At 36.0% G+C, this 110210-nt stretch overlaps 3 protein-coding genes, 1 long non-coding RNA gene, 5 other non-coding genes and 1 pseudogene across 10 annotated transcripts; 6 read left to right on the top strand and 4 right to left on the bottom strand.

Moving 5' to 3' along the window:
* Positions 1-4474: 4474 nt before the first annotated feature.
* LOC107619392 (protein PIN-LIKES 3) lies at positions 4475-9133 on the bottom strand. 2 transcript variants are annotated; one of them, XM_088498159.1, is made up of 10 exons: positions 8943-9133; positions 8688-8767; positions 8286-8410; positions 7569-7690; positions 7222-7413; positions 6432-6515; positions 5937-6037; positions 5260-5312; positions 4779-4964; positions 4475-4705 (listed from the first exon to the last, which is right to left on the bottom strand). In XM_088498159.1, the coding sequence occupies exons 1-10, from the start codon at positions 9075-9077 to the stop codon at positions 4581-4583; spliced, it is 1203 nt and encodes a 400-aa protein (XP_088354285.1). In that variant the 5' UTR covers positions 9078-9133; the 3' UTR covers positions 4475-4580. The 2 variants fall into 2 exon arrangements, with proteins under 2 accessions (XP_088354285.1, XP_088354286.1); XM_088498160.1 differs by having other exon boundaries at positions 8688-8790; positions 8871-9112.
* LOC148546377 (uncharacterized) lies at positions 8276-9112 on the top strand. The gene is made up of 3 exons (XR_015899277.1): positions 8276-8470; positions 8607-8799; positions 8883-9112. It is a non-coding gene; the product is annotated as an uncharacterized LOC148546377 (long non-coding RNA).
* A 5529-nt stretch (positions 9134-14662) lies between the features above and the next one.
* On the top strand, positions 14663-15866 carry LOC148546376 (serine/threonine-protein phosphatase 7 long form homolog). Its single transcript, XM_088499195.1, has 4 exons — positions 14663-14761; positions 15023-15366; positions 15448-15535; positions 15669-15866. Exons 1-4 carry the CDS (start codon positions 14663-14665, stop codon positions 15864-15866), a joined length of 729 nt encoding a protein of 242 aa, XP_088355321.1.
* Positions 15867-16940: 1074 nt separating this feature from the next.
* On the bottom strand, positions 16941-35497 carry LOC148546375 (uncharacterized). Its single transcript, XM_088499194.1, has 8 exons — positions 35434-35497; positions 25209-25315; positions 18356-18910; positions 18196-18264; positions 17875-18114; positions 17474-17681; positions 17262-17389; positions 16941-17159 (listed from the first exon to the last, which is right to left on the bottom strand). The coding sequence occupies exons 1-8, from the start codon at positions 35495-35497 to the stop codon at positions 16941-16943; spliced, it is 1590 nt and encodes a 529-aa protein (XP_088355320.1).
* LOC148546374 (uncharacterized) lies at positions 35496-37427 on the top strand (annotated as a pseudogene).
* Positions 37428-59640: 22213 nt separating this feature from the next.
* On the top strand, positions 59641-59748 carry LOC148546373 (small nucleolar RNA R71). The gene has a single exon (XR_015900614.1). It is a non-coding gene; the product is annotated as a small nucleolar RNA R71 (small nucleolar RNA).
* Positions 59749-67871: 8123 nt separating this feature from the next.
* Positions 67872-67979, bottom strand: LOC148546372 (small nucleolar RNA R71). Its single transcript, XR_015900759.1, has one exon. It is a non-coding gene; the product is annotated as a small nucleolar RNA R71 (small nucleolar RNA).
* Positions 67980-80325: 12346 nt separating this feature from the next.
* On the top strand, positions 80326-80433 carry LOC148546371 (small nucleolar RNA R71). Its single transcript, XR_015900273.1, has one exon. It is a non-coding gene; the product is annotated as a small nucleolar RNA R71 (small nucleolar RNA).
* Positions 80434-84659: 4226 nt separating this feature from the next.
* On the bottom strand, positions 84660-84767 carry LOC148546370 (small nucleolar RNA R71). The gene has a single exon (XR_015900527.1). It is a non-coding gene; the product is annotated as a small nucleolar RNA R71 (small nucleolar RNA).
* Positions 84768-90812: 6045 nt separating this feature from the next.
* On the top strand, positions 90813-90920 carry LOC148546369 (small nucleolar RNA R71). The gene has a single exon (XR_015900758.1). It is a non-coding gene; the product is annotated as a small nucleolar RNA R71 (small nucleolar RNA).
* Positions 90921-110210: the final 19290 nt, after the last annotated feature.

The following is a 110210-nucleotide window of genomic DNA, read 5'->3' as shown; positions in this document are numbered from 1 at the left end:
CGCGTCGCCGGTGTCGCCTCCGTCAGAACCACCGCCATCTCTGCCGATTTCCACCCCCATCGTGGTTGATTATGGATGAGAGTGGAGGAAACTGCCTCTGCCGCCGGAGAATGCTCTGTCGGTAAGGATTTTAATTTGTGGTTTCTGTCCTTTTTGGATTTCGAGAAGGTTTTGATGTTGCGTGGTTATCATAGTTGATCCACCGGAGCTTCTGGCCGCTACCGGAGCTGCTGCCGGGTCGATTCGAAATCGCAGCTGCTTCGTTTCGCTAGTTCAGTAAGTATTTATGTTTCGGAAAGCCTCGCGTTAGTATTCTGTTGTGTTCGGTTAATGAATATGAGTTTGGTAACGTGGGATTGAGTCCTGATTATTGTATGTTGCGAATAGTGTTGCTTTGGTTATTGCGAAAGTGGCTGAGAGCTGAGGTTTTGGTTGCCGTCAGTTCGGGTTGAGGCGGAAAGGACTCTGTGAGACGTTTGGGTTATGGAATTTGCGTTTTGAGGTAGGGGCACTTTCCGAAAACTATAGTTTATTATTGGGTACTGATGTGAGGATGTGTATTTGGTGATTGTATCAGTCCTATGTATTGTTTGGTTGTTTTGTATGATTATGGGTGTTTGTTTGACTGGACTGTTGTGTGGTTTTGTGAAACGAAATGCTTTTGAAGTTGATTCTTTTAAAGCTTTGAGATTGAGTTTAATTCGTTGGAAAGTGATTTGAGTTGAATGGATTTTCTTGAGAATGTGAAAAATAGAATACACTCTTGAATTCAGCCTGGCTTGCTTTAAATGATCTGGTTTTTGATAAATGATTGTTACTGAACTGTTTCTTTAAAGCTCTAGAAATGAGTTTATTCGGCTGATGATGATTTGATTTTTGAAACGGTTTCCTTGACATATGGAATTGAGATGACTGTTGGATTTGGCTTGCCTTGAACTGATTTTGGATTTTGGGCTGTTGAAAAGGATTTTGGAACGGTTTAGTTGGGACCCGAACCGGGTGGCAAAGTCCAAGTTTTAGGGGAGGTGCTACCAAAATTTCTATAAAAATCCGAGTCTTTATTGAAATGTTGCTTGGAAAATGATGAGTTAAAGACTTCTACTATTTTATTTGAATTATCGAGAAAAGGATGATTCATGTTTTCGAAATGAATCAGTAAAGATGAAATTGTGATTTAGTCTTGCTTCTTAAGAAAGACATTGTATCTCTTTCAGGGGAAAGTTATTTAGATGAAACTTGTGTTTTAAAGCTGTTTGAATGTGAAAAGGGTTTATGCCTTTGAATTTGACTTGGGGGTTTCAATTAAAGAAGTTTCAATGACTTTGAAAGAACCTGAATGTCTATTGACAAGTTTCATTTTGAAATGTTTTGAAAAAGGTTTTAAGTACTCTTTGAATTCTGAATTTTTGCAAGACTAAAACAATTTTGAACAGTTGAAACGTTCTAGAATTTATCATGGGGTTGAAGTTGGTTTTGCCTAAGTAAAGGAAACGGCTTTGAAAGAAGTAAATGATTACGTGACTCGGTTTGGCTTAGACCCTATTTTATTACTCAAATCGGAAAGCCAAGGTTTTAATGATTTTCAATGAATTTGGCGAAATAAGTTAGTTATATTACTTTCTCCTAAAGACTTGGGACTCTGCCAAGGAACTTTTGTTATAAAATCCCATTGTTGAATGGATGATTTTGAATGTTTCAAAATAAATCTTTAACTTGCCATGGTTATGGAAGTTTGGAAAGAGGATACCGAGAGTGGCATTGTTTTCAGAGGGGAATTTACCTTGAGTAAAAATGGCTTATGAGCCTGAGATGATTTGAGAAATGAGATCTTTAAAAGCCAAGGCTGAAAAGAGTTGAAACTTGATTTCAAAGTGAAATGATTTTAGAAAAAGTGATTTATGGCTTAAATGCCGATTTTATGAATTTAATGATTTTGAATGGTGGAAGTGCTATTTTGTTATGCGCCGGAATGGCTGTGTATGATTATGAGTATTGGCTGGTTCTGGATTGAATCGTGAGCCGGAATGGCTGTGTATGATTATCAATATTTGCTGGTTCTGGATTGGACCGTGAGCCGGATGGCTGAGATGGATATTGATCCATGGCTGAGAATGAATGCATATATGCTGAGATATTGATAATTGTGATTTTTCACTTCCACTATCAGAGATGAGGGTTTCCCTGGGAGGAAGCAGTGGCTAGCCACCACGTGCTCCAGGTTGAGACTCGAAGCTCTTTTGATCCTATGTCGTAAGGGTGGCCGGGCACTGTGAAAGCCCCGGATAAGCTCGCCCCCGTAAATATTCACCAGTGAAGGTAATGGATATGGATCATGATTATGATCAAGTTTATGGTGAGTATAACTCGAGTTGGGGATGCGCGACAGAGGGACAGTCCAATGGTTAGCTACCAGGACTTGTCGGGTTGGATCTATAACCGACAGATGATATCATCAGCCACTAGGACAGACATGCATCATATGCATCTATGTGACATTGTTTGGGTGTGCATATTGTACTTGGTTTGCCTTTGTGACTACTTGTGATTAACTGCTATTTGTTCTACTTGCTGTAACTGTTTGTTTGTGCTTGAACTTCCTATCTGTGTTTGCAATTGGGACTCTGTTGGATTGTGGTGATTGGTTGATGGTTGGATTGTTTGGGCCTAAGGCCGTGGTTGAAATGAGATGAGCCGATGGTTGATTTCAGTTTTGTATTTCTGGTTTGGAAAAATATGAAAGGCTATTTTGGTTCAGCATAGATAAACATTTTTGAAAGGCTTTTGAGTTTTTGAGAATTGAACGGTTCTTCTTTCAAAAAAGATTTTCGACTTTACTTTTATTGTAAACCGTTGTTTTTGAAAAGAGGCATAAGACGGTTATTAATCACTGGTATGGTTTATCTTCACGTATCCTATTACAGTAATTCCCAAAAACCCTCTACTGAGAACCCTTTTGAGGATGATGTTCTCACCCCCCTTACATTTTTCCCCTTTCAGGATATGGGCGCAGAAGTCACGAAGAGTTTATTTAGTTGTTGTTGAGATGCTCTGTATTGCTTTAGATTATTTATTGTACCCTCGCCTGTATCTGATATATTCTGTAAGAGGGTTAGGAATTGTATTGGTTAATGCTTGTAATATAATATATATATCTATGTATATATATGGATGTATCCTTTATGAGTTTTTGTAAGTTGTATGGTATCTATGGATGTATGTTATCGAACGAAAGTATTTTTGGGAGCGGTATTGCGGTTTAAAGTTTTAAACAGGCTCATATTTTAGTATTAAATAATATAAAAGTCGTCGTAATGTCCGAGCTATCAGAGTCACGCAGCCGGAAGCGTGAGCTTTGGTAGTTAGGGTGTTACACCTTCTCCTCCTCCTTTTTCATTATCATCATCTTCTTCTTCTCCTGCTCCTCCTCTTTTTTTTCCATCTTTCTCCTTTGTTATCGTCGTCGTCACCGCCACCATACCACCACCTCCACTCCTCTTCCTCCTTTTCTCATTTGAATTTCTTTGATCACCTCCTTCTTTTTTCTCCTCCTCCTCCTCTTCCATCAACATTATTATCTTTATCATTATCGTTATTGTCATTATCGTTGTCTTCTTTTTATATGTATAGCAATTCAAATGCAAAATGCATTAAAATTCCTTAATGATGACGAGATACAAACAAACTCAGTTTAAAACAAGTTGAGACCAGAATGCACCGAAATTAAATTCCAAATGCACCGAACTCAAAACTCTTCCTCCTCCTCCTTCTTCATCATTATCATCATCTTTTATTTTTTTATCATCTTCTTCTTGTTTTACCTTCTCATTATTCTTCTGGTTTTACTTTCTTAATAAGAATAAAAACAAAAAAAAATAAATAAAGAAGAAAAAAAAGACATAATGCTACAAATTCACTAGAAAGAGAAGGAGGAAAAGAAAAAAAAACGCAACAACAACAACAGTAATGAAAGAACGACGATGAGAAGGAAACATGAAAAAAAGAAGAAGGATCGCGAAAAAAAGGAGGAGAAACGCGAAGAAAAAAGAAAAGAAGAAGAAGGAGGAGGCAGCGGAGGAGAGGAACGCGGAAACGTTCAGGTAGTTAATTGGAACGTGTATTCATGCTCTCACTAATAAAACTAATTTTTATTGGGCTTTGACCAATTTGATTGTCAAAAAAATTTGAATGTATGACATAACTCATATTTTATTAGCATTTATCTTATGAGTTTAAATTTGATATTTGTATCAAAATTAAACTTTTATTATTTTTTTTTATTTGGGTCATTTATTTTGTGATTGAGTTAGGGGTGTCTTGGACTAACCCCAAATGAAAAAGGCCCAATAAATAAAGCCGAAGGCCCATAGTGAAGTATACCCCCTCAAACTGCTTCTCATTCAGACCCAAAAAACATAAATAAATAAACAAAATATTCCACACTGTACAACATTATAATTTGATACATGTGAACAACTTGTTTAGAATATGATTAATATTTTATATTTATAACCATCGATGTCTCATAAATCATAATACATCTGACTGTAACTAATTATTATTGTTATAAAAATATCCCATCATCATAGGACAAGCCACATAAAAAATGTGGACCAAAGTGTAAGAGAAACTGCAGCACAGGCATAAGTTGCTAGCATGATTATTGAGCATTCTGTTTCACCAGCTCCAAATAATTGAGTAATTGTACCTGAATAATATATAAATTAAGAAGTGTGTGGTTTTGCTTAATTATTCATAATTAATTAATGTAATGAACTTACTTATGCTTATGGCAGGGGGAAGAGCGTACTGAAGCAACAACATAAATTGGTATAATGGATCATGGTTTATCAACCCAAAATGAATTGCACCTTTCACAATGCACACACCTAACATTGGTAACGCTATGTATCTAACCACAAGTATCCCTAACAAAAGTGGAACCTTCATTCCTGACCCTTTTAACCCTGAAACATAGTTAGTGAACCAATAATATTTTATTAGTAATTATATTATATATCATGAGTTCAATTATAACTCACTGATTCACTTTATAAAACTTTTTATATAATCATTTAATTATATTTGTTCTTTGAATAATTATTCACGTACTAGATATGAAAAGTAATTATTTGGTAGCAATGTGATAAACTGATAATACATAATTAAATACATGATAATAATTTTTTACGCCAAAAGTAAATCAAAATTATTTTTTGTATTATTCTCATAAAATAAAACAAATAAAGAATAAAAGGTTACCCTTAAGTAGATTTGCTCCGACCAACAAAGTGACTGCTGGAATGGCCGCATCCCTGAAAATATTGGAAACACTACTATTTGTAAATTTCTAATTATGAAATTATCCACAATTAGACCGAGTCATTTTTTTGACTAAATTTTTGTAGTAATCTATGAAATTTATGATTTTTACCATTTTAATTTTTTATATTCAAAATTTATTATACTGGTTTTTAAGATTTAATTTCATGCACCAATTTTTCTGAGTTTTTTTTAGCATTGAGTTAATAAACTATATTGAACTAACTCTGATTTACCATACTAGACACGGACTAAATAATATCTTTTTGTTTTAATTTTTAAATGAACAAAGTTATTTTAGAGAATGAAGAGAGATATAATAATTTGCACATTATATAAACTCTTTTTTTTCTTCTTATTTTTATCTTGTTTAATTACTAAAATGAAACTACGGTTATTTAATTTTATGTCCGATATGATAAGTCAGAGTTCAATACTTAATTTGCATTCAGCAAATATGATTTTCAAAACTAAATCTTAAGAACCAATCTAAATAATTTTTAATTTAAATGACTAAAATAGTAAAAGTCATCACTTTGGAGATTTAGTCCATTTTACTTTGGTGGTGTGAAGTATTATATTAATCACTAAAGGAGCTGGTTTTTCTTAGTACATACCCCACCATGGATGTAGAGTCTTCAAGAACACGAAGTGGAGCATCATCACCGACAAACAACTTCCGAAATGGAGTGATTCCACCCATCACTAGACCAACAATCTACACCATTCACAATGGTATATATCATTTTAATGTTGCTTTGTATTTAGAAAATTTATTTTAAAAAAAAAAAAACATTTATGCATATGTGGACTTCTTAAATTGTGATTCCATCGTCGTAGTTTTCATTAATTTGCATTGTTAGTCTTTGAAATTTTAGAAATAGCAATTTAGTCCTCGAATACTGATGTCTATCAACAAAGGAACTAAACCGATCAATGAATATAATTTGAAGGACTAAATTGTTAAATTTTGAAATTTCAACAACTAAATAAGAACACGCTTATATTTAACTTCAAATACCAGTTAAATATTTAATTAAGTTGTAACATTTTTTTTCCAAGAAATGAAACTATTTGTGAGTACTATAAATCAGAATTATTAATTAGCATACCGATCCAACTGTTGCAGGTGCTAATAGGACCTTCAGATTCAGCTTTTCTACCAAAGTCTTAACTATCTTTGCAAGTTTTGGTAACTGTAAAAGCCACAAAATTATAAGAATAAGAGTAAATTACCGATTATTTCTATATATCAATATCTTAACAATGTAAATTAACTCAATATTTATTAAAATAGTGAAGTGACAAATAAATCTTTAAAAATTTACATTTCGAACATGTTAGCTTCTAAAAAAAATACCAGGAGACTAATTAAATTAAGATTTTTTACCCTAATCATAGCGGGTTAATTTAAAAGTAACATGAAAAATTTTATTGTTAGAGACTAATCTTTTGAAATATAAATCTTCAGAAATTTATTTGTTACTTTATTCTTATTAAAAATTGAATTTGTTCAACAAATTTATCCAATGAATTATTCATTTTAAATAATTTTGTCGAATTAATCCAATTTTTAATAAGTGCTGAGTTAGTTTACATATATCTCTGTTAAAATTGTGAACGATTAAATTTTTCACGGTTATAAATGTTAGTTTACTTCTTTCACCTGATGCTGCAAAACTATATATTAAAGGCAAGAGTTGTTCCTATATATATTTATATAAAAGTACTATTTGTATATTAAAATTAATCACTAAAATTAATCATCATTATGTATTTTTTATATAAATACATATATAATTTAATTTTTTTTAAAGTATATTTTATATTTTAATACATATTTTATATTAATGACTGATTTTGGTATAGATCTAGTATAATTAATATTGATATTATATTAACCTTTGCTCTTTCATGAGAAAATGTTGTTTCAATTTGAAGTTGATTTTCATGATCATCAACAGTCTCTGATAAATCCTCTGTGGAATTCTTCACGGAATCTTTTTCTAATGTGGAATTATTATCCAAAGTCTTGTTGGATGAATATAAACGAACGATGTTGTACACAAAAGTCCAAATGTAGATGTTTCCTATCTGGTCAAAAAATCAGATCCAACAATCAAGAAAGAATAAAAAAAGAATATTATTATTAATATAATTAATTAATTTATGATTAATAGTATCAAGTTTAATTTCTCTATGATATGGTGAACCTAGTTTAGATTAAATGTTAATTAAAAATTGCTTACAGCCATGGATAGAGAAGCATATCCCATCCCTTTCTTATAGCAAAGATCCACAGCTCCAAAAGGACTGTTGCTTTCTTTGCAAACTGTTGGCATTATGATAAGAGGCAAATTTCCTAGATTTCCTGTTTTTCCATCAAACCCCAAAATCGTGATTAAAGGAAACTTATTAGTGTCAAATTTATTGTAAGTTATGATACTTACGTATCTTGATTATTAATTGACATCATTGGCTAGCTTAATTGATCTGCTTTGTAAGAGTGAATTCTAAAAATTGCAAATTTTCTATATTTGTGTTGTTACGTTGTATATATTATATTTCGTGACGAGATCTCATACTTCATTTAATGATAGTAAATAAATGTCAGATTTATTATACATGACAAAAATAAATACAAATAACATACACATTTCTTTTTTAATAGTTTATTACAAACTATATTTGCTTGAATTATCTATTAAAATGATAATGATAAGAAGACAAAAAAAGAATCAACTTAATCAATCCAAACTTATCTTATTTAGTATTTATTTATTGTCGTATGTATTAAATAAAGCTAAAAACAATAAATTTTAGCAATTTTTTATTAATATTTTTTAGTTACGATTTTCATTACTCGAAATTCTTGAATTTAATAAATAATGACAAAAGTTTCATTCTCCAAATTAAATAATGATCTAAAATAGGTTAGTTAGTGAAGATATTTGTATATATTATACCTGCAGCACAGCACCCCAAGACAAGGCCATACATGTGATTAGGAGCTTTGGTTATTTTCATAAATAACCATCCTAATGCTGTCCCAACTATGAATGTTAGAAGAATATTCAATGGCATGAACCACCTACATACATATTTCATCAAATCAAAACATATCATATATATACAAAATCAGGATTACACTGTAAAAAAGAGGAGTTATCACAAAAAGTAGTTGATGAGCTTCTTTGCGATTTTTTTTAAACTTTATTATTTATTTGTTATTGTTCTTGCTCTACTTATTGTGTTGAGCTCTCTTGTTCAAAAAAAAATATATATAGCTACAGCAATATATAAATTTTGGAAGATAAATGTAAATGGCAGCACTAAAAGATTTCATGAATGAAATTAAAAGAACATACAGCATAACGAGGTTCTTAAATGTTATTGTCTTAGTGAGGATGCTGCAAACAAGAGCCGGAGTGAACACATAATATACCAACTGATGAAAAACAAAACAAACATCTTGTTAGAGTATGATTAGGATCAATTAGATCAATTAGCATTATTTAGCATATTATCAATTAGCATTATACTCTAACAACCGTTCTTAAGAGTGTGTGTGTGTGTAAGCAAAGAAATTAAAAGAAAGAAAAAGAAGTTATCTGATCTATTACTGTATTCAAGTGCTTCCTGGCAGTGTCCCTTAGCACATTAAATCGATCAAGAGCAAGAAATGCTCCTAAAGCAGTAATCAGGAGCACCTTAAGAACTGGCATTAATGCAGTAATGAAGAGCTTCCAGAACTGCATTGTGCCCTCTTCTTCTTTTCTTTACTACATATCACAACAATACAATGTAATGTGTCCTTCTTATAACAAGCCAAAGGTGCAATCTCGTTCGGTTGGGTTTGGTCGCATTTGAGGAGTAAAAACAAATATTTGTTATTCGAATTTACAAAAATGTCCCACAAACAATAATAAAAAAATAGTCTAAAGTAATATCAAATTATTTTATTTTGTATTTTTAATTATTACTAAAATAATTGAATAGCAGAATAAAATATATTTTTTGTTCTTAATATTTGTAATTTTTTTAAAAAAATATACTAACGTTTTATTCAATTTTGTTTCTAATATTTTTTATTTATATCAAAATTATCTTTGAAAGCTAAATTTTTTATTTTGTCTCTAACGTTTTACATAAAATCAATGTTTAGAATAATTTTGACACAAACCGATAATATTAAAAATAAAATTGGATGTAACTAAATGTACGTTAGGACTCTTGTCGAAGAAAATCACCAACATTAAAAAAATACTTTTATATATAGTAAATATATAATTATAAATATTAAATTAAATAAGTTAACTTTTGGTTATTATCTATCTACTATTAGTCGAATCTAGTGTAATTTTTTTTAACAAGGTAAAAAATGTTAATGCGAATTGGTGCGATCATATACTATGCCAGATGCGGGGGTTTTTGGCGGTTAAATAGCAGTGGGTCAAAAAGACAGCTGCTAAATGGTAAGGTTGCGACAGTTGCTCATCTGGATGGTAGTGTGCAGCGAAATTACTAGAATTCGTGGTTAAATAAAACACCTTTATCAATTGAAACCCACCCCTAGTGTGTTTCTCCAAGTGTTTTCTCTGAATTGAAAATAAACTTATTGGCACGACTCTTTTCTCTAAATCCCTATTGCACTGCAAGCTCATCCGCCGCAACCTCATTGCGCCCTTCTTGATCCTATATCACCCTTCACTCCTCCCACCCACTCACATGCACCTCTGCTGTTGTGCCCTAGTTCATCTCTGCCTCTCCATTCTCTTGCAATCAGTGTCTCCTTTCCTCTGCCCTATTGTGCGCTGTGAGCTCTTCAGCCCCCTGCACCCTCTGCCCTCCTTTCCTCTCTCTTGCCCTTTCTTGTAAACATTGATTCATTGTCGTCTTGTGTGCTGCAGATCTCATTTCGCGTAGTCATGGTCTTCCGCGCAGTCACAGTCGCAATCGCCCTCCACGCAGTTTGCAACTGCCATCATCCTCCGCGTAGTTTCTACCTGCTCACGGTACCATCCTTGACTCTGGTTTCTGTTTTCAGAATCTTAGATATAGCATTAACTTATTATCTTGTGCATTTTGGTGTTTTTATGGAATATGCACACAAACAATTTGCTAGTTTTCTTCGGTGAAAAGAGGAGGAGCTCAACCTTTTATTTCATGGATTTAATAAGTAATTATGTGATTCTTTCTCTTCCAATGTAGGTTTTGATCCTTAATTAGCCACTTATCAATCCAGCATCATTGACGCTATTTACATTTGCTTAGTATGTGTTGGCAACTGCAGCTCTACATTTAATTTATTAATATTTTTTATTTACAAGAAAAAATGGCTCTTGAAAAGTTTTTGCAATTAGAATGTACACCCTTTTCAAATAATGCCATTTATAATTAGTCATGTTTTTTTTTTTAAAGTTGATGTATGAAATTGCGGTGGTTCAAAATGGTCGCATTTTTTTTAAATCCACTGACCAAATATGTTTTTTTCAAAAATTAATTATCTTATTTGCGGCGGTTGTGCCAGCAGTTCCTTAGCAGGAACTGCTGCAAAATTAAATCTCCACTCCCTAACTTACAATGTTTGTTGAACCGCTAGTATGTTGTTTTGTAGCGGTTAAAAATTGCCGTTATTCAACGTATCTCTTGTAGTGATATTAGAATTAGATTGGATTGATTTGATTAATAGAATATGTTAATATGAAAATTAAAAATAAAAAATCTAAACAATAAAAAATTATTAACGAAAGAAAAAAGATACATATTGATCAGCATGCACCACTACATATATGAATGAACAAAAAGAGTAAAATAAAATATTAGCCAAGTGCAAACACAATACACTAATAATGTCATGTGATCTATCCCACTAGAATGAGTTTAATTTTTGCTGTAAAAAGCGGAAATTATTCTAATATATGTACATGGTTCAAAATCACCCTAAAAAGAAAGAATTAGCTGGTGTATCTAAATTTTCATCTATTTGGGAAAAAACTGAAAATAGACGTATCCAACTTAACTTAGACTTTTGATTTGGTAAAATTTTTTAAAAAAATATTTACATTTTTTAAAAGTATATATTTTTTTATTATATATGATAAATAAAATAGACTATATATTTGTATTTATAATTTTTAAAAATACTTAAAATGTAATTTTTTTAAAATAATTTTTGTTTATTCAAACTAAAATGTCTAATATAATTTTATCTATTATAATATTTTTAAATTTTAAAATTATTTTACTAAACATAATTATTATTACTTATATTTATTAAAATTATTTTTAATTTAATTTATTACATATATAAATATTATAACTAAAAAAATTATCTTTTAAAAACTAACTCTTATAAATTACTTCTAAAAAATAAAAACATTATCAAGACCTTTTTTGAGAGAAAACGACAAATTCTTGAAAATTCGATCTTCTCCTCGTCATTTGAATCGAGGCTGTAACTAAACCATAAAAAATCTTCTGAGAAACTTAACAAAGGTGCCAAGGTAGCATATGTCTCCGCTTTTTTTCATTCCAGATGTGTATTTTTGTTCAGTCATTAAAAATTATAAGCCACACAAGTCACAATTAGAGAATTGGGTTCTTGATGCTGCGCCTACGTACTGGTATATATTTGTACATCATAATTTTTTATTCTTATTACCAAGACTAATTCATGCTTACAATTTATGAGAGAAAATAAAATGAAAATAAACGTATGAAAGGAAATTCAAGTACAAATTAGACGATCGAGAGGGAACCAAATATTGAGGTTAAAGATATAGTTTTATAAATTAATTTTTAATGATCTTATTTATATATTAAAATCAGTTATTATATATATTATTTAACTTATTTTTAATATATATTTTATATTTTAATTTATAATTTATATTAGTAATTGATTTCAATAGTTGATTTTAGTATATATCTAATATGGTTGATTTATTTCTATTAGAAACATTAATATGAAAAAAAATATGTTTTAGTGTGGAAGTAAATTTATACTGATTACTTAATAATTTAAATTTTAAACTGTTGACATAAATAATTTTATTATTATAAATAAATCTAACCAGTAATTGAAATCTTACTTATAAGTCTATATTACTATTTCTCATCCTTTAGTTTTATTATTATTATCCCGCATTAATTAATTTGACAATTATTTGAACAGCATCCACCATTTTTTTTTGAGCATCCACGTACGTACCACCCAACAAACGTGCATGAAGCAAATATAGATGATAAGATATGATATGATATGATGCGAGTAATATTCGAAGAGAAATATTAGAGAATTGATATTTTTTATTAATATTAATTAATATTTTATTTTTATATTATTAAAGTTTAATATAAAAATATTTTTATTAATTAAATATTAATTAAAAATAATAAATTTTATTAATCATGTAATATTAAAAACTATAGCCATCACAGAATTGTGGCCATTTATAGAATCGTGGAAATTAGGAAATAGAGACGAACTTTCTAGATCTATATAAGGGCTTGCTTATCCCGCACGAATTATTACTTTAATTTGTTGGTTTTTTCACACATGTAGTCCATTCTCTACGGTTCTCATTAATCCAATCTCCATGAAAAAACGTTTTACTAATTAGTAATTACTTTTTACAAATTCAATAATATATAGTCTCTCTCTCTCTCTCTTTTAGTTGAGTTGGTAGGTTGTTCCATATCATTCTTGATTACATGGTGCTCGACACTAAACATCAAAAAGCATAAAATAAATAAAAAAGAAAAGAAAAAATATATCGAAAAAATTCACACTAACTTAAAAAATGATTTTGCGTGAGGGAGTATGTCACTTGCTAAATTATATATTACAGATTAGTCAAAAAAGCCAAAAAAGAATTATCATGATCTTCTTAGCTACAAAACTGGATTTTTTTAATTAAATAAAATAAAAAATTTCCTGAAAATTGCTCATTTTTTCTCATGTTATGATATTTTACGACAATTCAAAAGTAATTGTTACTTCTAATCAGTAATTAATTTTTTTAGGTTGTGTTTGGTTATGAAAACAGCACAAAGCAAGATACTACAAATAAAAGGATAATTCATTTCTATAAACTAAACTCACCCCAAAATTATTTGAATCTCTCAAACCCAAAAACGTTACCTGGATGTGTTCATTTACAAATCTATATAAATCGAATTTAATAAATTCGAATTAGGTGTTTGAATAGTAAATCGAAACTATAAAATTCGAATTACATGTATATCGTACCTTATACTAAATCGAATCAATGAGACTCGATTTGACCATGCACATAGTAAATCGAATCGATGGAATTCGATTTACAATGGGCTTATATGTATTTGAATGTTGTATATAGTAAATTGAATCTAATGGTTTCAATTTAGGGCTAATAGTAATTCAAACTCAATATGTTGGATTTACAAGCATGCGTGGCTTTATATAATTCGAACTCAATAGATTTGATTTACATTCGAATGGCTATATGTAATTCGAATTCAATTTATTCGAATTAGAAACCAACATTCCAACCCCACCCAACCCAACTCCACCACCTCCCTCCCAAATCTTGGAGAAAATCCCGCAGAAAATTCAAATCTGTACACATAGAGGACGATTTGAATCACCTGTATCGGTTAGATGGAGTCGCGCATATTGCAGGTGCCGTCCTTGAAGAGGTTAGTGAACAAAATTTTAGTTTTGAACATAACTTAGTCATGCTAGTAATGTTAACATGCTTCTTATAGTAGTTGTTTAAAGTCGTTAGTTAGGAATTAGAATCTTATTTTTTTCAGTATAAGTGTTGGTTAGAAGTAATAAGCTATTAGTTAGTTAGATTTTGAGAAATTGAAATGGTTACTAGAAAGGTTAGTTAGGATTGTAGGCTATGTTAGATTTCTTAACTTATTAAATTTATATTCAGCGAGATTTAGTTTAGAATTTGGGTGCAAAATAACCCAATTGTTACAGGCATGATGCTGATTGTGTATTGCGATATTGTTTTAACTTATTAAATTTATAAAATATGCTGATTGATTGAGTAGTCACACACTTAAGTCCATTTAGTTTTAACATTTTTTATTTTGTTTGAACGTGTGAGATTATATGTTTTGGAATTTTTTTTGGAATTGGGTCATGAATTATTTAGTGTTTAGGGTTGGGTCTTGTGAACAATTTGTTGGGCGTTATTGTAAACAATTTTTTAAAAATTAGGGCGTGCAATGTTTAGCGTTATGTGAATTTTATGAATTGAACATTGTTTTGTTATGGTTGTGATAAAAAAATTTCTATCATTTTCCATCCCATCGATGTATCACTAGCATGAGAAGGCAATACGGTATGTCGTTGGATGACAAGATCGTTCCGTATTTGCAGATGGCCGGTTTATACCATCTTGCAAGACTGAACGAGACTTGGTTTAAATTGGATGAGCCATTGGTGAGCGCATTCGTGGAGAGATAGCGTCCAGAGACGCATACTTTTCACATGCCATTCGGGGAGAGAACAATTACGCTGCAGGATGTGGCATACCAGTTAGGGCTCCCGATCGACGGTCAGTATGTCAGCGTATGCCTCACAGACTTTGAGCGGCAAATCGAGGGTGACCTCCCAGCTTAGGCATGGTTTGAGGAGCTGTTGGGTGTTTTGCCTCCTGCGAACAACATCGATAAGTTCACAGTGAAGTGCACTTGGTTCCAGGAGACATTTTGTGAGCTTTCGCAGGGGGCAGACGATGAGATGGTTAGGAAGTATACCCGGGCGTATATCATGATGTTGTTATCAATGCAGTTATTTGAAGATAAGTCTGGTACATGCCTTCACATCTGTTGGCTACCGTATGTCGCCAAGCTAGAGGACATGGGTCAGTATAGCTGGGGGTCTACCACACTGTCATGGTTATACAGGTGCATATGTCGTGTGGCCAACAGAAATGTCGTCAAGTTAGCCAGTCCATTGCAGCTCCTGCAGTCGTGGATCTTCTGGAGGTTCCCTGGTTTCCGACTGAATGGATTTGATGTCTTTTATTGGCTGTTGGCGTTGAGGTACTCTCTTTTGGATTATGCATCATGTTTTTAATAATTTATCAGTTTACTTTATTGTTGATTAAATATTTTGGTTTTCAGATGGGTAGGTTATCAGCCGACGTTGAGCGACAAGGGGCCTCGTATCGTGCATTGGAGGCTTTGGATAGATTTACTCCAGTCTGGGGATGTGAGTATTTATGGTTTCAATTTGTTCATCTCTAATGTTGTATTTGCACCTTTTACTGTTTATGATGACTAACGATAAGTACTTATTTTAATAGTTCTTATGGATGCCATATAGCTTACCTGATGTCGTTTAGGTGATGCACACCAAGATATTGGAGCCACGAAATATGGAGTTATGGAGGGTTGCGACAGCATTGATCTATTTCACTGTCATTGAGTGGTATCAGGTAGATCGGGTGCTGCCGCAGTTTAGTGGGGTTCAACATCAACCTTGTGCTGCACTGAACATAGATTTTCTAATGTCCAAGGATGGGAGAGGCGGAGGTCGGTGATTTCCTGATACATTATAGGGTTGGCACATTCATTGGGCCAATAGAATGCAGCATGTGCTACAGTTTGACGTGGTTGCCGATTCAGGACCTTCACAAGAGTACCTACAGTGGTGGTATCAGTACGACAGGAGATTCTTGTCTCTTGAGCTCCTCCTAGGTGACCCCAGAGCAGCTGCGATACCAGCTCAGGTGAGACAGCGTGGTCTCGGACGAGTCCCTGGTATAGACCAGGTGCCTGATGTCCCGGACAACCGTTGTGTTGAGCGGAGATGTCGTGTAGGGACACGATCGAGCCAGTGTGAGTGGAGGTGCTTGGAGGATTTCATTGATGTGATGGAGGGGAGGGGTCATGGACGGCGAGGGAGGAGGGGTCATGGACGAAGAGGAGCTAGAGGTGGTGGTCAAGGTCGAGCCCGATGTGGAGGGAGAGGCAGAGAGGATGAGAGTAGTGGTGAGGACGACGGTGGTGATGACGGGATGATGGAGGTGACGACGGTGGACAAAGAGGTGGTGACGGTGGTGGAGGGTATGATGGTGGTGACGGAGGTGGTAGTAGTTTAGGTAGTTCCGGGGGCCACTATGGTAGAGGTGGCCGGGCTGTCTGCAAAGCCCACATCTCTTAGGCCTGTTTGGGTCAAACTCGTCCATGGTAGTCCGGATCTTGGTGGTCTTGGGACGCTCTTCAGACGCACATCTCTTAGCCGGATAAGGTATGATGGTCGGACCATCATATGGTGGCCAAAACCCCTCTAGGATTGGAGGTGTGAATCCCATTCGATTGACATGAAACACGGAGCTAAGGTGATACACCTCGTGGACATAGGTGGACCAATTCAAGTATGCATATGCACAAGACGCTAAGGCATGGCAACATGGATAATGAAGTTCCTGAAGATAGCCGCAATCACATGTCTGGCCTGTGAGGATAACTCTGTAAGAGGCAAGTGAAAAAGTCCCGATCGGAGTGGTCTCAGCCAGAGTAAACTCAGAGTTATCCCTGTCGTACAAGGTCGCGGTAAAACACTTTGAGGCCTTCAAGTTAGCCTTGATTGCCTTCATCAGATGCTGACTAAACTACTGCACAGTTTTTAACTGTGCCTCGGTCTCTCTTCCTTTCCGAACAAATAGCTCGGTCAATCTCCCATAAGTGGCCTTCACCAACGCACACACTGGAAGGTTCCTCACACCCTTTAATATGGAGTTCACACACTCGGAGATATTCGTAGTCCTATGCCCAAATCTTCGACCCTCGTCCCGATGTTGAGTCCGATGTGCATAGTCAATTCGATTAGTCTAATCACACATTGCAGGATCTTCGGATCAGAGGATGTCAAACCAGTAATGAAACTCGACCTCGGTCTTGGCATAAGCAGCATTCACAAATAACCTCCATACATCCTTGCCCTTAAAAGTTAGGGCGAAATTCTCCGCCATGTGACGGATACAAAAAGCCCGGTATGCATTAGGCGGAAGCCAGCCACCATCAGGAGCCTCCAAAGCAGCTTTTATCCCGTTGTACCTATCTGATATGACTAGAATACCCGGTTAAGGCATCACATACTGCCGAAGGTGAGATAAAAAGAGTGACCATGACTCAACATTCTCACATTTTACAAGTGCGAATGTAATAGGAATGATGTTGGAGTTGCTATCCTGAGCAATCACGACAAGCAGTGTACTACTGTATTTGCCATATAGGTAGGTCCTGTCGACACTGACCAACAGCTTGCAATGATAGAAGACCTCGATACACGGTGAGAATTTCCAGAAAAGACAACGGAAATAAGCTGAAGACTCATCCACTTGCCCACCAACCTACACAGGACTCGTCCTCAAAACCACGACACTACATGGCATCGTAATCTACACACCCAGTACCCATCGTGGCAAGTCATTGTATGACTTTCCAATCTCCGTAAATCTATGCCACGGCCTTCTGTTTAGCCATCCAAACCCTCCTGTAAGTCGTTCTAAACCCAAAGGGTGCCTCCGTGGCATTCTGCAGTACCTTGATCGAGACAGCAGCATAAGCTTTAATCATGGGCAACATGAAGACCGATATGACATGATAATCAAGCATCTTGTGATCACTAGATATCGATGTGGTTAGACAAGTGTGAGAACTATTGTACCATTTTATCTCCCAAATACCTCTGCGCTGACAGAGGCTAACCCGAATGAGCCATGTGCACCCGTTGCCGAACTCCTTGCACTTGTCATAGTACTTGCGATGAACGGACTCCAACACCTTGTACTCAATCCCACAGCAGATGCTATAAGTCTTCACACTTAACACGACCTCCTCTTTATCCTAAAACTCCTGACCAACTTGAAATTCAGATACAACTATATTCTGTATATCTCTGGCCCTGAAACTAACAAGTTCTCCCGGATCTCTCTGTTATGCCATGGCATCCAAATCCAAAGTTGAGAAGTACAAGTGGGGGGTACTAATGAGTTCCTGAACTAGATTCTCCGCCACCCATAACTGGAGTGGTCTGTGGTATGTCAACGTCACTATCATAAGCTATTGTAGCACACTCCACATTATCATCATCATCATCATCGTGCAGTGCATCCTCAATCCCATCCGATACTCCACCCTCTCCGAAAACAGGGACCATAATAGGAGTACCAGGCATCGCAATCGCAACATCCCTCAATGGTCTAGTCTCACCAACTCCTGCATCAGTATTGCGGTTCAGATTAGATGCAAAGGACGGAGAAACAACTAAAACTGCCTCGGGTACAATCACCGGCACAGCTGACGAGGCACCAACAGACATGGAACTAGAGCAGGCTAGATGTCTTGAAGATTGAGGATTCCGGTTTGAACCTCTAAAACTAGATACCACATCCACAAGCTTCGCCAACAGCTCTGGGATCCTCATTTCGAAAAACTGATGACGACAATGGAACACAACTTGCAGATCTTCGTCATTACTTATAACGAATGAATCGTACTTCACATCATCGCGTAACATGGAAATCGGGATTCTATAGAATAACTTCTTCACCCGTTTCACGCTATACAGACCTAGTCTCTGGAGAATAGTATTCTGAAACTCAGCGAAACTTGTCGAAGGTTTGAGAAAAAATACTCAGTGGGTCTTTATCAGTAAATTGAATTCCTGATCGCATTTTCTTCTTAATGGACCCTCTATAGTGTACCAGAACTAAAAAACTCTCATCACTAGCCATTGTGAATCTCACTATGGTGAAAAATTCACGTTGAGCTCGTATTTATATACGTTAGGACTCTATGAATCGAATTAATTGCATTCGATTTATACATATAGTATGATACATAGTAAATCGAAGCTAGTGACTTCGATTTACCATAAGCTACATATCACTGCAAATCGACTTCAATGGATTCGATTTACTAGCTGAGTATAAATCGAACCTTGTTGCTTCAATTTAGCATGGACCATACAAATCGAATTTTATAGCATCGATTTAGTATGAGAGGACATAATTCGTATTCTTTGAATTCGATTTACATGTGAATCACAATTTCAAGTAATTTGAGTTCTATAGATTTGATTTACTACGTATTACCCTAATTCAAATTCATTAAATTCGATTTATATAGAAATGTAAACTGGAACATGCACGTAGCCTTTTTTACTTGGGGATACACATAAATTTGGTTTGTAAATGGTTTATAAGGGTGATTTATCCAAAATAAAATGCAAACATAGAGATACAATAATTAATGTTTTTGTATTTTATTTGGTGATAAACTAAACATAAAAAAAGCAAAATATAAAAGTCTAATTTACTATTATTTTTTCATACGAAATTTTTAGGAAAAAAATATAATAATAAAAGATATAACTATGAAAAGTTGATAGGAATGATAAAAGATAAAATAAAAAATAAGTTGTATTCTTTGTTAGTATCTCTGTAAAAAAAATACAAAATAAATTCATTTAATATTTCTAACTAGATACAATATTTATGTCTATATCTCATCTGTCAAATATAATTTTATATATATTTTTTGATCTTTCTATTTCAATATTCCATACTTATAAATAAACATAGTTTTAATTTAGAGACAAAAACTTTTATGACAAAATTTGCTTGTCATTCTACCAAATTCTTATATAACAAATGAGATGCAATTCAATACAAGAGAAATGATATTTGAATCATTCTTTTTATTTATGTTTTTTTTTTTTGTATTTTTTATGATATAAATTTTTTTTTTAATTTTCTTTCACTTATTATTTATTATACACGAAGGTAATACACATCACATTACTCTTAATATACAATAGTATCTAATGTTTTTATATGCCTATAAATCAATAGTGTTACAGAGCTAACACAATTTATTATTTTTAATAATCAATTAATTAATAATATTTAAAAGTATTTGTTAAAGATATGGTACTAAATTTCTGGCAAAAAAATGTTAATTAATATAAATAAAAGTTGCTGGTCTTTGAATTTTTTTTCTCTAAATAACAATTTTCTTTGCGAAAAGTTTTATACAAAAAGGTGTAAATGTGTAAAGGCTTCTAAATTTTGGTCCACTCATTTTAGTTGGGGTGGTTAATTGTTAATGGCTATATGATAGGAGATAAGGTCATCAGCATTTAGTCTAATACGCCCTTATAACGAGAAGTACCAAATTGAATTTGCAATCACATTAATAATGTTTGGGCATTTTAGGAAAATTTAACCCTAGTGCATGTCCAATCAAATTTTCAAGAGACAAAAGAATTTTTAAGGATATTAAGCACACGACTGTTTTACTTACAAATTTTTTTGGCTTACAAATCATATAAATTGGGTCAAGTCTAACAAAAAAGCTCCTCACTTATATAAGTGTGTAAATACACACTAACTCAACAATTTCAAAAGCGCGCTTACTCAACATTATAAAAGACGGTTCTTCTTCTTCCTCGATCAAAATCACAACCCTAAAGATTCAAACCACGTTCGAAATTTCTGAAAAAACTGTCAAAATCGTCGCCAACACTCGAGAAAATCAACAAAAAAATTTTAAAATCTCCATAAAAAATACCGAAACAAAAGAAGAAAGATTATTCAAGGTACTGTTTACTAATCGTCGAGATTTTTCACTTTTCTCTTTATCATTTTGAACGCGAAACACTATATCGTCGTATCTCAATTTATTAAGTAGATTCATTATGTGTTTGATAAACCATTATTTTATGATTTATATTGTGTTTAATTGTGTGGTTTTACTAAATCTTTACCCACTTATTCATATGATTAGCATGTATTTACAATTCCTTCCCAAAATTACTCCATGGTTGAAAACTTACTTCCTAGAGACTTTTAATTATGTATTTTAATTCTCCTTTATCCCATTTGATATCGTGATCCGTGTGTTAAGTGTTTCAAGCTTTATAGGGCATGAATGACTTGGAAATTGGAGAGGAGGCTTGCAAAAATGGAAGGAACATAAGAAACTAAGGAGATGACCAGCGAGCAATGACGCGAGCGCATGGTCCACGCGGACGCGCAAAATGGAGAATTCGCAGCGATGCGAATGCGTGCCTGACGCAATCGCGTGGATTGGAAGCTGAACGAGTGACGCGAACGCGTGGACGACGCGTACGCGTGGCAAGGAAAAACGCTGAATGACGCGCACGCGTGGACGACGTGCACACGTGACATGCGCGATCTGCAGAGTTAACAGAATTCGCTGGGGGCAATTTTGGGCCGTGTTTTGACCCAGTTTTTGGCCCAGGAACATAGACTAGAGCCAGGGAACATGCAGAGACTCAAAGGGAGAGAACACATTACGATAGTTTTTCAGTTTAGATCTGATTTTACTCCTCCTCTAGGTTTTCTCTCTACACATTCATAGTTCTTAGAAATTTGTTTTATTGCTTTTTGGATTGGGATATTGAGAAGAGTTATTACCTCCGCCAAGACTTCATCATTCTAGTTTGTTTCCTTACTTTTCACTTACTCTTTCATATCCTTAATTTGTCCAGAGTTAAAATTGGATTATTTTTATAATTTATTAATACAATAACCATTTTTATTTTTAATTGATCTTTCTTTTATTATTGATTATCATGTCTTTCTTTATTTCCCTTTTTAATTTTGTGAAGTTTACATTCATGATAATGGAGTAGTTCCCTAACTTGATTGGGAGAGATTAAAAGGAGAACCTTGAGTTGGATTACTCAAGAGTCAATTTGTAATTGGGTTTATTGTTGGCTGGCTCTCTAGTCACTAACGCTAATCCTTCCCAAGGGAGAGGATTAGAACTTGTGAATAGAAGTAGACTCTCAACTTACTTGACTTTCCTTTACTTGGTAAAGGATAACTAAGTAGAAGCAACCTTCAATTATCAATTGATCTTGAGAGAAATCCAACAAGGATAGAACTTCCAATTAATCTACTCCTGGTCAAGACCTTTATTTGAATTATATAAATTTTCTTATTTAATTTTTCTGTTTCTCAAACTCAAAATTTCTTGGAAAACCTCTGACCAATAAGCTGCATTCTTTCCTGCAACTCGTTGGGAGACGACCTGGGATTTATACTCCCAGTATTTTCATTCTAATTTTATGACAACCCTTTTAAATTGATAAGCAGACTTTTTCCGGTTAAGAACTGTACTTGCAACGTATTTCTTACATTAATTTCTTAATTTGCCAATTTTCGCCACGTCAATTTTTAGCGCCGTTGCCGCGGAAGTTGAGATCAAGATGGGAAGGTCCATATAGATTAGAGAAGGCTGAGCCATATGGAGTTTTCCACCTGAGTCATCCTTCAAGCTCTGAATTCATCAGAGTCAATGGACATCGCTTAAAGCTATATCATGGTGAGAAGATGAAGAAAAACAAGGAGCTAGAGATCTTCCTCTTGGAGGATCCACCAACAGCAGAAGACTGAGCTAGTGGAGCATCCAACTTAAGGACGTTAAAGCAAAGTGCTAGGTGGGAGACAACCCACCATGGTATGATCGTTCCATTTCATTCTCAGTTTTATTTTTACTTTAATTTTTTCTTTTTTTTATATAACTCTTCTCATTATCCCTGCATATAGCTGCATATAGTTCGCATGAGCATTCTGCATATTTTTAATATAAAAAAAACAAAACACACGTGACGCGACAGCGTTGCTGACGCGTCTGCGTCACAGGTGCATAAGGAAGAAAAGATAATTGAACAGAGAGTCACGCGAAAGCGTGGCTGGAGGCGTGCCTTAGGCACAAATATGCCCACGCGACTGCGTCACGTTGCAAAATAGCCTCCCACGCGTCCGCGTCATCTACGCGAACGCGTGGCTCTGTGGAATCGACGTAAATGGGTCTAAGGTAGTAAGTTGGGCTGGAATGGGGCTGGACCCATGCTGGAAGCACAAGGCCACTCATGCGAACGCGTACCCCACGCGTCCGTGTCATTTTTCAAAGTATAGCCATTCATGCGATCGCGTCAACCACGCGACCGCGTCACCCTCAAATTTGGCAAAAAGAGTTTCGAACATAGAGTTGCGCGAACGCAAGGCTGCTCTCGCGCCAATCGCACCATTCAACTCACGCGATCGCGTGACTTACGCGTCCGCGTCATTTAGCAATCGCGCCAACCACGCGAACGCATGACCCACGCGTCCGCGTCACATGCGGCGCACAGAATATCCAGATCAGCCAAAATATCTTATCTTTTCTTCTCCAAATCCTTATTTTTCTTATCCTTTCTTATTTCTTTCTTCTTCCTTCTTCCTTCTTACTTCTTTCTTACTTTCTCCTCCCTTCTTTTTCACCATCATTATCAAGGTTTTTATTTTCTTCTCCCCCTCTTTACTTCTCCATTATTATTCTTATTTTTGTTATGTTTTCTTCTTCTTTTTCTCTTTACTTTTCTTATCTATCTTTTCTTTTTCTTTTTCTTTCTTTCTTTTTACTCATTTTAATTGGTGTTGGAAATTGAGATTCGGTCTTTAGTTTCTATATTTTACTTGTGGATTATCATGGATCTGTTTGACAATTAATATTACATTTTTAAAGGGGTACTTGCATGTTCTGTTTTATATTTTCAAAAATATATTCACCATGCATGCTATGTGTTTGTGAAAAAGCCCGTATGGCATCATGCAATACTTTTATGTTATCCTACTACCTTAATGCCAGTTTTTTTTTTTCACAAAATTCCTTTTATATTTTATTGACTAAAATATTATTGTCAATACAAACAATATGTTAGTTTGAATGATGTGGTAATCTAACTTGGACATTGTATGCTTGATCTATGCTACTCATGCCTTTGCCGGCATGCCAATAAACATCTTGCATTCAGTTGCCATCACAGGCACTTGCTATATTACCATGGATGAGCTCTTACATGTAGTCATGACCATGTGTTAACGTCATCATTATTTACCGTGCATTGATGATCACATATCCTGTTCTCTTTCTTGCTCTAACCCTTATTTTACAAAAGTTCCTTTCTTTTTGCTTTTTCAGGATGGCCACCAAGAAAGGAAAGGAGAAAGCTACTCCCAAACCACCAGCAAGGAGCGGATCAAAAAGAGAATTAGTGGCAGAGCCATCTTCAACAGCAGTAAAACCCTCAACAAAAAGAATCAAGAGGATCATCAAGGTCGATGAAAAAGAAAAAACCTTCCCAGCAAAGGACACTCTGCGGTTTCCTAACCGCTACTGTGAGCAGATGTTTCCCATCCTGGCAGAGCGGAATTACAACAATGAATACCTTCTTATCCTCCCGACCAACATTGGTAACTTTGTTGAGCCGCAAATTGAATGAAGACAATGGGAATTCCTACGGAGATAGTCATGGCAGGTTAATCTTTCGTGGGTAGTAGAATTTTACTCCAACTTTCACATGCCAACCATGCAGTCTGTCTATGTCCGTCAGAAGCAAGTCCCCATAACTGAAGAGGCCATTCAGCGAGCTTTAGATCTTCCCCCTGCTCCAGAAGAATTGGACGCATTCCAAGAAGCCTCACTCAAGCACCAGACATACCAATTTGACTGGGACGCCGTTCTCAGAGTTATCACACAACCTGGTAGCAGATGGATCTACGGATACCATCGATCCCGACCCAAAGGAATATCGGCTTCAGCACTTACCTTGGAAGCTCGAGTATGGGCACAGATCATGTCCCATTATGTCTTTCCGAGCACTCACGAGTCCTCCTTCACTACAGACATGGCTGTTCTACTTTGGTGTATTCTTACAGACCAGCACCTAAACTTACCAAGACACATCCGGAATGCAATGGGACACGTACAAATTGTGGGCAACCTACCTTTTCCCGCCTTGGTTTCAGATCTCATCTCGGCAGCCAGAGTCTCCTACAGAGCTGGGGACACCAAAGCCATACTTCCACGGGATGATCAATACGTCGGAAATGTATCAGACCACCAGCAGCTACTACAAGCCAGCCCACAGAACCAGCTGATGATATTCCTCCATCAGCACCACAAGCACCTACAACAGATCAACTGCTCCATCAGATACTCGAAAGGTTGGATCGACAGGAACACAAAGCAAAGTTAAGAGAGCGTCGAAACAAGCACCGATTCACATACCTCAAGGAGCTACTTATGGGAAACTACAAAGACCCAGACACCCCGGACTCGACTTCATTTACCAGCAAAGGGAGCCATGACGGTCCCGATGGTGGAGATACTGCTACCAGCCCCCCTCTGTTCCTGACAGATGGCACCGAGGACGGTGCAAAGCCTTAAGTGTGGGGAGGTCGGTCAGTACCTGACTTCCGGAGGTAATTTCTCTCCCTTAACACCAATAAAATAGGATATTTAGTTAGTTTTTCTTTTGTAGAATAGGATAGATTGCATAGTAATAGGTTAATTGCATGCATGTTCTACTTGATTGAAAGGATAATAAGTTTCTTCTAAGACCCTATTTTTTTTTAAAGTTTCACTAATTTTAATCAAAACTTTTATGTTAAATTTGCTTGAAGTTGTGTTTGGAACATAGTTTAAAAAGTCAAGAACACACAACCCGTGAGATTTTGAGCCTAATTACATGGTTACATTATTTAACCATAAATATTTTATTCTTATGTGTTTACTTCTCTATGATTGTAATCTATATTTTGTTTCATCCTATATGTCCAATGTTTAATATGTTATATGCATGCGTATGATTGAGACCATTATTTGTTTAGCTCACTTATCCCAAATAAGTCTACCCTTTAAATTACCTTTGTTAGCCACTTCGAGCCTTTTAATCCCATTTGTTCTATATTTTACCACATTACTAGCCTTAAGCGGAAAAATAATTATATATCCCAATTGAATCTTTGGTTAGCTTAAGATAGAAATTGTATGTTAATTGAGTATGGAAAGATTGTGGGAACAAAGGTTAATAAGGGAATGTGTCATGATAAAATAACGAGAATTTGGGTACCTACTGGTGCACGAAATTGTGATGTCCAGACTCGAACAATCCCTGGCAACGTGAGCAACTTGGTACGCGTAATCGTGATTACACATTCATAATATGTCACAACTTCAATACAACTAACCAGCAAGTGCACTGGGTCGTCCAAGTAATACCTTACGTGAGTAAGGGTCGAATCCCACGGAGATTGTTGGTATGAAGCAAGCTATGGTCACCTTGTAAATCTCAGTCAGGCAGATAGAGAATGATAATAGAGTTTTCGAATAATAAATAATAGAATAGGGATAGAGGTACTTATGTAAATCATTGGTAGGAATTTCAGATAAGCGAATGGAGATGCTTCTCATTCCTCTGAACCTCTGCTTTCCTGCTATCTTCATCCAATCAGTCTTACTCCTTTCCATGGCTGGCTTTATGTGATACATCACCACTGTCAATGGCTACTTTCGGTCATCTCGCGGGAAAATGATCCAATGCCCTATCACGGCACGGCTAATCGTCTGGAGGCATCACCCTTGTCAATGGCTTCATCTTATTCTCTCAGTGAATAATATGCTCACGCACCCTGTCACGGCACGGCTATTCATCTGTCGGTTCTCGATCATGCTGGAATAGGATTTACTATCCTTTTGCGTCTGTCACTAACGCCCTGCAATCGCGAGTTAGGAGCTCGTCACAGTCATTCAATCATTGAATCCTACTCGGAATACCACTGACAAGGTTTAGACTTTCCGGATTCTCTTGAATGCCGCCATCATTCTACCTTACACCACGAAGATTCTGGTTAGGAGATCTAAGAGATATTCATTCTAGCTTATTTCATGTAGAACAGAAGTGTTTGTCAGGCACGCGTTCATAAGGGAGAAGGATGATGAGCGTCACACATAATCATCACCTTCATCACGTTCTTGGGTGCGAATGGATATCTTAGAAGCGAAATAAGAAGAATTGAATAGAAAATAGTAGTACTTTGCATTAATCTTTGAGGAACAGCAGAGCTCCACACCTTAATCTATGGAGTGTAGAAACTCTACCGTTGAAAATACATAAGTGAAAGGTCCAGGCATGGCCGAGATGGCCAGCCCCCTAAACGAGATCACAGGATCAAAATACAATCCAGGATGCCTAATACAATAGTAAGAGGTCCTATTTATAATAAACTAGCTACTAGGGTTTACATGAGTAAGTAATTGATGCATAAATTCACTTCCGGGGCCCACTTGGTGTGTGCTTGGGCTGGGCTTTGAGTGTTACACGTGTAGAAGTCCTCCTTGGAGTTGAACGCCAGCTTTTGTGCCAGTTTGGGCGTTCAACTCTGGTTTTGGCTCCTTTTCTGGCGCTGGGCGCCAGATTTGGGTAGAAAGCTGGCGTTGAACGCCAGTTTACATCGTCTATTCTTGGCCAAAGTATGGACTATTATATATTGCTGGAAAGCCCTGGATGTCTACTTTCCAACGCAATTGGAAGCCCGCCATTTCGAGTTCTGTAGCTCCAGAAAATCCACTTTGAGTGCAGGGAGGTCTGAATCCAACAGCATCAGCAGTCCTTCTTCAACCTCTGAATCTGATTTCTGCTCAAGTCCCTCAATTTCAGCCAGAAAATACCTGAAATTACAGAAAAACACACAAACTCATAGTAAAGTCCAGAAATGTGAATTTAACATAAAAACTAATGAAAACATCCCTAAAAGTAACTAGATCCTACTAAAAACATACTAAAAACAATGCCAAAAAGCGTATAAATTATCTGCTCATCACCTACTCATATGAAACTATAAAAATTAAAAAAATCTATGTGCATTGAGAAGCTATGTTTATTTTCATGTTGAAAATATATATATATTCAATAAATAAATAAGGGGACAAAACTACCCCAATGCTAAGTTAAGTTCAGAGATCAATGCATATGTGAAAAAAAAATTAAAAGAAAGTTAGTACATGAGTATGTAATGCAAAAGTGAAAGTTTTGGGTAGCTAGGTATGATTCTAAAGTTATATAGAGTATATGTATGTTAGGTGTAGGCTTAGGTTAATTAAAGATTCAATTTGTAGCTTACTTAGCCATATATTACAACCTTAAAAAGACCTCATGATATTTGCATTGGTATATTAAATGTTGTTGATTGATTAGGTGAAGAACAAAAATTTAGAAAGCATAATTAGAGAAGAGTAGAGTGATTACCCTATACACTTGAGAGAGTAGAGTGCACATACACTACCAGTGAAGGTTCAACGCTTAAAATTTATGTTCCCTGCTTTCATGAGCTATCTTCTTACATTTTTATCTGTTCTTACTGTATAAGAATTGAATTAGTGGAATTTGATTTATGATTGTCTTGAGGAACTTATTTACTTTTAACCAAGTAGACAAGAATCATATAGTTGCATTCATATATATAGGTTGCATTGCATTGCATGAGTTTTACATGTTCCTACTCATTTACTTTATCTCCTTCAACTAAGCATGAGGACATGCTAATGTTTAAGTGTGGGGAGGTTGATAAATCATTATTTTATGATTTATATTGTGTTTAATTGTGTGGTTTTATCAAATCTTTACCCACTTATTCATATGATTAGCATGTATTTACAATTCTTTCCCAAAATTACTCCATGGTTGAAAACTTGCTTCCTAGAGACTTTTAATTATGTATTTTAATTCTCCTTTATCCCATTCGATGCCGTGATCTGTGTGTTAAGTGTTTCAGGCTTTATAGGGCATGAATGACTTGGAAATTGGAGAGGAGGCTTGCAAAAATTGAAGGAACACAAGAAACTAAGGAGATGACCAGCGAGCAATGACGCAAGCGCATGGCCCACGCGGACGCGCGAAATGGAGAATTCGCAGCGATGCGAATGCGTGCCTGACGCAATCGCGTGGATTGGAAGCTGAATGAGTGACGCGAATGCGTGGACGACGCATACGCGTGGCAAGGAAAATCGCTGAATGACGTGCACGCGTGGATGACGCACACGCGTGACATGCGCGATCTGCAGAGTTAACATAATTTGCTGGGGGCGATTTTGGGCCGTGTTTTGACCCAGTTTTTGGCCCAGAAACACAAAATAGAGCCAGGGAACATGCAGAGACTCAAAGGGAGAGAACACATTACGATAGTTTTTCAGTTTAGATCTGATTTTACTCCTCCTCTAGGTTTTCTCTCTACACATTCATAGTTCTTAGAATTTTGTTTTATTGCTTTTTGGATTGGGATATTGAGAAGAGTTATTACCTCCGCCAAGACTTCATCATTCTAGTTTGTTTCTTTACTTTTCACTTACTCTTTCATATCCTTAATTTGTCCAGAGTTAAAATTGAATTATTTTTATAATTTATTAATACAAGAACCATTTTTATTTTAATTGATCTTTCTTTTATTATTGATTATCATGTCTTTCTTTATTTTCCTTTTTAATTTTGTGAAGTTTACATTCATGATAATGGAGTAGTTCCCTAACTTGATTGGGAGAGATTAAAAGGAGAACCTTGAGTTGGATTACTCAAGAGTCAATTTGTAATTGGGTTTATTGTTGGCTGACTCTCTAGTCACTAACGCTAATCCTTCCCAAGGGAGAGGATTAGAACTTGTGAATAGAAGTAGACTCCCAACTTACTTGACTTTCCTTTACTTGGTAAAGGATAACTAAGTAGAAGCAACCTTCAATTATCAATTGATCTTGAGAGAAATCCAACAAGGATAGAACTTCCAATTAATCTAGTCCCGGTCAAGACCTTTATTTGAATTATATAAATTTTCTTATTTAATTTTTCTGTTTCTCAAACTCAAAATTTCCTGGAAAACCTCTGACCAATAAGCTGCATTCTTTCATGCAACTCGTTGGGAGACGACCTGGGATTCAAACTCCCAGTATTTTCATTCTAATTTTGTGACAACCCTTTTAAATTGATAAGCAGACTTTTGCTGGTTAAGAACTGTACTTGCAACGTATTTCTTACATTAATTTCTTAATCTGCCAATTTCTGCCACGTCAGTGTTCTTGGTTGAAAATAGATATTACTATTCTCGTCAATCTGTTCAGTCGGTGATAACTGTTTTACGTTCTATTTTGTGAAGAGTTTAATGTATATTTTAATGTGTTTTTGTGCATGTTTGCATGTTTGGAACTGAATTTGTATAAACAGAAACTTTCGCTATATTTCAAGTAAATTCGACTATAACAGGTGCTGTTGTTCTTGAATTTGTAGTTGTGCTTCTGGTGTCATTTTATGCATGTTTAGTTGACTTGAATATCATTTTGAACTCATATAATATCATGTAATCCAAAAAAATAATAAAGGTGTATATGAGTGGTTTTTAGGTGTATGTGGTTAGTATTTGGGTGTATATCAATTGAATTCGAGTATAACTGCTGATGTTATCCTATAACTGGTGTAACTAGAAACAGAGTATTGTCCTGTGCTTTTAGTGTCATTTTATATAATATCTTTGTTTTAAGCTTTGATTGGGCGGTTTATATAATGAAATGGCTCGAGATAATCGAACCGGAAAACATTAAAAAGGAAAAATATGACTGGGAGAATTGGACGCATGTAATTATGTTTAAAAATATATTATCTATATTACTTTACTAAATTAACGGAGTTTAGTAAAAGAAATTTCTTTAAACTGTAGGTGGAAGTAGACCATTTCAGAGTTGAATACGCTTTGCGAATTTTGTTTAATGAGATGAATCAACTAAGAGATAGAGCCATTAAGGAAAGGGATGCAATTAGATTGTCCAAGCCATCTGCAGCATTGTTGAGTTCATATTGTCAATTAGATTTAGATTACATTGACAGTGATTAGTTTTATTGTGTTTGAATGTTGTGTAGTTTGTGATTAGTTTGAACACATACTTTTTGTATAGTTTGTGAATATTTAATCCAATCTTATTATAAATTTTGTTTGCATAAATAAACTTCTATGAAACTGTCTGTGCTGTATTCAAAATCTGTTAATTACAGGTTCAAAAAAGGAAAACAAGATCAAATATACTAATACGCCGAATTCTTTTTATAATACACCAAAAATATTCGGAATACACTAGAATTGCGTGCTTACATATTTCTCTTTAAAACTTAACTAGGAGTAATGGCAATTCAAAAATTTAAATTGTTATCCTCTTTAGGTATTGAATTGTATATGTATTGTAAATTTAAAACAAACAAATCTCTTCAAATAGTTCAAGACACTAATTTCCAACACAAACAGCAACATCTCTAAATATATAAAAAAAGAAAATGTCAAAAACATGAGCATGCAGAATACACCCAAAAATGTTCACTGGTACACCGAAATAATGTCACTCTACACCCCAAAACCTATCTTATGCTACTGAGTCTTTGAACTGATATATTTTGCGATAAATGATTGGTATGTTTTGCTTGGTCTGATTCTGGCTTCCTCGTTATTCTCTATTGTACGATGCACGAACATGCTAAGTTCTCTGTGCTATTTAAGCATCTCTGCTTGATTTGCACAACAGGGGTGTGAATGATGTAACACGACCTTCGAAATGATCCAAACACCAATGTCCTTCAATATGTGTATATAAATTCTTGCAGGATAATTTAATTCTGCTGAGTGATTTCTCTTCTCGGTTGGAGATATTTTTATTTTCATTTCCCTTCTCTGCTACATGTAATCAATTGGTTCTTAATATCATTTTCCTTCTTATTTGTACTTTGACCTCCTGTAGAAAAACCTGCAACTTTTGAATAATCTATTCTTTATTTTGTAGCATTTTCAAACGTGTTAAAAGTCATCCCAACTTTTGGAACAAATTGCTCATCAATATCGCACAAAAACTGCAAAATACACCCAAAATATTCCACAATACACTATATTAAAGTTAGGATAAACTATAGAATGCAACAACAACTATAGAATCAGCATCAAACAGAAACTAAAATAATTCAACTATAAAATCTTAAACTATAAATAAACTACATTGTCCAGATTCAAACCACACCTCACTACTTGATTTGATTCAAAACAATAATACAATTCACCCTCGTTCAATTGAAAAAGTCAGAACCTATAAATACTCTGAAAAGCTCCCTATTACACCAAAATATATCTGACTTACCCTGAAAAATCTGATATAAAATGGGCAGCAATGAACAGATTCATCAGAACAACTACATTACATTCAATTCAAACAATCAACAATGAACAACAATTTTTACAAGCAAGGTTCACAACATTATCACCTAGATAATCATAAACTACTAACGAAAATATTAACTAGAATTGAACCATACCCCAGATACTTCATTGGATTCAAAATAATAATCAACTTTGCTCTGGTTCAGTTGACAATCTGAACTTGAATCATTAATTATCTTCAAAACAATTTCAGAGCTTGATTTCGAAAATGAACGTAGAGAACAAAGTAAATCGAAAAAAATGAAAAAAGAGAACGTAGGGAGAAACGCACGAAAACAACAAAAGAAAACACAGAGAGAACGCAGGAAAACGAAGGAAGAAAAAAGAAGACGAAATTCGAAAAAAGAAAACGAAGTCTTTTTGAAAAAAGAAATTATATATTCGCGCGTTGATTGAAAAATCTGTTAAATTAAGAGGCGCATGGAATATACGTGTTTAAGCCACATGCGTGAGGGTGAATTAGGATAAAATGACTTGTATGACTTGTATGATAAAATAGCTTGTATATGGAGAATAATTATATTAGGTATATCTTGTGGCTAATTTTTTTATTTATGAAAGTAAAATCGATGAGTGATATATTTTAATATTATAATTTTAATATTTTTAAAGTTATGAAAAAAAATGAAATTAGAGAGTTTGATTTTTGTTTTGTTAAAATTTTTAATTTTTTAAAATAAAAATCGAAAAGTCTAATTTCATAATTTGAAAAATCCGATTTCAAAAAGTCCAATTTTAGTATCTTAAAAATCGGAGTGTTCAATTTTAATATTTTTAAAAGTTTAAAATTCAATTTCTATATTTCAAATCAAATAGTACTACATTTGGGATTGATATCTCAATAGTTCATAATTTAAAAAATCACCATTATTAACCTAACATCATGTGTGTGAGTCTGTCAATATGTGCACTTCAATATATGTTCACTTATAATATCATTCTTGCATTTGTTCAGAATATTTTTCTTTAATCCATATAGTTCGTGGGTATTGAATCATCTTATATCATTTGACTGAGAAACTAAAAAAAAAAAAAATCATTTTTAATTAATCAATATTAGTTAATTTTAATTTAAAATTTAAATTTATAATTTAATTTTTATATTAAAATTAAAAATTTATGATTTATAATCTAAATTTAAAATAAATAAAATAACTTTTTATAAAAATTAATTAATATTGATTAAAAAAAATTATTTTCCTAATACTATATTATTTGATTAATTAATTATAGGGTAAAGTATTAAATTAGTCCCTTATGTTTGGGCGTAATAATGTTTTGGTTTTTAAGGTTTAAAGTGTCCTATTTGAATCTAAAAAAAAAATTATTTAGATTCGATGTAGTCCCACCATGAGGTCAAAGTTAAATAATTAACGGAATGTCCTACATGACAGCAGTACAAGAACAAGTACAAGCTTCTAAATACACAAAATCAACCATGGATGCATCAATACATTTATTTATTATTCTCTTTAGTTCTATAGAAAATATTTCATTTAAATTGTAAGAAAAATGATAAATAAATATATTGATTCATCCAAGGTTGATTTTGTGCCTTCAAAGCTTGTATTTGTTTTCTAAATTATTGATCTTGTTCTTGTACTGCTATTATGTAGGACATTCCATTAATTATTCAACTTTGACCTCACAGTGGGACTACATTAAAACTAAATGAAACCTTTTGGATTCAAATAAGACACTTTAAACCTTAAAGACCAAAACAGAATTATACCCAAACTTAGGGGACTAATTTAATACTTTACCCTTAATTATATATACACTAACATTTATCAAATAAATAACCAATGCCATCTCCGTTACTTATAATTAGGGGTAGAAATGGGTTGAATTGAGTCGAACTTTGGCTTTGACGAGTCTAAACCATGTTATAAATAGATGACTCAAGTCTAAATTGTTATTTCTCATAGCCTTTTTTTTTTATGTTTGAGTCTGACCTGTTTAAAACCCGACAAGTCTACGAGCCTATTTGAAACACCTATTTCAAGAATTAAAGCTCAAAACAATATACTTAAAAATCTAAATTGACATTACTAAAATTTATAATTTACAATTTGTAAATATAATTCATTTATATATTAATCATTGTTACATATCATAACCATATTTACAATTCATAATTTTTTTCTTTTAACAAAAAAACTACAATCTTAACTAGTCTTGATTATTGATTTTTTTTTATTTTGATTTGTTTTGTGTTTAAAATAAGTAAAACTAAGAATAATTCATTTTTATAAAAAAATATTTTAACGAGTCAGCCCAATAAATTTTGTAGACTTTTTTAACTAGTCCTTAATTATTGATTTTTTTATTTTAATTTGTTTTGTGTTTAATATAAGTGAAACTAAGAATAATTTATTTTAATATAAGTGAAACTAAGAATAATTTTTATAGGTTTTTTTCAAAGTCTATGACCTGACCTTTTAACTAATAAACTTTTTTTAAAAAAATCTAAGTTTAACCTATTTAATAAAATGAACTGAATTAAATTGAATCTAAAATGAGTCGAACAACGAACTCCATCGAATAATCCGACTCACTTCTACCCTGTTAGGCACATGAATAAGGAAGAGTACGTAATTGAAAAACTTATAATCTCGGAAGGAAATATTGTTACAACAGAAGGACAATTGGCACTCAATCAGTATGATACGGGCCCAAAAACGAGCACTAGAGAGAGAATTAATAGCAAAAGGCTGGTTGGTTATGATCTTTAGGATTGTTAGTACATTTGTCTCCTCCTTGTGTTGTTCTTTTTTTCCTCTTCTCTGCTCCCTTATTCTTTTTCCCTCAGTTCCCTTTCTCATCTCTTGTTCTTTTCCAATTCTTCATGTACTGTTAATGCTTGGAGTAGTTGAGGAATTACTATATCCTTTTACATCATTCTGCGGTACTATTCCCTTTTATTTCCCCATTTCTACTTACAACTCTCATATATGCTCTTCACTTACCAATTACTTGTAAATTTCTTCAATTAAACATAAATACATACCACATCTCTTCCTCTTCTTATTATCTTTGAACTTCACCGTATCAATTGGTGCTTTCATCACCATGGCCGTAGTTGACAACACGCGGTTGAAATGCATGGAGGCTGACATTAAAATGCTATTCCAGATGTTTGAATCCATCACGGAGGAGAACAGGTCTGAACGCACTCGTGCTTCCAAAGCCACTAATCTCAAAATCGACTCCATTTGGGATTCTCTTACACAGCTCTTTCAAGACAAGCACAGGCATCGATCTGAGATACCTAAGCTCTCCCATGGTTCGAACTCAGGCATTGTTCTGTAGCATCATTTATCTCTGCAACCTCGTCGGGTGAATTTCGATTTGCCGAAATTCAATAGTACTGATGCTTTAGGGTGGATTTTTTCAATGAACCAGTACTTTGAATTTTTTTTTTTGAGTTCTTGAAGAAGAACAAGTTGAAATTGCTGCGATTCATATGACTGGTGCTGCCATCCCTTGGTTTTAAATGTCCCAACATTTTGCTTAGTTTTGTTCATGGAACCAAGTGAAGCGGGCGATTGAGCTCGAATTTGGCTCGTCACTGTTCGAGTCACCACGAGAATTATTATTCAAATTGCAGCAAGGTGGCACAGAAAGCGAGTATTATTCAGAATTTGTCACTTTGGCAAATCATACTCACATTGATCTTCTTGAGGCGCTTCAAGACTGTTTTGTTAGTGGACTAAAATTTGAGGTACGGAGGGAGGTTAAAGCTCAATGTCCTCCATCTTTGACGAGGGTGGTGTCCTTAGCTAGACTCTATGAAAAAAAATTGACTTCTTCGCCAAGAACCACATATGTCCCTGCTGCTCACAAACCATAATTCACAACTCCTAATTCTTCTCCATCCCTACGCCCTCCCAACCACAACACTCTTCCTGAATTACTTCCAACACCATCACAACGCTCTCCCATTCCACCACTCAAAAACCTAGTTCAGAGGTTGACCCCTATTGAGATTCAGAGTAAATGGGAAAAGGGTCTTTGTTACTGGTGCGGCAAACGGTTCTACGCCAGCCACCGCTGCACAAATTGTCAATTTATATTTCTATAATTAGAAATGGATGAGAATATGGCCCCTTTTTGCGACCTTATTGAACCGGTATTACCAGATAGCACACTTGAGTCCTTGGAGTGTCAGGTGCTGGACCACCATTTGTCCTGTAATGGTGCTCCGAGACCGTCGACCATTCATGTCAAAGTTTCCATAAATGGCTTAGAGGTGCAGGCCTTAATTGACGACGGTAGCTCTGATAGCTTTATCCAACCATGCATCGTTACATTTTTGAATCTTCCTATCGAACCTACTCTGAGAATTCAGGTGATTGTTGGTGATTTCAATATTCTCACAGTAGAAGAAAAAATTGCTAATTTGGACATCATTGCGGTAGGTTGTACCATCTCAATATCTGAGGTATATGTCCTTCATGTGGCAAGTGGTGATTTGGTCATAGGGACTACTTGGTGATGACCTTAAAAGCACATATTGTGGACTATGATACCTCATTCTTGCGCTTTTTGCACCAAAGAAAATTTGTAACGATTTGGGGCGAAAAGAACTCTGTATCTTCTCAGATTCAATTCCATCACATTCAAAGGCTGGTCTCTACACATGCAATTACCAAAGCCTTCACTCTAGAACTTCAAACACCAGCTGATACCTCACAGCCCAACTTACCACTTCCTGTTTCTTTAGACCCTGCTTTGGTTTTCCTGTTGTGTAAGTATGTCACTGTTTTTGCCATGCCATCACGTCTCCTTCCGCAGCGCACTCAGGATCATAGCATTCCATTAGTGGCTGGGGCTGAACCTGTGAAAGCTCATTCTTATCAGTATCCCCGTAGCTTAAAATCGTAAATTAAGTCGATGGTGTAAGAAAAGTTACAAGAAGGGATAATCCAACCTAGCAAGAGTCCCTTCTCATCACCAGTCCTCTTGGTTAAAAAAAGATGGCACATGACAATTTTATACTGATTATAGAGCATTGAACAATGTCACTATTAACGATAGTTTTCCTATCCCAACTATTGAGGAGTTATTGGATGAATTGTTTAGGGCCACTGTCTTTTCTAAGTTGGATTTATGATCCGGATACCATCAGATTTTGGTTAAACCTGAGGACCATTTTAAAACAGCTTTTTGTATTCATCATGGCCTGTACGAATGGCTGGTAATGCCTTTTGGCCTCACTAACGCCCTGCTACTTTCTAGAGCCTTATGAATGATGTCTTCAAACCATACTTACGTAAGGTTGTGTTGGTATTATTTGACGACATATTGGTGTACATTAGTTCTTTTGATAGTCATCTTGAGCATTTGGATTTGGTATTGAAGCTGCTAAGACTGAAGACTCCCTTCGCCAAGCTCTCTAAATGCCTTTTTGAAACTAATGAGGTGGATTACTTAGGTTACACGATTACAGGTGGTGGTGTTCTCATAGAATTGGCCAAAGTGCAAACAATTCAAGATTGGCCTCAACCTAGTAGTGTTAATCAGCTTCGTGTCTTTTTAGGCCTCACGGGATATTATCGTAACTTCATTAAATGTTATGCAACCTTAACTGCTCCTCTTACTGATTTGCTGAAAAAGGACACTTTTGTTTGGTCTGATCAAGCTACATTGGCATTCCATCAATTACAGCAAGCGATTTCCACTAAACTAGTGCTAGCATTGCCTGATTTTAACCTTCCATTTGAAGTAGAGATTGATGCGTCAGGTACGGGTATTGGTGCTGTTCTGATTCAGCAGCGCCATCCTATAGCTTATTTCTCAAAGAAACTTCCTCCTACCTTGCAAAAGCAATCTACCTATATTAGAGAGTTTTATGCGATAACTGAAGCAATTGCTAAGTTTCGACACTATCTCTTGGACAAAAAATTTATTATTCAAACTGATCACAAGAGTTTGAGATCTCTTTTGGAGCAGAATTTGCACACACGTAAACAACATAAATGGCTTCACAAACTCCTTGGTTATGATTTTGAAATTCATTACAAGGCCGGTACCGAAAATGAGGCCACGTATGCCTTATCAAGAAATTTTTTTGGTGCTTGGTCTACACCTCATGTTAACTTCTTGCAGCACCTTCGAGTTGCAATTGAGAAGGATGCTACTCTTTTTGAGTTGATGCAGAAATGTGCTTCTAATTCTACTGAGGATCCCAATTATACTTGTCACAATGGGTTACTATTGTAGAAGAACCGTTTGGTTATTCTGCCAAATAGCCACTTGATCAAGTTCATTCTTCATGAATATCATGATAGTGTGGTGGGAGACCATGCGGGGATTGCAAAAATAGTATAATGAATTTGTGCTCAATTTTATTGGCCTAACATGTAAAGGAACATTTAACATTATGTTCTCACTTGTTGCACTTGCCAACAAGCTAAACATGAGGCTAAAGTACTAGCAGGGCTGCTCAAACCATTGCCCATTCTTTCACAGGTGTGGGAGGACATCTCCATGGATTTTATTATCTCTTTGCCTGCTTCATGTGGTTTTTCTGTGATCATGATCGTCGTTGATCACTTAACCAAATATGCTCATTTCAGTCCACTAAAATTGGATTTTACCAGTAAATCAGTGGTTGAATCCTTTATTCTAAATGTGGTGAAGTTGCATGGATTTCCAAAATCCATTGTCTCCGACATGAACAAAGTCTTTGTTAGCAAATTCTGGCAGCATCTCTTCAAATTACAGGGCACTCGCTTAGCTATGAGTTCGGCTTACCATCCTCAGAGGGATGGCTAGAGTGAAGTATGTAATCAAACACTGGAGATGTACTTGAGGTGTTTCTATTTTGACAATCCTAAGAAATGGCTAGAGTTACTTTCTTGAGCTGAATTTTGGTATAATTCCTCTTGGCATAGTAGCATCAAAGTAACTCCATTCAAAGTACTTTATGGTCGAGACCCCCCTTCCCTTGTTAGATAAAAACTCTCTCATGAGGATGAGCCATCTTTGCGGGAACTACAATTAGCTTGAGATAAATTACTTGATCAACTTAAATTCAATCTTGGCAGATCCTAATAATTCATGAAATATTTTGTAGATAGACATCGACACCACTTAGAATTTCAAGAGGGCAATTTAATGCTAGTCAAATTGCAGCCATATTGCCAATATTTGGCGGCATTGTGGAAGCATCAGAAGCTTGGGTTGCGTTATTTTGGCCCTTTTAGAATTGGAAGAAAACTCAGTGAGGTAGTCTATCAGTTGGAATTACCACCAGAAGCCTGTATCTATAATATTTTTCATATATCGGCACTAAAAAAATTTCGTGGTGACTAATAATCCCAGTATCTACCACTGCCTTTAACTACAATGGAACTCGGACCAATCCTGGAGCCTTCTCGGATTTTATCCTAATGTTCCTTCTTGCGTGGTGACAAGGAAGTTTTACAGTAGCAAATTCAATGGGGACACGACGCTGTCACAGAAACGAGTTGGGAAGATGTTAATGAATTCCTCAAGCTCTTTTTCGAATTCAACCTTGAGGATAAGGTTGTTCTTGATGAAGAGAGTAATGTTAGGCACATGAATGAAGAAGAGTACATAATTAAAAAACTTACAATCTCAAAAGAAAATATTATTACAACAGAAAGACAGTTGATACTCAATCAACAAGATACGAACTCAAAAAAGAGCACTAGAGAGAGAATTACAAGAAATTGGTTGGTTATGATCTTTAAGATTGTTGGTACATTTACCTCCTCCTTATACTGATCTTTTTTCCTTTTTCTGTACTCCTTTATTCTTTTTTCTTCTTTTTTCTTTTTTATCTCTTGTTCTTTTTCAAATTTTCAGGTACTATTAATATTTAGAATAATTGAAAAATTACTATACTTTTGCATCATTCTATGGCGCTATTCTCTTTTATTTCTCTATTTCTATTTACAACTTTTATACATGCTCTTCACTTATTAATTGTTTGTAAATTTTTTTTATTAAGCATAAATACATACTACATTTCTTTCTCTCCTCTTTTTATTATCTCTGAAAGTCCACCCTATCACACCCTTACCTATAATTTCACGTTCTAGAATGCACAAAACACATCCGAATTGAATTGTCAAGCAATTCTTGACAAATTAAAGTAGGAAATATGCAATTCATTTGCTTTTGTATTGTTAAGAAATATGAGACTTTAATTAATAGTGCGCATGACGTGAAAACTGTGTAAATTAGTATATGTGACTGGGGAACAATGTTAGAACGGCACGACATTTTAGGTGTTTAATCTGTCTTCATTATTATGAAAAGGCTGTGAAGAATCGCAGTTTATTAGGGGAAAAATTAGTCACTTACCGTTATTTTAATGTAAAATTACCAGTTAAAAATTATTAAATAATAATTTAATTAAATGTATTAAATTATTTAATAATTTTTAATTAATAATTTTATATAAAAATCACCATGTAGATTTTCACAAAAAATATCAAAAGTAAGATTCAATTGATAAATATACATAAGAGATTTTTTTTATTAGAGTAAAACGATAAATAAATTTTTAAAAATTTAATTTTAGATAAATTAGTCTCTAAAAAATTAATAATAAGTCTTTTAGGATATATAACAAACATAAATAAGTTAGTTTAAATTAGAATCCTCTATTCTAATCATCTGAGATAATTTAAAGGTAATGCGTTAATATTTACTATCCTAAAAAATTTTATTGATATTTTTTTAAAGATTAATCTATTCAAAATATAAATTTTTCAGAATTTATTTTACTTTACTTTTTTTCTTATCTGATCTTATATGTGCTGCCACTGGTCTCTTGATTTCTTTGGTTAGTTTTAATTTTATTTTCCTATTTTTAAGTTAGTTGTTTTTTGTTGTTCCTCTTGGTTAGTTTTTTTTGTTGAGTTAATATTCAATTTTGTCCCTAAAATTTAAGGTCGAATTCAAATTGACTCTTAAAATTACAGTTGACTCAATTCGGCTTTCAAAATTTATAATAGTAATTATGTTAGCTCTTGAGCTGATTTTTGTAAATAGTGTGTTGATTTTGCATGTTAACTTGCTAAGATTTGGATTTCTTCCCTAAATTTTATATAACTAAGACCTATTAGAGCTCTTAAAAGCTTGATTGACTCTCCAACATTTTCACAAAAATGACAATAGTAAGTTCAATTTGAAAATTTTATGCCTTTGGAAGCAAAATCTTGATCACATGAAAGTTAGACTAGGAATTAAAATCGCAACAGGTTAATATACCAAATTAACACGTCGTTAATGGAGATTAATTAACTGAAGGGTTATGTGAGTTACAATTATAAATTTCAGGGTCCAATTTATTTGAGTCTATTAAAATTTTAAGGATCAAATTGAATTCGACTTCAAATTTTAGGGACTAATTGAGTATTATTTTCCTTTTGTTACTTCCTTTGTTGATGATATCAGAATTTGTTGATATGACATATTAAATGACACCACGTTGCATACCTAGCAATCTTATTTGACTGCTAACACGATAAGTTTATGAAATTAGATCATTAATTTCAAATTATTGAGGGATTTCAATGCCTCAATTAAGATCCCCTCAATTTGAGGTTATTTGATCTAATTTCATAAATTTATCATATTAACAGTCAATTAGGACTGTCAGATATGTGCTATGATTAATATGGTGTCACTTAACGTGTCATATTAGTAAATTTTTTAGAGAAAAACCTAAAATAACCCCTGACAATTACCTCAAAAGACAACGAGGCTATTGACAAAAAAAACCTCAACCCGGCCCCTGACAATTACCTCGAAAGGACAACGAGATCCCTATGCCAAAAAAATTAATGTTGTTTTTTTTGGCACATGGGCTAATCTGTCCCAAAAAAAAAGATCAAGAGCCAGATTGTGTGTTTTTTTTTCTTGGGGCCTCATTGTCCTTTCAAGATAATTGTCAGGGGTCGGATGGGGTATTCACTCAATTTTTTAACGTAATTAGTAACAAAAATAACAAAAAAACTAATATGACTAATTTAAAATTTTTAAAGGATCGAATAAATTCGAGTAAAAAGATTTTTTAGAGACTAATTTGAATAAGACTAGCTACTCTTTTAGAAATAAATTTGATTATTTACTCTTTTATTATTATTATTATTATTATTATTATTATTATTATTATTATTATTATTATTTGTTCTATGAAGAGGCTTTTATGTTTGTATTTTTACTTTGATATATTTTAGTCAGTTGAGCTCTTTAATTTTATGTATTAAAACAAATAAAAATATTTATATTTTTGAATAAAAAGACTAACATAATCATATCTTAATAAAAATATTCTGATTTAATATTAATTATAAAATAAAATAAAATTTAATTTTGATGTACAAACAATGTATTTATATAATTATTTAATTACATATATTTTTTTAAATGATCATTCATATAATTAATATAATAACTAATTATTTTTGTTAATATGATATTACATAATTAAATACTTATATATATAAAAGTAAATTTATCAGAGTAGGTCCAAAACATATGGAACAAATAAACTTAAAGCTGCGAAACAATCATATTATTGTCTTCCTTTTTCTATAATTTTGTAATATTCCTTGACACATTAGAATTAAACAAATATTTTAAAATTCACCCCAAAAAAATATTTTAAAGTTTAAATATTTTAAATTTAAATAGTTATATTAAAACAGATTAATTTTGATATACAGTCACTTAATTATAGTAAAATAATTTTATAGGTGTATTTAAAATTTTATTATATAATATCATACTAACAAAAATATCTATATTTTATATTTAATTATATAAATAATCATTAAAAAAATAAACACGCTCAATACATTAAAATTAAACTCCTACTAAAATGAAGAGAATATGTTTGTTTTCTTTTCTTTAATTGCTGCCTAGCCAACCAAAAAAAGGAGAGAATATTCTAGTGAAAAATCCAACAAATTTCTTGCGTTATTACTTGTGTACGAAAAGAACATGTAATAGACTTTGACAGGACGATCTTGTCATGCAACTCGGATCGTAGATTATTTCATAATCTAGTTAATGTGTGAAAGATTACACATTTAATTTGACCAAGTCTATTCTATAATTGAGACATAAAAAATTATGAATTGATGAATTGAAATATCAATTAATTTTTACATACAAATATTTTCACTATACAAATTTTATAAGTCCTGAAATTTCCTTTGCTCTAAAACGCGCTTTTTATGACATGTACGTTTCACGTGCTTTCTTAATAAATTTTTCAATCAATTAACGCACGAATATTTTACTTCATTTTTTGAAAGGATTTCGTTTTCTTGCTTTCTCTTTTCGATCTCTTTCGTGTGTTTCTCTTTGTCTTTTCCGTCGTCGTTTACATAAGTTTCTCTCTCTGGTTCTATTTCTTCGTTTTTCTCCTTTTCCATTGTTTCTGAAATCAAGCTCTAAAATCATTTTGAAGATAATGGATGATTCAACTTCAGATTGTCAACTGAACCAGAGTGAAGTGGATTTTGAATTTGAATCCAATGAAGTTCCTGATGTGTGGTTTGATTCCAGTTAATAATTGAATCTGAATTTGAATCCAATTAGTAGTTTATGATGGTGCAGCTGAATAATGCGTGAACGTTGCCTGTAAAATTTGTTGTTCATTGTTCCTTGTTTGAATTGAATCCAATGTATTAGTTCTGATGAATTTTCTGCATTTTATATCAGAAATTCGGGTGTAAATCAGGAATACTTGGGTGTATTTTAGGAAAGTTTGGGTGTATTTAAAGTTTATGACTTTTTATCTGACTGAGAGTGAATTGTCTTATTCTTTTAGTTGAATTGTTTTAGTTTCTGTTAATGATGATTTATGAATCTGATTTTTTATGATAGTTTTATAGTTGTATTTGCATTGTATAGTTTATGCTTGTGTTTAATATGGTGTATTTTTCAGTGTATTTTGCATCCCTTCTGTGTTGTTGATGAGCAGTTTGTTCCCAAGGTTGGGATGACTTTTAACACCCTTGAAGATGCTGCAATTTCTACAAGGATTATGCGAAGGTTGCAAGTTTTTCTACAAGAGTTTAGAGCACAAATAAGAAGGGAAACGAAATTAAGAATCAATAGATTACATGTAGTAGAGAGGGAAAATGGAAATCGAAAATATCTCCCACCGAGAAGACAAATCCCTCTGCTGGTTTAAATTGTCCTACATGAATTTATATACACATATTGAAGGACGTTGGTGTTTGGATCATTTCGAAGGTCGTGTTGCATCATTCACATTCTTGCTGTCCAAATCAAGCAGAGATGCTCAAACAGCACAGGGAACTAAGCATATCCGTGCATCGTACCATAGAGAATAACGAGGAAGCCGGTATCAGACCAAGCAAAGCTTACCAATCATTTGTTGCAGCAATCGGGGATCACCGCGAGTTAAATTTTATCGAAAAAGACGTATAGAATTACATCACGAGAGAAGTGCGAAATGTTTCGGAACTAGACGATGCAAAAGAATTTGGGAAATACTTATTAAGAATGAAAGAGAAGAATCAAAAGTTCTTTTTCGAACTCGAACTCGAGGACGATTAGTCGATTAAGCTTGCTTTTTGGGCGGAAGAAAGGAGCAGAGCTGCCTGTGAGTATTTCAGAGATGTTATTTCATTCGACACCACTCATAATACAAACAGGTAATACGCTGTTCTAGTTTATGATGCTGAATTAATGTTGTTTTATGAATCTGCTGGAGAGGTGTATATTAGAGGTTTTTGGGTGTATAAATTAATTATTTGGGTGTATTTAATGATTTTAATTTTGTTTTGTTGTAATCTGTTTCAGGTATAATATAGTTTGTGGTTCTTTTGTCGGCGTGAATCACCACAATCAGTCAACACTTCTTGGATGCGCTTTGATGAAAAACGAAGATATTCAATCACTCAAATGGTTATTTCAATGTTGGCTTCATTGTATGGGAGGAAATGCTCCGGAAAGGAGTCTCACCGATCAATGCACATCGATGCAAAGGGCTATCAGGCTTGTTGCCTGGTGCACGAAATTGTGATGTCTAGGCTCAAACTATTCCTGGCACGTGAGCAACTTGGTATGCGTAATCGTGATTACACATTCATAATTTGTCACAACTTTGATACAACTAACCAGCAAGTGCACTGGGTCGTCCAAGTAATACCTTACGTGAGTAAGGGTCGAATCCCACGGAGATTGTTGGTATGAAGCAAGCTATGGTCACCTTGTAAATCTCAGTCAGGCGGATATAAAATAATTATGGAGTTTTCGAATAATAAATAATAGAATAGGGATAGAGGTACTTATGTAAATCATTGGTGGGAATTTCAGATAAGCGAATGGAGATGCTTTTCGTTCCTCTGAACCTCTGCTTTCCTGCTATCTTTATCCAATCAGTCTTACTCCTTTCCATGGCTGGCTTTATGTGATACATCACCATTGTCAATGGCTACTTTTGGTCATCTCTCGGGAAAATGATCCAATGCCCTGTCACGGCACGGCTAATCGTCTGGAGGCATCACCCTTGCCAATGGCTTCATCTTATCCTCTCAGTGAATAATATGCTCACGCACCCTGTCACGGCACGGCTATTCATCTGTCAGTTCTCGATCATGTTGGAATAGGATTTACTATCCTTTTGCGTCTGTCACTAACGCCCTGCAATTGCGAGTTAGGAGCTCGTCACAGTCATTCAATCATTGAATCCTACTCGGAATACCACAGACAAGGTTTAGACTTTCCGGATTCTCTTGAATGCCACCATCATTCTAGCATACGCCACGAAGATTCTGATTAAGAGATCTAAGAGATATTCATTCTAGCTTAATTCAAGTAGAACGGAAGTGTTTGTCAGGCACGTGTTCATAGGGGAGAATGGTGATGAGCGTCACACATAATCATCACCTTCATCACGTTCTTGGGTGCGAATGGATATCTTAGAAGCGAAATAAGATGAATTGAATAGAAAACAGTAGTACTTTGCATTAATCTTTGAGGAACAGCAGAGCTCCACACCTTAATCTATGGAGTGTAGAAACTCTACCGTATGAAAATACATAAGTGAAGGTCCAGGCATGGCCGAGATGGCCAGCCCCCTAAAACGTGATCAATAGTCTCCTAAGATGAACAATGGATTAAAACTAAGACCAAAGATGTCTATTTATAATAAACTAGTCACTAGGGTTTACATGAGTAGGTAATTGTTGCATAAATCCACTTCCTAGGCCCACTTGGTGTGTGTTTGTTCTGAGCCTGAGTGTTGCACGTGTAGAGGTCCTTCTTGGAGTTGAACGCCAGTTTTTGTGCCAGTTTGGGCGTTCAACTCTGGTTTTGGCTCCTTTTCTGGCGCTGGACGCCAGATTTGGGCAGAGAGCTGGCGTTGAACGCCAATTTATGTCATCTATTCTTGGCCAAAGTATGGACTATTATATATTGCTGGAAAGCCCTGGATGTCTACTTTCCAACTCAATTGGAATCGCGCCATTTCGAGTTCTGTAGCTCCAGAAAATCCACTTTGAGTGCAGGGAGGTCAGAATCTAACAGCATCAGCAGTCCTTCTTCAACCTCTGAATCTGATTTCTGCTCAAGTCCCTCAATTTCAGCCAGAAAATACCTGAAATCGCAGAAAAACACACAAACTCATAGTAAAGTCTAGAAATTTGAATTTAACATAAAAACTAATGAAAACATCCCTAAAAGTAACTAGATCCTACTAAAAACATACTAAAAACAATGCCAAAAAGCGTATAAATTATCCGCTCATCACAACACCAAACTTAAATTGTTGCTTGTCCCCAAGCAACTGAATATCAAATAGGATAAAAAGAAGAGAATATACTATAAATTCCAAACTATCAATGAAACATAGCTTCAATCATATGAGCGGGACTTATAGCTTTTTGCCTCTTGAATAGTTTTGGCATCTCACTTTATCCATTGAGGTTCAGAATGATTGGCATCTATAGGAACTTCAGATTTCGAATAGTGTTATTGACTCTCCTAGTTCAGTATGATGATTCTTGAACACAGCTTCTTTATGAGTCTTGGCCGTGGCCCTAAGCACTTTGTTTTCCAGTATTACCACCGGATACATAAATGCCACAGACACATAACTGGGTGAACCTTTTCAGATTGTGACTCAGCTTTGCTAAAGTCCCCAATTAGAGGTATCCAGGGTTCTTAAGCACACTCTTTTTTTTTTGCTTTGGACCTTGACTTTAACCGCTCAGTCTCAAGTTTTCACTTGACACCTACACGCCACAAGCACATGGTTAGGGACAGCTTGGTTTAGCCGCTTAGACCAGGATTTTATTCCTTTAGGCCCTCCTATCCATTGATGCTCAAAGCCTTGGGATCCTTTTTATTTGCCCTTGCCTTTTGGTTTTAAGGGTTATTGGCTTTTTCTGCTTGCTTTTTCTTTTTCTTTCTATTTTTTTTTATTTTTTTCGCCCTTTTTTTTTCTTTTTTTTTCTGCAAGCTTTGTTCTTTGCTGCTTTTTCTTGCTTCAAGAATCATTTTTATGATTTTTCAGATTATCAAATAACATGTCTCCTAGTCATCATTCTTTCAAGAGCCAACATATTTAACATTCTTAAACAACTTCAAAAGACATATGCACTGTTCAAGCATACATTCAGAAAACAAGAAGCATTGTCACCACATCAATATAATTAAGCTAAGTTCAAGGATAAATTCGAAACTCATGTACTTCTTGTTCTTTTGAATTAAAACATTTTTCATTTAAGAGAGGTGATGGATTCATAGGACATTTATAACTTTAAGACAAAGTTACTACTACTAATGATCATGTAATGAAGACACAAACATAGATGAGCACATAACATAGAAAACGAAAAATAGAAGAAATAAGAACAAGGAATGAATCACCTTAGTGATGGTGGCGTTTCCTTCTTGAGGAACCAATGATGTCCTTGAGCTCTTCTATGTCTCTTCCTTATCTTTGTTGCTCCTCCCTTATTGCTTTTTGATCTTCTCTTATTTCATGAAGCATGATGGAGTGCTCTTGATGTTCCACCCTTAGTTGTCCCATATTGGAACTCAATTCTCCTAGGGAGGTGTTGATTTTCTCCCAATAGTTTTGTGGAGGAAAGTGCATTTGAGGCATTTCCGGGATCTCATGGTGATGAGCATCATACGCCTCTTGAGCTCCATGAATGGGCTCTCTTGCTTGCTCCATCTTTTTCTTAGTGATGGGCTTGTCCTCTTTAATGAGGATATCTCCCTCTATGTCAATCCCAGCTGAATTGCATAGGTGGCAAATGAGGTGAGGAAAGGCTAACCTTGCCATAGTGGAGGACTTGTTAGCCACCTTGTAGAGTTCTTGAGATATAATCTCATGAACTTCCACCTTTGCTCCAATCATGATGCTATGGATCATGATGGCCCGGTCTATAGTAACTTCAGACCGGTTGCTAGTGGGAATGATTGAGCATTGAATGAACTCTAACCATCCTCTAGCTACAGGCTTGAGGTCCAATCTTCTTAGTTGAACCGGCTTGCCTTTGGAGTCAATCTTCCATTGAGCTCCTTCTACACATATGTCCACAAGGACTTGGTCCAACCTTTGATTAAAGTTGACCCTTCTAGTGTAGGGGCGTTCATCTCCTTGCATCATGGGCAAGTTAAACGCCAACCTCACATTCTTCCGGACTAAAATCTAAGTATTTCTCCCGAACCATTGTAACATAGTTCCTTGGATCCGGGTTCTTACTTTGATCATAGTTCTTGGTGATCCATGCATTAGCATAGAACTCTTGAACCATTAGGATGCCGACTTGTTGGATGGGATTTGTTAGAACTTCCCAACCTCTTCTTTGAATTTCATGTCGGATCTCCGGATACTCATTTCTTTTGAGTTTGAAAGGGACCTCGGGGATCACCTTCTTCTTGGCCACAACATCATAGAAGTGGTCTTGATGGGCTTTGGAGATGAACCTTTCCATCTCCCATGACTCGGATGTGGAAGCTTTTGTCTTCCCTTTCCCCTTTCTAGAGGATTCTCCGGTCTTAGGTGCCATCAATGGTAATGGAAAACAAAAAAGCTATGCTTTTACCACACCAAACTTAGAATATTGCTCGCCCTCGAGCAATAAACAAAATAACAGAAGAAGAAGAAGAAGAAATATGGAGAGGGAGAGGGAGATGTGGTTTCGGCCAAGAAGAGTGTAGAGGGGTGTGTTGTGTGAATTTGAAGAAGAATGGAGGGCTTTATATAGGAAGGGAGGGGGGGTTAAGGTTCGGCCATATGGGTGGGTTTGGGTGGAAAATTGGTTTTGAATTTTGAAGGTAGGTGGAGTTTATGAGGTAGGTTTATGGGGAAGAGTGGATGGATGTGAGTGGTGAAGAGGTGATGGGGAAGAGAGTTTGAGGTGATTGGTGAAGGGTTTTTGGGGAAGAGTGTTTATGGGGTTGTGTGAAAGAGAGTGGTGAGAAGAAGTGAGTGGAGGTAGGTGGGGATCCTGTGGGGTCCACAGATCCTGAGTGGATCCTGTGGGGTCCACAGATCCTGAGGTGTTCAAGGATTTACATCCCTGCACCCATTAGGCTTGTAAAAATGCCTTTGTACCCAACTCTGGGCATTCAGCGCCAGGTTGGTGGCCATTTTGGGCGTTCAGCGCCAGCACCATGCTCTGTTCTGGCGCTGAACGCCAGACAGATGCTCCTCCAGGGTGTGATTTTTCTTCTGCTGTTTTTGATTCCATTTTCAATTTTTATAATTATTTTGTGACTCCACATGATCATGAACCTATAAAGACATATAACTAAGAAGAATATAGTTAGATAAATAAAGATTGGGTTGCCTCCCAACAAGCGCTTTTTTAATGTCAATAGCTTGACAGTGGGCTCTCATGGAGCCTCACAGATGTGCAGAGCTTTGTTGAGACTCTCCAACACCAAACTTAGAGTTTGGATATGGGAGTTCAACACCAAACTTAGAGTTTGGTTGTGGCCTCCCAACACCAAACTTAGAGTTTGATTGTGGGGGCTCTGGTTGACTCTGTTTTGAGAGAAGTTTTTTCTGCTTCCTCTCCATGGTTGCAGAGGGAGATCCTTGAGTTTTAAACACAAGGGAGTCCTCATTCCATTAAAGGACTATTTCACCTCTGTCAACATCAATCACAGCTCTTGCTGTGGCCAGGAAAGGTCTTCCTAGGATGATGAATTCATCCTCTTCCTTTCCAGTATCTAGGACTATGAAATCAGCAGGGATGTAAAGGCCTTCAACCTTTACTAACACGTCCTCTACTTGTCCATATGCCTGTTTTCTTGAATTGTCTGCCATCTCTAATGAGATTTTAGCAGCTTGCACCCCATAGATTCCCAGTTTCTCTGTTGCCTACTAGCAACCGTTCTGAAGTCACAGTTAAAAGAGCAGTGATGATCCATTGCATCATGATGGGAAAGGAAGTGGAGGTTCATCAGCTGATTTCAACTGAACTCTACAAGATTGCTAACAAAAATTCAAAAGAGGCCAGTTGTTGGCTTATCCAAACGTGATTTCTCTGCTCTGCAAGGACGCTGGAGTAAGGATGGGAATAACTGAGTATATCCTAATTGAAAAGCCAATCACCAAAGCATCAATGGAAAAACAACAAGCACAGGAATTCCTCCCAGAGATCCCTCAAGCTGAATACTGGGAGTATCTTGAGACGTCCGTTACCAAGATACGGGAAGCTATGGAGCAAATAATAAAAGAACAGAAGGAACACAGTCAAATGCTGACCTATATGTTTAAAGAACAAGAGGAGCAAGGGCGTGACTTAAGGGAATTGAAGCGCCAAAACTTTTCTCTTGTAGGACCAAGCACCCCAAGGATCAGAGGAACCCCCGTTCCCCCAGAATAAAGGTTATTAAATTCCAATCTCTGCCTTAACTCTGTGACAGTGTCCTTATAGAAGTTTACCTTAGGAGTCATATAGTAGTAATTAGTATCTATTTTGATTTTATCTCCAATTAAGCTATAGTTTATTTTTCTCATCATCGGCAAACATGAATAAAGTAGTAGATCTTTTGAATAAGAGGCAATAAAATTTCGAGTTTTAATAAGAGAAATTCTAATTAGTTAAATGTGGTGGCAATGCTTTCTGTCTTCTGAATGAATGCTTGAACAGTGCATATGTCTTTTGAATTTGTTGCTTAAGACTGTTAAATATGTTGGCTCTTGAAAGAATGATGAACATGAGACATGTTATTGATAATCTGAAAAATCATAAAAATGATTCTTGAAGCAAGAAAAAGCAGCAAAGAACAAAGCTTGCAGAAAAAAAAAGAGAAGCGAAAAAAAAAAAGATAGAAAGAAAAAGAAAAAGCAAGCAGAAAAAGCCAATAACCCTTAAAACCAAAAGGCAAGGGCAAATAAAAAGGATCCCAAGGCTTTGAGCATCAGTGGATAGGAGGGCCTAAAGGAATAAAATCCTGGCCTAAGCGGCTAAACCAAGCTGTCCCTAACCATGTGCTTGTGGTGTGAAGGTGTCAAGTAAAAACTTGAGACTGAGCGGTTAAAGTCAAGATCCAAGCAAAAAGAAGAGTGTGCTTAAGAACCCTGGACACCTCTAACTGGGGACTTTAGCAAAGCTGAGTCACAATCTGAAAAGGTTCACCCAATTATGTGTCTGTGGCATTTATGTATCCGGTGGTAATACTGGAAAACAAAGTGCTTAGGGCCACGGCCAAGACTCATAAAGAAGCTGTGTTCAAGAATCATCACGCTGAACTAAGATAATCAATAACACTATCTGAATTCTGAGTTCCTATAGATGCCAATCACTCTGAGCTTCAATGGATAAAGTGAGATGCCAAAACTGTTCAGAAGCAAAAAGCTACTAGTCCCGCTCATCTAATTAGAATCTTAGCTTCAATCAAAAACTCTGAGATATTATTGCTTCTCAACCTATTAGTCTTCTATTTTATTTGTCTAGTTGCTTGAGGACAAGCAACAGTTTAAGTTTGGTGTTGTGATGAGCGGATATTTTATACGCTTTTTGGGGTTAATTTCATATAGTTTTGAGTATGTTTTAGTGAGTTTTTAGTCTATTTTCATTAGTTTTTAGGAAAAATTCATATTTCTGGACTTTACTATGAGTTGTGTGTTTTTCTGTAATTTCAGGTATTTTTCTGGCTGAAATTGAGGGAGCTGAGCAAAAATCTGATTCAGGCTGAAAAAGGACTGCTGATGCTGTTGGATTCTGACCTCCCTGCACTCAAAGTGGATTTTCTGGAGCTACAGAACTCGAAATGGCATGCTTCCAATTGCGTTGGAAAGTAGACATCCAGGGATTTCCAGCAATATATAATAGTCCATACTTTGCACAAGGATAGATGACGTAAACTGGCGTTCAACGCCAGTTCTCTGCCCAATTCTGGCGTCCAGCGCCAGAAAAGGATCAAAAGCTGGAGTTGAACGCCCAAACTGGCACAAAAACTGGCGTTCAACTCCACAAATAGCCTCTGCACGTGACTCACTTAAATCTCAGCCCCAGCACATACCAAGTGGGCCCCAGAAGTGGATCTCTGCATCATCCATCATAGTCTACTCATTTTTTGTAAACCTAGGCTACTAGTTTAGTATTTAAACAACTTTTAGAGACTTATTTGGTATCTCGTGACATTTTAGATCTAAAATTTGTATTCTCTGACGGCATGAGTCTCTAAACCCCATTGTTGGGGGTGAGGAGCTCTGCTGTGTCTCGATGAATTAATGCAAGTATTTCTGTTTTCCATTCAAACACGCGTGTTCCTATCTAAGATGTTCATTCGCGCTTAACTGTGATGGAGGTGATGATCTGTGACACTCATCACCTTCCTCAAATCATGAACGTGTGCCTGACAACCACCTCCGTTCTATGTACGATTGAATGAGTATCTCTTAGATTCTTTAATCAGAATCTCCGTGGTATAAGCTAGAACTGATGGCGGCATTCATGAGAATCCGGAAAGTCTAAACCTTGTCTGTGGTATTCCGAGTAGGATTCAAGGATTGAATGACTGTGACAAGCTTCAAACTCCTGAAGGCTGGGCGTTAGTGACAGACGCAAAAGGATAGTAAATCCTATTCCAACCGGATCGAGAACCAACCAGTGATTAGCCGTGCTGTGACAGAGCGCGTGAGCGTAGTTTTAACTGGAAGGATGGAAGGTAGCCATTGACAACGGTGATCCACCAACACACAGCTTGCCATAGGAGGACATGCGTGCGTGAACAAGAAGACAGAGGAAAGCAGAGATTCAGAAGACAAAGCATCTCCAAAACTCCAACATATTCTCCATTACTGCATAACAAGTAACCTTTAATTTATGCTCTCTTGGTTATTCACAATTTAACTGATAAACATAATTGACTTCCTGACTAAGATTTACAAGATAACCATAGATTGCTTTAAACCAACAATCTCCGTGGGATTCGACCCTTACTCACGTGAGGTATTACATGGACGACCCAGTGCACTTGCTGGTCAGTGGTACGAGTTGTGAAAAGTGTGATTCATAATTCGTGCACCAAATTATTTGGCATCTCAAAGTGTGATTCAAAACTATTTGGCATTGATACATCTCCATTCGCTTATCTGAAAAACTTGGTGCACGAAATTGTGATGTCCAGGCTCGAACAATCCCTGGCAACGTGAGCAACTTGGTACGCGTAATCGTGATTACACTTTAATTATGTAAAATTCATGGCTCTTTCTTTCCCTGGCAATGGCGCCAAGAACATGGTGCCAATACCATGGTTCACAACTTCGATACAACTAACCAGCAAGTGCACTGGGTCGTCCAAGTAATACCTTACGTGAGTAAGGGTCGAATCCCACGGAGATTGTTGGTATGAAGCAAGCTATGGTCACCTTGTAAATCTCAGTCAGGCGGATATAAAATAATTATGGAGTTTTTGAATAATAAATAATAGAATAGGGATAGAAATACTTATGTAATTCATTGGTGAGAGTTTCAGATAAGCGAATGGAGATGCTTTCGTTCCTCTGAACCTCTGCTTTCCTGCTATCTTCATCCAATCAGTCTTACTCCTTTCCATGGCTGGATTTATGCAAGGGCATCACCGTTGTCAGTGGCTACATCCCCTCCTCTCAGTGAATAATATGCTCACGCACCCTGTCACGGCACGGCTATTCATCTGTCGGTTCTCGATCATGCTGGAATAGGATTCACCCTCCTTTTGCGTCTGTCACTAACGCCCAACAATCGCGAGTTTGGAGCTCGTCACAGTCATTCAATCATTGAATCCTACTCGGAATACCACAGACAAGGTTTAGACTTTCCGGATTCTCTTGAATGCCGCCATCATTCTAGCTTACGCCACGAAGATTCTGGTTAGGAGATCTAAGAGATATTCATTCTATCTTATTTCATGTAGAACGGAAGTGTTTGTCAGGCACGAGTTCATAGGGGAGAATGGTGATGAGCGTCACACATAATCATCACCTTCATCACGTTCTTGGGTGCAAATGGATATCTTAGAAGCGAAATAAGATGAATTGAATAGAAAACAGAAGTACTTTGCATTAATCTTTGAGGAACAGCAGAGCTCCACACCTTAATCTATGGAGTGTAGAAACTCTACCGTTGAAAATACATAAGTGAAAGGTCCAGGCATGGCCGAGATGGCCAGCCCCCTAAAACGTGATCAATAGTCTCCTAAGGTGAACAATGGAATAAAACTGAGACCAAAGATGCCTAATACAATAGTAAAAGGTCCTATTTATAATAAACTAGCTACTAGGGTTTACATGAGTAAGTAATTGATGTATAAATCCACTTCCTGAGCCCACTTGGTGTGTGTTTGGGCTGAGCTTGAGTGTGGCACGTGTAAAGGTCCTCCTTGGAGTTGAACGCCAGTTTTAGTGCCAGTTTGGGCGTTCAACTCTGGTTTTGGCTCCTTTTCTAGCGCTGGACGCCAGATTTGGGCAGAAAGCTGGTGTTGAACGCCAGTTTATGTCATCTATTCTTGGCCAAAGTATGGACTATTATATATTTCTGGAAATCCCTAGATGTCTACTTTCCAACGCAATTGGAATCGCGCCATTTCGAGTTCTGTAGCTCCAGAAAATCCACTTTGAGTGCAGGGAGGTCAGAATCCAACAGCATCAGCAGTCCTTCTTCAACCTCTGAATCTGATTTCTGCTCAAGTCCCTCAATTTCAGCCAGAAAATACCTGAAATCACAGAAAAACACACAAACTCATAGTAAAGTCCAGAAATGTGAATTTAACATAAAAACTAATGAAAACATCCCTAAATGTAACTAGATCCTACTAAAAACATACTAAAAACAATGCCAAAAAGCGTATAAATTATCCGCTCATCACAACACCAAACTTAAATTGTTGCTTGTCCCCAAGCAACTGAAAATCAAATAGGATAAAAAGAAGAGAATATACTATAAATTCCAAACTATCAATGAAACATAGCTCCAATCATATGAGTGGGACTTATAGCTTTTTGCCTCTTGAATAGTTTTGGCATCTCACTTTATCCATTGAGGTTCAGAATGATTGGCATCTATAGGAACTTCTGATTTCGAATAGTGTTATTGATTCTCCTAGTTCAGTATGATGATTCTTGAACACAGCTTCTTTATGAGTCTTGGCCGTGGCCCTAAGCACTTTGTTTTCCAGTATTACTACCGGATACATAAATGCCACAGACACATAATTGGGTGAACCTTTTCAGATTGTGACTCAGCTTTGCTAAAGTCCCCAATTAGAGGTGTCCAGGGTTCTTAAGCACACTCTTTTTTTTTTTTTTTTTTTTTTTTTGCTTTGGACCTTGACTTTAACCGCTCAGTTTCAAGTTTTCACTTGACACCTACACGCCACAAGCACATGGTTAGGGACAGCTTGGTTTAGCCGCTTAGACCAGGATTTTATTCCTTTAGGCCCTCCTATCCACTGATGCTCAAAGCCTTGGGATCCTTTTTATTTCCCTTGCCTTTTGGTTTTAAGGGTTATTGGTTTTTTCTGCTTGTTTTTTTCTTTTTCTTTCTATATTTTTTTTTTTGCCTATTTTTTTTTCTTTTCTTTTTTTTTTCTGCAAGCTTTGTTCTTTGCTGCTTTTTCTTGCTTCAAGAATCATTTTTATGATTTTTCAGATTATCAAATAACATGTCTCCTAGTCATCATTCTTTCAAGAGCCAACATATTTAACATTCTTAAACAACAACTTCAAAAGACATATGCACTGTTCAAGCATACATTCAGAAAACAAGAAGCATTGTCACCACATCAATATAATTAAGCTAAGTTCAAGGATAAAATCGAAACTCATGTACTTCTTGTTCTTTTGAATTAAAATATTTTTCATTTAAGAGAGGTGATGGATTCATAGGACATTCATATCTTTAAGACAAAGTTACTAACTACTAATGATCATGTAATGAAGACACAAACACAGATAAGCACATAACATAGAAAATGAAAAACAGAAAAAGCAAGAACAAGGAATGAATCCACCTTAGTGATGGTGGCGTTTCCTTCTTGAGGAACCAATGATGTCCTTGAGCTCTTCTATGTCTCTTCCTTGTCTTTGCTGCTCCTCCTTCATTGCTTTTAGATCTTCTCTGATTTCATGAAGGATGATGGAGTGCTCTTGATGTTCCACCCTTAGTTGCTTCCAATAATTGTGTGGAAGAAAATGTATCCCCTGAGGTATCTCAGGGATCTCTTGATTTGCAGTCAAATGTTCTACCACTGAGCTATAGACCCTTGATGGAAGCTTTTATCTTCCCTTTCCTCTTTCTAGAGGCTTCTCTGGCCTTAGGTGCCATCAATGGTTATGGAAAAAATAAAACAAAAAAAAAGCTATGCTTTTTACCACACCAAACTTAGAATGTTGCTCGCCCTTGAGCAAAAGAAGAAGGAATAGAAGAAGAAGAAGATATGGAGGAGATAGAGGGATGTGTGTATGGATGTGAGTGGTGGATGGAAAATAGAAGGGATGGTCATGAATGGGGAGATAGAGGGTGAGGTGGGTGGGGATCCTGTGAGATTCACAGATCCTGAGATGATCCTGTGGGTCCACAGATCCTGAGATGATCCTGTGGGGTCCACAGATCTTGAGGTGTCAAGGCATTTACATCCCTGCACCAATTTAGGCATGCAAAATGCCCTTGCACACACCTCTGGGCGTTCAGCGCCAGGTTGGTGCCCATTTTGGGCGTTCAACGCCCATTTGTTGCCATTTCTGGCGTTGAACGCCAGAACCATGCTTGTTCTGGGCGTTCAGCGCCAGGATGTTGCCCATTTTGGGCGTTCAGCGCCAGAACCATGCTCTGTTCTGGCGTTTGAACGCCAGGTAGATGCTCCTCCAGGGTGTGATTTTTCTTCTGCTATTTTTGATTCCATTTTTAATTTTTATATTTATTTTGTGACTCCACATGATCATGAACCTACAAAGACATATAACTAAGAAAAATATAGTTAGATAAATAAAAATTGGGTTGCCTCCCAACAAGCGCTTCTTTAATGTCAATAGCTTGACAGTGGGCTCTCATGGAGCCTCACAGATGTGCAGAGCTTTGTTGAGACTCTCCAACACCAAACTTAGAGTTTGGATATGGGAGTTCAACACCAAACTTAGAGTTTGGTTGTGACCTCCCAACACCAAACTTAGAGTTTGACTGTGGGGGCTTTGGTTGACTCTGCTTTGAGAGAAGCTTTTTCTGCTTCCTCTCCATGGTTGCGGAGGGAGATCCTTGAGTTTTAAACACAAGGGAGTCCTCATTCCATTGAAGGACTATTTCACCTCTGTCAACATCAATCACAGCTCTTGCTGTGGCCAGGAAAGGTCTTCCTAGGATGATGGATTCATCCTCTTCCTTTCCAGTATCCAGGACTATGAAATCAGCAGGGATGTAAAGGCCTTCAACCTTTACTAACACGTCCTCTACTTGTCCATAAGCCTGTTTTCTTAAACTGTCTGCCATCTCTAATGAAATTTTAGCAGCTTGTACCCCATAGATTCCCAGTTTCTCTATTACAGAGAGGGGCATGAGGTTTATCCCTGAACCAAGGTCACACAGAGCCTTAAAGATCATGGTGCCTATGGTACAGGGTATTATGAACTTTCCAGGATCCTGTCTCTTCTGAGGCAATGTCAGTTGATCCAGATCACTTAGTTCACTGATGAACAAGGGAGGTTCAACTTCCCAAGTATCAATGCCAAATAATTTGGCATTCAGCTTCATGATTGCACCAAGAAACTTGGCAGTTTGCTCTTCAGTAACATCCTCATTCTCTTCAGAAGAGGAATACTCATCAGAGCTCATGAAGGGCATAAGGAGGTTCAATGGAATCTCTATGGTCTCTAGATGAGCCTCAGAGTCCTTTAGTTCCTCAGAGAGAAGCTCCTTATTGGTCACTGGACGTCCCAGGAGGTCTTCCTCCTTGGGATTCATGTCCTCCTCTCCCTCATTGGGTTCGGCCATGGTGCTTATGTCAATGGCCTTGCACTCTCCTTTTGGGTTCTCTTCTGTATTGCTTGGGAGAGTACTGGGAGGGATTTCAGTGATCCTTTTACTCAGCTGGCCCACTTGTGCTTCCAAATTTCTAATGGAAGACCTTGTTTCATTCATGAAGCTCACAGTGGCCTTGGATAGATCAGAGACTAGATTTGCTAAATTAGAAGCATTTTGTTCAGAGTTCTCTGTCTGTTGCTGAGTGGATGATGAAAAAGGTTTCTTATTGTTAAACCTGTTTCTTCCACCATTATTAAAGCCTTGTTGAGGCTTTTGATCCTTCCATGAGAAATTTGGATGATTTCTCCATGATGAGTTATAGGTGTTTCCATAAGGTTCACCTAAGTAATTCACCTCTGCTATTGCAGGGTTCTCAGGATCATAAGCTTCTTCTTCATGAGAAGCCTCTTGAGTACTGTTGGATACAGCTTGCATTCCATGCAGACTCTGAGAGATCATATTGACTTGCTGAATCAATATTTTATTCTGAGCCAATATGGCATTCAGAGTATCAATTTCAAGAACTCCCTTCTTCATAGGCGTCCCATTACTCACAGGATTCCTTTCGGAAGTGTACATGAACTGGTTATTAGCAACCATGTCAATGAGTTCTTGAGCTTCTGTAGGCGTTTCTTTAGGTGAATGGATCCACCTGCAGAAGTGTCCAGTGACATCTTTGATAGCTCAGATAAACCATCATAGAATATATCCAGGATGATCCATTCTGAAAGCATGTCAGAAGGACACTTTTTGGTCAACTGTTTGTATCTTTCCCAATCTTCATAGAGGGATTCACCTTCTTTCTGTTTGAAAGTTTGAACATCAACTCTAAGCTTGCTCAGCTTTTGAGGAGGAAAGAACTTGGCTAAGAAAGCCGTGACCAGCTTTTCCCAAGAGTTCAGGCTATCTTTAGGTTGAGAGTCCAATCTTATTCTAGCTCTGTCTCTTACAGCAAAAGGGAAAAGCATGAGCCTGTAGACTTCAGGATCTACTCCATTAGTCTTAACAGTATCACAGATCTGCAAGAATTCAGTTAAGAACTGAAGAGGATCTTCAGATGGAAGTCCATGAAACTTGCAGTTCTGCTGCATCAGAGAAACTAATTGAGGTTTCAGCTCAAAGTTGTTTGCTCCAATGGCAGGAATGGAGATGCTTCTTCCATGTAAATTGGAATTTGGTGCAGTAAAGTCACCAAGCATTCTCCTTGCATTATTATTATTTTCGGCTGCCATGTCCTCTTCCTGTTTGAAAATTTCTGACAGGTGCTTGCTGGATAGTTGTAATTTACTTGTCCTTGCTCCTGCTCAAATGAAAAAGAGGGACAGAAAAATAATAATAATAGGGGTCCTTTTTACCACAGTATAGAGGTCCCTGTGTGAATAGAAGAAAAGAAGGAGATGAGAGAGAAAGAGAATTTTCGAAAATAATTTTTGAAAAAGGGTAGTAATTTTTCGAAAATAATTTTTGAAAAATGTTAAAAAAAATTTTTTTTTTCGAAAATTAAAATAAAAATTAAAATAATTAGTTAATTAAAAAAAATTTTTGAAAAAGAGGGGAGATATTTTCGAAAATTAGAGAGAGAGAGTTAGTTAGGTGGTTTTGAAAAAGATAAGAAACAAACAAAAAGTTAGTTAGTTGGTTGAAACAAATTTGAAAATCAATTTTGAAAAGATAAGGAGATAGGAGGTTAGAGAAGATATTTTAGAATCAAATTTTGAAAAAGATAAGATAAGAAGATATTTTTGAAAAGATATGATTGAAATTTGTTTTGAAAAAAGATTTGATTTTTAAAAATCACAATTAATGACTTGATTCACAAGAAATTACAAGATATGATTCTAGAACTCAAAGTTTGAATCTTTCTTAACAAGTAAGTAACAAACTTGAAATTTTTTGAATCAAAACATTAATTGTTATTGTTATTTTCGAAAATTTGATATAAAAATAAGAAAAAGATTTTTGAAAAATATTTTTATAATTTTCGAAAATAACTAAGAAGTTTGAAAAAGATTTGATTTTTGAAAAAGATTTTAAAAAAGATAAGATTTTCAAATTGAAAATTTGATTTGACTCATAAGAAACAACTTGATTTTAAAAATTTTTGAAAAAGTCAATCCAAATTTTCGAATTTGATGAGAGAGGAAAACATGAAATTATGCAATGCATGAGAATTTTAGATCAAAACATGTGATGCATGCAAGAATGCTATGAATGCCAAAATGAACACCAAGAACACTTTGAATGTCAAGCTGAACACCAAGAACATATTTTTGAAAAATTTTTAATGCAAGGAAAACATGCAAGACACCAAACTTAGAATTCTTTAACGCTTAGACACTAAGAATCCAAGAATACATATGAGAAACAAGAAAAGACACAAAACATACAAATGCAAAGATCAAACAAGAAGACTTACCAAGAATAACTTGAAGATCATGAAGAACACTATGAATGCATGAATTTTCGAAAAATGCAAGATGCACATGCAATTGACACCAAACTTATAACATGACTCAAGACTCAAACAAGAACACAAAAAAAATATTTTTTTGATTTTTATGATTTTCTAATTTTTTTTGTATTTTTCGAAAATATTTGGGAAAAAGGAAGCAATGAATTCATAGTCCTCAATCAAAATCCTGGGAATTAGACAAGGCTTAATAGCCGGCCAAGCTAAAACATGTTATATGAAACACTAGAATTCATTGTTAAAAATTTTGAAGAAAAATATATTTTTGAAAACATTTTTTTTTTTTGAAAACAAGTGAGAAATTTTTGAAAGGTTTTTGAAAATTTTTTGAAAGGAAAACAAAAAGAAAATTACCTAATCTGAGCAACAAGATGAACCGTCAGTTGTCCAAACTCAAACAATCCCCGGCAACGGCACCAAAAACTTGGTGTTGTTGCCGGGATTGGGATCTCAGACGATTCTTGGCGCCAAACAAGAACAATTAAGTCCCCGGCAACGGCGCCAAAAACTTGGTGCACGAAATTGTGATGTCCAGGCTCGAACAATCCCTGGCAACGTGAGCAACTTGGTACGCGTAATCGTGATTACACTTTAATTATGTAAAATTCATGGCTCTTTCTTTCCCTAGCAATGGCGCCAAGAACATGGTGCCAATACCATGGTTCACAACTTCGATACAACTAACCAGCAAGTGCACTGGGTCGTCCAAGTAATACCTTACGTGAGTAAGGGTCGAATCCCACGGAGATTGTTGGTATGAAGCAAGCTATGGTCACCTTGTAAATCTCAGTCCGGCGGATATAAAATAATTATGGAGTTTTCGAATAATAAATAATAGAATAGGGATAGAAATACTTATGTAATTCATTGGTGAGAGTTTCAGATAAGCGAATGGAGATGCTTTCGTTCCTCTGAACCTCTGCTTTCCTGCTATCTTCATCCAATCAGTCTTACTCCTTTCCATGGCTGGCTTTATGCAAGGGCATCACCGTTGTCAGTGGCTACATCCCCTCCTCTCAGTGAATAATATGCTCACGCACCCTGTCACGGCACGGCTATTCATCTGTCGGTTCTCGATCATGCTGGAATAGGATTCACCCTCCTTTTGCGTCTGTCACTAACGCCCAACAATCGCGAGTTTGAAGCTCGTCACAGTCATTCAATCATTGAATCCTACTCGGAATACCACAGACAAGGTTTAGACTTTCCGGATTCTCTTGAATTCCGCCATCATTCTAGCTTACGCCACGAAGATTCTGGTTAGGAGATCTAAGAGATATTTTTTCTAACTTATTTCATGTAGAACGGAAGTGTTTGTCAGGCACGTGTTCATAGGGGAGAATGGTGATGAGCGTCACACATAATCATCACCTTCATCACGTTCTTGGGTGCGAATGGATATCTTAGAAGCGAAATAAGATGAATTGAATAGAAAACAGAAGTACTTTGCATTAATCTTTGAGGAACAGCAGAGCTCCACACCTTAATCTATGGAGTGTAGAAACTCTACCGTTGAAAATACATAAGTGAAAGGTCCAGGCATGGCCGAGATGGCCAGCCCCCTAAAACGTGATCAATAGTCTCCTAAGGTGAACAATGGATTAAAACTGAGACCAAAGATGCCTAATACAATAGTAAAAGGTCCTATTTATAATAAACTAGCTACTAGGGTTTACATGAGTAAGTAATTGATGTATAAATCCACTTCCTGGGCCCACTTGGTGTGTGTTTGGGCTGAGCTTGAGTGTGGCACGTGTAGAGGTCCTCCTTGGAGTTGAACGCCAGTTTTAGTGCCAGTTTGGGCGTTCAACTCTGGTTTTGCCTCCTTTTCTGGCGCTGGACGCCAGATTTGGGCAGAAAGCTGGCGTTGAACGCCAGTTTACGTCGTCTATTCTTGGCCAACGTATGAACTATTATATATTTCTGGAAAGCCCTGGATGTCTACTTTCCAACGCAATTGGAAGCGCGCCATTTCGAGTTCTGTAGCTCCAAAAAATCCACTTTGAGTGCAGGGAGGTCAGAATCCAACAGCATCAGCAGTCCTTCTTCAACCTCTGAATCTGATTTCTGCTCAAGTCCCTCAATTTCAGCCAGAAAATACCTGAAATCACAGAAAAACATACAAACTCATAGTAAAGTCCAGAAATGTGAATTTAACAGAAAAACTAATGAAAACATCCCTAAAAGTAACTAGATCCTACTAAAAACATACTAAAAACAATGCCAAAAATAATGTGATGAGCGGATAATTTATACGCTTTTTGGCATTGTTTTTAGTATGTTTTTAGTAGGATCTAGTTACTTTTAGGGATGTTTTCATTAGTTTTTATGTTAAATTCACATTTCTGGACTTTACTATGAGTTTGTATATTTTTCTGTGATTTCAGGTATTTTCTGGCTGAAATTGAGGGACTTGAGCAGAAATCAGATTCAGAGGTTGAAGAAGGACTGCTGCTGCTGTTAGATTCTGACCTCCCTGCACTCAAAGTGGATTTTCTGGAGCTACAGAACTCGAAATGGCGCGATTCCAATTGCGTTGGAAAGTAGACATCCAGGGCTTTCCAGCAATATATAATAGTCTATACTTTGGCCAAGAATAGATGACGTAAACTGGCGTTCAACGCCAGCTCTCTGCCCAAATCTGGCGTCCAGCGCCAGAAAAGGAGCCAAAACCAGAGTTGAACGCCCAAACTGGCACAAAAACTGGCGTTCAACTCCAAGAAGGACCTCAACACGTGCAACACTCAGGCTCAGCTCAAACACACACCAAGTGGGCCCAGGAAGTGGATTTATGCATCAATTACCTACTCATGTAAACCCTAGTGACTAGTTTATTATAAATAGGACCTCTTACTATTGTATTAGACATCTTTGGTCTCAGTTTTAATCCATTGTTCATCTTAGGAGACTATTGATCACGTTTTAGGGGGCTGGCCATCTCGTCCATGCCTGGACCTTCACTTATGTATTTTCATACGGTAGAGTTTCTACACTCCATAGATTAAGGTGTGGAGCTCTGCTGTTCCTCAAAGATTAATGCAAAGTACTACTGTTTTCTATTCAATTCATCTTATTTCGCTTCTAAGATATCCATTCGCACCCAAGAACGTGATGAAGGTGATGATTATGTGTGACGCTCATCACTATTCTTCCCTATGAACACGTGCCTGACAAACACTTCCGTTCTACTTGAATTAAGCTAGAATGAATATCTCTTAGATCTCTTAATCAGAATCTTCGTGGCGTACGCTAGAATGATGGCGGCATTCAAGAGAATCTGGAAAGTCTAAACCTTGTCTGTGGTATTCCGAGTAGGATTCAATGATTGAATGACTGTGACGAGCTCCTAACTCGCGATTGCAGGGCGTTAGTGACAGACGCAAAAGGATAGTAAATCCTATTCCAGCATGATCGAGAACCGACAGATGAATAGCCGTGCCGTGACAGGGTGCGTGAGCATATTATTCACTGAGAGGATAAGATGAAGCCATTGGCAAGGGTGATGCCTCCAGACGATTAGCCGTGCCGTGACAGGGCATTGGATCATTTTCCCGAGAGATGACCGAAAGTAGCCATTGACAGTGGTGATGTATCACATAAAGCCAGCCATGGAAAGGAGTAAGACTGATTGGATGAAGATAGCAGGAAAGCAGAGGTTCAGAGGAACGAAAAGCATCTCCATTCGCTTATCTGAAATTCCCCCCAATGATTTACATAAGTACCTCTATCCCTATTCTATTATTTATTATTCGAAAACTCCATAATTATTTTATATCCGCCTGACTGAGATTTACAAGGTGACCATAGCTTGCTTCATACCAACAATCTCCGTGGGATTCGACCCTTACTCACGTAAGGTATTACTTGGACGACCTAGTGCACTTGCTGGTTAGTTGTATCGAAGTTGTGACAAATTATGAATGTGTAATCACGATTACACATACCAAGTTGCTCACGTGCCAGGAATAGTTTGAGCCTAGACATCACAATTTCGTGCACCAAGTTTTTGGCGCCGTTGCCGGGGATTGTTCGAGTTTGGACAACTGACGGTTCATCTTGTTGCTCAGATTAGGTAATTTTCTTTTTGTTTTCTTTTAAAAAAATTTTTCAAAAACATTTCAAAATTTTCTCCTTTGTTTTCGAAAAAAAATAATATAAAAATGTTTCCAAAAATTTTATTCAGAATTTTTAAGAATGAATTCTAGTGTTTCATGAAGCATGTGAAGCCTGGCTGGCTGCAAAGCCATGTCTAAATTCTTTTGGACTGAGGCTTCCACTCATAAGTATATGAAGTTGGATGAAATATCAGCTATTGTATACATGAGAGGTATCTATGTTTGCTGAAGCTTGGCTGGCCATTGGCCATGTCTAGTGTTTTGGACCGGAGCTTTCATTGAAAGCTTGGCTGGCTAGTGAGCCATGTCTAATTTCTGGACTGAAGCTTTAGACTAAGAATGCAAGATTCCTGGAATTCATGTTAAAAATTTTGGAATCCTTATTTTTTTCTTTTTCATATAATTTTCGAAAAAAAATACAAAAAAATTAGAAAATCATAAAAATCAAAAAAATATTTTTCATGTTTCTTGTTTGAGTCTTGAGTCACATTATAAGTTTGGTGTCAATTGCATATGCATCTTGCATTTTTTTCGAAAAAATTCATGCATTCATAGTGTTCTTCATGATCTTCAAGTTGTTCTTGGTTAGTCTTCTTGTTTGATCTTGATGTTTTTCTTGTTTTGCATCTTTTGTTGTTTTTCATATGCATTTTTCGTTTATTAGAGTCTAAACATGAAAGATTTCTAAGTTTGGTGTCTTACATGTTTTCTTTGCATCAAAAGTTTTTCAAAATTATGTTCTTGATGTTCATCATGACATTCAAAGTGTTCTTGGTGTTCATCTTGACATTCATAGCATTCTTGCATACATCACATGTTTTGATCTAAAATCCTCATGCATTGCATCATTTTTCTTGTTTTTCTTTCTCTTCATTAAAAATTCAAAAAAAAAATAAAAAAAAAATATCTTTCCCTTTTTCTCTCCTCAAATTCGAAAATTTGGATTGACTTTTTCAAAAATTTTTAAAATCAAGTTGTTTCTTATGAGTCAAATCAAATTTTCAATTTGAAAATCTTATCTTTTTTCAAAATCTTTTTTTTCAAAAATCAAATCTTTTTCAAAATTCTTAGTTATTTTCGAAAATTCCAAAAATATTTTTCAAAAATCTTTTTCTTATTTTTATATCAAATTTTCGAAAATAACAATAACAACTAATGTTTTGATTCAAAAATTTCAAGTTTGTTACTTGCTTGTTAAGAAAGATTCAAACTTTAAGTTCTAGAATCATATCTTGTGATTTCTTGTGAATCAAGTCATTAATTGTGATTTTAAAAATCAAATCTTTTTCAAAACTAATTTCAATCATATCTTTTCAAAAATATCTTCTTATCTTATCTTTTTCAAAATATCTTTTCTAACCACCTATCTTCTTATCTTTTCAAAATTGATTTTCAAAATTTGTTTCAACTAACTAACTAACTTTTTGTTTGTTTCTTAACTTTTTCAAAACTACCTAACTAACTCTCTCTCTCTCTAATTTTCGAAAATATCTTCCCTCTTTTTCAAAAATTTCTTTTTAATTAACTAATTATTCTTATTTTTTATTTTTGATTTTAAAAATTTTCGAAAATTACTAACATTTTTCGAAAATCATTTTCGAAAATCACTAACTCTTTTTCAAAAAAATATTTTCGAAAATTCTCCCTCTCCCATCTCATTCTATTTATTCATTTATATCCTAACATCTCATCTCACATATCTAGCCTCCTCACAGTTGTGTTTCTTCCATTATATTACATTCTTTGTCTCCCCCTCTTCTTCTACTCACACAGGGATCCCTATACTGTGGTATAAAGGATCTCTATTATTATTATTTTTCTGTGCCTTCTTCTTTGTCATATGAGCAGGAGCAAGGATAAGAACATTCTTGTTGAAGCAGATCCAGAACCTGAAAGGACTCTGAAAAAGAAACTAAGAGAAGCTAAAATACAACAATCCAGAGATAACCTTTCAGAAATTTTCGAACAGGAAGAGGAGATGGCAGCCAAAAATAATAATAATGTAAGGAAGATGCTTGGTGACTTTACTGCACCTAATTCCAATTTACATGGAAGAAGCATCTCTATTCCTGCCATTGGAGCAAACAACTTTGAGCTGAAACCTCAATTAGTTTCTCTGATGCAGCAGAACTGCAAGTTTCATGGACTTCCATCTGAAGATCCTTTTCAGTTCTTAACTGAATTCTTGCAGATATGTGATACTGTTAAGACTAATGGAGTAGATCCTGAAGTCTACAGGCTCATGCTTTTCCCATTTGCTGTAAGAGACAGAGCTAGATTATGGTTGGATTCTCAACCCAAAGACAGCCTGAACTCTTGGGATAAGCTGGTCACGGCTTTCTTAGCCAAGTACTTTCCTCCTCAAAAGCTGAGCAAGCTTAGAGCTGATGTTCAAACCTTCAGACAGAAAGAAGGTGAATCCCTCTATGAAGCTTGGGAAAGATACAAACAGTTGACCAAAAAGTGTCCTTCTGACATGCTTTCAGAATGGACCATCCTGGATATATTCTATGATGGTTTATCTGAGCTATCAAAGATGTCACTGGACACTTCTGCAGGTGGATCCATTCACCTAAAGAAAACGCCTGCAGAAGCTCAAAAACTCATTGACATGGTTGCTAATAACCAGTTCATGTACACTTCTGAAAGGAATCCTGTGAGTAATGGGACGCCTATGAAGAAGGGAGTTCTTAAAGTTGATACTCTGAATGCCATATTGGCTCAGAATAAAATATTGACTCAGCAAGTCAATATGATCTCTCAGAGTCTGCATGGAATGCAAGCTGCATCCAACAGTACTCAAGAGGCTTCTCATGAAGAAGAAGCTTATGATCCTGAGAACCCTACAATAGCAGAGGTAAATTACTTAGGTGAACCTTATGGAAACACCTATAACTCATCATGGAGAAATCATCCAAATTTCTCATGGAAGGATCAAAAGCCTCAACAAGGCTTTAACAATGGTGGAAGAAACAGGTTTAGCAATAGCAAGCCTTTTCCATCATCCACTCAGCAACAGACAGAGAACTCTGAACAAAATACTTCTAATTTAGCAAATTTAGTCTCTGATCTATCTAAGGCCACTGTAAGTTTCATGAATGAAACAAGGTCTTCCATTAGAAATTTGGAAGCACAAGTGGGCCAGCTGAGTAAAAGGATCACTGAAATCCCTCCCAGTACTCTCCCAAGCAATACAGAAGAGAATCCAAAAGGAGAGTGCAAGGCCATTGACATAAGCAAAATGGCCGAACCCAATGAGGGAGAGGAGGACGTGAATCCCAAGGAGGAAGACCTCCTGGGACGTCTAGTGATCAATAAGGAGCTTCCCTCTGAGGAACCAAAGGACTCTGAGGCTCATCTAGAGACCATAGAGATTCCATTGAACCTCCTTATGCCCTTCATGAGCTCTGATGAGTATTCCTCTTCTGAAGAGAATGAGGATGTTACTGAAGAGCAAACTGCCAAGTTTCTTGGTGCAATCATGAAGCTAAATGCCAAATTATTTGGCATTGATACTTGGGAAGTTGAACCTCCCTTGTTCATTAATGAACTAAGTGATCTGGATCAACTGACATTGCCTTAGAAGAGACAGGATCCTGGGAAGTTCATAATACCTTGTACCATAGGCACCATGATCTTTAAGGCTCTATGTGACCTTGGTTCAGGAATAAACCTCATGCCCCTCTCTGTAATAGAGAAACTGGGAATCTATGGGGTGCAAGCTGCTAAAATCTCATTAGAGATGGCAGACAATTCAAGAAAACAGGCATATGGACAAGTAGAGGACGTGTTAGTAAAGGTTGAAGGCCTTTACATCCCTGCTGATTTCATAGTCCTGGATACTGGAAAGGAAGAGGATGAATCCATCATCCTAGGAAGACCTTTCCTGGCCACAGCAAGAGCTGTGATTGATGTTGACAGAGGTGAAATAGTCCTTCAATGGAATGAGGACTCCCTTGTGTTTAAAACTCAAGGATCTCCCTCTGCAACCATGGAGAGGAAGCAGAAAAAACTTCTCTCAAAACAGAGTCAACCAGAGCCCCCACAGTCAAACTCTAAGTTTGGTGTTGGGAGGCCACAACCAAACTCTAAGTTTGGTGTTGAACTCCCATATCCAAACTCTAAGTTTGGTGTTGGAGAGTCTCAACAAAGCTCTGCATATCTGTGAGGCTCCATGAGAGCCCACTGTCAAGCTATTGACATTAAAGAAGCGCTTGTTGGGAGGCAACCCAATCTTTATTTATCTAACTATATTCTTCTTAGTTATATGTCTTTATAGGTTCATGATCATGTGGAGTCACAAAATAAATATAAAAATTGAAAACGGAATCAAAAACAGCAGAAGAAAAATCACACCCTGGAGGAGCATCTGTTTGGCGTTCAGCGCCAGAACAGAGCATGGTGCTGGCGCTGAATGCCCAAAATGGGCAGCTTCTGGGCGCTGAACGCCAGAACAGGCATGGTTCTGGCGTTCAACGCCAGAAATGGCACACAAATGGGCGCTGAACGCCCAAAATGGCCACCAACCTGGCGCTGAACGCCCAGAGTTGGGTACAAAGGCATTTTTACATACCTAATGGGTGCAGGGATGTAAATCCTTGAACACCTCAGGATCTGTGGACCCCACAGGATCCACTCATGATCTGTGGATCCCACAGGATCTGTGGACCCCACAGGATCCCCACCTACCTCCACTCACTTCTTCTCACCACTCTCTTTCACACAACCCCATAAACACTCTTCCCCAAAAACCCTTCACCAATCACCTCAAACTCTCTTCCCCATCACCTCTTCACCACTCACATCCATCCACTCTTCCCCATAAACCTACCTCATAAACTCCACCTACCTTCAAAATTCAAAACCAATTTCCCACCCAAACCCACCCATATGGCCGAACCTTAACCCCCCCTCCCTTCCTATATAAAGCCCTCCATTCTTCTTCAAATTCACACAACACACCCCTCTACACTCTTCTTGGCCGAAACCACATCTCCCTCTCCCTCTCCATATTTCTTCTTCTTCTTCTTCTATTATTTTGTTTATTGCTCGAAGGCGAGCAATATTCTAAGTTTGGTGTGGTAAAAGCATAGCTTTTTTGTTTTTCCATTACCATTGATGGCACCTAAGACCGGAGAATCCTCTAGAAAGGGGAAAGGGAAGACAAAAGCTTCCACATCCGAGTCATGGGAGATGGAAAGGTTCATCTCCAAAGCCCATCAAGACCACTTCTATGATGTTGTAGCCAAGAAGAAGGTGATCCCCGAGGTCCCTTTCAAACTCAAAAGAAATGAGTATCCGGAGATCCGACATGAAATTCAAAGAAGAGGTTAGGAAGTTCTAACAAATCCCATCCAACAAGTCGGCATCCTAATGGTTCAAGAGTTCTATGCTAATGCATGGATCACCAAGAACTATGATCAAAGTAAGAACCCGGATCCAAGGAACTATGTTACAATGGTTCGGGAGAAATACTTAGATTTTAGTCCGGAGAATGTGAGGTTGGCGTTTAACTTGCCCATGATGCAAGGAGATGAACGCCCCTACACTAGAAGGGTCAACTTTAATCAAAGGTTGGACCAAGTCCTTATGGACATATGTGTAGAAGGAGCTCAATGGAAGATTGACTCCAAAGGCAAGCCGGTTCAACTAAGAAGATTGGACCTCAAGCCTGTAGCTAGAGGATGGTTAGAGTTCATTCAATGTTCAATCATTCCCACTAGCAACCGGTCTGAAGTTACTATAGACCGGGCCATCATGATCCATAGCATCATGATTGGAGAAGAGGTGGAAGTTCATGAGATTATATCTCAAGAACTCTACAAGGTGGCTAACAAGTCCTCCACTATGGCAAGGTTAGCCTTTCCTCACCTCATTTGCCACCTATGCAATTCAGCTGGGATTGACATAGAGGGAGATATCCTCATTAAAGAGGACAAGCCCATCACTAAGAAAAAGATGGAGCAAGCAAGAGAGCCCATTCATGGAGCTCAAGAGGCGTATGAAGCTCATCACCATGAGATCCCGGAAATGCCTCAAATGCACTTTCCTCCACAAAACTATTGGGAGCAAATCAACACCTCCCTAGGAGAATTGAGTTCCAATATGGGACAACTAAGGGTGGAACATCAAGAGCACTCCATCATGCTTCATGAAATAAGAGAAGATCAAAAAGCAATGAGGGAGGAGCAACAAAGACAAGGAAGAGACATAGAAGAGCTCAAGGACATCATTGGTTCCTCAAGAAGGAAACGCCACCATCACTAAGGTGGATTCATTCCTTGTTCTTATTTCTTCTGTTTTTCGTTTTCTATGTTATGTGCTTATCTATGTTTGTGTCTTCATTACATGATCATTAGTAGTCGTAACTATGTCTTAAAGTTATGAATGTCCTATGAATCCATCACCTCTCTTAAATGAAAAAAAATGTTTTAATTCAAAAGAACAAGAAGTACATGAGTTTCGAATTTATCCTTGAACTTAGTTTAATTATATTGATGTGGTGACAATGCTTCTTGTTTTCTGAATGTATGCTTGAACAGTGCATATGTCTTTTGAAGTTGTTGTTTGAGAATGTTAAATATGTTGGCTCTTGAAAGAATGATGACTAGGAGACATGTTATTTGATAATCTGAAAAATCATAAAAATGATTCTTGAAGCAAGAAAAAGCAGCAAAGAACAAAGCTTGCAGAAAAAAAAATAGGCGAAAAAAATAGAAAAAAAAAAAAGAAAGAAAAAGCAAGCAGAAAAAGCCAAAAGCTCTTAAAACCAAGAGGCAAGAGCAAAAAGCCAATAAACCCTTAAAACCCAAAGGCAAGGACAAATAAAAAGGATCCCAAGGCTTTGAGCATCAGTGGATAGGAGGGCCTAAAGGAATAAAATCCTGGTCTAAGCGGCTAAACCAAGCTGTCCCTAACCATGTGCTTGTGGCGTGTAGGTGTCAAGTGAAAACTTGAGACTGAGCGGTTAAAGTCAAGGTCCAAAGCAAAAAAAGAGTGTGCTTAAGAACCCTGGACACCTCCAATTGGGGACTTTAGCAAAGTTGAGTCACAATCTGAAAAGGTTCACCCAATTATGTGTCTGTGGCATTTATGTATCCGGTAGGTAATACTGGAAAACAAAGTGCTTAGGGCCACGGCCAAGACTCATAAAGAAGCTGTGTTCAAGAATCATCATACTGAACTAGGAGAGTCAATAACACTATTCGAAATCTGAAGTTCCTATAGATGCCAATCATTCTGAACCTCAATGGATAAAGTGAGATGCCAAAACTATTCAAGAGGCAAAAAGCTATAAGTCCCGCTCATATGATTGAAGCTCTGTTTCATTGATAGTTTGGAATTTATAGTATATTCTCTTCTTTTTATCCTATTTGATTTTCAGTTGCTTGGGGACAAGCAACAATTTAAGTTTGGTGTTGTGATGAGCGGATAATTTATACGCTTTTTGACATTGTTTTTAGTATGTTTTTAGTAGGATCTAGTTACTTTTAGGGATGTTTTCATTAGTTTTTATGTTAAATTCACATTTCTGGACTTTACTATGAGTTTGTGTGTTTTTCTGTGATTTCAGGTATTTTCTGGCTGAAATTGAGGGACTTGAGCAGAAATCAGATTCAGAGGTTGAAGAAAGACTACTGATGCTGTTAGATTCTGACCTCCCTGCACTCAAAGTGGATTTTCTGGAGCTACAGAACTCGAAATGGCGCGATTCCAATTGCGTTGGAAAGTAGACATCCAGGGCTTTCCAGCAATATATAATAGTCCATACTTTGGCCAAGAATAGATGACGTAAACTGGTGTTCAACGCCAGCTCTCTGCCCAAATCTGGCGTCCAGCGCCAGAAAAGGAGCCAAAACCAGAGTTGAACGCCCAAACTGGCACAAAAACTGGCGTTCAACTCCAAGAAGGACCTCTACATGTGAAACACTCAGGCTCAGCCCAAACACACACCAAGTGGGCCCAGGAAGTGGATTTATGCATCAATTACCTACTCATGTAAACCCTAGTGACTAGTTTATTATAAATAGGACCTCTTACTATTGTATTAGACATCTTTGGTCTCAGTTTTAATCTTTTGATCATCTTAGGAGACTATTGATCACGTTTTAGGGGGCTGGCCATCTCGGCCATGCCTGGACCTTTCACTTATGTATTTTCAACGGTAGAGTTTCTACACTCCATAGATTAAGGTGTGGAGCTCTGCTGTTCCTCAAAGATTAATGCAAAGTACTACTGTTTTCTATTCAATTCATCTTATTTCGCTTCTAAGATATCCATTCGCACCCAAGAACGTGATGAAGGTGATGATTATGTGTGACGCTCATCATCCTTCTCCTTTATGAATGCGTGCCTGACAAACACTTCTGTTCTACATGAAATAAGCTAGAATGAATATCTCTTAGATCTCCCAACCAGAATCTTCGTGGCGTAAGCTAGAATGATGGCAGCATTCAAGAGAATCCGGAAGGTCTAAACCTTGTCTGTGGTATTCCGAGTAGGATTCAATGATTGAATAACTGTGACGAGCTCCTAACTCGCGATTGCAGGGCGTTAGTGACAGACGCAAAAGGATAGTAAATCCTATTCCAGCATGATCGAGAACCGACAGATGAATAGCCGTGCCGTGACAGGGTGCGTGAGCATATTATTCACTGAGAGGATAAGATGAAGCCATTGGCAAGGGTGATGCCTCCAGACGATTAGCCGTGCCGTGACAGGGCATTGGATCATTTTCCCGAGAGATGACCGAAAGTAGCCATTGACAGTGGTAATGTATCACATAAAGCCAGCCATGGAAAGGAGTAAGACTGATTGGATGAAGATAGCAGGAAAGCAGAGGTTCAGAGGAACGAAAAGCATCTCCACTCGCTTATCTGAAATTCCTATTCTATTAATTAATATTCGAAAACACCATTATCAATTTATATCTGCCTGACTGAGATTTGCAAGGTGACCATAGCTTGCTTCATACCAACAATCTCCGTGGGATTCGACCCTTACTCACGTAAGGTATCACTTGGACGACCCAGTGCACTTGCTGGTTAGTTGTATCGAAGTTGTGACAAATTATGAATGTGTAATCACGATTACGCGTACCAAGTTGCTCACGTGCCAGGAATAGTTTGAGCCTGGACATCACAATTTCGTGCACCAAGTTTTTGTGTAATCACACTTTTCAAGAGATGCCAAAACTATTCAAGAGGCAAAAAGATTCGTGATAGTATCTCAAAGTATTCTTGGTGAATTATTCTGCCAAAAACTTGGTGCACGAAATTGTGATGTCCAGGCTCAAACTATTCCTAGCACGTGAGCAACTTGGTATGCGTAATCGTGATTACACATTCATAATTTGTCACAACTTTGATACAACTAACCAGCAAGTGCACTGGGTCGTCCAAGTAATACCTTACGTGAGTAAGGGTCGAATCCCACGGAGATTGTTGGTATGAAGCAAGCTATGGTCACCTTGTAAATCTCAGTCAGGCGGATATAAAATAATTATGGAGTTTTCGAATAACAAATAATAGAATAGGGATAGAGGTACTTATGTAAATCATTGGTGGGAATTTCAGATAAGCGAATGGAGATGCTTTTCGTTCCTCTGAACCTCTGCTTTCCTGCTATCTTCATCCAATCAGTCTTACTCCTTTCCATGGCTGGCTTTATGTGATACATCATCACTGTCAATGGCTACTTTCGGTCATCTCTCGGGAAAATGATCCAATGCCCTGTCACGGCACGGCTAATCGTCTGGAGGCATCACCCTTGCCAATGGCTTCATCTTATCCTCTCAGTGAATAATATGCTCACGCACCCTGTCACGGCACGACTATTCATCTGTCGGTTCTCGATCATGCTGGAATAGGATTTACTATCCTTTTGCGTCTGTCACTAACGCCCTGCAATCGCGAGTTAGGAGCTCGTCACAGTCATTCAATCATTGAATCCTACTCGGAATACCACAGACAAGGTTTAGACTTTCCGGATTCTCTTGAATGCCGCCATCATTCTAGCGTACGCCACGAAGATTCTGATTAAGATATCTAAGAGATATTCATTCTAGCTTAATTCAAGTAGAACGGAAGTGTTTGTCAGGCACGTGTTCATAGGGGAGAATGGTGATGAGCGTCACACATAATCATCACCTTCATCATGTTTTTGGGTGCGAATGGATATCTTAGAAGTGAAGTAAGATGAATTGAATAGAAAACAGTAGTACTTTGCATTAATCTTTGAGGAACAGCAGAGCTCCACACCTTAATCTATGGAGTGTAGAAACTCTACCGTATGAAAATACATAAGTGAAGGTCCAGGCATGGCCGAGATGGCCAGCCCCCTAAAACGTGATAAATAGTCTCCTAAGATGAACAATGGATTAAAACTGAGACCAAAGATGTCTAATACAATAGTAAGAGGTCCTATTTATAATAAACTAGTCACTAGGGTTTACATGAGTAGGTAATTGATGCATAAATCCACTTCCTGGGCCCACTTGGTGTGTGTTTGGGCTGAGCCTGAGTGTTGCACGTGTAGAGGTCCTTCTTGGAGTTGAACGCCAGTTTTTGTGCCAGTTTGGGCGTTCAACTCTGGTTTTGGCTCCTTTTCTGGCGCTGGACGCCAGATTTGGGCAGAGAGCTGGTGTTGAACGCCAGTTTACGTCGTCTATTCTTGGCCAAAGTATGGACTATTATATATTGATGGAAAGCCCTGGATGTCTTCTTTCCAACGCAATTAGAATCGCGTCATTTCGATATCTGTAGCTCCAAAAAATCCACTTTGAGTGCAGGGAGGTCAGAATCTAACAGCATCAGCAGTCCTTCTTCAACCTCTGAATCTGATTTCTGCTCAAGTCCCTCAATTTCAGCCAGAAAATACCTGAAATCACAGAAAAACACACAAACTCATAGTAAAGTCCAGAAATGTGAATTTAACATAAAAACTAATGAAAACATCCCTAAAAGTAACTAGATCCTACTAAAAACATACTAAAAACAATGCCAAAAAGCGTATAAATTATCCGCTCATCACAACACCAAACTTAAATTGTTGCTTGTCCCCAAGCAACTGAAAATCAAATAGGATAAAAAGAAGAGAATATACTATAAATTCCAAACTATCAATGAAACATAGCTTCAATCATATGAGCGGGACTTATAGCTTTTTGCCTCTTGAATAGTTTTGGCATCTCACTTTATCCATTGAGGTTCAGAATGATTGGCATCTATAGGAACTTCAGATTTCGAATAGTGTTATTGACTCTCCTAGTTCAGTATGATGATTCTTGAACACAGCTTCTTTATGAGTCTTGGCCGTGGCCCTAAGCACTTTGTTTTCCAGTATTACCACCGGATACATAAATGCCACAGACACATAACTGGGTGAACCTTTTCAGACTGTGACTCAGCTTTGCTAAAGTCCCCAATTAGAGGTGTCCAGGGTTCTTAAGTACACTCTTTTTTTTGCTTTGGACCTTGACTTTAACCGCTCAGTCTCAAGTTTTCACTTGACACCTACACGCCACAAGCACATGGTTAGGGACAGCTTGGTTTAGCCGCTTAGACCAGGATTTTATTCCTTTAGGCCCTCCTATCCACTGATGCTCAAAGCCTTGGGATCCTTTTTATTTGCCCTTGCCTTTTGGTTTTAAGGGTTATTGGCTTTTTCTGCTTGCTTTTTCTTTTTCTTTCTATTTTTTTTATTTTTTTCGCCCTTTTTTTTTTCTGCAAGCTTTGTTCTTTGCTGCTTTTTCTTGCTTCAAGAATCATTTTTATGATTTTTAAGATTATCAAATAACATGTCTCCTAGTCATCATTCTTTCAAGAGCCAACATATTTAACATTCTTAAACAACAACTTCAAAAGACATATGCACTGTTCAAGCATACATTCAGAAAACAAGAAGCATTGTCACCACATCAATATAATTAAGCTAAGTTCAAGGATAAATTCGAAACTCATGTACTTCTTATTCTTTTGAATTAAAACATTTTTCATTTAAGAGAGGTGATGGATTCATAGGACATTTATAACTTTAAGACAAAGTTACTACTACTAATGATCATGTAATGAAGACACAAACATAGATGAGCACATAACATAGAAAAAAGAAAAACAGAAGAAATAAGAACAAGGAATGAATCCACCTTAGTGATGGTGGCGTTTCCTTCTTGAGGAACCAATGATGTCCTTGAGCTCTTCTATGTCTCTTCCTTGTCTTTGTTGCTCCTCCTTCATTGCTTTTAGATCTTCTCTGATTTCATGAAGGATGATGGAGTGCTCTTGTTGTTCCACCCTTAGTTGCTTCCAATAATTGTGTGGAAGAAAATGTATCCCCTGAGGTATCTCAGGGATCTCTTGATTTGCAGTCAAATGTTCTACCACTGAGCTATAGACCCTTGATGGAAGCTTTTGTCTTCCCTTTCCTCTTTTTAGAGGTTTCTCTGGCCTTAGGTGCCATCAATGGTTATGGAAAAAAACAAAAAAAAGCTATGCTTTTACCACACCAAACTTAGAATGTTGCTCGCCCTCAAGCAAAAGAAGAAAGAATAGAAGAATAAGAAGAAGATATGGAGGAGATGGATGGGAGTGTGTATTTGGCCATATGGGTGGGATTGGGTGGGAGAGAGATGTTGAATTTTTAAGGTAGTGGGTGTATGTATGTGAGTGGAAAACAGAAGGGATGATCATGAATGGAAAGAGAGATGATGAGGTAGGTGGAGATCCTGTGGGGTCCACAGATCCTGAGATGTCAAGGCATTTACATCCCTGCACCAATTTAGGCATGTAAAATGCCCTTGCACACAACTCTGGGCGTTCAGCGCCAGGTTGGTGCCCATTTTGGGCGTTCAACGCCCATTTGCTGCCATTTCTAGCGTTGAACGCCAGAACCATGCTTGTTCTGGGCGTTCAGTGCCAGAACCATGCTCTGTTCTGGCGTTTGAACGCCAGACAGATGCTCCTTCAGGGTGTGATTTTTCTTCTGCTGTTTTTGATTCCGTTTTTGATTTCTTTGTTTATTTTGTGACTCCACATGATCATGAACCTATAAAGACATATAACTAAGAAAAATATAGTTAGATAAATAAACATTGGGTTGCCTCCCAACAAGCGCTTCTTTAATGTCAATAGCTTAACAGTGGGCTCTCATGGAGCCTCACAGATGTGCAGAGCTTTGTTGAGACTCTCCAACACCAAACTTAGAGTTTGGATATGGGAGTTCAACACCAAACTTAGAGTTTGGTTGTGGCCTCCCAACACCAAACTTAGAGTTTGACTGTGGGGGCTCTGGTTGACTCTGCTTTGAGAGAAGCTTTTTCTGCTTCCTCTCCATGGTTGCAGAGGGAGATCCTTGAGTTTTAAACACAAGGGAGTCCTCATTCCTTCACCTCTGTCAACATCAATCACAGCTCTTGCTGTGGCCAGGAAAGGTCTTCCTATGATGATGGATTCATCCTCTTCCTTTCCAGTATCCAGGACTATGAAATCAGCAGGGATGTAAAGGCCTTCAACCTTTACTAACACGTCCTCTACTTGTCCATAAGCCTGTTTTCTTGAACTGTCTGCCATCTCTAATGAGATTTTAGCAGCTTGCACCCCATAGATTCCCAGTTTCTCTATTACAGAGAGGGGCATGAGGTTTATTCCTGAACCAAGGTCACACAAAGCCTTAAAGATCATGGTGCCTATGGTACAAGGTATTATGAACATTCCAGGATCCTGTCTCTTCTGAGGCAATATCAGTTGATCCAGATCACTTAGTTCATTGATGAACAAGGGAGGTTCAACTTCCCAAGTATCAATGCCAAATAATTTGGCATTCAGCTTCATGATTGCACCAAGAAACTTGGCAGTTTGCTCTTCAGTAACATCCTCATTCTCTTCAGAAGAGGAATACTCATCAGAGCTCATGAAGGGCATAAGGAGGTTCAATGGAATCTCTATGGTCTCTAGATGAGCCTCAGAGTCCTTTGGTTCCTCAGAGGGAAGCTCCTTATTGATCACTGGACGTCCCAGGAGGTCTTCCTCCTTGGGATTCACGTCCTCCTCTCCCTCATTGGGTTCGGCCATTTTGGTTATGTCAATGGCCTTGCACTCTCCTTTTGGATTTTCTTCTGTATTGCTTGGGAGAGTACTAGGAGGGATTTCAGTGATCCTTTTACTCAGCTGGCCCACTTGTGCTTCCAGATTTCTAATGGAAGACCTTGTTTCATTCATGAAACTTACAGTGGCCTTAGATAGATCAGAGACTAGATTTGCTAAATTAGAAGCATTTTCTTCAGAGTTCTCTGTCTGTTGCTGAGTGGATGATGGAAAAGGTTTATTATTGTTAAACCTGTTTCTTCCACCATTATTAAAGCCTTGTTGAGGCTTTTGATCCTTCCATGAGAAATTTGGATGATTTCTCCATGATGAGTTATAGGTGTTTCCATAAGGTTCACCTAAATAATTTACCTCTGCTATTGCAGGGTTCTCAGGATCATAAGCTTCCTCTTCATAAGAAGCCTCTTGAGTACTGTTGGATGCAGCTTGCATTCCATTCAGACTCTGAGAAATCATATTGACTTGCTGAGTCAATATTTTGTTCTGAGCCAATATGGCATTCAGAGTATCAACTTCAAGAACTCCCTTCTTCATAGGCGTCCCATTACTCACAGGATTCCTTTCAGAAGTGTACATGAACTGGTTATTAGCAACCATGTCAATGAGTTCTTGAGCTTCTGCAGGCGTTTTCTTTAGGTGAATGGATCCACCTGCAGAAGTGTCCAGTGACATTTTTGATAGATCAGATAAACCATCATAGAATATATCCAGGATGGTCCATTCTGAAAGCATGTCAGAAGGACACTTTTTGGTCAACTGTTTGTATCTTTCCCAAGCTTCATAGAGGGATTCACCTTCTTTCTGTCAAAAGGTTTGAACATCAGCTCTAAGCTTGCTCAGCTTTTGAGGAGGAAAGTACTTGGCTAAGAAAGCCGTGACCAGCTTATCCCAAGAGTTCAGGTTGTCTTTGGGTTGAGAATCCAACCATAATCTAGCTCTGTCTCTTACAGCAAAAGGGAAAAGCATGAGCCTGTAGACTTCAGGATCTACTCCATTAGTCTTAACAGTATCACATATCTGCAAGAATTTAGTTAAGAACTGAAAAGGATCTTCAGATGGAAGTCCATGAAACTTGCAGTTCTGCTGCATCAGAGAAACTAATTGAGGTTTCAGCTCAAAGTTGTTTGCTCCAATGGCAGGAATGGAGATGCTTCTTCCATGTAAATTGGAATTAGGTGCAGTAAAGTCACCAAGCATCTTCCTTACATTATTATTATTTTCGGCTGCCATCTCCTCTTCCTGTTCGAAAATTTCTGAAAGGTTATCTCTGGATTGTTGTATTTTAGCTTCTCTTAGTTTTCTCTTCAGAGTCCTTTCAGGTTCTGGATCTGCTTCCACAAGAATGTTCTTATCCTTGCTCCTGCTCATATGACAAAGAAGAAGGCACAGAAAAATAATAATAATAATATGGATCCTTTATACCACAGTATAGGGATCCCTGTGTGAGTAGAAGAAGAGGGGGAGACAAAGAATGTAATATAATGGAAGAAACACAACTGTGAGGATTGCAGAGATGTGAGATGAGATGTTAGGATATGAATGAATAAATAGAATAAGATGGGGGAGGGATAATTTTCGAAAATTTTTTGAAAAAGAGTTAGTGATTTTTGAAAATAGTTTTTGAAAAATTGTTAGTATTTTTTTTTTTCGAAAAATTTTTAAAATTAAAAATAAAAATAAGAATAATTAGTTAATTAAAAAGAAATTTTTGAAAAAGAGGGAAGATATTTTCGAAAATTAGAGAGAGAGAGTTAGTTAGGTAGTTTTGAAAAAGTTAAGAAACAAACAAAAAGTTAGTTAGTTAGTTAAAACAAATTTTGAAAAGATAAGAAGTTAGGAGGTTAGAAAAGATATTTTGAAAAGATATGATTGAAATTAGTTTTGAAAAAGATTTGATTTTTAAAATCTCAATTAATGACTTGATTCATAAGAAATCACAAGATATGATTCTAGAACTTAAAGTTTGAATCTTTCTTAACAAGCAAGTAACAAACTTCAAATTTTTGAATCAAAACATTAATTGTTATTGTTATTTTCGAAAATTTGTGATAAAAATAAAAAAGATTTTTGAAAAATATTTTTGGAATTTTCGAAAATAACTAAGAATTTTGAAAAAGATTTGATTTTTGAAAAAGATTTTGAAAAAGATAAGATTTTCAAATTGAAAATTTGATTTGACTCATAAGAAACAGCTTGATTTTAAAAATTTTTGAAAAAGTCAATCCAAATTTTCGAATTTGATGAGAGAAAATGGGAAAGATATTTTTTTGATTTTTTGAAATTTTTATGATGAGAGAGAAAAACACTAAAGAGATGCAATGCATGAAATTTTTGGATCAAAACTTGTGATGCATGCAAGAATGCTATGAATGTCAAGATGAACACCAAGAACACTATGAATGTCAAGATGAATATCATAGACACAATTTTGAAAAATTTTTAATGCAAAGAAAACATGCAAGACACCAAACTTAGAATTCTTTAATGCTTAGACACTAAGAATTCAAGAATGCATATGAAAAACATGAAAAGACACAAAACAAAAAATCATCAAGATCAAACAAGAACACATAAGTTTTTGGCGCCGTTACCGGGGATTGTTCGAGTTTGGACAACTGACGGTTCATCTTGTTGCTCAGATTAGGTAATTTTCTTTTTGTTTTCTTTCCAAAAAATTTTTCAAAAACATTTCAAAATTTTCTCCTTTGTTTTCGAAAAAAAAAATAATATAAAAATGTTTCCAAAAATTTTATTCAGAATTTTTAAGAATGAATTCTAGTGTTTCATGAAGCATGTGAAGCCTGGCTGGCTGCAAAGCCATGTCTAAATTCTTTTGGACTGAGGCTTCCACTTATAAGTATATGAAGTTGGATGAAATATCAGCTGTTGTATACATGAGAGGTATCTATGTTTGCTGAAGCTTGGCTGGCCATTGGCCATGTCTAGTATTTTGGACCGGAGCTTTCATTGAAAGCTTGGCTGGCTAGTGAGCCATGTCTAATTCCTGGACTGAAGCTTTAGACTAAGAATGCAAGATTCCTGGAATTCATGTTAAAAATTTTGGAATCCTTATTTTTTTCTTTTTCATATAATTTTCGAAAAAAAAATACAAAAAAATTAGAAAATCATAAAAATCAAAAAAGTATTTTTCATGTTTCTTGTTTGAGTCTTGAGTCACATTATAAGTTTGGTGTCAATTGCATATGCATCTTGCATTTTTTTCGAAAAAATTCATGCATTCATAGTGTTCTTCATGATCTTCAAGTTGTTCTTGGTTAGTCTTCTTGTTTGATCTTGATGTTTTTCTTGTTTTGCATCTTTTGTTGTTTTTCATATGCATTTTTCGTTTATTAGAGTCTAAACATGAAAGATTTCTAAGTTTAGTGTCTTACATGTTTTCTTTGCATCAAAAGTTTTTCAAAATTATGTTCTTGATGTTCATCATGACATTCAAAGTGTTCTTGATGTTCATCTTGACATTCATAGCATTCTTGCATACATCACATGTTTTGATCTAAAATCCTCATGCATTGCATCATTTTTCTTGTTTTTCTTTCTCTTCATTAAAAATTCAAAAAAAAAATAAAAAAAAATATCTTTCCCTTTTTCTCTCCTCAAATTCGAAAATTTGAATTGACTTTTTCAAAAATTTTTAAAATCAAGTTGTTTCTTATGAGTCAAATCAAATTTTCAATTTGAAAATCTTATCTTTTTTTCAAAATCTTTTTTTTCAAAAATCAAATCTTTTTCAAAATTCTTAGTTATTTTCGAAAATTCCAAAAATATTTTTCAAAAATCTTTTTCTTATTTTTATATCAAATTTTCGAAAATAACAATAACAATTAATGTTTTGATTCAAAAATTTCAAGTTTGTTACTTGCTTGTTAAGAAAGATTCAAACTTTAAGTTCTAGAATCATATCTTATGATTTCTTGTGAATCAAGTCATTAATTGTGATTTTAAAAATCAAATCTTTTTCAAAACTAATTTCAATCATATCTTTTCAAAAATATCTTCTTATCTTATCTTTTTCAAAATATCTTTTCTAACCACCTATCTTCTTATCTTTTCAAAATTGATTTTCAAAATTTGTTTCAACTAACTAACTAACTTTTTGTTTGTTTCTTAACTTTTTCAAAACTACCTAACTAACTCTCTCTCTAATTTTCAAAAATATCTTCCCTCTTTTTCAAAAATTTCTTTTTAATTAACTAATTATTCTTATTTTTTATTTTTGATTTTAAAAATTTTTGAAAATTACTAACATTTTTCAAAAACCATTTTCGAAAATCACTAACTCTTTTTCAAAAAAATATTTTCGAAAATTCTCCCTCTCCCATCTCATTCTATTTATTCATTCATATCCTAACATCTCATCTCACATATCTAGCCTCCTCACAGTTGTGTTTCTTCCATTATATTACATTCTTTGTCTCCCCCTCTTCTTCTACTCACACAGGGATCCCTATACTGTGGTATAAAGGATCTCTATTATTATTATTTTTCTGTGCCTTCTTCTTTGTCATATGAGCAGGAGCAAGGATAAGAACATTCTTGTTGAAGCAGATCCAGAACCTGAAAGGACTCTGAAAAAGAAACTAAGAGAAGCTAAAATACAACAATCTAGAGATAACCTTTCAGAAATTTTCGAACAGGAAGAGGAGATGGCAGCCAAAAATAATAATAATGTAAGGAAGATGCTTGGTGACTTTACTGCACCTAATTCCAATTTACATGGAAGAAGCATCTCTATTCCTGCCATTGGAGCAAACAACTTTGAGCTGAAACCTCAATTAGTTTCTCTGATGCAGCAGAACTGCAAGTTTCATGGACTTCCATCTGAAGATCCTTTTCAGTTCTTAACTGAATTCTTGCAGATATGTGATACTGTTAAGACTAATGGAGTAGATCCTGAAGTCTACAGGCTCATGCTTTTCCCATTTGCTGTAAGAGACAGAGCTAGATTATGGTTGGATTCTCAACCCAAAGACAGCCTGAACTCTTGGGATAAGCTGGTCACGGCTTTCTTAGCCAAGTACTTTCCTCCTCAAAAGCTGAGCAAGCTTAGAGCTGATGTTCAAACCTTCAGACAGAAAGAAGGTGAATCCATCTATGAAGCTTGGGAAAGATACAAACAGTTGACCAAAAAGTGTCCTTCTGACATGCTTTCAGAATGGACCATCCTGGATATATTCTATGATGGTTTATCTGAGCTATCAAAGATGTCACTGGACACTTCTGCAGGTGGATCCATTCACCTAAAGAAAACGCCTGCAGAAGCTCAAGAACTCATTGACATGGTTGCTAATAACCAGTTCATGTACACTTCTGAAAGGAATCCTGTGAGTAATGGGACGCCTATGAAGAAGGGAGTTCTTGAAGTTGATACTCTGAATGCCATATTGGCTCAGAATAAAATATTGACTCAGCAAGTCAATATGATCTCTCAGAGTCTGCATGGAATGCAAGCTGCATCCAACAGTACTCAAGAGGCTTCTCATGAAGAAGAAGCTTATGATCCTGAGAACCCTGCAATAGCAGAGGTAAATTACTTAGGTGAACCTTATGGAAACACCTATAACTCATCATGGAGAAATCATCCAAATTTCTCATGGAAGGATCAAAAGCCTCAACAAGGCTTTAACAATGGTGGAAGAAACAGGTTTAGCAATAGCAAGCCTTTTCCATCATCCACTCAGCAACAGACAGAGAACTCTGAACAAAATACTTCTAATTTAGCAAATTTAGTCTCTGATCTATCTAAGGCCACTGTAAGTTTCATGAATGAAACAAGGTCTTCCATTAGAAATTTGGAAGCACAAGTGGGCCAGCTGAGTAAAAGGATCACTGAAATCCCTCCCAGTACTCTCCCAAGCAATACAGAAGAGAATCCAAAAGGAGAGTGCAAGGCCATTGACATAAGCAAAATGGCCGAACCCAATGAGGGAGAGGAGGACGTGAATCCCAAGGAGGAAGACCTCCTGGGACGTCCAGTGATCAATAAGGAGCTTCCCTCTGAGGAACCAAAGGACTCTGAGGCTCATCTAGAGACCATAGAGATTCCATTGAACCTCCTTATGCCCTTCATGAGCTCTGATGAGTATTCCTCTTCTGAAGAGAATGAGGATGTTACTGAAGAGCAAACTGCCAAGTTTCTTGGTGCAATCATGAAGCTAAATGCCAAATTATTTGGCATTGATACTTGGGAAGTTGAACCTCCCTTGTTCATTAATGAACTAAGTGATCTGGATCAACTGACATTGCCTCAGAAGAGACAGGATCCTGGGAAGTTCATAATACCTTGTACCATAGGCACCATGATCTTTAAGGCTCTGTGTGACCTTGGTTCAGGAATAAACCTCATGCCCCTCTCTGTAATAGAGAAACTGGGAATCTATGGGGTGCAAGCTGCTAAAATCTCATTAGAGATGGCAGACAATTCAAGAAAACAGGCATATGGACAAGTAGAGGACGTGTTAGTAAAGGTTGAAGGCCTTTACATCCCTGCTGATTTCATAGTCCTGGATACTGGAAAGGAAGAGGATGAATCCGTCATCCTAGGAAGACCTTTCCTGGCCACAGCAAGAGCTGTGATTGATGTTGACAGAGGTGAAATAGTCCTTCAATGGAATGAGGACTCCCTTGTGTTTAAAACTCAAGGATCTCCCTCTGCAACCATGGAGAGGAAGCAGAAAAAACTTCTCTCAAAACAGAGTCAACCAGAGCCCCCACAGTCAAACTCTAAGTTTGGTGTTGGGAGGCCACAACCAAACTCTAAGTTTGGTGTTGAACTCCCATATCCAAACTCTAAGTTTGGTGTTGGAGAGTCTCAACAAAGCTCTGCACATCTGTGAGGCTCCATGAGAGCCCACTGTCAAGCTATTGACATTAAAGAAGCGCTTATTGGGAGGCAACCCAATCTTTATTTATCTAACTATATTCTTCTTAGTTATATGTCTTTATAGGTTCATGATCATTTGGAGTCACAAAATAAATATAAAAATTGAAAACGGAATAAAAAACAGCAGAAGAAAAATCACACCCTGGAGGAGCATCTGTCTGGCGTTCAGCGCCAGAACAGAGCATGGTGCTGGCACTGAACGCCCAAAATGGGTAGCTTCTGGGCGCTGAACGCCAGAACAGGCATGGTTCTGGCGTTCAACGCCAGAAATGGCACACAAATGGGCGCTGAACGCCCAAAATGGCCACCAACCTGGCGCTGAACGCCCAGAGTTGGGTACAAAGGCATTTTTACATGCCTAATGGGTGCAGGGATGTAAATCCTTGAACACCTCAGGATCTGTGGACCCCACAGGATCCCCACCTACCTCCACTCACTTCTTCTCACCACTCTCTTTCACACAACCCCATAAACACTCTTCCCCAAAAACCCTTCACCAATCACCTCAAACTCTCTTCCCCATCACCTCTTCACCACTCACATCCATCCACTCTTCCCCATAAACCTACCTCATAAACTCCACCTACCTTCAAAATTCAAAACCAATTTCCCACCCAAACCCACCCATATGGCCGAACCTTAACCCCCCCTCCCTTCCTATATAAAGCCCTCCATTCTTCTTCAAATTCACACAACACACCCCTCTACACTCTTCTTGGCCGAAACCACATCTCCCTCTCCCTCTCCATATTTCTTCTTCTTCTTCTTCTATTATTTTGTTTATTGCTCGAGGGCGAGCAATATTCTAAGTTTGGTGTGGTAAAAGCATAGCTTTTTTGTTTTTCCATTACCATTGATGGCACCTAAGACCGGAGAATCCTCTAGAAAGGGGAAAGGGAAGACAAAAGCTTCCACATCCGAGTCATGGGAGATGGAAAGGTTCATCTCCAAAGCCCATCAAGACCACTTCTATGATATTGTGGCCAAGAAGAAGGTGATCCCCGAGGTCCCTTTCAAACTCAAAAGAAATGAGTATCCGGAGATCCGACATGAAATTCAAAGAAGAGGTTGGGAAGTTCTAACAAATCCCATCCAACAAGTCGGCATCCTAATGGTTCAAGAGTTCTATGCTAATGCATGGATCACCAAGAACTATGATCAAAGTAAGAACCCGGATCCAAGGAACTATGTTACAATGGTTCGGGGGAAATACTTAGATTTTAGTCCGGAGAATGTGAGGTTGGCGTTTAACTTGCCCATGATGCAAGGAGATGAACGCCCCTACACTAGAAGGGTCAACTTTAATCAAAGGTTGGACCAAGTCCTTATGGACATATGTGTAGAAGGAGCTCAATGGAAGATTGACTCCAAAGGCAAGCCGGTTCAACTAAGAAGATTGGACCTCAAGCCTGTAGCTAGAGGATGGTTAGAGTTCATTCAATGCTCAATCATTCCCACTAGCAACCGGTCTGAAGTTACTCTAGATCGGGCCATCATGATCCATAGCATCATGATTGGAGAAGAGGTGGAAGTTCATGAGATTATATCTCAAGAACTCTACAAGCTGGCTAACAAGTCCTCCACTATGGCAAGGTTAGCCTTTCCTCACCTCATTTGCCACCTATGCAATTCAGCTGGGATTGACATAGAGGGAGATATCCTCATTAAAGAGGACAAGCCCATCACTAAGAAAAAGATAGAGCAAGCAAGAGAGCCCATTCATGGAGCTCAAGAGGCGTATGAAGCTCATCACCATGAGATCCCGGAAATGCCTCAAATGCACTTTCCTCCACAAAACTATTGGGAGCAAATCAACACCTCCCTAGGAGAATTGAGTTCCAATATGGGACAACTAAGGGTGGAACATCAAGAGCACTCCATCATGCTTCATGAAATAAGAGAAGATCAAAAAGCAATGAGGGAGGAGCAACAAAGACAAGGAAGAGACATAGAAGAGCTCAAGGACATCATTGGTTCCTCAAGAAGGAAACACCACCATCACTAAGGTGGATTCATTCCTTGTTCTTATTTCTTCTGTTTTTCGTTTTCTATGTTATGTGCTCATCTATGTTTGTGTCTTCATTACATGATCATTAGTAGTAGTAACTTTGTCTTAAAGTTATAAATGTCCTATGAATCCATCACCTCTCTTAAATGAAAAATGTTTTAATTCAAAAGAATAAGAAGTACATGAGTTTCGAATTTATCCTTGAACTTAGCTTAATTATATTGATGTGGTGACAATGCTTCTTGTTTTCTGAATGTATGCTTGAACAGTGCATATGTCTTTTGAAGTTGTTGTTTGAGAATGTTAAATATGTTGGCTCTTGAAAGAATGATGACTAGGAGACATGTTATTTGATAATCTGAAAAATCATAAAAATGATTCTTGAAGCAAGAAAAAGCAGCAAAGAACAAAGCTTGCAGAAAAAAAAAAAAGAAAAAAAAAGGGGCGAAAAAAATAAAAAAAATAGAAAGAAAAAGAAAAAGCAAGCAGAAAAAGCCAATAACCCTTAAAACCAAAAGGCAAGGGCAAATAAAAAGGATCCCAAGGCTTTGAGCATCAGTGGATAGGAGGGCCTAAAGGAATAAAATCCTGGTCTAAGCGGCTAAACCAAGCTGTCCCTAACCATGTGCTTGTGGCGTGTAGGTGTCAAGTGAAAACTTGAGACTGAGCGGTTAAAGTCAAGGTCCAAAGCAAAAAAAAAGAGTGTGCTTAAGAACCCTGGACACCTCTAATTGGGGACTTTAGCAAAGCTGAGTCACAATCTGAAAAGGTTCACCCAGTTATGTGTCTGTGGCATTTATCTATCCGGTGGTAATACTGGAAAACAAAGTGCTTAGGGCCACGGCCAAGACTCATAAAGAAGCTGTGTTCAAGAATCATCATACTGAACTAGGAGAGTCAATAACACTATTCGAAATCTGAAGTTCCTATAGATGCCAATCATTCTGAACCTCAATGGATAAAGTGAGATGCCAAAACTATTCAAGAGGCAAAAAGCTATAAGTCCCGCTCATATGATTGAAGCTATGTTTCATTGATAGTTTGGAATTTATAGTATATTCTCTTCTTTTTATCCTATTTGATTTTCAGTTGCTTGGGGACAAGCAACAATTTAAGTTTGGTGTTGTGATGAGCGGATAATTTATACGCTTTTTGGCATTGTTTTTAGTATGTTTTTAGTAGGATCTAGTTACTTTTAGGGATGTTTTCATTAGTTTTTATGTTAAATTCACATTTCGTGATAGTATTCAAGGGAGGTTCAACTTCCCAAGTATCAATGCCAAATAATTTGGCATTTAGCTTCATGATTGCACCAAGAAACTTGGCAGTTTGCTCTTCAGTAACATCCTCATTCTCTTCAGAAGAGGAATACTCATCAGAGCTCATGAAGGGCATAAGGAGGTTCAATGGAATCTCTATGGTCTCTAGATGAGCCTCAGAGTCCTTTGGTTCCTCAGAGGGAAGCTCCTTATTGATCACTGGACGTCCCAGGAGGTCTTCATCCTTGGGATTCACGTCCTCCTCTCCCTCATTGGGTTCGGCCATTTTGCTTATGTCAATGGCCTTGCACTCTCCTTTTGGATTCTCTTCTGTATTGCTTGGGAGAGTACTGGGAGGGATTTCAGTGATCCTTTTACTCAGCTGGCCCACTTGTGCTTCCAAATTTCTAATGGAAGACCTTGTTTCATTCATGAAACTTATAGTGGCCTTAGATAGATCAGAGACTAAATTTGCTAAATTAGAAGTATTTTGTTCAGAGTTCTCTGTCTGTTGCTGAGTGGATGATGGAAAAGGCTTGCTATTGCTAAACCTGTTTCTTCCACCATTGTTAAAGCCTTGTTGAGGCTTTTGATCCTTCCATGAGAAATTTGGATGATTTCTCCATGATGAGTTATAGGTGTTTCCATAAGGTTCACCTAAGTAATTTACCTCTGCTATTGCAGGGTTCTCAGGATCATAAGCTTCTTCTTCATGAGAAGCCTCTTGAGTACTGTTGGATGCAGCTTGCATTCCATGCAGACTCTGAGAGATCATATTGACTTGCTGAGTCAATATTTTATTCTGAGCCAATATGGCATTCAGAGTATCAACTTCAAGAACTCCCTTCTTCATAGGCGTCCCATTACTCACAGGATTCCTTTCAGAAGTGTACATGAACTGGTTATTAGCAACCATGTCAATGAGTTCTTGAGCTTCTGCAGGCGTTTTCTTTAGGTGAATGGATCCACCTGCAGAAGTGTCCAGTGACATCTTTGATAGCTCAGATAAACCATCATAGAATATATCCAGGATGGTCCATTCTGAAAGCATGTCAGAAGGACACTTTTTGGTCAACTGTTTGTATCTTTCCCAAGCTTCATAGAGGGATTCACCTTCTTTCTGTCTGAAGGTTTGAACATCAGCTCTAAGCTTGCTCAGCTTTTGAGGAGGAAAGTACTTGGCTAAGAAAGCCGTGACCAGCTTATCCCAAGAGTTCAGGCTGTCTTTGGGTTGAGAATCCAACCATAATCTAGCTCTGTCTCTTACAGCAAATGGGAAAAGCATGAGCCTGTAGACTTCAGGATCTACTCCATTAGTCTTAACAGTATCACATATCTGCAAGAATTCAGTTAAGAACTGAAAAGGATCTTCAGATGGAAGTCCATGAAACTTGCAGTTCTGCTGCATCAGAGAAACTAATTGAGGTTTCAGCTCAAAGTTGTTTGCTCCAATGGCAGGAATAGAGATGCTTCTTCCATGTAAATTGGAATTAGGTGCAGTAAAGTCACCAAGCATCTTCCTTACATTATTATTATTTTTGGCTGCCATCTCCTCTTCCTGTTCGAAAATTTCTGAAAGGTTATCTCTGGATTGTTGTATTTTAGCTTCTCTTAGTTTTCTTTTCAGAGTCCTTTCAGGTTCTGGATCTGCTTCAACAAGAATGTTCTTATCCTTGCTCCTGCTCATATGACAAAGAAGAAGGCACAGAAAAATAATAATAATAGAGATCCTTTATACCACAGTATAGGGATCCCTGTGTGAGTAGAAGAAGAGGGGGAGACAAAGAATGTAATATAATGGAAGAAACACAACTGTGAGGAGGCTAGATATGTGAGATGAGATGTTAGGATATGAATGAATAAACAGAATGAGATGGGAGAGGGAGAATTTTCGAAAATATTTTTTAGAAAAAGAGTTTGTGATTTTCGAAAATGATTTTTGAAAAATGTTAGTAATTTTCGAAAATTTTTAAAATCAAAAATAAAAAATAAGAATAATTAGTTAATTAAAAAGAAATTTTTGAAAAAGAGGGAAGATATTTTCGAAAATTAGAGAGAGAGAGTTAGTTAGGTAGTTTTGAAAAAGTTAAGAAACAAACAAAAAGTTAGTTAGTTAGTTGAAACAAATTTTGAAAATCAATTTTGAAAAGATAAGAAGATAGGTGGTTAGAAAAGATATTTTGAAAAAGATAAGATAAGAAGATATTTTTGAAAAGATATGATTGAAATTAGTTTTGAAAAAGATTTGATTTTTAAAATCACAATTAATGACTTGATTCACAAGAAATCATAAGATATGATTCTAGAACTTAAAGTTTGAATCTTTCTTAACAAGCAAGTAACAAACTTGAAATTTTTGAATCAAAACATTAATTGTTATTGTTATTTTCGAAAATTTGATATAAAAATAAGAAAAAGATTTTTGAAAAATATTTTTGGAATTTTCGAAAATAACTAAGAATTTTGAAAAAGATTTGATTTTTGAAAAAAAAGATTTTGAAAAAAGATAAGATTTTCAAATTGAAAATTTGATTTGACTCATAAGAAACAACTTGATTTTAAAATTTTTTGAAAAAGTCAATCCAAATTTTCGAATTTGAGGAGAGAAAAAGGGAAAGATATTTTTTTTTTTTTGAATTTTTAATGAAGAGAAAGAAAAACAAGAAAAATGATGCAATGCATGAGGATTTTAGATCAAAACATGTGATGTATGCAAGAATGCTATGAATGTCAAGATAAACACCAAGAACACTTTGAATGTCATGATGAACATCAAGAACATAATTTTGAAAAACTTTTGATGCAAAGAAAACATGTAAGACACCAAACTTAGAAATCTTTCATGTTTAGACTCTAATAAACGAAAAATGCATATGAAAAACAACAAAAGATGCAAAACAAGAAAAACATCAAGATCAAACAAGAAGACTAACCAAGAACAACTTGAAGATCATGAAGAACACTATGAATGCATGAATTTTTTCGAAAAAAATGCAAGATGCATATGCAATTGACACCAAACTTATAATGTGACTCAAGACTCAAACAAGAAACATGAAAAATATTTTTTTGATTTTTATGATTTTCTAATTTTTTTGTATTTTTTTTCGAAAATTATATGAAAAAGAAAAAAATAAGGATTCCAAAATTTTTAACATGAATTCCAGGAATCTTGCATTCTTAGTCTAAAGCTTCAGTCCAGGAATTAGACATGGCTCACTAGCCAGCCAAGTTTTCAATGAAAGCTCCGGTCCAAAACACTAGACATGGCCAATGGCCAGCCAAGCTTCAGCAAACATAGATACCTCTCATGTATACAACAGTTGATATTTCATCCAACTTCATATACTTATGAGTGGAAGCCTCAGTCCAAAAAATTTAGACATCGCTTTGCAGCCAGTCAGGCTTCACATGCTTCATGAAACACTAGAATTCATTCTTAAAAATTCTGAATAAAATTTTTGGAAACATTTTTTTTTTTCGAAAACAAAGGAGAAAATTTTGAAATGTTTTTGAAAAATTTTTTGAAAAGAAAACAAAAAGAAAATTACCTAATCTGAGCAACAAGATGAACCGTCAGTTGTCCAAACTCGAACAATCCCCGGCAACGGCGCCAAAAACTTGGTGCACGAAATTGTGATGTCTAGGCTCAAACTATTCCTGGCACGTGAGCAACTTGGTATGCGTAATCGTGATTACACATTCATAATTTGTCACAACTTCGATACAACTAACCAGCAAGTGCACTGGGTCGTCCAAGTAATACCTTACGTGAGTAAGGGTCGAATCCCACAGAGATTGTTGGTATGAAGCAAGCTATGGTCACCTTGTAAATCTCAGTCAGGCGGATATAAAATAATTATGGAGTTTTCGAATAATAAATAATAGAATAGGGATAGAGGTACTTATGTAAATCATTGGTGGGAATTTCAGATAAGCGAATGGAGATGCTTTTCGTTCTTCTGAACCTCTGCTTTCCTGCTATCTTCATCCAATCAGTCTTACTCCTTTCCATGGCTGGCTTTATGTGATACATCACCACTGTCAATGGCTACTTTCGGTCATCTCTCGGGAAAATGATCCAATGCCCTGTCACGGCACGGCTAATCGTCTGGAGGCATCACCCTTGCCAATGGCTTCATCTTATCCTCTCAGTGAATAATATGCTCACGCACCCTGTCACGGCACGGCTATTCATCTGTCGGTTCTCGATCATGCTGGAATAGGATTTACTATCCTTTTGCGTCTGTCACTAACGCCCTGCAATCGCGAGTTAGGAGCTCGTCACAGTCATTCAATCATTGAATCCTACTCGGAATACCACAGACAAGGTTTAGACTTTCCGGATTCTCTTGAATGCCGCCATCATTCTAGCGTACGCCACAAAGATTCTGATTAAGAGATCTAAGAGATATTCATTCTAGCTTAATTCAAGTAGAACGGAAGTGTTTGTCAGGCACGTGTTCATAGGGGAGAATGGTGATGAGCGTCACACATAATCATCACCTTCATCACGTTCTTGGGTGCGAATGGATATCTTAGAAGTGAAATAAGATGAATTGAATAGAAAACAGTAGTACTTTGCATTAATCTTTGAGGAACAGCAGAGCTCCACACCTTAATCTATGGAGTGTAGAAACTCTACCGTATGAAAATACATAAGTGAAGGTCCAGGCATGGCCGAGATGGCCAGCCCCCTAAAACGTGATCAATAGTCTCCTAAGATGAACAATGGATTAAAACTGAGACCAAAGATGTCTAATACAATAGTAAGAGGTCCTATTTATAATAAACTAGTCACTAGGGTTTACATGAGTAGGTAATTGATGCATAAATCAACTTCCTGGGCCCACTTGGTGTGTGTTTGGGCTGAGCCTGAGTGTTGCACGTGTAGAGGTCCTTCTTGGAGTTGAACGCCAGTTTTTGTGCCAGTTTGGGCGTTCAACTCTGGTTTTGGCTCCTTTTCTGGCGCTAGACGCCAGATTTGGACAGAGAGTTGGCGTTGAACGCCAGTTTACGTCATCTATTCTTGGCCAAAGTATGGACTATTATATATTGCTGGAAAGCCCTGGATGTCTACTTTCCAACGCAATTGGAATCGCGCCATTTCGAGTTCTGTAGCTCCAGAAAATCCACTTTGAGTGCAGAGAGGTCAGAATCTAACAGCATCAGCAGTCCTTCTTCAACCTCTGAATCTGATTTATGCTCAAGTCCCTCAATTTCAGCCAGAAAATACCTGAAATCACAGAAAAATACACAAACTCATAGTAAAGTCCAGAAATGTGAATTTAACATAAAAACTAATGAAAACATCCCTAAAAGTAACTAGATCCTACTAAAAACATACTAAAAACAATGCCAAAAAGCGTATAAATTATCCGCTCATCATTGCCCACAACAATTCACTGATGGTGTATCCTGCACATCATGAAGTAGATTCCAGGAAAATTAAACGGCTACAAGGGACACATAGAAATCGAACAAGAAATGAGTCATGTTGTTTGGAACTCTCATACCAAATAATCATTTGATAGGAATTGGAATGAGTTTCTGTTAAAGTATGGTCTTGTGTTCAACAAGTGGCTTTCAGGTAACGACGTTTATAATCTGCAGCAGAGGTGTAAATTGCATGTTTTTGGGTGTATTATAGTCTGATTTGGGTGTAATTTACAGAGCTATACAAAGACCGTCATATATGGATTCCAATTTATCTGGATCACCACTTTTGGACCGGGATGAGAAGCACACAAAGGAGTGAGAGCATACATGCAATTTTTAACAAGTTCATTACCCGAAACAGCTCACTTATCCAATTCGTCAAACAATATGATAATTGCCTCGGAAGTAGGGAGCAAAGAGTGCGAACCGGATGCTGCAGATTTTCACACCATCATACCATGTGCAACAAAATCCTCCATAGAAGCCCAGTTTCAACATGTGTACACTCACTAAAAGTTCAGGAAAGTCCAAGCACAATTCAGAGGGAAGGTAAATTGCATCACAAGATTAACGAACTCCACTCTAGGCTATTCAGTTTACGAAGTTGCTGAACAAGTTTCTAGCTCAACATTCAACAAGTTTGCAGTTACATACGACTCGGTAGCAGCCCAAGTGAAATGCCAGTGCATATTATTCGAGTCAAGAGGGATATTGTGCTGTCACTCCCTAAGCGTGTTGAGCTTTGAATGAGTAACCAAACTGTCACCGAGATACATATTGCAACGATGGAGCAAGAACGTAAAGAGGAGACACACACACATCAAGAGCAGCTACGACGAGCCATTGTTAGCACCAAGAAGCAAGAGGTTTGACAAATTGGTGTTTCGTTCACAAAATATACGTGAATTTGCATTAGAATCCGAGAAGCTCACCGCCATTCTGCACCATGCCTACAATAACGTTGTAATTGAGATGGAAGAATTGAAAGCCAAAAGGAAAGGACATGTTCGTTATCTCACGAAGATGCTAACTTGGAATCCGTTAACGAGCTTCAAAGCCCTCCAAGGGTTCGAACAAGAGGACGTCCAAAAAATAAGCTAGGTTCAAAGTTGGACAAATAAATTGCAAATGCCTCAAAGAAGAAGAAAACGAAATCTCTAACTGAGGTAAAAGTGATGTTCTTTAAATAGGTGGTAATTGAGTTTAATTTTTTTTATAATAGTTTTGGTAATATGTGAGTTTAATTTTTGCAGTTAAACCTTTTTGATGTTGCATCAGTGGTGCAACCAAATTCTAGCCAATATCATGGACATGTTATGAATTATCAGTTCAGGGATTCAGTAGCAAGGGATTGGTTTTTGGGTGTATAGTGACAGTATTTTGGTGTAATGCTTAGTTTTTTGGGTGTATTTCTGTATTCTCATGTGTTTGACATTTTTCTTTTTTTTTTTTTTATCTTTTTCAGATGCTGCTGTTTATATTAGAAATTAGTGTTTTGTTTATATTTGTTTGTTTTAATTTTACTATATATATACAATCAAATCCTAAAGAGGTTAACAATTCAAATTTCTGATCTTTCATACCTCTTTGTTGGGTTTCAATTGAAATATGTGAGGACTCATTTTAGGTGTATACCGGTTATATTTGGGTGTATTATTAAAATAATTAGGTGTATCAGTATGTTTGGTATTGTTTCCCTTCATTTTCTTTTGAACCTATAATTTATGGCTTTTGAATATAGCACAGACAGTTTATTTATGCAAAAAAAATTTATAATAAAACTATATTAAATATTCACAAAATTTACACGAAGTGTTCAAACTATTCCAAGACTACATAACATTGAAATTAATCACTGTCAACATCATATGAATCTTTTTGACAATATGGACTCAACAACACTATAGATGGCTTGGACAATCTCACTGCTTCACTTCCCCTACTGGCTGTATTTCTGTCTCGATTCATTTCATGAAACAGAATTGGGAAGCAAATTCTACTCTAAAGTGGTCCACCTCCGCCTACATTTTAAAAGAATATTCTTTTAATCAACTCTGTTAATTTAGTAAACTAATAGAGAGTTATATAGTTTTAAACACAATTACCTGAGTCCAATTGTCCCACTCATACTTCCCCTTTTAATGTTTTGAAGTTGGATTATTTCAAGCCATTTCATTACATAAACAGCACAATCATAACTGAAAACCAAAAATAAATTAGCAAATTAAAATAGGATAGCAAGAGAAAACACAATTTACAGAGTAAAAAATTTATACCTTGTTTTTTGGCCTGAAATGTCGATGTATGGCGGTTCAATTTCACGATCTTTTTCTTGAGAGGTACCCCCAGCATATACCTTCATTCAGGAAATGACATACCCCTGAAAACAAAAAACAAAGGATCACAAACTACACCTTATTTTGAACAGAAATACACCCAAATATTAAAACACAAAAAACAGAATCAACTTACAACAAATTTATTTAGCTTCATTCTGGGTTCGGAGGGATACGTCTTATGATATGGGTCAAGAAAAAAAAATTTTTTCCTTCTAACATCAGCCACCCATAACCAGCAATGCTCCGAATAGCAAACATGTGCAAATATCTTAAGCATGTCCACATTGAACAGTGTTTTAGTTTAATTGGCACATAACCAAAGAATTGTGATAAGAAGTTTTAGAAATGAAAACTTACATATGGATGTGATGCTAATTTTTTCAGGTGCGAAAAGGGTATGAACATTTGGTAGTCTTCAATCATAAATAGCTTTTTTTTTATTTTGGCTGTAAGAATTCCCTACCTGCATGATTCCCAATAGCCGTGCTCTGCAGAATTTGTGAAATACCAAAAGAAATATTTAATACACCCAAATTTGATTACAATACACCTTACCACAATATTAGGGTGGAGACAGTAAATTGCTTCTTAAAATCATCAAATATTTTGTTGGTTCAGGATCAGGCACATAGCATTGACAATCTAAAATAACAAAAAACCCAAATTAATTACATCAATCAACATTACAGTTATATGTCATAATAAAATCATTAATCTTATTCTAATATTACTTCAGATTCAATATATGAACTAGCTTTTAGAGACGCAAAGTGGACTTTTGGCAATAGCAATGGTTCTTGGGCATTAAGGGTGCACATTGGATCATACTCATTAGTACTTCCATCTGCGTATGTCTTTACACGTGTGGCCCACAAGTAGCACTTTTCTTTCATGTCACCTGACATTTCCTTGCTCCTTGTAGGAGTTTCAAACTTTTAAAAAATTTGGCCCGCAGGCTGCTTTTCGATCGGGGGACTTTTACCCTCTGCAAAATCCATTGCTACTTTTACACCACTGTTTGCAATTTTCTCCACCAGCTCCTCTAATTGTTCGATTAGTATTAGTGTTTTAGGACTTTTTCCTTTTTGAGATCCTGGTTGCCCCCTCTTGGGTCAGTGTTTCTTCTTGACTTGAATTAGTGAAGCTAAGGCTGAGTGATGGCATCGGAAATTCTTTAGGTACGTAAGATGCTGTGTGGGCCATCATCATCAGTGCATCAATGGCTTCAGGGACTGGATTACTGCGTGTTGAAATATAAGATACTATAAGAATAAGAATAGATGAATGATATTTAAAGAGAGTTATATTATGCTGAACTTACGCTTTAGATGGAGCTGGTGACACCGTGGGTGTGCTTTCATCAAGTTTCTAGGGTTGTGGAGTGCTGCAGGGTTAGAGAAAATGAATCAAATTATAAAAAAACTAGTTACAACTCAATTCCAAGGGTATACACCCAAATAAGAAAATAATACACCCAAATAATAACCAAATACACCCGAATATTATTCCTCACCTTTTAGTTATTTCTTCACTAATTTTCTTGTTCGGGGACTTTGGGAGGGGGGGGGGATGGTTCAATTTGTGGTACAGGGCTTGGTGTTATTGTCTGGGACAGAGCCATGCATACTTGAATCGGAACTCTAAACAAGACAAAAATAAAAAGTTAAGAAAGCCCATTAAAATAGATGATTAGAAGGTTGAAATTTAGTTGTAAAACTCACATATTAAGTGGTTCAGATTGCGAATGTATCTCCATCCGAACAACAATCATCTTCTGTTGAGTTAGGTCACTGACTGATTCTTCTTCCAGACTCAACCTAAAATCCACCCAAATAATGTCAAAATACACTTGAAGCATTGAAAAGAAACATAGGCTCTGTTTTTGAGAACTTATGTAGTTGCAGATTTTTCTTTTTTTTTTTTTTTTTGCCTTTTTTCTTGAATAAAACATTAAAGGGCTTTTTTTCTAAAAAAGATATATACAGAATTAGAAGCAGATGGTAAAAAAAGAATTAAGCAACCGGTATTAGAAACAGATATTACATGCTATCCGCGGATTTGTTTACGCTGCTTTGATCTGTTTGTCCTTGAAACAAAGGATCACTCTCGCTTCCTAAGTTCACCTCTGGCATTCTAAGTATAAAATAAACATCATTCAGTAAAAATACTATTTAGTTAAATCAGGATATCAAAATTCTATCAAATAAAGGATCTTACATTTCTGATGAGTCATAGTGGCCTTCCATTGATGGGACCCCAGCTTTCTTCATCCTGGGAAACCAAGAACAATTATCAGCAACCAAAATACCTTAAAAAGGGTAATATACACCCAAATTCAACATACCCCTGTGCAGCAGCCTTTTCATTGGTTTTCTTCTTTTCTGATTCTCTTAAGAATTTTTCTATTACTTCAGTTCTAATATCAATTCTGACAGTACATTCAAAAGAACATGTTAACAAAATATAATTTTGATTATAAAGTGTAAGATAGCTTTACAAAGTATCTTACACATCATAGGATTGAATTTGTTCTTAAGAAGACGAATCCTTAACTATCTGCTTTCTCTTTTTGTATTGTATCTTGGAAATAAAAAAATTATGAATCCGACAAACACAACAAAATTGATGATAAAATACTCTCGAAAGTAGTGCATACTTTTGGGGGGAGTCTGAATTTTTTTCTTTGATTTTTGTTTTTTAATTGGTGACGATTCTTCACTTCTGAAATTAAATGAGAAACATTCTGTTATACATCAAATTTTGATAATAAACAAAAAATAAAGTGATGATAATTTCAGAATCTTACTCATCATTGGATTCACTTTTACTTTATGAAGTGGAATCCTCCAAAATCTGCTTCTTTTTCTGGATTCCATTCTCGAAGGTAAACAATTATTAGCAAAAAATATCCTAAAATTGACAAAATACACCCAAAAATATTACTTACTTTTTGGTCGTCTTGGTGGGTTGTTTCCTTCTTGGTTCCTCTGAGTCTGAAGAGGAAAAATCAAGTTCACTCTCTGATGGATCACTCTCGGATGAACTTGCCTTCTTCTTTTTTGTTTTTTTCTTTTTTTTTTCTTTCTTTTCTTTTTCTTTCATTTCCTTTAACTTCTTTTTCGTTTCCGCCTTTTCGACGATGCCCTGAAACAGTAGACACGTTATTTTACACCATCTATAAAAATAAAATACACCCAAATGACCATCTATCTCTGCTCTCATCCTTGCAACCAGTAGCTCTCTATTTCAGTTGCTAACCCAGGGCAGTCCAGGGATTGCTTCTCTCTTCTTGTCTGCGTGTTCTGTTAGATGGATATAGACTATCATCAAGGCATAGAGGCAACTGTCAATTATTTCTTTCTTTTTCAGACGGTAATTGGTTATGCCTTTGATGATGAAATTGAGCACATGGGCGCCCCAGTTGCCGTCTGTTATTTTGTGCATCTGAAAAATTGGAGCTCGGTGCACAGGAGATACTTTGTTTATCGTAGTTGGCAACAAGAACGCCATCTGAATATAGAGGATGAAAATCCTCTTGAACATCAGGCGATCTTGGTCGTTGTCAACACCGATATTCATCATTTCATCGGTCAGATTCTTTAATGTCTTTCCCTGGAACCTTTTAAAAATCAGTTTGTTCTCCTCAGAAAGTTCCTTATAACTCACTTTATTGGAAAATAGATCTCCTATAAAAAAGAAAATAATTTACACTCCAAATCACCTGAAATACACCCAAATATCACTCATATACACCTAAATTTATTACTTGATTACATGAGATTAGAATAAGATATTACAAAGAATATATTACAGAGAATGCAAGTATAGAGATTTTCTGTAATCAGTTACCTGATGCATTGAGGCCAAGGGCCACCCCTATTGTTTTGGGTTTAACTTTAATGAACCATAGCCTGTGTCTTGTTTGTTTTTGTCCAAATTAAAGGAGTTGGTTAATAGTTTGTCTGGCACATTCATTGGCAGGATGTGCATGAGGCCACCAAATTCTAATTCGCGAACGATGGCTTTCTTTGGCTCGCTCATCTTTTCAAACTTTTCACTCAATAGTCTCGTGGCACATTTTAAGTATTTGGTTTGCTGTAAACAAAGCAAAATGAGAGTCATTTAAATAATCTATATGTGATTACATTGTATTTTTTTCACCTTGGCTCTTGGTTGTCATTTTTACTGTAAGGAATAAGAAATACTATCAATAGATAAAAATATCAGGCAAGTATCAGACACATACACCTAAATACCATCCTCATATACCCAAATCCAGTCCTATACACATTTATTATTTTTTCGATTACACGAAATTAAATGAGTTCAAAATGATATTCAACTCAACCAAACATGCATACAATGATACTACAAGGTCAAGCATAAGTAAACAGCACCAGTTACACTTCAATACTCTTAATAGATTACATGACGTTATATGAGTTCAGAATGATATTTAAGTTCAAAATGCCACTAGAAGCACCAGTCACATTCGAATTCTAACATATACGCCCAAAAATCGGCCATATACACCCAAAAATGATTTCACTTGAAATACAATACAGAGTTTATATGTATATAAACTCACTTCAAAAACATGCACAAAACAGATAAAAACACACGTTAAACCATTCACTAGAAGTACGTAAAACAGCGTAAACGACTTGAACAGTTTCATTAGAACAATAATATCAAATCTAAACCAAGAACAGTGAAACAGAGAGAGAAATACGACGATGTAATGCTTCGCATTTGAAATAAGAAACAGAAATCTGAAAAACCTAGAAGAACAGTGAAACAGTATTTTGAATAATGTTTCTTCTTTCTTTTTGGTTTTTTTTTTTATGGAGATTTGGAAGTTTTCTTGTTGATTTCGTCTACTTTTGGAGAGGAGTTTGAAACTTTCTTCAGAGTTGCGGTTGGTTTCGAATGTGGCTTGAATATCAAGGGTTGGAGTTTTGATTGACGAAGAAGAAGAGACGTTCATAATGGTGAGTAGCGCACTTTGAAAACGGTTCACTCGCGCATCTCTTTACGCTCGAGTGGGAGGAGTAAAGCATGCGTGTTTTTTGTTAGGCTTGACCCAATTTGTAGGACTTGTAAGCTAAAAAGGTTTGTATGTGTAGCATAACTGTTGAAATATACTTACATTAGTAAAAATTACTACAATTATATCATAAAGTTGAATCAGACACAAAAAAAAAAAAATCATAAAGTTTAATCATTATAATTTGAATCTAATTAGTAGATAATAGAGTGTCAGTAAATTATAATTATGTTCATAAATTATTAGTTTATTACTACCTTAGAGTAATTTTAAAGGGATTAATTTTAAATATAAATTTTAATCTCTACAATAATTAAAATAATTTAAAATTAAAATTTATGTTGAATATCATCTTTAGATACTGTATAATTTTAAAGAAAGATTAATAGTGATATATATGTTATCATTTATATAATCCATTAAACTCATTAAATGAACATTATAATGTTATTATTGTAACATTATTATTATAACTTTACAACAAAACTCAATCAAAATATATTTAAATAAATTAGATATATTCAATTGTTCTCCCGTATTTTATTACTCTATTTTTTTATTATTTTCTAATTAATTTAATAAAAAAATTAATCCAAATCAGTTTAACGTAAGTTCTTTTTTAATTGTTTATAAAATTTTAAGAGTAAATTATCGTTTTTGTTCCCAACGTTTGGGGTAAGTCTCAAAATTGTTTCTAACATTTGAATCATCCTATTTAAGTCACTAACATTTCAAAATTAACTCAATGTTGTCCTGCCATTAGAAATTTGTTAACTGAATTGACGGCAGGACAAAATTGAGACGATTTTGAAACGTTATGGACTTAAATAGGATGAACACGTTAGGGACAAAAACGATACATATAAATGAATTTTAATTTTATCCTTCAATAATATCAATTTTTTACGGTACATGGTTATTCAATTATTTTTTAATCACATCTACGTAAATTATATTTAATCACATTAATTTTATTCTAAATAAATTTATTTTTTTATAATTTTACTCTTAAAAATTTTTACTCATCATAAAATGTTTGTAAAATGACTAATACATAAACTTGTGGGAAAAAAATGATACATATACAATAAAGTAATGTGATTCTAGTCATTCTACAAACATTTCATGATGAGTAAAAATTTTTAAAAGTAAAATTATAAAAAAAATAAATTTATTTAGAATCAAAGTAATGTAATTAAGTATAATTTACTTAAATGTGATTAAAAAATAATTGAATAACTATGTACCATAAAAGATTGATATTAGTGAATGATAAAATTAAAATTTATTTCTATGTATCATTTTTGTCCCCAACGTTTTCGTCCTATTTAAGTCCCTAATGTTTTAAAATCGTCTCAATTTTGTCCCACCGCCAATTCCGTTAACAGATTCCTAACGGTAGGACAACATTGAGTAAATTTTGAAACGTTAGGGACTTAAATAGGACGATTCAAACATTAGGGACAACTGAGACTTATTCCCAAAAGTTGGAGACAAAAACAATACTTTACTCAAATTTTAATTATTTTTTCAATTCAAATACACAAAATTCTCACTCTTCACATTTATAATTTTTTTAATTTTTGAAATAATTAAAAAGTAATTTAAATTTAAATTAAAATGAAACCAAATATTAGAGTAACAAATTTTACATTAAATTTTAAATCAGATGTTAGGATATATAATCCCCAAATACTTATGTAATACTTTACAAAATCTAAAATAAAATAAAATTAAAATTAAATATTAAAGATGCTCTTATACAAATATCAATTTTTTTATACAGTGAGACTTCAACGAGGATATTGTCATTTAAGAGATCTTCATAGAGTCATAAGAACCGCTTTTGTGTTTGAAATTAAAAAAAATTAAAATATAAAATTAATTATTCCAAGAATTTAAATGATTAATAAAGAGATATTATTAAATATAAAATTATTAATAATTATATATTTAATAAATACTATAAATAATTTTTCTAAATACCCTTGTTAAAATTAAGGTTTAATTACTCTATTGGTTCCTATAGTTTCGTGAAATTTTCAATTAGGTCTCTATACTTTTTTTCTTTTTAATTAGATCCCTGTACTAAATTTTTGTTTCAATTAAGTCCCTTTTAGTAGTAATTGGCTTAATTTTATAGGGACCTAACTAAAACAAAAATTGGTATAGGGACCTAAATAAAAGGAGAAAAAAGTGTAGGGACTCAATTAAAAAAAATTGGTGCAAGGACTCAATTAAAAGGAAAAAAAGTATAGAGACCTAATTGAAAATTTTGTAAAAGTATAGGACGAATAGAGTAATTAAATCTAAAATTAATTATGATGATAAAACTTTTTTTATTTTTTCATAAAATAATTATTTTGAAATTTTAATCTATTGTTTAGCATTGGACAAAAACTTTCTACGCCTTAATTAAATACTATTTGAATATACCTTAATTAATTCGTTCCGTCAAAGAAACAATTTGAATGAAATAAAAAAAGAAAAAGTCAGCACTGATAATTCTATTACGCAAGTGCGCAACAAGTATGTAATATTCATCATCTGACTTGGTATCCATCATCCTCCACTTAAACAAATTAAATTACAATTGGCAATATTTAATTCGACAATTATATTTATTGTAGCGTTATTAATTAGATAAACCAAATTACACTTGACAACAAATAAACAAATAAGAGTAAAACTATACTGAAAGCTACAAAGATGTGGCTTTTTTTTCTTTGATAGTTACAAAGATGTTGCTGCTTCTTTGACTTTACCGGTAAAATACCTTGAACATGCTATTGCTAAGCCATGATGTAATGGAAAATTGTCCTGTAAATAAAGAGTCTTATGCCAATAAGTTATAGTTCAAATGACATAATCTTCCCATACTCACTTAAGAGATCGCAAATTCGTGCCTTTCTATTTTTGATAAAAAATAAAATAAAATAAAAAAAGAAAAAGGATGGAGTCCTACTTTTGCAATAAAACAGGCAAATATTATTATTATTTTATGTGTGTGCCTTTCAAGTTTCAAATGTAACATCTTTTGTAATATATACTTTATAAGCACTACAAAAAAAAAAAGTCTATGGTCACGGTGAAAAATCGTGATCATAGCTAGTGAAAAGGGTAACCATAAGTCTATGGTCACGGTTTTTGATCTATAGTCACGATTTTTTCGCCATGGCTTATTCTTTCGTGGCCATAGATCTATGATCACGGTTTTTTTTATCTATGGTCACGGTTGTAATGTTCAAATTCTGGCACTTTAGGCCACGTTTTTTTTACCGTGACCATAGGTTAATCTATAGTCACGCGATAAAACCGTGACCATAGCCTTATCCACCGTGACCATAGCCTCTATGGTCACCCCTTCCCAAAACCGTGACCATAGCCTTATCTATGGTCACAGTTTTGGCCGTGACCAAAGCCTCTATGGTCACCCCACCAAAAACCGTGGTCATAGCCTTAGCTATGGTCACGATTTTAGCCGTGACCATAGCCCCTATGGTCACCCCTCATTAAACCGACCATAGCCTTATCTATGGTCATGGTTTTGGCCGTGACCATAGCCTCTATGGTCACCCCACCTTAAACCGTGACCATAGCCTTATCTATGGTCACGGTTTTGGCCGTGACCATAGCCTCTATGGTCACCCCTCACCAAAATCGTGACCATAGCCTTATCTATGGTCACAGTTTTAACCGTGACTATAGCCCCTATGGTCACCCCCTTCTTAAATCGTGACCATAGCCTTATCTATGGTCACGGTTTTTCGCCGTGACCATAGCCTCTATGGTCACCCCACCTTGACCGTGACCATAGCCTTATCTATGGTCACTGTTTTCACTGTGGCCATAGCTTATCTATGGTCCTAGTTTTTACCGTGATCATAGCCTATTTTATGTTATGAGATTTAATTTTTTAAATCATAATCACATCCCAAAATGATGATAATCACAAAATAAATCTAAAAATAAAAAATTTGATAAATCCAAATCATAAAAGTTTCATTAAAAATTAGATATTCATTACAACACTAATCAAAATAGAGTGTAATTTATCCATTACATATAATATCGGATAAAGTCTCTTATCAAAAAGTAAAGAACACATCAAAATAATACATTTAGATAACCAAACTCATTATAAGACACATCCCATCTTATACAGGGTGCCACAACAACTAGTCAACTCCTTTTGTCTTTACCAGTCCAAAAAAAATTATCCTGTATACAAAATAAAACAAAAAATTCCTCATAAAGAAAATTCAAGAGTAGGTAAACAAAATAATCAATTAACAAATATTAATCCTAAATTAATATAAAATACAAAATAATTTCTATTTTAAACTTCCTGTCTTAAAATGAGACATAATCAAGCATATTCTGGAAAATATTTGTAATTTAGCAATTGAAGATTTTACATATCAATAGTTATAAAATATCTTGGAAAACAAAGAGCTATTTGAAAAATCAAAGAAAATAGATACAAAAACTTTTAAAATTTTTACACACTAATCACATAAATAAAGTTGATGCATGACCTCTGAAAAATAAATAAAATTAAAATTCCTAATCTATCATTAAGACAAAAAATAGTGATATCATATCATCTATATGACATTTATAAAGTGATGTGTTTTGATTGAGTGAAATCAAAATGATTTAGTAGTCCCCATATATATTTCTTTGGTAAAATTGGAATGAGAAATTTTCATGCAAAAATTTACTCTTAGTGCTTAAATTCATCACTGTTACAACTCATTATATTCACCCTTTTGTTTAGTGTAAAATCTTGCTATTACCAATTTCAGAAGAAACAAGAAATGCTAATCCCTAGGTTAGTTCAAAAAACCCTAAATTCACGGACAGTCCCAACAAATAACCATCCTACAAGCATACCAAATAAGTTGTTTATTGCTGCACTGAAAAATTGAAAACACAGAAATTTTCACTGAGAACTAGCCATAAGGATTCACATTTGAGAACAAGGGAATTTACTATTTGACTAAATTTAAATCAGAGTGAGGTCAGATGTTTCAGAAAAAGCAACTCTTGAAAACAGAAAAGAGAAAATAAAAATAGCCTAAAAAGATGCATTGAAACCTAGGATATTAAAGATGAAGAGAATAGACTGGCTTTAGAAATATAATCTCATCGAAGCGCCAATTATCATTGGCAAAACACACAACTAGAAAGCACTACAATGCTCATCTGCATCAGCAATCTAGCCTTTCCGGGTCCCAACAAAACCATTTCTCAAACTCCTTTCAACTCAATTTCAAAATCTGAACAATTTCAATATCTCAAACCATTTTCAATTTAAATTCATTTTTCTACAAATCAAGCTCATCTCCAATATTATAACCCTTTCCAAATTTCAATTCATTTTCAACAAAGTCAACTAACATCTTCTCAAACACTTTCCAACATTTTCAAACCCAAGTCATTCACAAATCTCAAATCATTTTTCGAAATCAAACTAAATCTAACATCCAATCACTTTCCAATTCTCAAATTATACTTGATAAACATTCGACTCAGAATTTTAAATCAATCCTTCATTCACTACTTCAATATCAAATCAATATTCAGAACTAGCCACAGGCAAGTAAGCAATCACATTTATTCAAAGCAGTTCAGCTCAACTCATAAGACCCCATAATCACCAAAAATATTTACTCGCCTAAATATCAATTTATAACAACTCCTAAGAACAAAATGAGTTTTAATAAAAACGCCCCTACCTCAAAGTCGAAACTCGCAAAATCAAAACGCGTCAAAAACCCCTTTTTCCTCGGCCAGCGACAGCAGCAACCGTAACCTCAGCTTTATCCACTTTCGCAGCAACCGAAACAGCTTGAATTGTAACATACAATAACCGGAACTCGATCCTAAGGCATTCACGTCGCAGGAATCTTAATAACATATAACAAAATAATGACTAACAGAGTTCAAAACAAGGGACAACTTACCGGACTTACGATTAACCGAGAACACGGAGCAGCAACAGCTCCAGTGATGACGCAGCAGCTTGATGTCGCAGGCAACAACCATTAAATTCAGCATGCAAGACTCGGAATTCGACCCTACGTTACCAATATCTCAGAACCTTCAATAACTCATAACAGAATTCCAATTTTCAAAGATTCCAGAATGAAACGCTTACCGAGAAGATGGAGTTCCACCGGTGGTTACCGGCGGTCAAAGCGGCAACATGAAGCTTCAATGGCGACAAGGCAGCAACGAACGGCGGCGCAACAGCCACCCAAACGCGACGATGGCAAGCCCAGCTAGTCGATGACCACGGCAACACCGCGACGCTCCCTTTCGTGCCTCTTCTCCCTCCTCCATTCGCGACTCCAATGGCGGCGGCAAGGACGGGTTCGATGACAGAGATCCGACAAAGCTGGCAGCAACGGGCTTCCTCCATACTTGCGAGCACGACGGCGGCGATGGGGTTGATGGACTTCCTCTCGGCGCTGCTCTCTGCCTCGTTTCTGGCGAGCGCGACGACGATGACGACCAGACAGCGGCTGCGTGGCTATGGCGGCAGCGGCGAGGACCCTCCCAGCGGCAGCTCTGGCCCAGCGGCGCCTCCTTTGGGTCTCCCTTTCTCTTCCGTTCAGCTCGTTCTCTCTCTTTCGGGTCTCACTCTCTCTTTGCTGTGTGTGAGGAAAAATGAAGCTGATGAGTGAAAGGGGGAAACGGCGCTGGGGTGAAGGGTAAGTGGGTTAGGGTTTTCTAAATTAATTTAGGAATTAGGGTTTTTGAGTAAATTGAAATTTAGTAATTTTAATTAAATTAGGGTATAGAGTATTAAATAAAAATTTAATTTATTTTCTTAAAATTACTTTAAAAATATTATTTGATTATCAATTTGCTAATTTTTTTTAAATCAAATATTCTAATTTAAAAATTAGAGATATTATAATTAATTTTTTTTGTCTATAAAAATTAAAATATTAACTTCTAAAATTTTAATTATTCAAACTAAATCATACAAAATTCTTATTCTTTTAAAATTATTAAGTTCTATAATTTAAATATAGAAAATTATTCAATATTATAAAAATAAGTAAAATTTCTCATTTAATTATCAAAACTTAATTTAATTACTTTTAATAAAATAATTTCTAAAAATAAAGTATTTAATGAATATATAAATTGAAATTAACTCAAATAATATTTTTTTCGAAAATTATGGGTCTTACAAATCACATTTTATAAAATACAATTTTAAATCTAAAATATCGATTACCTAAATTAAATTATATTACATTTCATTATTTTTCTATCACAACTTTAATTTCAATTTCTATAAAGTAACTAATTATAAATCATTTTTAAATTATTTTTTAAACCATAGACACTTTTTGGTCATTGTAAAAAACCGTGACCATAGACCCCTTTAGGTCACCCTTAAAACCGTGACCATAGACCCTTTTAGGTCACCCTTCCGAAAAACCGTGACCATATACCCTTTTTAGTCACTGTAAAAAACCGTGACCATAGACACCTTTAGGTCACCCCCAAAACCGTGACATAGACCCTTTAAGGCCACCCCCCTTTAAGGCCACCCCCAAAACCGTGACCATAGACCCTTTTAGGTCACCCCCCAAAA

This window comes from Arachis ipaensis, chromosome B9 (genome assembly GCF_059453495.1).
Source record: "Arachis ipaensis isolate K30076 ecotype BB chromosome B9, ASM5945349v1, whole genome shotgun sequence".
NCBI classification, from domain to species: Eukaryota; Viridiplantae; Streptophyta; class Magnoliopsida; order Fabales; family Fabaceae; genus Arachis; species Arachis ipaensis.
This window is presented reverse-complemented; position numbering and strand designations above follow the sequence as displayed.

Excerpts from the sequence above, each read along its gene's own strand:
- LOC107619392 (XM_088498159.1), bottom strand. The coding sequence starts at position 9,077 with ATGCAGTTCTGGAAGCTCTTCATTACTGCATTAATGCCAGTTCTTAAG. Across the intron at positions 7,691-8,285 it reads CTTGGGGTGCTGTGCTGCAG|GAAATCTAGGAAATTTGCCT; the intron begins GTATAATATATA and ends ATGGAAAAACAG. Across the intron at positions 5,313-5,936 it reads GACTCTACATCCATGGTGGG|GGATGCGGCCATTCCAGCAG; the intron begins GTATGTACTAAG and ends CAATATTTTCAG.
- LOC148546376 (XM_088499195.1), top strand. The coding sequence starts at position 14,663 with ATGTCGTTGGATGACAAGATCGTTCCGTATTTGCAGATGGCCGGTTTA. Across the intron at positions 15,367-15,447 it reads TATTGGCTGTTGGCGTTGAG|ATGGGTAGGTTATCAGCCGA; the intron begins GTACTCTCTTTT and ends TTTGGTTTTCAG. Across the intron at positions 15,536-15,668 it reads ATTTACTCCAGTCTGGGGAT|GTGATGCACACCAAGATATT; the intron begins GTGAGTATTTAT and ends GATGTCGTTTAG.
- LOC148546375 (XM_088499194.1), bottom strand. The coding sequence starts at position 35,497 with ATGGTGATGAAAGCACCAATTGATACGGTGAAGTTCAAAGATAATAAG. Across the intron at positions 25,316-35,433 it reads TAAGAAGAGGAAGAGATGTG|GTGCTTGTGGTGCTGATGGA; the intron begins GTATGTATTTAT and ends GATCTGTTGTAG. Across the intron at positions 17,390-17,473 it reads TACATTCGCACTTGTAAAAT|ATAGGTACAACGGGATAAAA; the intron begins GTGAGAATGTTG and ends TAGTCATATCAG.